Consider the following 144,179-nt stretch of genomic DNA (forward strand, 5'->3'; position numbering starts at 1 on the left):
AATAAGAAATTGGGCCCTTAATTTCAGTCATTTGGGGGCCCCCTAGAATTTAAAAGGGGAAGCACTTGCTTCCTGTACCTTTTCGGTAATCAGGCCCTGCTTGACATCAAAGATTTTCTTTTCCATCCACGCTGAAAATGCCCTAAACCTTAAGAAGCATTATTTACATGCATTAACACATTGGTCACATATACATGAGTTGGTTTTCAGATATTTAAATTTGAACAAAAGGGGGAGGGAAAAACATTTTTCTAATTCTTATACTATTGAACTATTGTTTTAAAAATTATCTTGTGTGTGTTAATGTTAGCCTTTTCTGAAAAAAAATGGTTCTTCGAAAATTCGTTGTTTTGACGCTTCAGCTTTTTAACTTCTTCTGAAGAAGGAAAATAAATTATATTTAAAATTGTACTTAAAAGAAACTATAGACAAAGGCTGCAAATAAATTTCATGCATATTAAAATTGAAGCGAGAACGAAACATTATCTGTGAAAACCAGCGAATCCCAGTTGGGGTAAATAACGATCGGGTGAAACAGAAAAAAATTGAAAGGAGATTGGTAGAACTATATCTAAGAATCATTAGGCAATCAAATTGGTTTTGCCGTTTTTTCATCTTTTCTTCTTTAGGGACTCGATAGTTTCCAACTATCTTTTTGTTACTTCCTCGCTTCTCCGCATATTAGCCTGCGACCAATAATCAAAGAATATTATAGACAGTGTCCCCCATACCCCCCAAGTTCTTGGGCGCATTCATCCCCCCCTAAAATAATTTGCTAACTTCCCCCTTCCATGTTAGCTTGTTCGAAATAGTGCTACGTTGCTTCTTTTATTTATGTACTTAAAAAGAAAAAAATTCTCTCGTCTAAATCCCCCCCCAAACTATTCATTTTATTTAGTGTAAAAATTCCCCCCCCCCTCAAGCTTTAAGTGGGCGCAACGTGCGCCCACCTTCCCCCCTGATTATAGAACCCCTCTATATTCTTTGCTATAGTTATCGGTCTCCGATAATTATAGGTTAGCCTATAATTATTCTTAATAAAATAACCTATAATTATAGATTAACGGACACCAATTCGGACATTTACCAAAGCGATTATGTTATTGTCAACATTCACCGGTGGAAGTTAACAACCACCAATTTCTTTCATTCACGGTAATATGAATAAATTCTGTCTCGTAGTATTCAAATTATCTACGAAACTGGCAGGATGTTTTGAAATTCTAAATTTATTTTCTGATTTCTTTGGATCATTAATTCCCAGGAAAGGGACCTAAGGAAGCACGTGCCATAACCCAAAAATTTTTCAAAATTTTCCGATTTTTTTTAAAATTCTTTCTTTAAATCCATAAAATGATATTTTTATGAATTAAAAATTTATATAATTCATATGTAATTTAGCAAAATAAAAGATTAAATTTAATAATACTACAAAATTTATGCATCATTCTCAATTGTTGTATTTATTTAGTTTATAATTGGAGTTAGTTGCTATTTACGAAAGATAAATTTTCTTTTAATTACCTTTATTTTCCACTGATACAGAGAAATAATTTTTAAAGACACCTTTGTTGAAATTAAAAGTTCAATACTGATTATTATTTTTTTTTTTTTACAATTTTAAATAACTTACAGCATTATCGAATTCAAAATTTACATTCTGATTTGTTTCAAGGATTAATTTCTTGATTAAACTTGATAGACTATGATGAATGTTCTTAAAATTTTTAACTAATAATTTCCTCTTCAGACGATGTATCCTTCTTTTACTACTAATTAATGTAAAATGTGGCGTACGATTTTTTTTTTTTTTAATTTCAGCAAATGCTGGTGTTGAAAACTATTTTATTTCATTATCAAATAGCTTTTAAAAATTTCGTTTCGACTTTATAAGGCCGGATTGCGTCAAATGCATAACAATAGTAAGTGGCAGATTATGCAATTTTATTCTTTTAGCTTTTAAGGTCATTCCATATCTAATAATTACACGGTTAAATAATAAATGTATGTGATGAAATGTCTTTATTTTCTTAAAACTGTTCGGAAATAATTTATGAATGAAAAAAACAAACTGTATTTAGCTTTTTTACATTTTGATTGTTCTCGGCAAAGAGATTATTTATCTAAAATTAGCTAGTTTCTAAAAAAAAATGCCTCTTTGAAAAATTGTTCCCGCTGCATTTAATATTATATTTTTTAACCATTGTTGAAATAAAGTTAATATGAAACAAAATATCTTTTTTATATTTACTTACTGGTTAATTTTATACGTCGCGTGAAATTTTTTGACATATTTGCATCGAATGTTTTCCAAAATACTTTATTAGACCATAAAATAATTTGGAGAAGCAGCGGATTTCGAGAGGATCAAATTGCAAAATGCTTCAAAATACAAAGGATGATAGAAAAATGCGATCCATAATTATTTTCTTAGTTTTTATTGATATCTTAAATCTAATAATTACAAATATACATTATGATGCGAATCTTCTACACGCATCAGGTGAGAACGGAATAGTAACATTTTTAGAAAATTTATTTGTTTCACAAACTTGGGGAAGAATATTTAACAAAATTTTCAAACTCTTTGTATTCGTACTTAATTATTAGATCTAAAGTTTTTATATATATGCTATCATATATTTTGATAAGCTCATATATAAGAAGCTCCGTTACCACAGTTTTTAATATACTTTTTGAGGATGCGCAAAATTAAATGAAAACACATACATGTGTTGCTAAGTAAAGTTCAGAAAGGTTATGAAAAATCATTCATTCGTAATTTTAAAACAATAAAACTTGGTAGGTTGCTAAAGAAAACCGGGAGGATGTGAAAGGCAAATGTTTGAAATATATCAGGTTTAAATTTAATCCTGCTTTCCTCAATGATGATTCATCATTCAAGAAGCTTATTTTCTTCCTTGTTTGAAAATTAATCTGCAACCGCTAATGTTAATTCTGTCTTTATTTTTGAAAACAATTCTAAATTTATAAATTAAAAACAAGATTTAAAGACCCCCTTTTACACTCAAATGGTTATAAAAATCAGCTGTATATATGTATATGGTCTGAACTTGTAAAGGTTTCCTAAATTTATTTTAGAACGTCAAAATTAATTTTAATAAATTAAAGAAAAATTGCATACAAAGTACTTAAAATATTTCATTTATTTCTAGGCTATTTTAAAAAATTCCACATCCATTATCTCACAAGAGAAAAAATAATTTTATTGAAATGTACCTTAAAAAAAAGTAAAACCTTTATTTTCTGAGTATATTATGCTTATTTTTAATATGTATTTTGTATTCTTCTGAAAAGTGTTCAAGATGCTAATTTCTCAGAAGCAGAGAAATTGTTCCAAGTAGAGTTATTGCTGAGCAATTGTTCCATTTTAATGGATCTGATTGCATTTTGTATAGAATTTCCCAAACTATTTCATTACCTGAAGATCAAACGTTTAAAAAATGCACTAATATTAAGGAAGATAGGACAGAAAGTTTATCTGAAAAACTGCAATAAAATTTAAAAGTGTAGAATTTTAAGTTGGTAGATATCGCAAATTGATATTTACACACTGTTTTCAAATTTCAAAAGTGATAACTCAAAACATATCTCAACAGATTTTTTTAATTAAATATTTTAAGCATTATTTACAACAAAAAAAACAACAACAAATATCTTTACTAATTTTATTTATTTATTGTACAAAGATACTGTAATCAACATCTTGTAGGCGCATTGGGTATGAATTTTTACTTCAATAAAATTTTTTTAAGTACGAAGCTATAATAAATGAAAGAAGTCAAAATTACTACTGGTTATGTGAACAATTTAAAACTTTACTTAATAAAATAGTTGCACAGTTTCTCATTTTTCTGAAATTTCAGCAGACAGACATCACAACTTAAATACACTTCACCTAAATGCATATTCTTAAATAAATGTATTAATAACCATACAAACAATAGTTTTAGATACAAATAACAAATATAAATAAGAATTTTGCACATAAGGATTCTTTCCTTGATAGAACGGTTTTAAAAATTATTACTTAGTGGTAGCTTCTTCAAACATTACATTCAAATAGTACCAGGATTGGTAAGCTCTTGTCAGGCTAGAAAAAACTGATTATGTAAATCTACCCAATCCAAGAAACTGTCATTTACAATAAACATCTAATTTAAAAATGGAAGTTTAACATAATTCACCCAATAATTCTATACGAAAATCTATTTTATTAATTTTTAACGTTATATTATACATGCTTAAAGAATCTAGTTTAGAAGAGAAAATTATTAAATTTTGTCTGGGTTTTCAAAAAAAAAAATATATATATATATATATATATATTTTCACAAATAATGTGCAATTGAAAATAAAACAAAAATTCAGAATAATATTTGCCATTCATTTAAAGCCTACAAATAATTTTAATTAGGTGTTCACAACTCCAAATATAGGATTAATTATAGGATTAATAGTAACTTTTTCAAAGTTTATTAAAACAATATCTTAAAAACACATTTAAAACATGTGTCTTTGCATTTTATAGACTTTTGTGTCATACAGAACATTGGACACATGTTTAAACTTACCAACTAAGCATGACAGTAATATTAATCTGAGAAAGACAAGCCATAAAATGCATAATATAATTTTAAGATTCAAATAGTTAGACACATAAATATGTGCTTAAGCATTACAGAAAAAAACTTTTTTTTAAACTTTCAAGAACATATCACAACTAATATAACACAATAAATTTATCAACTTTAGTTTGCTTAACCAAGTAGAGTAGACTTAAAAATAGAAAGATATTAAAAGTTAATGTGGTTTATAGAATTTCATTGCATAGATTTTCTTCTTTAAATAAATTTCCAGCATACAAAAAAAAAAAAGTTTCATATACATAAGTATAAACCTTAATAACTATATTTCAAATTGTCGAAACTCTCCTCTGAAAAATTGCGTTGGAACGACAGGGATAGGAAAAAATCCAGTAGATTTTACGAAACAATATACATTTTATGATAATTGTCACAGAATGTACTACATATTTTACACAAAAGGAATTTTAGAGATTTTTCTAGTTATCAAAATAGAAAAAGTGCAATATTTTCCAGTTAAAATTGACAATATACTTGAAATTCTATGTGATATGTTTACTCATTTTACAACAACATGGAATGTGCATTAAAAGAGTTAAAGAACTTAAATTATCATCAATAACTTGATCATTTAATCATGTACAATTTTAAAAACAATACTTAAATTTTTATAAATTAGAAACAATAACCTTAACATTACTCCCAAACAGCAGATTAAATTTTGTATAAATACGAGAATCAGAACTTTGGATTACATTTCATGATATGATTGATTATATGCACACAACTAAATGGAGAATAATGAAAACTCCAAATGTTTAGTTACATATCCATATAAAGGCCAAATTATAAATAATCGGCAATATAAATATTATAATATATATGATCATAATATATGAATTACAGAAAACTTTCATATCTTTAAAGATCAAAATTAAACTAAAAATATTTTGATAAAACTGTAATGTTTTACCCAAAAATGGGAACTTACCAGTTTCGGGAGTCTGTAAAAATGTCACCTAACTTTTATTGATGTCATATCAATGCAATACTAATTGCAGTAAGAGGAACATAATATAGCTAATGTAGTAATAAGTTTTTTAGAACATTCTTAAACTTATAAGTACTTGAAAATGTTAATGAAAGACTTACCCTAGAAAGTAATTAATATCTAGCCAAATTTGCAGGTGAGCTTTAGCTGTTATACTGAACTTGGAAAAAACAATAAAAAGAAAACCATTTTAAAAACATCTATATAGAAAGGTTAATAAACTTTCTAAATAGGCAGTTCTCTAGCTATTGTTTCACCAAGTTTATCTTCTCCACGATCAGCCAACTGTATGTGGTACACAGACATGCTTCCAGTCATTCCTATATATGAATCATGAACCACTAGAGAAAAAAAAGTAACATCAACAATACTTGTATTAAAAAATTACAACGTCAAAAGAGATAAATTTCTCACAGTGACAAAAAATCACAATATGTTGTTACTCTTTCTTAGAGTTAACTTATTTATTTTAAATACATTAATCTCATCTATCAATTTTGAATGCAAGGCATACAATTCCTATGATAGTTACTAGGAAATTTAGAAATATATGAAGATGAATTGTAGATCTAAAATACTCTTAACTTTAATCACCACTTTTTCTTAATATAGCTAAATACAACCTTCATATATTAATACTCCATATTATAAACTATTCGTAACGTAAAATTTAGTATCGTTCCTAAATTCTAATGACAAACAGCACAAAACACAAGCATTTATCTCTAAATAAGTTCATTTACTATTGTGCATAAATAACAGACTATATAATTTCTTAAAATTTATGCAAGCTCATTTTCGCTATATTATCGCAGATTTTACTAAAACATTTTTAATGATCAAAACATTCGGTAGAATAAATATTCCAATATGAAAACATTTTTAGGTTATCAGAAATTTCCCTCTGTAAAAATTATTTTACAAATTTTTTAAACAATAACCACTCAATCAATTAATGCTAAGCACATAAAAATAATTTTCTAAAAGAGTGGAGTTATAAATGCATTATAAAATTCATTCTCATTGGAAAATATCACGAGAATGGTGTTTACGCTTTATAGAACGTAATATATAAACATTTATGCAATGTTTTCACATTTAATTAGCTAAAAATAAATACAAAAAATTAATATATTAATAATTTTTACTTACCACAACAGATTAGATATCGATCCCATGCAGTAAAATTTCAACACGTGAAATTAACAAGCCATCACAACAAAGCACACGAACACTGGCGATGAGGCGATTTAACAGATAGAAAAAGTCGCCACGATGATTGAAAAAAGTAACCCATTTTTCGTTGCCACCGGAAAGATAGGACCTTCACTTCCTCTTACGGGTTCCTTATATCTATGAAACTCCTACAACTGTAGCATGATTGTAAAGTAAACAAAAACAAAAGATTGCATAAAATAGCCTGTGAGCGATGTGAAGCCTCAGCCGCTCTATACAGACATTGGAGTTTATTAGAAGTTTTTAATTATCGCTCTCTAATATTCATTAAAATCATTCAATTAAAATGTATTACTGTCCCCCCAATGTTACGTTTTTAAAGCCATGGATAAATCATGGTCTCTCTCATTGCTTTGCCGACACAATATTTTCGTCCTTCGCTTTTTTATTTATTAGTATTTTTGGAATAATTCAAATTCTAATGTATATGAAATTTTCGACTACCGTAGATACAAGAGTTTTGCGACCATCTTTTCTTTATAAATTACAAATTTTCTGTCATACCATCCTTCCTTTAGCTGCTTTAAGTCGTCTTATTTTACAATTCACGATTCTCTATCATAAAATTCTCTATGGTTACATGTTCCTTAGTGCCTTTTTGTATGCAGTTTCTTTTCCCTTTGCTTTGTTCCTTATCTTTTTGGAGAGACATAGAGCTTTGCCTAGTATTCCAACTAGAGGACATGGTTTGGTACTCTTAGTTTATTGGACTGCAATATTTGTTTCCGAGAACCTTACTCTATTAAACATTCAGAAAGAAGATTGGTGGTTCAATTTAAGCAAGTATGTGATATTTATAAAATTCTTGGAACAATATAATGATAATTCACACTTTCAAATTGTTGAGATGACTATTTTGTGATGAGGGAAAAATAGTGATTTATATGAAGACAATTTGAGGTTTCTTGCCGTTGGTTGAGGTGGTTTGCCGTTATGTAGCAAACATTTAGAAAATTTGTAATGTACATATCTGGAAACGAAGCTAAAGATCAGTTAATATATAAAAAAATTTACGATTCTAAAGAATGTGGATATCTATATATTATTCCAAGTTTCTTTTTGTATTTGCTTTATCTACATTAGGGGTGCACAACCTGCGCCCCTCCAACTGTTGATGTGCGCCTGCGAAAGCCTCTGAATGAAATAGTTTAAAAAAAAAATTTCGAACATTTTGAATCGTACATTTGAGTTATCCCTTTTTAATGTGCTCAATTTGCACTGAATCTATTGTAGATCTATGTTGTTTCTCAATCGCTTTTTCATTGGTTATTGCTACGAAAGACCCAAAAAAAGACTTCAAAAGACCCAATTCGTTTAATACGATATTATGTTATGCAAATTTGAGTAATTTTTGCCGATTCCGTCATAAATCCAAGTGACGTTTCAGTTGTTTCTTTGCATTTATAACTACTAATCTCCACATGGTTTATAAATTCCTGATATGTTTATTATGACTCGTGAGTTTTAAATCTTACATCTAATGTATAACTTTTTGCCGTGCTTTATTTGTGCCATGCTAGATTTTGAAAAGGAAAATTCCTTACGCAGTGCCAATTTACTGGTTCCATCTTAAATACATTTTTACTTTGTCCTCTATCAAAAACGCTTTTCTCTTTAGAGAATTTACCATTTTTCCTGCTTTTGAAATAGTCTTGTCTCAAATAAATAATGTAAGAATATGAAGAGAGCAGCTGTTGAACCAGTTAAATTGTTCCCCTTTTTGATTGTCAAGTGGTGAGTTGTAAAGAATATGATTTGAATAGATAATAGAATTCCAAAAATTCAGCAGGTGACCAAGTTAACTAGTTGTAGAGCAAGCTTGGGGAAAAGGGACAAAGTGAGGCTTGTCAGGGAGGGGGGAGTATAAGATAAATGCTCTGTTTAACATTTATTACAATATAGTTAACTGTGATAAGCATAAAGGAGTGAAATATTACACATTGTATAGGAAGGCATTCATTTTCAGTCTCAACACCTGCAAGGAGGATTGAAAAAGATATTTAGAGAAATATAATTTGGGTCCACTATAACCAAATTTCTAAGTTCTGCGCTGTTCACTATAAGCCTTAAAAATAACATTTAAATAGTACTACAGTAGGGAATCGATTATCTGGAACGATCGGGACCATCGCTATTCCGGATAACTGATTTTTCCGGTTTTCTGAATCGCTACAAAAAGCCGTTTTTTTATTGTTAAACCCAACTGAAAAAAAAATTTTGGAAATAATCTTAAAAAGAGGAAAAAAAGATGAAGTAATACACTAATGATTATTTCCAAAATGATGGTAAGGTAAACATCTTTCAAAAAAGAAAGAAAAATCCTGAAATCTTATAAGGAAAAAAAATTATTTTTTTGAAAATGGCGGGAAAATTTACTGAATTTCGTTCCGGTTTTTTGGTTTTCTGAATTCCAGATAACGGGTTCTGTACTGTACAAACGGGACCACTAAAAAAGTTCACTACATCCAAGTGTTCAATATATCCGGGATATAATATCCCAGGTACAATATAGCGGAGTTCGACTGTATTTGCTACTAACAAGACTAAATATGTGTGCGACCTTTATTTTATTTACCTGCTGTGCAAGTGGCCCTTCATTCAAAAAGGTTGTGCATCCCTAGTATATATATATATATATTTATTTTCTGAGCTGATTAGTTACATACTGCATATTCTTGTGGGACCAAAATTTGACTATTCAGTGAAATATTCAGATAAATTCTGTATGTTCTGGTTATTAACTATAAACTATTTTTTTTTATTTTTATGAATGGGTTAAATTATAAATAATTGACTTATTAGCCATCTTTAAAGCTCAGGCAAAGGGTAAATACAAAAAAAGTACTTTTAGTTAATCAGGTGCAAGGCGATAGTCAACTATATTTATTTTATTTCCTTTTTATGTGTTTAGAAAAGTCTACATTTTCGGTGACTTTTCACTTGCACCCGGTTAACGGATAATTTATTTATAGGGAGATAATTGAGTTATTTATTAATATAAGGTCATCTCATATTCATCTTCATACGCTAAATAAATTCTGCAAAATTTTTCAGCTTTATAATTTGGACTGTTTGAGCTAAGAATTTGTTTGATTTGATGCCATCCATATAACTTGGTATTAGAATGCTGCTTGAGTGAAACAATAAAATTTAAATTATTAATAATTTCTTGATGGTAGAAAAAATAAATGTTATTCCATAAATTAATGAATTAGAGCTGAGAATTTTTGGAAAATTTTTACAAGATAAAAAATGTTTTTATTATATATTTTTTTTTAATTTAGCAATAAAGCATTAGCAATATATTTTTAGATATCACAAAACAGTGCTTAAAAATTATATAAGTATGTAAAATAATAGTTGAAAGTAAAACACTTAAAAAAACCATTGAGTCATAAAAATGACAGTAGGAAAAAAATTATATATTTTTTTGTGCTCTAACTTAGGGTATAGGAATATAATACATAAATGACACAATAAACAAACTAAGATGCTAGGTACTGCAGCAAGAAAATTGAGACAGTTACCCTCAAAGATAACACCTTATATATTTTTTTGCGTCGACTTATATATTGGTTTTGAATTTCGGGTAAATTTTCAACAAGGAAGCAAAGTCTTGGCTTATGCTTTGATGTGCTTATATTTGTAAATTAAAGGTAACTAATATTCAGGATCATAATGTGTTTCTCAACTTTGAAATTTAAAGTGATTTTTAAAATATGGATTTATATATTCTTCTGAGTTGTTTTGTTAATGAAACTCAAATTTGAACAGATTATAAATTATTTATGTTCCTAAACTTTTCTAACAATTTTGTTTTTCAGTTTATCTGATAAGGTGGAATTGGGTTACTTTATTCTCCGATATTCATGTTGTTGCTTATTATTTGGAATAGGCTTAAAAGCGCCTGGTATTCCAAAACCGGAAGATCTTATCATATACTCTCATTTGAGTATTCAAGCAGATGCTGAGGTAAACTTTTATTATTTCTGTAATATTTATTATTTTTCGTACAAGTTCATTAAAAATTTCGATTAATGCTTTTATTTTAGAATCTTCTTGAAAGTGGAATACAGTCACCTCCAAGAAATTCTTCTGCCTTTTCAGATTTCTGGGTGAAATGCAAGAGGTTGATTCCATTTTTGTGGCCAAAGAAAAATAAGTTATTGCAACTTAGAGTAATTTGTTGCTTTGGTTTCCTAATTGCAGGAAGAGTTATCACTGTTTTTGTTCCTCAGTATAACAAATATATCAGTAAGTTCAGTTTTTTGTGTTTTTGTTCATTGGAAAATGTGTGTTGTTCTAAGTTTTTCATGTCTGCACACTTTTTAACTAGATTAACTTCAACTCCATAATTATAAATAAAGAGTTGTTAGAATATTGTTGTAGGAATCATAAAAAAATTAAGCTAACATAAGCGTTAATAAAAAAGCTGTACAATGAAATCAAATTTTAAAAAAAGAAAAGAAAAAAAGCAGACAATAATTTTGGAACTTTTAGGAGTTGATTGTTTTCAACACTGAGTTTTTTCATTTTATTTTCACCAGCATCCATCTCCTAAGTTTTTACATAATATTTATGTATTTTTAAGTTCTTTTTATGATTAAGTTATTCATAATTAGTCCCTTGGCTGCAATTTTAATATAAATATGAATATTTCAAAAAGAAAAGAATTGTGTGATGCCTTAAGGAACGAATATTGCTGGAATTGGAACCCAATTTCACCCATCATACAAGAGAACACTTATCTATTAATGCAGTTTTTGCAACCCATGACTTGAAGTGTTAAGTCTATTAAAGAAAAGAAAAAAATTACCAATGGGTAATCAGTATAATCTCAATAATGCTCTCTCTCTTTTTTGCAATTAATTTGTGCCTTAATAATTCTTTGGGTAAATTAACATGCTAGGTGTTTTTACATGCTAAGTGTTAAATTAACATGCTAAAATTTGTATTATATTTTTAAAATTTTTTTCATTTATGAAGTGAATATAATCTCATTCATTTTATTTTTTTAGTTAACAGTTTGACTGTAGATCGTTCCATTATGACGTTTAGATGGGATTATATCTGTATATATGTGGCATTTTGGTTTCTCCAAGGGCAAGGTATTATTATAATAATGATTGTATTTTCTTTTCATTCATTATTCTTTTAGGTATTTTAGTATTTTAATAAAATTAAACATTTTACAAAAACTTATATTTTTCAGGTAGCAATAGCTTTATGAATAATATTCGTTCCTTCTTGTGGATCAGAGTACAGCAATACACTGTGAAAGAAGTTGAAGTAAATATGTACAACCATTTACATAGGTAAGGAAACATTTTTTGTAATAATATATTTTATTGGAAATTTTGAATATTCTTATTGCTACTTTCTACATATTTCATACCTATTTTACAGTTTGTCTTTAAATTGGCATTTGGGTAGAAAGATTGGGGAAGTTTTGCGTGTCATGGATAGAGGTACAAGCAGCATAAGTAATTTATTGGGGTAAGATTATTAATGTTTCATGTTGATGTGCAATTGCTTGTTAGCAAAAATAATTGATATTTGAAGTGTATAATAATGAACATGTGTATGTGTATTTATTATTTGTAAAGAAAATTTATTTTTTAGCATTATTTTATGAGGAACTTTGTGGTATTAGTTAAATAACATTATTAAATAAGCAATGAAGATTTTGGGTTTAAAACATGTTATGAAAAGTGTTACAGACCATGAAAATGTCTTTATTTTAACAAAAAAGTGTTGGGATTTCTTAGCATCTATGGTTTATTATTTTTACCTGCTTTGTAATAGTTAGATCATTCATTTTGTGTATTTTAAAAGCTTTAAAACAATTCTTGTCCAAAAGTTTTGGTTATATTATTACTGGCTATCTAGGGATTCATTCTTTAGTATTAGTCTAGTACAAAACTCAAATTAGCAAAACAAATTTTTTGAATAAGTTTTATCTCTTATTTATGCAAATTTTACTATGTGCAGTATATGCGAGATTAAGCTTTAGTCTTTGTCTACTGCATTGAGATTGCAAGCATAGTTGCAGCGATGAAGATGTACCAGATGTCTCAGTCAATTCTGATACCAGGGTGATCAGATTCAAAAATCGTTTGTTTGTTTCATGAACTTTTTGTTTAATACTGGTTCTATTGCAATACTACAAATACAATACATAATTTTGAAAATGTTAGAATATGGACTACTTCTAACTTTTCAAAAATAAGTCAATCAAATCATTAATCCTTTTTCAGCTATTTCGATAATGTATGAAGAAAGAATCAAAATCAAAAATGCTTAGTATGTTTATTGTAATTTAATTTTATATTTTCAGTTACATTGTGTTCAACATCATTCCCACTTTTGCTGATATCTTCATAGCTGTAATTTATTTTGCTGTTGCATTTAACCCATGGTTTGGTTTAATAGTCTTTGTTACCATGACTATATACTTAGGTAAGAATAAATTTTTGATTAGTTTTTTTTTATTTCAAAAGTTTAAGTCTTTAACATGAAACTAATTCATTACTTTGTATATCTTCATATCTGGTATAATACAAATATTTATTACCTTTCACTTATACCATCATAAATAAATTTCCACTGGAATTAAATTGTTTTTATTACATTAATTTTTTAACTGCTTTGTCAATTTGCAAGAAATTACCTTTCATGGCAAATACTAAATTTATAACTCTGACCAAAACTTGTGAAACAATTTGTTTGAAATTGAGTTTAGACTTCCACGAACGCAGTAACTAAACAAAGAATCGGAATGTACTGTTAAAGAAAAATTGACATCTGAAAGCAACAATATTTTCCCCAAAGGCTGATTTTTTTAATTAATATTTAATATTATTCAGGGACCTCGTAAAATGACTTCATGGGCCACTTTTGGCCCCCGTGCCAAAAGTTGTATGTTCCTGCTTTTAATAATATTTTTTTGATAAATGTTGTTAAAGACACTTTACTTTAAATTTTAATGTATAAATATCCTCAGTGGTAGACACATTGTAGGTTTGAATCCCCTTTGTGATTTTCCCCTTGATTATCCCCTTTGTGAACTTTTTGTGCTTTTCCCCTCTATGTAATGCAACTGTGAGTTAGTTCTATCAAAAAGTCCTCCACAAAAACCAGTTTGTCCCTATACTGGATCCAGGAGTTCCCTTGTCTTCTGGGTTGGGTTCAAAATTACAAGGCTAAAGAGTTCAATAACTCAGCTGATAACTGATAGTCATAAACTCAGAATTGGGTCAGCTGTTCAATGCTGGTTATAAGATAAAAAAAATAATACAATTTTAATATGTGACTGTCTTTAAGATAAGTTAGTATGGAAATTTTTCTTCTATTTATCAATTTTCATTCAAACCAGAGCATTAAAAGCTATTTGGCAACGGAAAAAAAAATCTGCAATTATTATTTAAGGAGTTAAAACTTTCTAGCATTAAATATGTCATCAATAATTTTTTTAGTTAGATTAAAATATTGTTTTGTTTGGGTTCTGTTATCTATTTTTATTAATTTTATTCTGGTTCATATATTCTAGGTATCTTATTAGCAGTTCTTTGTGTTTTTTCCTGCACAATTCTGTTTTGTTGAATAATCGATTTTTTTAGGATCTACAATATATCTTACGGAATGGAGAACAAAATTTAGACGGGATGCAAATAAATTGGACAATGCAGTTGAGGCACAATGTGTTGACTCTTTACTTAACTTTGAAACAGTAAGTTGATTTCTAATTATAACAGACAGTTTATTATTTTTACATTTAATATTTTATTCAATTGAATATTTTTTCAAAACTCTTTGTTTCTATTTACCATCTGGGTATTTGCTGCACCTGAAAACGTCTTTCTACTTGTTGTTTTGCCAGTTGTAAAACCAGCTTACCTTGTTCAGGGGTGTTTGTGCTCCGGGGAAACCCCGGAATTCCGGGGATTTTGAACTTTGATACCCGGAAATTCCGGAAAACATATCGAGGACTTAAAAACATGTATTTCAGATGAGTCACCTATAAAAGTCTTTGAGAAACCTTCTACATTAGCAGAAAAGCAAAATGCTTCTACCTCTGCATGTGCAGTTCTCGAGGAAATTTCTTCAACTGTAAATGAGGAAAATAAAAGTCAACCTTCCTGCAATTATGAAGTTCACCACAAAAGAAAGACAAGCCCACAAACATCAGAAAATTAAAAAAAGCAGCAGAAATTAGATAATTTTTTTTAAAGAATTAATTCAGGTAATTTAAAATATTTACATAAAATGTAGTAGTTTATATGTTTGAAAATTTATGGTTATTAATTTTGCAAAAAAAGTAATTCATTGAACTTTTATAATTAGGTCATTCAATACTTCATAATTGTAATTTTTCATTTCTCCCCCCCCCCTTCTCGAAACTCCAAAATGTCGGTAGTAAGTCCGTAAAAGTTTCAGGGGATTTTTTGGGGTCCCACAAACACCCCTGCTTGTTATACTATGAGAGAGTTATGTACTGATGAGAAATTTATGTATATACACATGCCCAAATAAGTATGTAGTTCTTGATTTATTTCAACTTTAAAGTGACATAAATGTCTAAAGAATGCCACAATAGCGCAAAAAGAGGATAGGTGTAAAAATCAAATGTCTATTTAAAAAAAACCTCATAACATTGATTTGAATAGTGTGCATTTTGTAATTTTGGAAATGATATTTTTATTGATTCAGTTGTGCAGTTTTGGGAAAATATTCAATTACTGAGGCATATTTTGATTTAAATGCCTCCTTTCAAAGCATTTTTAAGGTGTTAAAGTTTTGTTCTTATAATCAAAATAAATATAATTTTGGCTTTGCTTTAGTGTCAGTATTTTTTAAAGATATTTTCTCTAACTAAGTTTACACACAGCTTCATATATTTTGTTATTTAAGATTCATAAATATACTGTACTGCAGTCAGGAGTATAATTTAGCCCGTTTTTGTTAATTATGAATACAAAGTCACATTTGTTTCCTATTTTTCTGGCATGAAATTAAAATATTTATTTTAGAGAAGTATCGTGATTCTTATATCCTCCTTACATATTGTTATGACTTGAAGATTCAGAAATATAATGATGCATTAAAGTTAGAGATGTTATTTATCTGCTTTGTAATTATGAAGACAAATTCTCACCTTCTTTTAACATTTTTATTCACATAAAATCAAAGTAACTGAAAGGTGTTTTATGCAAATTACAATTTTTTAGTACAAATTTTGCTTACTCGCAAACTAATGGATATCTGAAATCTTTAGCTGTAAAAATTTATGTAAAAGTATCTTTATTAGTAGATTATAGTAAAAATATTCTGTGGAAAGTGTTGTTTGAGAATTAAAAATCTTAAGTAATATTTATTTCATTTTTTTTCTTCTTCAGTTTTTTATATTTTGGCCAATCCATAATTTTTTATATTTTGGCCAATCCACTTACCATAATCCTTTGTTTTAATTGCTAAGCATTTTGGACAAATTTGTGTAAGAATTTTTCTGCTGCTTACTATTTTGCAAAGAGTTGCATTGAAAAAAAACCCAGTTGGTTGTAGAGGAGAATAACCAGGTTTTACCATACTCAGTTTAGGTTTCATTGCTCAAAAGTTAATGTAAACAAAGTTAATATATTCATCACAGAATTTTTTTAAAAAAGAAAAAAACATGTAAAAAGAAATAAAAAAATAATAAAAAACATTTATAATAATTTTGTCATTTGGAAAAATTTTATTTACATTTAAGGTAATCTATCGTTTAATTTACAAACTTGATTTCATAAGTAAAACCGGTGTTCCAACGGGTCAGGGAGAGCAGGGAAAACCTGAAATTGCCAGGGAATTTTATTTCAACTCTAAAAAGCAGGGAATAGTCAGGGAAAGTTGCAATCTTTTACAAAGAACCAGGAAAATTTCTATATTGTACCTGGAAAATAACCAGTCTTAGACTTGTCAATGACAGTAATGAGTTATTGAGATTCGATTTAAATAATTCTAACATCTATTAAAAAAGAATTCTAAAATCTCACCTCTTAGTGAAACTTTTCCACGTTTCCATTTTCATTCTAAAAAAAAATCAAAGTTTTCTGATGAAAAATAGCATGGTATAGATAAAATATGGGATGAATTTTTATTAAAATTTACCTTATATACCTGGAAAGCTCAGGGAATTTTTTTCCTAGAATTGAGTGGGAACCCTGAAAACTTTGTAAATGACTTTAATAAAACTTTTTTTTTTTTTAAATCAGGTTGTTTTGAATGTGTGATTTAATTTTTTATGATTTTTATTGATAATTCAATTTAGTAAAATATCTTTAATTTTTATCAAGCAGTAAATTTTAGCACTATTCTTTTAGTTGTTAATCTCTAATTTATACTTCATTAAAAAGTATCTGAACTTATTAAGCAACTTAGATTTAGTTCTTTTAAAATGTTTTATTAAAATCATTTTGGTTTTAAAATTAACATATTGCTTTTATTAAATATGGTATATACTTTTTACCACTTAATTATTTAATCAGTATTCTAATAAATCCTATTTTGCTGGTATAAATTTTCAAAGCATATTTTTTTCCTGCAAAAACTTTCGAAACACTGCTACACATTAAAAATAATGTTAAATCTAGGTATTAGGACTAAATTTGATAGTTCAATTTAAGTTAATTTCTACAATATGTTTCTTCTATATATCTCGAAATTTACTTTTAAGAAATTTTATTTTCTTATTAATTATTTTGCCTTCTGAAAGAGAAAGTATATTTTGTATTATATATCTTAGGTGAAATATTATAATGCAGAATTATTTGAATCAGAAAACTACGAAAAATGCATTGATAAGTACCAGGTATGTACCACCAGAATTCAAGTATAAAAGTATTAAAGTAAATTACATTTATAAATATATTTGTATTTTAACTATTGAATTAAAAGTATTATTGTTATTCTATTAAACTGTTTATTTATTTCTTTTCCGTGATTTTAAAACATATGTGAATAAAATTTAAATATCTAGTTCCTCTTAAATGTTTTTTTTTTTTATTTCCAATGAGCTGCACAATCAGTCTTGCCGATAAGCAGACCTAGTGCGCTCTCCAGAGGTGGTATCCACTCTTTCATGACCACCACAATGGGTGAGATACCGTTGGTCATGTTAATTTGGACGTCTAGTTTCTGCCACACTAGATGGCAGCACCGAGACTCTATTTGGATGCTAAAGTGCACTAGGAATTTAATTTTGCCGGGAATGCCAAGAGCCAATAAGGCACTCCAGGGATCTTTTACATGCCGCATAATCATACGACAAGGCCGCTGAGGATTTTCTGCATCCCGAAAATCCGGTGTCTGGGCCGGGGATCGAACCCGCAGACTTGGGCTCAGAAGGCCGACGACAAACCAACTTCGCCACCCAGCCTCTTAAATGTACAAACATAGAAAAATTTGCAATAAATAAATATTTTGCAACTGATCATAAATTTTAAAAAATCTCTTTTATAACAAATTTGAAATAACTTATGAGTTTATAATCAAATATCAATCTTTTTTTTACCAGGAAAAACTATTTATGTTTAAAAAAATCTCAAGTTTAATGTTCGTTTCAGAGATGATTGTGCTCTGGATTTTACACTTACTGCTCTCCAGAAGTTTCTGGAAATCATCGATCACATTTATGTATAAAAATTCTTATATATTTTATAAAAAAATATTATAATTAGATAATGTACTTAATATACTAGATAATATTGGGTTGATAAATAAGTTCCTGCGTTCTTAAAAAAAAATTAAAACTTAATTGTTTTGGCATAAAATAACAACAATTTAATCAACAATGTACTCTCCGTTGTTGTGTATGACTTCTTCCCAACGTTCAGCGAGTTTTTCGACACCTCTTCGGTAGAAACACCCGGAAGCATCTCGAAAAAGTCGTCCAACCAAGTCTGTAATTCGACATCATTAATGACCGAAACGTCGCATAAAGCATTTGAAATCGCACGGCACAACTATCTCTAGCAGCTTCTGTGGCTTTGGCACCTCGATTAAACGCAAAAAGAAGGTGGTGTCGAAAATGCTCGTTTTTCTCGACTTGACACTCCATTTAAATGCTCTAAAAAGTAGCAAAAATTAAAGTCAACAAAAAAGTGAAATACACTATTTTGTAGAAAAGATTATGTCAATGCATTTCATTTTCAATGCAAATTTTTTAAATTCAACGAAACGCGGGAACTTATGCATCAGCCCAATATAATTAGAAATATACTTGGTATCTCTTTCATTTGTAAATATTTTGTCTGGTAGAATAATAAATGTGATTAGAGATAAAAGTAAATTATTCATTTAAATTTATAAGGACATTAATTTTTTGACATGCGTCATTAATAACTTTACTCAAGAATCTTTCGGCATTTTTTAGTTGGGCTCACAATCACCCCTGTAGTTTTAAGTGATTTTGTATTAATTTTAAATGCAATATTTTATTTATTTAGTGTTTATTTTATTTTTATCAGATAATTTTTACAAACTAAGTGCAAATTATGTATTTCAGGAAGCTGAATGGATTTCAACAGCTTCTTTAAATCTGCTAAATACTGCTCAGAATACTGCAATCAGTATTGGTGTATTGGCCGGAGCTTTACTTTGTGCTCATTATGTTGTTGAAGGAAAATTAACATCTGGTGATTATGTTCTATTTAGCACATACATCTTGCAGTTATATACACCACTAAATTTTTTTGGCACATATTACAGGTAAACCATCACATTTTTGAGAATGATATATAATGTGCTTATAATAGATGTTTGTTTTTCCATGGAGATATTTCTTTTTTTTGTTTCATGAAATTTTGTCTGAGTGAGATTTTATTTCACATTCATCTTTGCCTGTGTCCCATTTTGTTTAATATATGAAGAGAATATGTTCTATCTTGTTTAGTATATGAATAGATTAAGGCCCATAAGGTTTTGTCCTTGTAAAATTCTGTTCGGTTGAACAAAATTTTATGTGAACAAAGTATTATACTCAAGATGTTCTGTCGATAATATTAAATATTATACTCATCAACATAAAAAATTCTCAAAATATTCTGTTTGATTAAACAGAATATTTTGAGGGTATTACAGAATATTTTGATTGTATCTGTTTAATCGAACAGAATATTTTAAGTATGTGTGAGAAGTTCTGTTCCACTATGTATTGTCTGCAAATTTTGACCAGATATGCAATCTTTCTTCTATATTTTTGATAAACATATTGCATACAGAAAAGCAGTACGAGTAAAGCATAAATAAAGAAAAGCACGAGAATGGAGACTGGTTATATAAACAAGAACGTTTCTCAGTTTTGTTTATGGAAATGAAACTATAGTACGTTCATTTTTGTGCACTCCTTTATTTGTGCTGCATTCACTTTGTTTTGCTTCATTTATATGTTGCACAAAGTATACCCTGTCTTCATATGGATATTTCTTTTTAGCAGTAAAAATATTATTAGTAAATATCAGTTAGAATTAACTTAGCGGTGTTTTTGATGTAACATACTGTATTTGCATAACTTTATTTTGTGGGTTATCTGTTGAGTTCGCTCATCTGAATTTATCATTATCAATTTATCATTGCTAAACTATACCTGGAGCTTACTGCATGATATTTCGTTTGCTATTATTCTGGTAACTTGCTTTTTAGTGATAGAAAATTTATGTATTTAATCTTGGCTGTGGCTTAATGACTATTCTATTATTTTATGAAATCAGTTTTTCTGATTTTTAATTTTCTAACTCAAAATTACTATGTATAGTTTAAAACTTAGTCTTGATCATTCCAGAATTTGTTACCCTCTTTAATATTAAGTAGATAAGTTTCAGTTACTTTTATGTTCAAACATAAAGTATTTTTTTATTCCAATAAATACTCTTTTGTAAAAATAGAATGTTAATTTATAAGTCATTTAATATACAGTAATTTCTGGAAAACATTATAAAAAGACTCTTCCGTTAAAAATATTTTGATTTGAGAATTAATGCGTCTGTTACTTTTCATATTCACTTTAAATTGTCATTATTTACAACTACTTAATAGTTTAACAGATTTGTCCAATTTAAAGGTTAAGGAAAGTAATAATATAAAATTTTTGCTTCAATTATAAAAAAAAAAGTATTTGTATATTAAAAATTATACTTTTATGTATATAAAAGTTATTGTTGTATGTGAATGAATTTGAAATTTACTCTTTTATGTATTTATACTTTGAAACAGCTATTTTGCTCATAAAAAAATAATTTTTTTTTATTAGTTTTAAGTGTTTTAATTTTAAAAATTAAGGCAGTTTTGCTCGCACATAACTATCTATATTTACAAAACCCATTTTTATGAATTTAACTCACTTTATTTTATGTTTACTGGCCTAATTAAATATTAGTTTAATTTTTAATTTAGAATGGTGCAAACTGCTTTTGTCGACATGGAAAACATGTTTACTCTACTCAGTACAGAACCAGAGGTAAAATCAATGAATATATTCTCTGAGTGTTTAAATTAGTAATTTTATCTTATTTTTAGATCTAAAAAATATATTTTAAAATTATATTATGTAATTTAGATTTAGAATTAGTAAAATTTATAAATCTATGGTAACATTTTAAAGCTCAAAAAAAAATTGAAAAACCAGACTATATGTGACATTCTGGTAACAGAAACCCTCCAGCAAAGTAGCAGGTACTGAAAATTATTGCTGCCTCTACGGATAATTTTTTCGGTAGATTTTTGTTTTATTTTTAAAAAGCAAATAAGCAAATGGGAAAAAATTGCTGAAGTTCCTTTTTAAAACATCTACTAATAAAAATACTTTTAACTTGTTTCTAATAAAAATTAAAAATGCTGAATTCAGAAAACACAAAAAAAGTTAAGATTTTTTTTTCTTTTTGTTACTTGATTACAGAGTTAATTGTATAGGAATTTATCCTATTTGATGTATCATTATATATAATTCTACTTAAATTTAAATAACATTAAGTTTTTATGTGTAATTTTTAAGAACCTTATATTTGGGAAATCTTTCTACATACATGTAAGATTTAGCTGAATTTTTACAATTATAATATCTGTCTGTGTTGAGGTTGGAGACAAATTTGGAATTATGAAGATAGTGCTGCAGACTCACTCCATGGACTTTTAAACAAGATTTACCATAAACTAGTGATAATGATTAATGCAGCTTATGTGCTTTACTTATTAACTCATTATTCTGCAATTACTCAATTCTTAGGAAATGAATTCATATATAAAAAATGTTTCCTTTTAAAAACAATAAGTTTTTTTTTTAATTATTCTTTTTTAAATAATTTATTTACATATTTTTTGTTTATTTATTCATTAATTTTAAATAAAATGTTGCAATATGCAATTTATTTGTAAGAAATAATTCACTTCAGCAAAATAATGAATAATTAATGAAATTAGTTGTTTTATTTAAAAATAAGGATCTGTAAAATGCTATTGTTTATGAAATAATTATTCTATAAATTTAGCACAAAAAAGAATATTTAATTTCCATTTTTAGTTAATTTATAAATAACTTGTGTTTAGTTACTGTTTGGTGTGATCAGCTTATCTTGTTCTTATTCAATTTATCTTATTATTAAAAATTCTTTTTAAAAAAACTTTGATGTATATGCATGTCTGTAACAAGGACATTTAAAAACGTTAAAGCAGAATTAAGATCAGTGACCTTATTTTTTTTAAAGATTTTTATTTTACTTTTTTTAGATTGTTGACATTCCAAATGCCCTTCCATTGAAAATTGGTTCTGGAGGAATAGAATTCAGAGATGTTAATTTTTCTTACGTTCCTGAGTAAGAATTTTTTTCTTTTTTATTCATTAAATTTATGATGTTCTTTGTAGATTGAACAACTTTTATTGATCCATCTGCTTTCTAGGCGTCAAATCCTGAAAAACATTAGTTTTAAAGTTCCTCCAGGGCGCACTGTTGCATTGGTAAGTTGGGCAACTTTTTCATTTTATAATATCCTTGTAATACCTGAAATTGAAAAATGGATTTTAACCTTAATTTGTAGAAGGGATTGGCATGGTAGATATAGGACTAAACATGTTTTTTTTTCCCCCACAGAAATTTAAAATATTTCGAAAGAGAAAAACTTATCTCCTTACTAAAATAATTAAAACTAAGTTCTTAACATACACTGAAATTCTCATGAAACGAATTTAGATGCTTTATGAAATAAATAAATTTCTTTCAAAGCTAAACCTTATGATTTTATTACAACTTGAATAACATTTATTACCTAATGAAAAAAAAATTCAACTAAACCTATGTGTCTACTTTTTTTAGTTAGTTCAGTGCATATAATTTTATGTGTAAAATATTTTGTTCCTTTCATTCACTCTGATTTTCAAAAATAAATACGTAATTTATTAAGATTCTTGTTATTTTTAAAGTTTATTGTTGTAAAGCAATCATGATAAAGTTCTTCATATTTAAGAAGTATTCAAACAAAGCAAATGCATTGTGAGTGTGAGAGAGGATTTGCTTTTTTATGCTGACTGCAACAATCATCAAAGGAAAAAAATTATATATTTCTTTTTAAGCAATTTATATAATTTACTCTGATAATCTGATGATACTTTCTCTACTTTTTCTTAACAAAACTTTCTTATACTTTCTCTTAACAAAAAAATTTATCATAAAAAAATTTATGAGATAACTTACAGAACTGGTTTTGAAGCTTTTTTAAATAGTCAACCAATAAAAATTACTTTTGCATAACAGCATATTCTTTTTTTAAATAAAAAGTTTTTATTAATTAATCTACTTAATTAATTTAGTAATTAATTTACTTAATTATTTCAGGTTGGCCCTACAGGCAGTGGAAAAAGCACAATAACAAGACTTTTATTTAGACTTTATGATGTGCAATCTGGAGAAATTTTCATTGATGGACAAAATATAGCTAAAGTGATTATTTTTTACAGTGTTAAATTCTTATTGTTTTTATGTTTGTAAATTATTGGAGAATGAGTTGATATTTTATTTAATTCGTTTATAATGATTAAAAGCGAAAATTAATAGCTCAGCTAAGGTTGCAGTAAGGAAGTAAAGACTGGAAAATCATATTTGTAAAAAAAAATTTTTAGGGTAAACAGATAATTTCAGCTCTACCAAAAATTTTTCATTTAATTGTTCAATGTTTTGTACAAAGCAATAAGTAATTTTTTTCACCTGTAGAATTTCATTGATTTTTGTTTACTCTGTTTAAAAAAATTATGCGAACATCAACTTATAATTTATGAAATCAACTGTGAATTGCAAAATCTATCGTATTCACTATGTAAGATATAAATGGTGTCAAATGACTCTATTTTAATTTTTTCTAATTATATTTACAGATATAATTTTATTAAGAGTTTATGCTACTCATTAACATTATTTGTTTATTATATAAGTCATATTATATAAGTCATATTACATTAGTTATATTAATCTTACTATTGAAGCAATTTGTTTGCTTGATTATATAAGAAAATATCGATAATTGAAATATTATCTAATCATTGAGATGTTTTAAAAAAAAAGCATTTGAAGCATACATTCTGGAAAAGAACTTTTAATAGCTCCCAATATAACTTTTTTGAAAATGGACTTTTTGTTTGTAAGATTCTTTGCAATTTGTTTTAAAATTATATTTATAAAGTTTTTACGAGATTTCTTTTCATATAAATAGGATAAAAAGATCATTGTCCTTCTCATTTCTGTTTTTTATTGTTTGAGATATTTTTCATTTCTGTTTTAGGTTACTCAGAAATCTGTACGACAGTGTATCGGAGTAGTTCCCCAAGACACTGTCCTTTTTAACAAATCTATTAGGTCAGAAAAAATTATTTGCTCTCTAAATAAACATGTTATTTAATGATAAAAAATGTATTAAAATTTATTGAATTTGTTATGCAATTATGAATAGATTTTAAAATAAAATTTCATTAAAAATATTACATATTAAAATATTTATAAAAAAATATGTAAGTTTTAGCTACTAGACTTCTTTATGGATAAATTGTTAATTTTATCTACTGTAAAATGTTTGTTTGCATTTCAAGGCATTGAAGAAATTTAATCACAGGAGTCATTAATATTTTTGTATGTGCTTCTTCAGTGACTGACATAGTAACATCAACAATGTTTAAATAAGTAGTGATTATGTGTTTAAAATTAAACCATGTGCCCTTTTATTGTAACCCTCCTCAAAAGATGGAGGAGTTGCCTATTTTCATCCTTTTTCCTTAAATACAGACTCTAAGATATTTTAAGTTCATTGCATTGAGTATATAATAAAGTTTTTGCTTGATACAGCTTTTAAAAACTGCACTTAACCAGAATCAACCTCAATTAAAACTGATATTACAAACTTTGGATTAATTATCTAAAATAATATAATTTATTAATGCAATCACTTAAAAATTGAACAAGTTCATAGATATTTTTTATTGCATTAACATAATTAGGATAAATATTTGCAATCAAAGTATATGCCGCTATACAATCTTTAGCGAATACCATTACATTTTACTCAATATTTCATACTAGCTATATGTAGCACGGAGGTGCGGGAGTGGTACTGCTCTTACCTGATGATCAAAAACGAGAGATCGCAACTGGTGCTGTGAAAATTGCATCTAATTTTACAGCAGAATTGATAGCCATTTCTATGGCAATCGAAATGTACATCAATCTTGAACCTTCGGAGGAGCTTAGTGGTATCACCATCTTCAGCGACTGCAGGTCTGCCTTACAGGCGTTCAGCAAAGGTACCTCAAGCCTAATCCTGAATATCGTAGAACAACTTGGACAACTTCAGCGTCTCTGGAAAAAATGCTTCTTGCAGTGGATTCCCGCCCATGTGAACCTAGAGTTCAATGAAATAGCTGATTCCTTGGCTAAAAATGCCAGAGATCTCAATCAAAATACAATCCCAACCAGGTTGGCAGATGCAAATGCTTTTGCAAAGTCAAGACTATTCACCCCTTTAAAAATCAAAGCACACGATCAAATAACTAATCTTGACATCGATAGGAAGACAGCCACTACTCTCATAAGACTAAGAACAAAACATCATAAAAACATGAAAATTTCTACAGGTGGGACTAGAAAATATCAAAACTGTGGCAACTGTCTTAATGTGGAACTGACACCATATCATGTTTTTAACTGCCCTGCAGTCGCTGCAGGCCTTCACCTCTTAAACTATCCCACATAAGAGGATTTGTATTCATTTAATGCCATAGAAATAACAAAAACTATTCAAGCACTCCATGAAATATGATTCAATAGAGAATACGACACCAACTCTTATAATACACAGTAAAGAAGATTTTTTTTTTTGTCCCCAGGTTTAATATTGGATATGGTAGACCTTCAGCATCTGATGAAGAGATCGAAGAAGCTTCTAAAGCTGCAGAAATGCACAATCAAATTCTCACTTTTCCTGATGGTATGCTTATAAAACATTTTCTCTATGCTTGTATTAAAAAAATGACCAAAATCTAGATTATTTCTGCTTTTATAATATCTTAAATTACAAAATATTTCACTTGTCATAAAATTTTATTTGAATATTTCAGTTTTACTTTTATTTCTTTTAGAATGGAATATTTCACTCATTCAGAAAACAGAATGATGCATTGAGTTAAAACAAAATTTGTTTTGAATCTAGATGAAATTGTTTTATTATACTGTTCACCATGCATCCTAAGTAGCACTGTGTATATCTTATAAAGTAAAAATAAATATTTTTGTGTAAAAAAATTAATCACCATATTGTATTAATATTTAAAAACAATTACTATTTAAAATATAAATTCATGCAATATATATATATATATATATATATATATATATATATATATATATATATATATATATATATATATATATATATATATATTTACAGTATTACTTATTTTGTGTTGTTACTTACAAATTTTTTAAATTCAACTTTAAGCTCTGCAATAACAAGTTCTAAAGCAGGGGAGAAATTATTTGTCGATGGAAAAAAATATGTTATATCAGTAGTATAAATTTTTACATTAACTGAAAAAATATCTTTAAAATGTCTTATTTTAGATTATTATAGCATTGCTACCAATTCTTTTGCATTTACACCATTTTTTGATTTTCTGCACTGAGCATCAAATCTTCCCCATTTGAAAAATATACATTACAATTTTGTACCTTTCTCAGAACTACTTATGTATACACTTGTGTGTGTAAGGAAGAGTTCTCATGCCTTGCTCAGATAAATGGCATCTTGAATTTTCACTATGCTTCAGCCTGATTGTTGTTGTCAGTATACCAGTCAAATATGAGAAATCACACTTTTCTTCTATTAGAGAGATTTGAATTGATTGTGTTAGAACATTCCTTTCGAGAAACATAGTACTTCAATCAGTGTATTATTTATTTTTTTGAATGAGAAATAAAAATTGAAAACATGCTAAATCTTTTGCATTTTAATTAATGGGAGTTTGGTTGATATATAATGATAACAGAATGCTTAAACTCTTTACCCCTTAATTTTTATTTTACAATTCTTTAAATCTGATCCTTCAACTTTCTTGAGAAGTGCTGTTCATACCTTCAACTTTTTTTGTTAGTAGGTGGCATAGTGAAATTTGTTATTAAAATGCTTTCAAAACTTGCAAAAATAGAAAGAAAAAGCAGAATTTTAAACGCATGCACTAAAAAAAAATTGATTGTACAAAACGGGGATCATAATTCTATAAAAGAATGGTTTCAGCATGTTTTGATGATTTGATTTTATAAATTGGCTTATTTTATAACCCAGTAGTTTTATTAGTGGCAGTCATTGTATTAGGTTAGTGATTTGTTCACTTTTTTTATTGATTAAATTGAAATTATAATCTCTGTGTGCTCTCAATGAATTGTTTAACAATATGGTAAAACAAAATTTCGTGTATTGATTGTTTCTATGCATTTTACTAAACAAAATTTTACTTTCATTTAGGTTATGAAACTATAGTTGGAGAGAGAGGTTTGAAGCTTAGTGGTGGTGAGAAACAACGAGTTGCTATTGCTAGAACAATATTGAAAGCTCCATCAATTGTTGTTTTAGATGAGGTATTTATATTAGATTATAAGACGAAGTATTATGATCAAATATAGTTTTAGTTTTACCATAAACTCTATGTTCTATGCAACTTTCTATTCTAGGCAACATCGTCTTTGGATACTCAAACTGAACGTCTCATTCAAAACTCTTTGTCAAAAATTTGTGCCAATAAAACTAGTCTGATTATAGCTCATAGGTATGTTATTGTTGGAATATATGATCCATGATCTAAATTTAAAAGATCATTTAAAATATAACGTAAGGAAGGAAATAGAAATGTAGTGTTTACTGCATTTAACTTTTTTTTTAAAAAAAAACTTGAAATATGCTAACCATGATACAAATTAGCTATAAAGTTCATCAAAAAATGGTGCTACTGACTTATAACCGTCGTTGACAGCCGACCCTATTTTGGGTTTACGACTACAAATGTTTAACTCTGTAGCCTTGTAATTTTGAACCCAATCCAGAAGACAAGGGTACTCCTGGATCAAGTTTTGGGAGAAATTTGTTTTCAATGAGAACTTTTTGATGCAACTAACCAACATATGGAAAGGAAAAACTCCGACGATTAACCTGACGGCAAGAGGACTCTAATCCATGATCCTTCTAACAGTGAGGATATTTTATACCAGCACATTGTGATCCGGGTGAGGAATTCATATCGATCAGCCAGTTTTTGGGATTCAAAACTGGTTCTCTTCAATGGAAGGCGAACGCTCTATCTCCTGTGCCACTGGCTGTAGAAAATGGAAGGAAAAAATATATTAAAAATTATTACTATCTGTGACAACAATATGGTCTAAAGACAAAATTAACTAATAAACATGTCAATATTTCAGTTAAACTGATCTGTTATGCAGCAAAAAATATTGTTTTATAACTTTTCCAATCAGTTGTGCTCTCAGTTGATAAACTTTATAACTAAATGTAAAACTTAGGGAAATTAAATATCCTTAGAACTTGACAAACCATATGTTTCTATCGCCTTCTATTAATTTTTTTTAAGTCAATGTTCATTTTTGGGGTCACATAGGCCTTTACAATTAGACTTTTTTTTGTTGAAGTTAATTTTGAACCTGATTGAATACTATTTTTAGATTATCAACTATTATACATGCTGATGAAATTTTAGTTCTAAAAGAAGGAGTAATTGTTGAAAGAGGAAGGTAATGTATTTTTTTTTTCAATATTAAATGAAAAAATTTTAATGGTAAATTCAATAAAATTTTTGAAGGATTCTTTTTATGTTTCAGATAAACAAAATAGAAAACTTATTTTGTTAAATTTAGTGTATTCTTTTCTCTTTTGAATCACAATTTGTTTTAAAAAAAATATATACTAACTTAAATTTTAAATAAAATATTAAAATTTTTTTAAAAGCAAATTTAAAAAAAAATGCATATTTTCTTACATACTATAACCTACCTACTTTGAACTATTGTCTTGAAAACATCTGAAATTGTTAAATTTATGTATAATTTGCTTTATAGTTATATGAATTAAGAACTTATGTATAAAATTTTTTAAAAAGTCACCACTTTTTGTTTGTCATAAATTATGCACACAATAAGCCTGACACCTAGAAATAATTATGCTTATTTATGTGTAAATTATGCATACATAGGCTAAAAGACCAAATACGTAAAGTTGATGTAATATAAAAATTATATAATTTTTTATGCCTTTAATTTTTTTATTGTCGATTTTTGAAAATTAAATCTTATAAAATGAGGAAAAAACTATCATTTTTATTTCGACATAAATAAAAAGATCTCATGTTGAAAACTTTAAATTAAAAACTGAGCTTAACTGGGTATACCATTTTAAAATTTACTGGTTATTTCCACTTGCGTTTTCATGAAAATAAAGTATAGAGGACACAAAAATTTAATGACTAAAATCAAATCAAGATACAGTGAAACCTCGCCTTATGCACACTCCTCCAATGCAGAGAGTTTTTAAAATCCTTTTTAATCTTATATGAATAAATCATTACTTATCTCTTTTCCAGAACAAGCACTTTTAAAACTGGATTTGAATGCTAATTTGAATCTAAAAAAATTCTTTCAGAATCTAAGAAAGACAGCAATTTTTTTCTGTATAAACATGAATTTTACATTTGTTTTTGACAATATAATTATGTACGGGATGGAGCAAACTGAAGCATCTTAAAACTGATTGATTGCATTGGTTATAAATTCTTCATTATATATATGGTTGTGTTACATTGACTACGTTTTTGCAACAGCTCAATTCAGAACACTTTAAGTGTATGTATTACCACATCTTTGTAGCAGATCATACTTCAAGATCAACTTTCTAATAATAATTCAAAGATGTTTGATTAAAAAAAAAAGTAAAACACCGATTATCCAGACCAATCATGACCATCCAGATGATTGAACAACTTTTAAAAACGGCTATGAGAATGTTATTGAGTTGTTTCTCTTCGTACTTCCTGCAGGCTTAGAACTGGATTGTAGTAGACCTTATTATAGCATGCTGAAAATGCTGTGTTTAAAAGATTTAACATTTGTTATCATTTAATTTTTACAAATTCGACCAATAAAACGTGTTTCAAGACTGACAGAGAGTATTTCAAAACATGTTTCACCTCCTTTTTCAATTCTTGGAAAAAGAAATGTAACAATTGCCATTACATTGAAACTAAAGAATGAAAGATAGGCTCTTTTCAAGGTCACTGAAGGATTAAAGAAACCATTTTTTTTAATCCCTTTCAAATATTCTGAAAATAAATAACCATTTTTTTTTTGGGGGGGGGGAGGTGAAAAATTGGGTCATCTGGATACTTGGACAATCCAGTAAATTGGGGTCCGGATAATCGTCCTCTACTGTACATGATTTGAGATGATATAACGTAACACTAAGATACTTATATTTCCCAAAAAATGTTAAATGGAATTCAAAATGCATTGTGTAAATAGGTGTTTATATTATATTTTTATATAGTTATCTTTGCATTTTAATCATTATACATTTATTGAACTACCATAATAATTTAGTTAAAACAGCGGCATCAGATTACCTAATCAGCAAGTTCTTTTCTTAACAGTTTTCATGGTTCAGAGAGTATGTACTTTACTGACATTTCACTGAATACAGTTATTCTTTTCTTCATAATTTATGTGCATTCTATATACATATACTACTTTCTTATTTGTGTTCTCTCATTTGACTGTTTATTTATTTTAGTCACAGTGAGCTTTTAGAGAGGAATGGTGTTTATGCCAACATGTGGCAGCAGCAGTTGAAAGGAGAAGAAGATGAAAAGAAAGAAGATGAAAAATAAATGTTGCTAATTCATTAGATCAAAATTTTTTGTAGTCAAAAATATTTATTCATTGTAAATAAATGTTTATTTTTAAAATGTTTCCTCACTTTTTAAGAAATACACTTTGCTACAATTAAGTTTAATGAATGATAAATTGCAGTAAAAAGTGAACATTCATATAAAAAATACATTTATTTCAACTGTTAAACATTTCATAAAATTATGAAAAATATCAACATAAATATTTTGTATTAATTTTTTTTTCATAACAAATTCAGGAAATGAGTTTTAAAAAAGTACATACAAACAGCTAGGAACAAAAGTAACAATTTTTGAAAACATGTTTCATTTTTCAGTCTAGCACCAAAATATCATAAGTTGTTTTATAATTGGCAAATATTCAACAAAAAATAACAATATATTTTGTAATAAAAACAAGTGAAAGATGTCTTGATTTTTATTTTGAACTACTATGAAGCCTATATTATATTTTTTCATTTATAATTCAACGGTTTTTTCTGCAATCAAGATACAAAATCAAACGTTTCAAAAAACAAATAATGGGTGATACTTCACTAGTAAAGTATACAAAGACATTAAAGCTTGAACAAAAGAATTTTCTTATTTTTATATTAAATTCTATTTGAGCAGTTTATTGTTAATTTCTGAAAATCCAAAACATATTATCAATTTAATAAATTATGTTCAAATAAATGTTTATAATTCAACATTTATTATTTTAGTGAAATAAAGATGAATGATGAGATGATAAATAGGTTTTTATGACATTTTATAATTTCTTTTTAATAATATCACAATAGATATTATAAACAATGTAAAAAAGGCTAATATAGAACAAGCTTATAAAATTATATAGAGGAACAAAACTTATAATCAAGACAAGCATAAGGTTTACTGCTGAGTGTGATTAAAAGTTTAAAAAAAAAAAAAAAAAAAACTTTGACTAGAAAAATAAAGATATAGTCTAAGTTGCAAAATATTCTATTTATAAATAACTTTATTTTAACTACTAAATAGTTTCCTATAAAAATATTGAACTTCGTTGAAATAACAATTAATTCATTTGAGAAAAAAATTTAAATTACTTTTAAAATACAGGATTAAATGAAATTTCCAGAAATGTTACATTTTAATTTAAATTAGGATGGAATTAATTTGAAAAAAAGGGAGAAGATAAATTAATTTGGTATAACTCTAATGATTTGTTAACGATTTGATTAAGATTTCTCGTTAAAAACTACATATGTAGCTTAACTTCTTTTGAAGAATTTTTATTAGATTTGAAATGTGAATTTTATTGATCTTAGAAGTTAGATTGATAAAAGGCATCTAAGCGTGAATGAAAAAATAATCAAAGCGAGCTATGTTTTTAAATTGTAACATCAGTTAAATTTTGAAGAATAATACAAATAAGTAGACTAAGGTAATAAAATAATTTTAAACATTTCATTTTTATTACAATTATTTATTGATTTAAGTTAAACTTATGAGATTCATAGGTTTTTTTTTATAAATGAAAAAGTATTTTTTTATAAATCAGATATGATATCTAGTTGTGAATCTTTCGACAAATTTCACCTCTCTGTATAACAATTTTTGTTTCATAAATTGAAAACACTTTTTTATCCCAAAACTTACACATTACAGGGCTCCCACAGGTCAAGTAGAAGAGGGAAAACCTGGAATTGTCAGGGAATTTTATTTTAGTTCCAAAAATCAGGGAAAATTGCAATATTTTACAAAAACCTAGAAAATGCCTATATCATGCCTGGAAGATAAACAGTCTTTAAATTGTCAATAACAGTAATAAGTTATTGAGATTGGAGTTAAATAATTCTAACATCTATTGCAATTACTTGTTACAAAAATTTCACATTTTAGTCCAACTTACATGATCCCACCCTCATTCAATAACTTTTTTTCTCACAAAATTTAATATTTGGCATTACAAATAAATAGAAAAAAGTTTTCTGATGAAAAATTGCATGGTATAGATAAAATATGGACTGGATTTTCATTGAAATTTACCTGATATACCTGGAAAAGTCAGATAATTTTTTTTGAAGTAAAGTGGGAACCCTGTCATTACATTTAGTCAAAATACTGATAAATAACAAGTCCCATATGTCTAAACAAATGAAAAGTGAACAAAAGCAGCAGTTTTAAAAAATAAACTAAATTAAATGCAATAAATAATTAAGGAAGTATTGAAGTAAAAACTAAGTAAAAGTCTGTTTTCAAAAATAAGCTAAGAAAGTACATAAATTAATGATTCCACTGGTGAAATTTTTCACTAAGTATTGATTAAGTTTCTAAATGCATTCCCTTTTTATGTTAACTTTAAAAAATATCAGATAAAAAATTCAACAGCTCATCTTACAAACACATAAGACTAAAAAAGCAAATAAAACAATAACAAATTTTTAAAAGGAAAAATCACAATTAAGTTAATGCTTCATCAACATCTATTACTATTATAAAATATTGGTAACAGTAATACAACAAAAACTAAGTCTAATTTCTGTCACAACCTATAAATAAATATAGTTATTGCTATCGTCTACAATATAAGTTCATCTTCCTGTATACATGAACCAGACCTAGACTGATTTAAACATATACTTTCTAAAAAAAAAACAGTCTTCCAAATGAATAAATAAGTAAATGAGCTTTATTTTCTTTCAAAGAACAGGCACACTTTCTTTAATACCTGTTACTTCTCAACAAACTGCGACCAAAATTTAGAGCAATTTTCCTTTGGTTTTGATATTTTCCCCATGCACCAAAAGGAACGATCACAGCAGTTGTATTATCTTCAGACCCAAACTGTAATGCCTGATCTGTGACGAATCCTGCCCCCTCGAATGGGTCATGGCAAGTGTTCACGGCATCACATATTTCTTGATCACTCATTGAAAAGTTAACACCGTCTGTAGTTAATATCAAAAATGAATCTCTGCCATGTTTAACCTAAAAATAAATTACAGATTTTAAAAAAGAAAAAATGTGTCTTAAGTAATTAATTAGTATCTCACTTGATGATTTAAAAACTGCATAAGCTTCAAACCATTGAAGGTGATAATAAAAAAGAAACATATTTAAAGCGCTAAAAAATTGGCTTCCATTCTCACAAAGAATAACGCTAGAAAAATGTAATTTTTTAGTACTATATTTTGAAGCAAATGAAGCTTTTTTAATCATCAAGTAATTCTTTCCACATACATTTCTTAGGATTGTTCATTAAATATCCAACTTTGTCTTATTGTTACTTACAAATCATTAAGCTAGAAAATGAAGAAATGCATTTAGATACTCTAGATTCCAATCTTAGTTTCCATTAGATAATTATGTTTCAAATGTAAAAAAAAAAAAATTGGGGGAAATTTGAAAGTTAGATAATTTTTAAAAATGTGTTGCCGTTTTATAAAAGAATACTTAATTTCTGATTCTAAGTATATGTTATATTTAAAAGTATAAAAGGACAACAAAAGACATGTTTTACAGACCTAAAAAATTTCATATAACTGAGAAAGGACGTTGATAATTAATTATAAAATACACCTTATATCTCATTGAAAATTCAATTTGTTGTATAAATTGACTCCTATTTTTGATTAGGAGATAGCAAATTTTGGGTGTATAAGTCAATGCTGAAGAAGCCAAATGTAAAAACTTCTAAAATTAAAAACATTAAAAAAATTAAGTCAGCAATAAAAACTTCAAGTTAAAAATATTTCACATTAATCTTTCTTGATATGACACATTAACATAAATTGATACAGAATTATTAATACCGTCACATTCTCTATTATAATGCATTGATATTTCATGAACAATGAATGTCTAACTTTAATTGGATCCCCTGATTTTTGTAAAATATTGAGAGTTTTAAAAGTCGACTTCTACACCAAGATATAGGATAATTTTTTTTCACTATATCATCATTATTATTTTACACAAAAAAAAAATTATAATTTCCTGAACACACTTCTTTTAAACTTTTGGGAAATTTAATCGCCCTTGAAATATTCCTTTTTATTATCAATAATTTTATTGATAAAAATATAAATTCAAAATCTGCAAAAATATTGAAGTTGTAAGTAGGGAATTGTAATAAGATTTAGTTTAATTTTTCCCTTTTGGTACAAAAGCATTCTATATTTTTCTTGTACCTGCATTAAATTAAAATTTTTACAATTCTGAAACTTGATAAATATATTGTTTACACATACACAAAAAATAAAGTTTTGAATATCAAAATTTAAAAAAAAATCATTTTAGATATCTACTATTCATTAGATTCTTTTAAGGATACACTTTTTTTTTTTTTTGATAATGTGTCGCATAATTTAAAAACTAGAGAAAGTAAAAACTTACTTCTAAAGATCTTGTGTCTGGTTGAGCTGAGACTCCATAAGGTTTTAAATCCAAATCTCCTAAGCTTCGAGTCATTGCTAACCTTCCATTTACGAGATGCTGACCTAAGTTATCTGATTTAATTGTACCAGAGGATTTTAAAATTCTTTCCTGCACAAAATTTTATTATTAAATTACTAATGATACTCTATATACTTGATCAAAAATATTTATTTATACTTAAATAAAAAAAGAAGCAAATTAAATTACCATAATATAGGATTCTAACTTTTATGAAGACTAAGTTATATTTTCTACTTTATAAACACAATGCTATATCCATGTTCACTAGAATCCCCAAAATGAATAGTTCATTTTAAAAAAGAGTTCAAATTATAATTAAGATCCACTTTTTTGTCCTTCACCAAAAAAAAATCTTATCTTAATAATATATCTAATCCTTAATTAAAGTCAAAATTAGAGATCGCCATTTGATATTTTTGATTAAAATTTTAATAAATTTCATTATATGTTATGATTCAAAGACTAAGTGGAATACAGTTGACAATTCAGTTTTTTGTGATCATTGAAAGAAAATATATAAATCCTTCCAACAACAGAAATTAAAATAAACAAATTATTTCAAAGCATACTTGTTTACATTAAAAGTAGACTTTTATGAGAACTATTATCAAGCCAATCTCAAAGTAGAATTTGAAAATTGTTACTATATCAGAAAAGAAACCAGGTATGTAATTTTTTTCACTCAAAGCAAAATTTACATAAGCACTTTTTATAGTAGGTAAAAGAAAAAAAAACAGGTCATTTTTCAGAGCAGTATGCATATACCAGACTACTTTTTAAAAAAAGGGCAAATCAGAAACTAGAAAACATATAATTTCCCTACTTAAACATAATAAAGTCAATTTTTATCACAAAAGAATAATAAAAACTTTATTTTAAATTTCAGAATTACTTAAAATAATAAGTTTTAACAATTTCCAACATAATTTTATTAATGGAATGCAGAACGACTTATAATACATAGTTTAATTTCATTGATAGAAAATTTTGATAGAGATTCAGCAATAAAAAAATAACCAGTATCAATGAGTAAATATTCCTGCATGCTTATATCTAATTAAAATATGTAATGAAGTTCAAAACTTCCTTAATAAAAACAAATTTTAAACTAAGCGGTAGAGTAATTTTGAAAAGTAAATACTGTGAATATGCTGTTTAATATTTTGGTGCAAAAGTAATTTATTAGGTGATCCTTCAATTCACTATTTATAAATTTTATGATATGATTACTGTATTGTTTATTGAAATCTATCATAATATAAATCTAATGAAAAAGTATTAATAATCTAATTAATAATTGTGTAACTACAAAACTCCTCCCTATAAGGATTGTTACTGCAATTGTTGAAAACAATAAATAAGCATATGACCTAAATTAACCACAACCATAAAATTTTTTAAATTAAGTTTCTTTTTCATAAAATGACTGAATTCTCAGAAAGTTTTAAACAATGAATCCTGCGCATAAGGCTTAACCTCACATATGATTAGTGAATGGTCTCTAAGTTTAAACAATCATATTTTAAGATTTTTAATACAGTGGACGCCGCTTAATGTGATCACATCGGGACGAACATGATTTGATAACAATAACCGATTGATTACAATAAACAAAAAAAATTTAAGGTAAAAAATGATTTTTTTACATACGTATTAAAATAAAAATTATTTTAAATTCGGAGTTGTTGCTGTGAAACTCTAAAGTATTTAATAGAAATTAATTTTCACTAAAGAAAAAGAATTACTTAGTATAGTTACATATTTAATGAAGAACTGCAGAAAACGATACAAAATACAAAAGGTTAATTATTAACTGAAAAAGAAATCATCAATTGTCGATTGTTTAGCATTCTTTCGAAGCAAGTCATTTACGAATCGCTCATAATCATAATGTTTATGAAAGTGTTCCGCGCCGGCTTTGTTTTGCACACCTAGCCGTAAGACTCGAAGTGCCTCCCTCAACTGAGCAGGCGTCGGAATTTTGTCCTCGATAGCACTTTCGGGTTCATCATCGGCATTAGAATCTTGTGACGAAGCTGGATCTTTGACACATACGGCTTCGTAAATGTCCTCATCAGTTAACGAAGTAGAAGTCTCAAACTTCTCGTCGATCTCCATCCATGCTTCAAAATCCTCAGCATTCATATCGGGCGGGGGATTGAAAACGTCTTCCATTTCTTTCATTACAGCAGCATTGTTGTCCTCTGGTTGACAAAATCCTCCATGACTAAAACAATTTCGAATTGTTTGTTCCGAGACATTATTCTATGACATTGTTAACAAATGTATGGCATCCAAAACATTTGTTTTTTTGGCTAGAGCGTTCGCATTAAGATCTTCAGCGTCTTGGTCTTCCATATTTTCTAAGATCCTTGAACGCATTTCCTTTCTGTAATATGCCTTCAAGGTGCGGATAATTCCCTGGTCACACGGTTGAATTAAAGAAGTGGTGTTTGGTGGTAGGAACACGATATATATCTTTTTTAATGAAACAGTTACATCATGCGCAGTGCAGTTGTCTATGAGCAGGAGTATGTTCCGTTTTAGACGCTTGTCCCATTTCAGCAGCCATTCGTTAAAGATGGTGGTAGTCATCCACGCCGTTTTGTTGGCAAAATAATCGACGGGCAGATTTTTCACACCTTTGAAACAGCGGGACTTCTTACTTTTTCCAATCACTAAAAGTTTTTCTATAGTGCCGGCCATACTAGCGCAACATAGCACAGTTAGGCGTCCCTTGGAGGTTTTACACCCTTGCGTACTTTCCTTCTGAAACATGTAGGTGTGTTCAGGCAGCGCACGAAAATATAGGCCAGTTTCATCAGCGTTATATACATCCTCAAGTGAATATGTGGCAATAAGTTTAGGCCATTCTTCTTTAATCCACTGGTCTGCGGCTACATTATCGGCATCTTTTTGCTCACATCTTTTTGCTCACATCGGCATCTTTTTGCTTTGTCCTTCGGAAGAGTATGTTCTGCCTCTTTTTCCAGCGGTGGAACCATCCTTCTGTGGCTACGAAGTTTCCTTTACCCAATTTTGCAGCCAAATCTTCAGCTTTTTGGCGCAAAATTGGACCATTAACACGAGCGTCCCTCTCACGAACGTTTGTGAACCAAAGTTTTAATGCAGATTCAACCTCTTTGTCTTTTCCATCTCGATTTCTTTTACAATTCAGATCTTCGTTTAAAGTGCACTTTTTTTCGATATCTTCACGATTTTTTAAAATTTTGCACAAAAGCGGCTGCGAAACTTTCAATTGAACAGCAGCATTCCTTTGGCTCATTTTCGGCAATTTATCGTAGCGATTTAAAATGTCAACCTTTTCTTTCACAGTAAGATCTCTCCGTTTCCTTTCCATTATAAAAAACAAATCAGGTTACAAACCGTAGGAACTATGGTAAAGTGAAAATTTATGCTGATCTTCTTCTAAATGCGTCTTTTAAACACTTAGATGAGGCAGTTCCACTACCCCCCCCCCCAATTTTATTGTTTGACCAATAGTGACTGGCTAAGCGACCCGCTCAGATCAAGTGGCATACCCTAAACAATGTTCTCTTTTGAAGGTCACCCCTTACCCCCTTCCCATAGTGGCTGGGACATATCATCTGTCACATTGTTTAGTTCTTCTAAAAAGGGGCTCGTGACAAACATTGACTCGTTACTGGCAGGTCTTCTTTTCTCCTTATTTAGGATTTCCGGGAATTTCAAATCACACAGTGCTACGGAATTTTACAATGCTTGATCGAAAATGGCAAAATACCCCCCCCCCCCTCATAATAACACGTGTTTAAAAGATAATATACGAGCCCCGTTTGAACTTTTGGTAAGTTTCAGGAAACACTTCACAAAACACAAAAAAAAGTTTTCCTTCTTGTTTTTATTGATTTCAGGAAAATAAATTTACCTATAAACTGATAACAATAAACGAACATTTGATTACAATAAACGATGATTTTTCAATGTATTTTGATATAAGCAGACGGGACTAAGCGATTTTGATAACATTAAACGTTTGATAACATTAACCGTGATCACATTAAGCGGCGTCTACTGTATCACTAAAAAGGGTGTATGGAAAATTAAAAGATATTGGATCAAAAATGCAAATCTTGTAATTCTTCAAATTGATTATTTTAAAATATGTATTTGTTTGTTTTGAACATACACAAAATAACAGGACAAAAACTAAAAATAAGAACAAATAGGGTCAAAACATTTTTCATGAAGAATATCAGGACAACTATAAATCCTAAGTTAGTTAAAATCAAATGGAATATTTAAAAAAAGTAACACAAATTCAATTCTTCAGAGAAAGCAGTTTTCAGTCTAAAAATAATAGTGACTAAGGATATGTCATAATTAAGTAACATTTTCTCAAAAAATCCACTGTTGGTGGAAAATTATGAGATTTTTTTTTATTATTGGGCAACTGAGAAGAGTTTGATAAAATTTTTCGATTTTTCTTGAATAGATAAGAGAAAAATAGCTGAGCAATACAGAAAATATCTGAATGAAAATGTCTGAATCAATGAAAATGTCTGAAAAGTAATATATAATGTTTTTCCATTGTTATACCATATTCTTTAAAGCATAGCCCTCAAATACATGACATACATTTCACATGTTATTTAAAATAAAGCAATATGCTTACTAACAAAATAATTATTCAAAATAAACGAAAAGGAAACTAAACTTATCATGAAGTTACGTTAACATCGCAAGTTCTTGATTTTTCTTGAATAGATAAGAGAAAAATAGCTGAGCAATACAGAAAATATCTGAATGAAAATGTCTGAATCAATGAAAATGTCTGAAAAGTAATATATAATGTTTTTCCGTTGTTATACCATATTCTTTAAAGCATAGCCCTCAAATACATGACATACATTTCACATGTTATTTAAAATAAAGCAATATGCTTACTAACAAAATAATTATTCAAAATAAACGAAAAGGAAACTAAACTTATCATGAAGTTACGTTAACATCGCAAGTTCTTTTACTTCTATTTTCTCACATAGATGCGAAAGATAAATAAATAAATAAAAACATTAAAAAAATAGATCTCCACCAAAATTTGAAATGAAAACTTTTTGTAACAAACCTTTTCACTTTTTAAATTTGCAGTGTGATCTGTAGTAAGTTTTCTTGCTTCACCATCACGGCAAAGCATGGCTCTGCTGTCTCCTACATGACCAATCACAAGTTCAATGCTGTTTCTTAAAAGACAAACAGTAGCAGTAGTTCCTGAACTGGCAGCTTCTTTTTCTGAAACAAAGTCAAGTTTTTATTTTTTTTAAATTGATCATTAATTAATTAAAAAGTACTAGCTAAAAGATACCAAACAACTTGAATCATAAACAAATATAAATATCTATAACTCAGAGGTTTGTGACTAGTTAAACCCAGGTAGCACAGTTAAAAGATTTCAGCATTTGTAATTTAGAAGTATGACATTTCAAACAATCTATTGTCTGAATAGATTTTTTCTTACCTAAATTTTTCCTTCAAATACATGACATACATTTAGTAGCTGTGGTCAGTAACTAATGGCTACAAAGCAATATTATAGAGTTCATGTTTTGCATTATTTAATCCACTAGCTAAATCTGTTCATTTTTGCACAATTTTCTAATGAAGAAAGTTTTGAGATAATTCTTATTATGTATTACAAACCCTTTCAAAATTTTGAACTATCATGAAGATCAATAGTGTTTAAATTTTATTAAACACTAAAAGTGTTGTTGGGGTGATTCTGATTGTGTTTTGCCATTTCATATGTTGTTTTTAAAGATACATGTGAGCTTCGAAGCTAATATTTTTTCACTTTTTCTAAAATGTTTCTAAGTATACCGTATCAAAATTTCATGCATTTATGTTGATTATTAAAATAAATAGTCATAAAACTACTTAAAACAGACAAAAGCGGTCATTATGGCCCCTGTAAGAAAAACTTTAATTTTTGAATTTACAATACTTCAAACCTTGTGAAAATGATTTGTAGAACAGAAATGGGGGGGTCCACCCTGTTAAAAAAATTACATGCATTAGTTTCCATTAACTTATATAGTACTTTAGATTTGATGATCAAAATAGATCAGTTGAGCTCTTATTGAGTTAATATAATAATCATTATATAATTATAATAATATAAATATTCTTTTACAATCCTGAACAAGAAAGAACTGAAAGGCTGTTTCTGAAATAAAATTATTTTTTTTATATTACTTTTCTGCTGTCTAGGATTTGATGTAAGTACACGTCTATATCTAGTAACCAGAGAATGTATGTAATCGATGAGCAGAATGAAGTATATACAACAAACATCAGACAGGGTATCAAAATAAGCAGTTTGATAAGTTAGTGCACATGTGAGGATATCTTTTTGAAATTATCTCTGATAATTTCACACTGTGTTACATATTTTTTATACTATTATTAGAATTGTTTTTATTTAAAGGATTAAAAGAGCTCACCTGGACAGTTAAAAATAACATGTCTGGCAAAGGCATTATTCACTTCTTGAAAGGAATACTGAAGAATAGTTTCTAAGTCCCTCTCACCCCTAGTTAACCAATATTTAATATAATTCTCCATATGCTCACTACAAAAATCTGCACATTCCGTTCCTCCATGGCCATCAAACACAGCAAAATACAACAACTCAGGTTGGAGCTCTAAAACCCTAAAAAAAAAAAAAATTATAAAAAAATTAAACAAAAAAGATCTATAAGATTAACAAAATGTCATTTAAAAAATGCTATATTTTATTACTCCTCAATAACTAAAATAACTTAGTTTAATAATATATTTACAATAAATTTTAAAACTATAAGAAAATCAATATTTTTTTTTTTAAATGTACTAAAATGCTTAATAAATTTTCATTTTTTAGAAAAGAATCATAAGTCATTGGATTAAAATCCATGATATAATTATAAAAACCAGTTAATTTATATATGAACTCATTAATTGATAAAAGACACCTGTTTGCTTTTTTAAGAGCGATTTGCTATTTTATGCTAACAAGAAAGGCGATTTGCTATTTTATGCTAGCAATGCTTAAGTAAGTCTCTAACTCTTTCTTATCAAAAAAAGTTTCTTCAAAAAAATGCAAAAAATTCTCACAAAATATTTTGAAATAACGTTTATTATAGAAGTGAAAAATCTGAAAAAAAATTACTCCAAAAAATTTAAAAAAATATATGAAATAAATTAAAATGAAAATTTTGTTTTCATGAAAAGTAACATCTCCTAAAATCCTAAATTTCTTAAAATTAGACTATTAGAATATAAATCATAGTCAAACTAAAAAACAAGAAGTTGCAACTTTCCTACGTACGCTTGGATAAGGGTTCGTAACTTGCTATTTTTGGTGACAAGGTGGAGAAAGAAACCATAAGTGCAAAAAATATGCTTAGATAATATTTGAGCAGCTCTTTAACCTACAGGCAGTTTCGAAATTTTGATTTTTATTTCTTCGAAATATTTACAATGTTTTTATACAATTTTGGTTCAAGCCATCTTACTCTCCAATCATAAAATTGTTGCATAAAGGGTCATTTTTCTATTATAAATATTTCTATATTACCTACTCATTCATATTCATATTTATCTAAAATTTGCAACAAAAAAAATCTATATACAGGTCTGTTTGTAGGTAGGGGAAGATTTCTGTATCGTGATCTGTGGCAAAAGAATCACCAAGTCTTAGCAATGTCTTGCAAGTAACAAAAAAAAAAAAAAAAAAACATTACAGGAGGGACCAATTTGAAGGATATAACTCATAGCCACCTGCATGCAAGCTTCTACATGTTTCTTTTTAAAAAAAAAAAAAAAAAAAAAAAAAAAAACTTTGCCATCTAGGCTATTATAGTTGGCATGGCAGAACATGATATATTCTGTAAAATTTACGCCCACCGTTATTCTAAAAACTCAAAATCTATATCGTACACAAGAACTGCTGTTGGCAAAACATGGAATACTAAATATGTAATAAGAATATAATTAATGTTCACGTTCACACTTTTACAATTCTTCTTCCTCTCATTGGCACGACAGAACAGGATGGGCCTTGGCCTTCTCAACAAGCCTATGCCAAGACATTCTTCCCTTAGCCAAGGTTCTCCAGTTTATTATCTTTAAGACTTGTAGGTCCTTTTCAAGGCAGTCTAAAAATCTTAGGTTTGGTGGTCCTCTTTTTCTTGTACCTGTTGGCCAGGCACTGAAAACTTTTTTTGAGAACATGATATATACCCTTTAGATAGAAAAAGAGTGAGGTTTTTTACATGCGCAAAGATTTGGATGAATTTAAAAAAAAAAATTATAGATTTCTACATGCAGAATCACAGGTGGGTTAACCAAAATATAGTAGTACATAAAACGATTAAATAAAAATTTATTGAAAATTTTTTATTCAATTTTAATCAGTATAATTAGTAAAAAAAAGGATGCACTAATTTTAGAATACCTGTATCTATCTTCATTAGAAATTCGTCTTCCTATGTTGCTAGCTGATCCAACATTTCCCACAGATATTTTAGGAATTGGTTTACCATGCTCTATACTAGCTTGCAGTAATAGGGGAAGATCAATTCTATTATCCCAAGTGCCGAATGTGTCAAAATTTTCTTGTTCATCGCGATGATTGGCTGTGGTAAGTTTCAATGCTTTTTGGTGCAATTTGTATGATCTTGAGGAAACATTACGTTTAGTACAAATCCTAAAAGAAGATTTCAAATTTATGAACAGTCTTAATGCCATCTTTTCAATTTAGGAAATGGGTACGGAACTCTACTTAAATCGCAATATCTCATAACGATTTCATCAGTCGTATCAAATTATAATATTAAAATTCTTTAATTATAACAGTAAATAAGAAAATTATATTCGTTTTATGAATCACTACAAATAATAAGTTAAAATACGCAAATTTTGTTCGGATAAATACTTTTTATTGGCCAGGAAAACAAATTAATTTAACATACGATTTATGACAAAATTGTTTTGATAGTTGTTTTCCTTTTTGTTTTCTTCATTTGATACGTTTCCAGCTGCCTATTTTTATTAAATTAAAGCTTCTTTTATTTGTTTTTTTAAAAAGGAAGTTATATTTATCTTTTTTTTACAATATTAAAATGAAATTCATTTGAAACAAGCAGTTTAAATTACAAACCCCTGAAAAAGGTTCTAATTTGTCTTCTTTTTGTTATTCTAAGTCAAATTGACTTTTGCAAAATTTGATGATGTGGTCAAAATTCTGGCATCGTTTAATAAATGTGCTGTTTATGTTTTGGAATGTAAGGTAAATAAGTGTCAAAAAAATTCGCAATTTCTTATAATTTATATTTGATTATTCGTTATTCGATTGTGCTAATTATTTAACAGACTATTGTTATTTAATATGAATTTGGGGAATATAATGACAGATAACTGTTTCTCCTACTAGTGAATTTTAAAGGAAGCCTTTTTTTTTAATTATTAAATGTGCTGACTTCATTAAATATTACCATTATAAAATATTTCTTTGGATGATTTATTAATCTAAAAGTAAACTAATTTGCAGAATCTATTTTTAATTTAAATTTTAACAATTAATAAATATTACTATTGCATCACTTGATTTAAAGGCGTGCTTACAGTTATTCTATTTCCTGTAAAAAAAAATTCATCGATTTCTTTAATTATAGCCTTTAAAATTATTATTTAAGAAATTCAAGCTATGGTATTTTGTTGAATTCAACATTTCTGATATTATTATAATGAACGTGTTATCTACCAATCTGGCTGGTAAAATATAATGGTCATCGCATACTTGGAATCACAGTTTGCATTTATATCAGCAAGAAACAATAAATAAGAAATTTCGAACTTTTTAATTAATTTCTTTTTCTACAATTCTCTGTTAGTTTTAAACATAAATTAACATGAAAGTAGGTTCAAGAATATGTATAGCGACAGTGTGACTTCTTGATGTGCTGACCTTAATCTATTATAATAAAAATTATCTTAAATGTAATTTAGCCTTTTCATTATTTTTTAATATGAATACTAAATTTATTTTTAAATTATGAATTTCTATCTACGTGAACAGTATGATTTCAATTATTTTTTAATAAAATTATTTTTTTTATATATAGTATAGATTGTGATGAATCATCTTAATTTTAAAATTTTTTTTATGTAATTATCGTTTTAATGATGAAATATTATATAGGCAGTTTGATCTAGCAGAGCTTATTGGTCATATACAGTTTATCCTTTGAGCTTAAAGATATAATCAAGAAAAAAAATTTCTTACCTAAAAAACTAGAGCCATTGAGAATAATTATAGGTTTAGGATCATTTTTTTCCTCTGTCCATTTAAACTTATTTCTGTTGAAATGTTTTGATTTAAAAATTATTAAGAGTTTATAGTTGGTGCTCTCCCTTTTTTTGGCGATTTCTTACGTTCCTATAAGAAAAAAGGAAAATTTGAGTGAAACTTGAATGACATTTTCTAATAATAAAGTATTTAGGTCAAAATAATAAGATAATAGAAGATTTTATGTACAGCAGAGTTCTTCCTTGGAATAAAAAAAGAGTGGGATGCTTCCTCACAGAAAAGGGCACTTTGAGTATTGAAAGGGCACTCACCACCGTTAAAAATTATCAAAATATGTAACATTATGTAATAACTGAATTTGATTCTCAATTTTTTAACTACCCTCTTATGTTATTTTGCGTGTATATTTCACAAAGTAATTTTCACTAATTATCAAAGTAGCAGAAAAATTTGAAGCTTTTGAAAAATAATTAAAGACAATCTCAGTGTATAAATTTTCTTCAAACAAAGTAAACTAATAAAAGAGGATTAAGTGAGGAACAACTTTAAAGCTATTTTTTATATTTTAAATGATGAGAAAATAAATTAGTATAATTATCAAAATAATTATTTAAAATCTTGAGAAAATAAACATATAAAGGTGCATTTCTAAATAAAGGTTTTTTTTTTTTTTTTTAACAAAATAATGGTAAAGTTTAAAACCATTGGAAAATTCATTTAATTTACCCTCCATCCAAACAAAAGATATGAATATCTCTTGGTCTGAATATCATGCAAATTTTAACTATTTAGCTGGAAAATGAAAGAATGAAATTAAAAATTAAAGTTAAATAATTTTCAGTAACTAAAAAAATCAGATTAAGACTTTTCATTAAAGCAGGTGATTAAGAAAACAAACTTTTCCTGAAAAAATAAAATAAAAAGATTGCTTTTCTAAGGAATGGCGGCTTATTTTTACAAGAAGGGCACATTTATGAAGATCAAGGGAGAGACGACCCTTCTAAAATCAAAGAACATTTAGGGTGAACACTGTGTACGATAAAAGCTTCAAAGTACAATACTCAATCTAAAGAGCACCAGATTCTACTTATTAACCAAAAAAATTTAAAATTGAACATTGTTTAAGAAAACTATTATGATATAACAAATATTTTGTGAAAAACATCTATTTTATTCCGTCAACTTCTTTTTTATTATAATTTTTTTAATTAAATATTAAGTTTTTTTTTCTTCTTTCTTGGTAAACTGAACATTTTTAGTAAACACTTTTTTGCAGGTTTACTGAATGATTCTTTTATTTAAGTGATTACACTTATTTTTATGGTTTAAGTTTTTATCTCTTTTTTTTGTTTAGAACATAATATAATATGGCTGAAGATAATAATGAACAACTTCTACTACAATCCACACAGCAGCAAGTTCAGCAGTCACCCCAGCAAACACAGCAGCAACAAAATCATCAAGCTCAACAGATTCAATCATCTCATCTAAGTATGTCACAGCCCCAACAAATTCAAGCATCCCAGTTACAACAACAACAGATGACACAGTCTCAACAAATTCAAGCATCCCAGCTGCAACAACAGCAACAAATGCAAGCATCTCAGCTGCAGCAACAGCAACAAATGCAGCAAACTCAGATGCAAAATCAGTCTCACTTGCAACAACAACCTCAACACCAGCAATCGTCTCACATGCAACAACAAATTCAACAATCTCATTTGCATCAAATGCAACAGCAGCAAAATCAATTGCATCAACAGCAGTCAAATGTTTCATCATCAATGTCTGTGACCAATAATTCTGAACAGTCAAATCAGTTGAATGTTTCTGCTTCGTTGCCTTCCAATGTCAATCCTTCTGCTACTCAACAAATGGCTACAATGCAGCAAAATGTAAATGTTAGTGCTGCATCTTCAGCACAGATGTCTGCATCTCAATTAAATTCAAATTCTAATGCTCCTGTTCAAATGACTGTGTCTCATTTAAGTTCTCCTTCAGGAACTCCTGTCCAAATGACTCAGCTCAATACAAATAGTGGACAATCAGTACAGATGGCTGTACCTCAGCTGAATATCAATGCAGGGACTCCTGTGCAAATGAATGTTTCACAGCTCACTGCACAAGCTCAAAATGTCCCTACTGGTACTATGATGTCGCAAAGCTCTGGTCCCCACCCTACAATGATTCATCCAACAATGACTATGGCTCAGGCTCCTATACAACAAGTATATTTTGAAACAATTTTGCAATATTTATTCAAAATATTTTAAATGTTTTGTATTTCCTTAAAAATATTATTATTCATTTTTATTAATTAGTTTGTAAAGTTATAATTTTTTTATACTACATCAAATATTTATTGAAATAATTTTGTAGGTACAGTACAGAACCCGTTATCCGGAAATCGGAAAACCAAAAAACCGGAACGAAATTCGATGCATTTTCCCGCCATTTTAAAAAAAAAAAAATTTTTTTCCTCATAAGATTTTAGGATTTTTCTTTCTTTTTTGAAAGATTTTTACCTTACCATCATTTTGGAAATAATCATTAGTGTATTACTTCATCGTTTTTCCTTCTTTTTAAGATTATTTCAAAAAAAAGTTTTTTTAGTTGGGTTTAACAATTAAAAAAACGGCTTTTTGTAGCGATTCAGAAAACCGGAAAAATCAGTTATCCGGAATAGCGATGGTCCCGATAGTTCCGGATAATCGGTTCCCTACTGTATTTATTTAAAATATTTTTTATTTATTTTAAGCATAAAGTTGTATTAATTTACATTAGTTTATAAAATAAAAGCTTATTTTTTTACTTATATCATTAAAATATCAATTATGAAATTGATGAAAAAAATAATAAAACTGATTAAGGACGCACAACGTTTTTGAGTGAAAGACCACCTATAGAGCAGGTTGACCAATGAAAGGCCACATGTGTATTTAGATATGTTGATGACAAATATTATAATTTTTACTTAAACGTTAGTCTTCTAAGCACTAAATCATTTTTATCAATCTATTTATTTATTTCAAAGAGATGACCCAGCTTTGATTCCCAGAGTTGGCTTGTCAATATGAATTCTTCTCCTTCGCAGACCATAGTGCTGACATAAAATATTCTTAGAGTGGTTGACAGATCATGGGTTAGAATACCCTTGCCGTCAAGCTTTGTGGGAGGTTTTCCTCTCCATGCGACACAAATGTGGATTGACTCCATTAAAAAGTTCTCCACGATGGCTAGTTTGCCGCAATGCTTGATCCAGCAGTTCCTTTTTCTTCTAGGTTGGGTTTAAAATTATAAGACTACAGAGTTGAACATTAATTGTCGTAAACTCAGAATTGGGACAGCTGTTCAACGCGGTTATAAAATGAAATAAAAATCAACTAGGTGATGTGTTCACAGATATCAAAACTTGATTTTTTTTATCACGTCGCATAATAAAACTCATTAAAATAAGTTTGATCAATATGAAAACTGCAATACTCACAGAATGTAAGTAAAATAAAGTTAAATATTTTATTGAGTAATATAAATTGAAATTGAATCTTTATACAGTCAAACCCCGCTATAGTGAACATGGTTTATAGTGAACTCCCGGATATATTGAACGCAATGCTCGGTCCCGTGCCTTGCTATACACGTATAATGTTATTTTTTGTGGATATAGTGAACTAAAAAAGTGAGGAAGTTGGATATTATGAACTTTTTTCTGTCTGCGACTGATTTTTTTTCTTCATTTTTGTTTTAATAATAATTTTAAAATGTCTACTTCAAAATGAATTCTTATACTGATTTTTAAAACCATCTTATTAAGTGTAATGTAGTCATAAGTATTTTTTTCTTGTTTGTTTCTTTTGTCTCACTTTTCCATCCCTAAACAAAGGACAACCCAGGCAGATGTATGGACAAATTTTCCCTGCATCAGCCAAAGATTACTAATTTTTTTTTTTTTTGTACACAAGACGAAGAGTAATAAAAATAAAAGCAAGTTAACACATTTCTTGTTACTACGTATTATTTTTCAGTCATTTTTGTATTTCATTTTATTAGTCATTTATTTAAATAATGTATAATAAAAAGAAGGAGTTCGGAACCATTAGTTAAAATTGTTTGCGGAACGGATATAGTGAACCGAAATTTCGGTCCCTTGAAGGTTCACAATAGCGGAGTTTGACTGTATTTAAGAAAAATTTTATGAGAGTATTCCTCCACTTTTAAAATTTTATGTGTTTAAATAATATTGTATTAAAATATTGTATTAAAATATTTTGATTTTAATACTACTGCCACTAACTAACAAAATAAATGTTTGAAAAATCGCTTGGATTTATGATGCAATGGGCACAAATAAATTGAATAAAAAATTGTTATTTACATGTGTGATTAGAAATTCAGGTTTTGTAATAATATAGTAAAAAGTACAGAGATTTTTAAAATCACATAATAAAAAAACATTGCAATAACTGCAAAAAAAGTAAAAAAATACCTAATAAATAAATATTCTTGGGTCTCTAAATTAAAAAGTTTAAGGAACTCTGATTTAAATAATCATTTAAAAAATTTAAGAGCCATACTTAATTTTAATTTCATTAGAAAACTGTTCTGAATCCTAAACTTTTGTTTTTTTACAAAAATATGAATATGATGTGGTTTATCATTATTAAATTATTTATGCTGCATTGTAAGAAAAAAATTTTTAATATAAAATCCTGTAAAGCAAAATTTTCATGTAAATAAAAATCCTTTCTTCGGAACAATTATTTCAAAACATTGACTTACTTCACTTTATTAATGAAATAAATATGTGTCATATTCAAATTAGTGCTAGGGTCTTATAGTACTTGATTTTTTTATTTTGGGAACTTTTTTATCGTCTATAATAGCTCCTGATGTAATGCTTAATTTGAATTGCTACAGAAATCAGTAGTGTACTAAATCATCCCATGAAGTTCATTTAATGAGTGTTTGCTTAAAATAAATTTATTAATCAATTTCAGGTTCAAGTGATTCAACAACCACTTTCTACTTCATATCTTCAGCACTTATATCCTCAACAGCAAATGTTATTCCCTGGAAATTTGACATTACAGCATGCAGGAGTAACTGGTCCAGCTCTTCAAAGTCTTGGCACACATCAAGGCTTAAGTCTTCAGCTGCAAGCAAAACCCACATTAGATTCAAAAACATCTGGCACTGCAACCAACCTCCATGCTATGAATGCAAATAAAGTAAGAGATAATTCCCATGACTGCAAAAGTACTATATAGTAAATCAAATGGTTAAAATAAATGTTTATGTGATTTATTAATAATTCTTTTTTAAAAGTAATTGCAAAGTTAGTATGTTTTTTTTTTTTTGTGTATTACTTTTTAAATAATAGGTAAAACTATCACATTGAAAATGGTTTGTCAAATTCTTTTGTCAAAAGATTAGTGTAACAATTTGTGATTTTTGTAATCTTATGAAAAATTTTTTGAGGTCATAAAAGTTTATTGCTAGCAATAATTTGTTTTGTGATTAATATTTTCAGAATAAATAAATTATCCTGTTAAAAAAACTAACATTACTTTTTATTCACAAAAAATTATAAAAAGGAGAATCATATAATCAGAGAACGGGTAAAACTCAAGGAATATTATCAATTTGGAAAAGTCGGAGAAATGTCAAGAAACTTAACTAAAATACTTAGAGAAAACAAATATTTTTATAAAATCAATAAAAAAAAAGTCTGATAATTTTTATTCTTTTTGTAACCACCCCAATTACAGTGGAAAGTCAGTCCCCTATTGGAATCATAGGATCTTTAGCTAGTTTGGCAATATACATATACAGTGAAACCTCGGTTAAGCGAACATTCTTGGGACCGACAAAATTGTTTGTTTATGAAAGTTGTCCGCTTTTGGGAAGGGTACCCTAATTACGAAGTTTAGCACGGTAAATTGTTTTTAGAATATTTTCAAAGATATCGAAATAATTTAATAATCGACAATTACTATCTATAAGGATATTTATTTAAACTTTAAAAAAATATTTTTTCGATTGAAAAAAAAATATATTAAAAAGTTTGATATAAATACATTTTTCTAGATGCAGCTACAGATAAATGAATATAATTTTCCTATTAGCACAGATGTTCAAGTTAGGCATATGATACCAAATAAGAGCTTTTAGTCCTCAGTAGGTTTCAATTATTAGGTTTACATCCCCTACACCTACCTATCACTTGACAGAAAACGTGGTTAATACCTCCTTGAAAGTAAACCTCCCACGATTCGCAAAAAAAGAAAAAGCAATGCATACCTGTAAGTTGTGAGGACCTATGGAGTTGATTATTCGCAATTGATCGACAAGTGTGTGAACAAATGATTCATTTATATCATGGGTCGCCAAACTTTTTTGATCATCGACCCCTATATAATTTTTCGAAATCTCCATCGACCCCCATAAAAATAATTTTCTGTTAATTAAGATAAAACTCTATTACATACTGTGTTTGTACTTTTATTTTATGATTTAAACATTTATTAAAGTAATAGTACATTGTGTAACAATAGTTTTATGAAAAGTATATTAATGTTGAAATTTAAATACTTTAATATTTATTAAATAATAAGTAATTATAAATAAGTAGAAATATTAAGTAAAGTAACTACAGATTTATTGCTTCTTAACCAATGAGATGAGTGTGCCTGGTGTTTTTTTGCAAGGTTCGCAATATTGCGTTCAAAATTGGTCAATCTTAATTTTAAATCCCTTCGTAACTCCACATTTAATTTATTTCTGTACTTAGTTAAGATTAAATTTATGTGACTGAAACTGGCTTCAACCATATAGGAACTTGGAAAAGCTAGCATAAAAAGACTGAGCTATTTCATAAAGTTCTACATATTTTTGCATTAAATTTATATTTGTTCAAAATTTACTTATTGTTAAATTTTTAAAAAGCGTCTTTGTTTCAAGATCCGATAATAATTCACCAAACTCATCTTGCAGGTTGATGTCCACGTTTTTGATAATGCTTTTATTAATTTATGTTCTATAAGGAAACTGATATTAAGTCAATTATAAAAAATATTCACAAATTATGCATACTCAAATAGATATGTGTGATTTACGTATTAAGAACTGTTTTTTCTTTGACCCCCAATCGACCCTTCTGATTCGGATCGACCCCCTGACTTAGATCGACCCCCACTTTTGTTAAGTCTGGAGTCTATATAGTCTATATAGACCACTGGAGTCTATATAGACCACTTTGGCGACCTCTGATTTTGGCGACTCTCTCACCTCAAAGATTATACTTCTGTTCTCCTTTTTTATCCTAGCTGTGTTGAATACAGTCGTCAAATTGATAAGAAAATGAAAGAAATTTTCAGTGGAGAATAAAATTAAAGCGTTATTTCAACTTGAGGAGTCTCATAATCTGTGTGGTCCAGATGAAGAGATCAAAAGATGCCGCTGTCCAAATTATTTCACAAGAGCAGTATCATTTTCTCTCCTTTTTATGCAAAGATAAGACAAGGGGACGGGAGAAAGATTGATTCCTTAGTAGAGTGAAATGCTTAACAATATTTTTAGTTATGGATGAGGCAAAAAATTTACATGCTTTAAAGATGGTGAAAAGTTGAATTTTTCTTCCAAATTTAGAAAAAGTAGTATCATGTTTGAAGAGATAGAAAATAACCTTTCTCAGCATAAATGACTGTCTGCATCCGGTTACGTGAGTGTCCGCTTTGCAGAGAATGTACATAATAGTTCATTCATAGAAGATTCCCGGGGAATTAAAAATATGTCCATATTGAGAGGTGTCCATTTAGCAGGAGTGTTTATAACAGGAGTTTTCACTGTGCATATATATGAAAGTGAGCAGAGGATAATTTGAACTTTCTTCTCTTTCATGAATAAAGATATGTTTTTCACATTTCTTTATTATGTGAGAAATTGGCTGGGCATATAATCGGACAAAAATAGCATTAAAAAATGAGTCTAGAATTCCAAAAGTAACTTAATGAGAGTTATTAGAAAATAATCTAGAACATGGAACAAAACTGAATTCGTTTTTTGGTAAAGGAAAAAAAGAGCATCTATAATTTTAAAGGAAAACAAATCCTTATTGCTCTCTTTCTTTCCAAACACTATTAATATTAATAATGTTATTAATAGTGAATATATTATATTATTATATATACTAATTGAATATATATATTAATAGCAGGGTTCGTGATTTTTTTGATTTTTTAAAAAAAAATCAAAAGAATCAGATTTTTTTGATTTAAATCAGATTTTTTTGATTTTTATTTAATTTCACTGTAAGAACTTTAATTTATGATTAAAAAAATTATAAATGTTTAATCAAATTAACTTAATATTAAAACTATATTGTAACAATATTTTAGAAGCTCTAACTAAAATAATTTTTCATTATAATACATGGCTTTGAATGCATAGCAACCATTTTGAAACAAATGCATGATTAAAATTTAAAGACTAGATGAAATAGAGAATTTAAAGAATACTTCAGGGGTCTGTCTGGGTTTTTCTGAGAGGTACCTATTTTGTGAAAATTAAAAATTATATTAAAAAATCAACACAAATGTAGTAAAAATATGGATTTATCGTTTCTTACGAGACAAAAATAAAATTTTAAGAAAAAGCATTTTGTGTGATTATTCTATCATTTTTCCTAAAGTTGAATTTGTAAAGGTACCATTAAACGGTAGTAAATTTGGCTTAGACAGACCCCTGTACTTAAACTATTAAAACAAAGTTTCAGTTAGCAAACCATAACTTTAATTTAAAATTGTGATTTCTTTTTTTTTTCTCTTGATTTTTAAAATGACAAAATAAATGTAGCAGACTGTGTTTATAAATGTAGTCATTCATCAAAAAATAAATAAATATTCAATCTATGTATTTTTATATTCAAATATTCATTTTTAATTCTATATCAAAATAGATAAGTTAAGCTAAAAAAAAAAAAAAAATTAGAAAATCTATGTACTCATTGGAATTTTTTTTCACAAAATTTCTTTATAGAAAATCAGATAATGTCAGAGATACTGTGAACATATTATGAGAAAAAAAAATACCAGTTAATAACCTAACTGCATCAAATAGACTTTGAAAGAGTTTGAAAGGGAAGAATGATGACACTATATTAGGAAAGAAACATCTGAATTCATCAGCACTTTTTTTTCTTTTTCTGTTTTTGGCATATTAGGGTAATTTCGTTTTAATATGAACTCAAGCTTCAGAAATATACATTTTCCACCAATAAAATATGATGTAGATTTTAATTCACGCTTTTTCATTCAAAAGGTAGAATTTTTATTAACATTATTTGTATTATTTTTCGAAAAAAATTCATGTTTATTAATTACTTTCTACAGCTATACAAGTCTATATTAAGACAGCATTAAATGTTTACTTTAATCTGTACTTTCAATCTCAAGAATCAAAAGATTTTTAAAAATGTAATTTCAAATGCGTTGGAATTTAACACACACCAAGAAAGAAAGTAATTTTGTTAACTAAAATTAATTAATGCAGCAATTTATTTAAATTAAATTTTAATACTAAGAAAAGAAAATAATAAAAGTATCAACAATTTAAAACGCTGTTTTCTAACTTTTAAAATCAATATATATAGATAAAAAAAATTGTTGATTTAAATCAATGATTTTTTTAAAAAAATCATTTGATTTAAATCATGATTTAAATCGCGATTTAAATCAAGCTGATTTAAATCAACGAACCCTGATTAATAGTGAATATATATATTAATATTCATAGTTTATTATTTCTTTCACAGCTTTTGTCTTTTCAATAACTCTTTTAGTATGCTTATTGAGGCTGAGGAAATGTTTAGCTATTCGAGGTGCAGCAAGAGAAAATTTAAGAAAAATTAAAAAAAAATTTATGCTTTTCTTAAATGGATTATAAAAGTTATTTATTTTTTATTTATTTATTTATTAATTTTTTTTTTGAAAAAGGAAGAGAGATTTTTTTATTTTGGTCGTTTGAAAGTGTCCTGATAATCAACACTTCCGTAAACAGAAAGTATTAATAACATGCTTTGTTTGAAACAGATTACCCAGTAACTGAATAAGCTTAAGGTTCCAGTTTTAATTTCTTTTATAGAAAATAAATTGTATTTTTTTAGTACATAATAATTTAGAGATATCTAAGATTTTGTTTCATATTCTTTGTCGATAACTATTTCTAAAATAAAAGAAACTAGCATCGCTTCAAGAACTGTCATTAATTTTTTATTATTTATTTTTGTAGCAAGGCATGAATATCAGTGCTGGCAGTATGATGGGAACTACTGGACAAATGTTATCTGCTTCCACAAAAGCAAATTTTCCTCAGCAAATGATGGCTACGCCAGGAAAATCTTTCATTCATAATCAATCTGGTTTCACTTCCACAAATGCTAATCAGACAGTTGTGATTGGCCAGCTTGGAGTGCTACAAAATCAACAGTCTATTTTTAATCAAAAATTTCTTCAAGATTCTCAAAAGGGAAAAGCTTATGTAAGTTAAATTATATTATTATTTTTGTAGGACTTAAAAAATTTGAATCGTAAGTTAAAAAATCAAATACTGACTCTTATTTTTGTACTAAGCAGTTTTCTCATAATCATTTGTAAGTTAAATTGTATAAAATATTTCATGTTTTTCTATAACTTGAAATAATAAGTATTAATAAAATTCAGCAAAAGTTCAGTTATCAACACCATGTTTTGGGGACAAGTGCATCAGAAATTAAATTAAAAGTTGTCTTAAAAGTCTAAAGATGCCTAGGTTTCGTCCACTTATAATTTAATTTGAAATCAATTATTTTGAATTTATATGTTACAGAGGTGTATAATCATTTCTGAAAAAGGCTGGGGGGAAAGTGGCTTCTGATAGCTGCGCTTAATTTAGTTTTTAGATAAAGTATTAACAACTAAATTTTTCCTACTGTAATAAGTAGGTATCACACAAGGAAGGATTAGTAGTCCAATAGGACTAAATTTTCGTTATTCTTCTATATATTATTAGGCAGTTATTCATTTGGTGGTCCAAAAAATTAATACGATAGACAAACTTGAGGAAAATCAAACTTTACAATTACATTATAAATTATTAATTGCTTTCTATAGCATCCTAAAACTGATTAGGTTCATTAGCCCATATTGATTGAAGATTAGTACCTAGTTATTCAAATTAAGTGTAAAAAAGCTAAAATAATATTAATAAATAGATTCAACATAAAGATTAAAATGCTGAGTCCAAATAGATAAATAAGTTAAGAAACTAAGAACTAATAATGTATTAAACAAATAATTATTATCTAAAAATTTTAAATAAAGTCCATTCTAAAAGAGAACAAATATTTAATTGATGAACAATTTTACTGCCAGTACATGAATGCAAAACACAGCTCAACATGTAAATTTGAAATTTATACATTTAAATTTGAAAATATTTATACCAGACACTTTCTGTTATTCAATTTGAATTCCATTCCACGCATCGAACAATAAAGTGAGTACATCAATGTTTTTTAAATGTGTCGAATTTAACGCTAAAAACTATTTTTTGTTACTATTTTGTGAATTCCACACATTGGCAAGGATAGCCTGGTTGGCAGGGCACTGGACTCACGTTCTTGAGAATGGGAGTTCGAAGCCTCCCCTTGTAGTAATGGCTGACTGGCGCACATTACATCTGTCGGGCTGCAAAGTCCTCTTCCCATAACAAATTATACCTTTGGATATTGATTGTTCTCTGGTTCAGGTCAAAATTACGATCTGTAGATGAATAAAAGGATAAGGATATATGATTTGGTCTGCCCTATAAACGGGTGTGATGGGTGTATATAGTCGAATTATTGACCTTAGATGGCGCCACTGAAAAACAAGAACAATTGCACCCTTTGCCTTAATGGTGTACAACAACAACAACAAATTTTAAACATATTTCAAAACGACAAATTTGTTGCCCTTGGGTATGATTTTACCGACATTTGTCGACAATTTTCGCCATGTCACCCTACTGCTGTGAACCCTAGTAATAAGAGCAATATCATTTAGTCTTCATTAAAAGAAAAAATTTATAATATCTTTCAATTAAAAAAGCGTTTGGAGTTATGTATACCTTATCTTCTTTTATGGAATTCAATTATAACAGGTTTTCAACTTTCTATGCAGAAAAGGGAATTTCATTATTAATTTTTAAATAAATCCCTATACTCTATTTGGTTTGAACATGTTTTGGTTAAAAATGTTTTCTCTTGGTTAAAAATTAAAAAAATCCTAATGGCTGTAAGCACTGTTTTGGATGTGTTCAACTTAATGTGACACTTTGCTCTGCTGTGTGAAAACTATAAGACTTAAAAACTTAAAATTTCTAAAGTGTGTAATTTTTTTGGAATAAAAAAAATTAACTTTCGATAAATAGTTTGAGAATTTAAAAAATTATTAAACTTGTTGGCAAAAATATTATACAGGCGGATTCACAGGCCACAGGAATGTAATTGTTGAAATTTGGCATGCTGAAAACGTCATATTTGTTGGTAAACTTAAAATATAGTTTTTTTTTTTTTTTTTTGAAATTCGCATTTGTTTGAAAGTAAATCGCTTGTAATTTAAAGCGCTTTTTTTGTGAATTTTTCTCTCATTTTTGGTTTGCTGAGCAAAATCTACAAGATTTTGAAATGTGAAATTACAAAGGGGTGTAAAATTGTTCAAGGAGGGCAATAGAACAAAAAGAAATATGATTCGATTATTAGTTTGAAAATTATTAACTGTTGAACTTGTAGGAGGAGAAAAAAAACTTGTTGGTTGATCTACTGTCTGCTGAAATGTAACTACAGAGTTGAAATTTGACACGCTGGTAGAATCACTTAAAATTAGAAATTTAGTAAAACTTTTTTTTAAAATTCCTATTGGTTTGAAAGTTATTGCAATTTTTTTTCTTTATTTAATACTTATTTATCCATTGGTATAGAAAAACTTATCTCTCCCAAGATTTTTTTTATAAGCTTGTGATTGACTTGATGTCAAAATTAATTAATAAAAAATAAAAGAGAGATTAGATGTTGCCAGATATAAATCTTGACGTTTATATTGAAATTTCCATGAAATATAAAAACTAAAAAAAGAGAAAGGTGAACTTTATATGAACTTACTTCCAAGGTGAACTTTATATGATATAAGGTTATCATTGTAGGTTGTTAACAAGTAAAATTACTTCCTACTGTGTTGCACATTCTGTATTCTAAGTTTAAATTTTTTTTTCAAGCACAGTAGATTATTTTTGAACCTTGCTATACTTTCATTTTGTTATGATTAGCATATTAATAGAATGATCTTCTTTTTATCAACTTTTAAGAAATAATTTTTTAAGAAGATCAAGGGGAAAGAACAGTTTATATCAAAAACAGAAAAAAAAAAAAAAATTCGCAAAGGCAGGAACTGTTTTCCATAACAGGGCCCATATTTACTGTGACCGTGCTTTGGAATTCAAGAAGGGAACCAATTTTTTATGTTATTGATTTTCTGAAACTCAGAATGCAACAGATGGCAGTCCAATTGTAATTTTTGTAAAATATGGACATATGCTGTTATTCTTCCTACGACCATGGAATTTAGTGGACAAAGCAAACAGGGGATGTAGCCTCCTAATCTTTAATTAAAATGAAATGATTGAAAATTTTAATTTTTTAACACCTTGAATTAGTACCTCTACATTTAAAAATTTTAAAGTTATAATTTTTGTTATAATTTCATTACATTTTATTTTTTAAAGTTTGATTTATTTTGAGAAACAGCTGTAAAATCTTTATTGCTAGTAATGAAATGTTTACCAATTTTTGTTTATGAAACAGAAACCACATATTATTCCAGAGCTATAGGTTATATACATCTAATACATATAAGGATTGGTTTTAAGTTATTAGTATGCAAATTTGTTTCTTTTCAAAAAAAAAATTTTATGTTAATCGAGCAAAAATGTAATATTAAATAAGGATACAGAATGGAAATTAGACTATTGTTATTTTTTTATCAATTACCTTTATTAAACTCTCATGACAAGCTTAAACAAATTTGATAGTATGACTGAAATATTCTAGTTCATTATATATATGTATATATATATATTTCTTTGTATGGCTTTCAGACATTTCAAAACCAACAAGCTGCTCTACAACCAAAATCTTTGTTTTCTTCCTTGCCGGTGCATTCTTCTGCTCAAGTATTCAATGGAAGTAATATGAAGCAGATATCTTCTCAGCCCCAAATAATCACTAGCCAAGCTTCTGGAAATGTGATTAATCAAGCTCAATTATTTGGTAATTTATAAAATATTTAAGTCAAATTATTTTAATATTTTCAATCAGAACAGGTTGTTGTGCTTAATTCTGGAGGATGTAATTTATCTAGTCAGGTGATTATTTTTTGACATTTTTTGTAATCTCCTTGTTATGTAAAATTAAATATGTAGTATTTTGTTATTGGCGATCGAAATGGGCTACAGGTGGTTTAGAGCAGAACTCTCTACCAATGACAACACTTTACATGCTTTCACCATTAGCGTGTGTCCTAATTAATAAGAATAATAAGTTAAATAATCATAAAGGTATATAAATATTTTTCACGAATTAAACAGCATGATTTTGAAACAGTAATTTTTAAACTCTAGTATTTTTTTATCTGATATATACAAAGTTTTTTCTATTTTGCACTTTGAATGGCACGCGAATGCGTCATCTGGGGAGAAGACCAGTTCCATGAATTTGACCCTACTCCTTTCCCTCTCCTCCTCTTTTCGGTTGTATAAGAATGTACTACGATATTTTTCCTTTTCTTGATATTTTTCGCTTTTAATTAATAAAAATATTTTTTGAAATTTCCATGATGCTTTCTTTTAGAACTATGTTTAATGTAGTTTTCAGTTCCATATAGTTTCCCAACTTAAAAGATTTTAATCTACATGAAAGTCAAGACAGAAACTAACTTACTTAGTTCTTCCATCTTATTTCTCCAAATTTTTAAATGACTAAATAGTTTTCTGTTCTTGATTAGCTTGACATTTTTAAAGCTTTTTTTTCTTCAAGACTTCAGTTTATTATTTTAGCAATTTTGAGTTTTTAACATGAGTTATTAGTAAATGAGTTATTTTAAAAATTTTATCAGATAATTAGAACTTTACAAGGTATGCAATCTATGTATTTTAGAATATTCAATTCAATCCCCAATTTCTAGTACTTTAATTCAGGTTTATTTAACATGTTTCATTTGATTTCAATTAAGTTAATTTTAAACACCAAGATAAGAATTGATGATCTATCAGCATAACTTGAATCTGATGCATGCAGAGAATTCGTGGAGAAAATTTGTTCTGATGAAGTCAAATTCTAAATTTCAGAGAAAGTTCCAAAGAAGTATTTAGGGCTCTCACCAAATGCTTAACAAGCACTCTTTCTATGTCCCAAATTCTGTTGAAGACAGTTTACTGGATTTATAAATGCAGTAATTTTAATATTATGAATTCGAAAGCAGAAATTAAAAAATTTATGTTAATGAAAATTGCATATTTTAATCATATGTCGCCAATTTTTTAATAGTTCTTCCAAAATAATAAATGTACTAAAACTTAAAATTTTGCATTGCATGTGTTGGTTAAAAAAAAAAGAAAAATATTTACAGTATGACCCTGATCATCCGACACCCGATCATACAACACTCTTGTTTTCCGACCAGCATTAAAAGTGTTCCAATCATTATTACAGCTGATATTACACAATTATTCAGGGTTCAAAGTTGTCCTGATTTTCCTATTTAAAGGAATTCTGCCCTTATTTATCCTTGTTTTTCACTTTTTGTTCCGACATTCCTGATTTTTGTTGTATCCTGAACATCCCATTTTTTAAGAATACTATTGCAAATTTTTAAAAAAAGATTTGAAGGATCAAAAAAAAAATTTTTTTGATCTAATATATTTTTATTTTAAATAATTATACTCGGAGAAATATGATAGTTTAAAAATCGATAGTTCAAATTAAGAGGCAGTCTACAAATTATATACATGTTTCCAGCATATAACTTTACTCTCAGGATTCATTAGTTAAACATTTTTTGAGAACTCTCAGTCATTCTATGAAAAAGAAACTCAATTAACTGTTTTATATTATCAAAGTTTTATGATAATGAATTCAAGGGTCATAGACTTATTTTTTATTTTAAACAACTGTGGTTACAGTTCTTTTGGACTTTTGTAGTTTTAAAATTATTGATTTGTCTCTTACATGTGATTTCAGAAATGATCGATTTCAATCGACATTGCAGTAATTGTAAATACCTAGATAAGTAGAGGGATCATCAATTAAAACTATATTTATACAAAAATGTTAAGTGTCATGCTCTCATCCCGAGATTATTGAATCCCTACTTTAAAACTATTTGATTAAAAAAAAATCTTGAACTCAATTACATACAAATTTTAATTATATATTGGTATAAAAGGAAATTAACTAATCATAATTTTGTGACTTCTATATTAATAACCTCTTATATTTCTGATTTTTCCCAATCACCACATAATGAAGCATTATTTTCTGCAGTGATTTCTTCCTTGTAAATATCAGTTTCTTTTGTATTCATTAAATTAGCATGTTCTTTTCTATTTTTTGAGTGGATATCCTTAACTATGCATGTATCTATCTTGTCTACTTCTTTAGATATGGAGATTCAGGTTCCTTGTTTTCAAAAATAGTAATCTTTTTTTATTCTTATTAGGGTTTCAAGAAATAATTCATAAAATTATTTGATAAAAGTTTTTAAAATTTAAATTTACGAAAACATTTTAAATTCTTCGAAAAGTAGGAGAAAAATGTTTAGTCATTAAAAAATATTTCATAACACTGAGGTTCGCCAAAAAATGCATTTGACTAAAAGAGATTTTTCTCTTTTTGCAACATCAGGAGTGTGTTGTTAGGAATTAATATTCTTGGTTATATTCAAAAATTTTGTGTTTTCAAAATGTGTGATATCGAGATTTGACTGTATTAATCAAAGTTCTTTCTTTGATTGAAACCCTAAAAGTTTTTTAAATTGATTATCAAGTATTTATATTTTTGCAGGTAATGTGTGACTCTGATTTATATTACAGCACAACTCGTGTAGCAAAATTTATGCATTATTTTTCCAATAATAATTTTTGTGATTTTATTAAGAATAAAATTTATAACAGGTTTACAAACATTGGGAGCCTCTCTACCTCCAGGATTATCATGGGCGACAAATGGTTGTTTACAGTCTTCTGCATTGCTTGCGCAAAATCCCATCATCATTCGCAGCAGCCAAGAATCAAATAGCATGTTTATACACTCACAACCACAAGCTGCTATGCAATTGCCTGTTGCTGGGGCTACAACTCAGCCAGTGCCGCCTACAACTTATGCTAATACCGCCACCATGCCTCAGAAGCATAAACAAGTTAAGGTAAAATTAAAAATTTAATTAAGTTATATTTAAATATTGTAAAATTTCCTTTTGAAATATCTGAACAAATTGAAGCATATAGAAGTGTCATACAATAAAATAGAGAGATACATGTTTTTTTTTTAGATGTGACACGGAGAAAAAAAAATGGGCTTCTAGGAACGCCCAACAGAGTATGATTTGATGATATCAATTGATAAACATTATCTTCCAAATTAAATTACATTAAATTTTATTTATAAATTACCTAAAAACATGCATAATGTATGTAAAGTAAAAAAAATAAGTCTATTAAATATTTTCTTTGTGTAACTAAATTATAGCTGAAATTTATACATAAAAAAAATTATTATGTATAAATTATTTATATTTTCAAATTTTAAATAAGACTTTTAGTTGTACATATGCATATTTGATTTTGAAAAAAATTCTTTAAATCCTTTATACCTCAGTATTTTGATATTTTAAGTTTAGTTATATATATATTTCAAAGACAATTTTCTGGACAAAATTAGGTTGTTCTCAAAACAAAAGTCTCTTATGAATAATTCCACAGGTAGTGTGCTTATGCTATAAAAGTTAAAATAAACCAAAATATTGAAATAAGTAATTAGGCAAGACAAAGATTCCAGTGTTTAAAATATTTTACAAAGAAAATACATAAATTTATTCATGTTTATTATTGGCCATATTTAACGGTTTTTCTGAGAGGTACCTATTTTGTGAAAATTTAGACATAATTTGTGAAAAATTAAAAATTATATTTAAAAATCAACACAAATATGTGGTAAAAATATGGATTTATCGTTTCTTAAGGGATACAAAACTGAAATTTTAAGAAAAAGTATTTTGTGAAACTACCGTTTTTCCTAAAATTGAATTTGTGAAACTACCGTTTTTCCCAAAGTTGAATTTGTGAAGGTACCCCTAAAAGGCAGTAAATTCGGCCTGGCCAGACCCCTGAACAATATGTGTCATACAAGTTTTTTTTAGTACATTGTATTTTTCTTAAACATGTATAAAAAATTGTTGCAATATGATTATTTTTTGATGAAATAAATACTAAATACATTAAAAAAAAAAAAAGAAGACTTTGAAATGTACTTAACCTAATAATTCTAATTAACTGAAAAATATGTTTTTTTTTCTTTAAATTTTAAAACATACTTTTTTTAGTCAGGTTTTTTATCTTTCTTTCAATTTCATTGTGCATATAGTTTCTCAATTATCATAAGATGCTGTTCTTAAACCTTATGATATATTGTTAACATGTTTTTGACTTTGAGACATTAATTTTGATTAGTAGATTTAACATTGACATGAAAAGTAGATTTAACATTGTTTTGAAAATATTGCACTACCTAAATCAAATATTTTTGTCTTTAATATTAAGAAAACAGTATTTTATTATAAAATTTTGCTTAAAAATTAGTTTTTACAGTAACTAGAAGTTACTCTAACACTTACCATTGATCTCTCTTAAAATGTAGCAGCATTAAATAAAGTGTTTCTTTTGTATATTATATATCTTTACTGCTACTTAACTGTTTTCAATTTGAACAGCATTACTATACAGCATTGCTACTTAACTGTTTTCAATTTGAACAGCATTACTTTATAGTAAAAGTATTACTGTAAAATATTTTATGTACATTATCATAAATGAGAAATCAATAACAAAATTCAAGGCATCAATTACAAAAATCAAGGAAATTGATAAAAATCAGAGAAAAGTCTGAGAATATTTTTCTGTGTGTTTGTAGCTAAACTTTGAGTGTAACCTAATTTAAGGAAACTATTAATGCTAACAAAAGGTCTCATAATTATTTTCTTTATTGTTAGTGATGTTTGTGCTCAATGTTAACAGATTTTAGAAGATCACTTGCTTTAGATGAAAATTTTGTGTCAGCTTTTGAAATCTTTTTACTGCTCATTAGAATATTTATTTATTGTACTCTATGAATAACAAATTTAGCATATAAATTAAACATACTATACCTTATAACATTTGGTACATTACAATATACTATATATATTGGGGTCACTTTCTAATTGTATTTAATTTCATTTTCATAATTATCAAAATTTAGCAATTTAATAAATTTTTTAGGCACGCACAGGAGCACAGACTGTTGCAGTTGCAACTCAAACTATCGTGTCAAGTACGGCCACTGTCAACTCTAATACACCACCAATTCGCACTCAAGTAATTGATAATTTATTTTATATGCATGTGTTACCTTTATAAACCAAAAAGAATTTTACAGACCAAGTTCTCAAAATCTTATTTTTTAAAAGAGTTTTATTTTTCAAAAAATAGGTAATTAAATTTGTTTCTTTTATAATAATAAATTAGGGAAATAAAAAATGTTAATGAAATTTAAATTTTGATACATTTTGTTTAATATCATTTTCTATAACAATTTAGTATTGGAAAACTTCTATTTAAGTACAGTAGAGCGCCGATTATCCGAACCCTTATTATCCGAACGTCCAATTATCCGAACTATGAATTCTGAATTCGCTTTTTTTTTCTTCTCTTTTTTAAGTTTAGAATTTTTTTTAACTTATCGACAATTTTTCAAAATTTATAGGAATAGATAATATCCACTACATCTGAAGACTATATTTAATTTACAACCTTTTTCAGCAGTTTTCTTATAGTAGCCATACATACATGTATTGTTATACAGTTAAACCTACATACCCCTTTAGCCCTCTTCAACTGAAAATTATCATTAAAGAATGTGAGCTTCATTTTGACAATCTACAATTGTTGGAAAGCGGAATGTGTTTATGAATAGATAAGTGCTGAAATTCTACAATTGGGGGATGGGTAGTTGTCACTCATGGTTAATGATTAGTGATTACAGCAGCGTTTCTCAACCTTTCAGTATTCGCGACCCAGTTTTCAATCACAATTTTCATCGTGCCCCCCACTTACAGTAAAATGTATACAACAGTAATGTATATTGAGTATTTTGAATTCTGTCTTTAAATTATTTTTAACTAGCTGCCAAAACAAAAGTAAAGTAAAAACCTGTAGCAATTGAGATTGTAGAAACTATGTCTAGAGTTAATTTTTCAAAACAATCACAGTCCATACCTCCTTCAAATGATGCTGATGCTTGTCGAATTGGTGATACAACTGAAAATGTAGTGTCAGCTTTTCTCGATGTTGCGTGACAAAATGTTTTCAATACAGTTTGATGAAGCAACATATATTAATAAAGATGCTCATTTAATTGCCCATGTTTGATTTTGTGATATTATGTCAGTAGTAGAACTACTTTTCTGCAAATCAATAGAACTCAAAGAACAGCGCTAGCATTATTTGCTATTTTAAATGATGTTATGAATGAGGCAAACATAGAATGTAAAAATTGCATCGGAATATGCACCGATGGTGCTCGTTCAATATCAGGAAGGTTCAAAAGTATACAAGCACTTGTAAAACAAAAATCGCCTCAATGCGTCTGGACACATTGCATGATCCACAGAGAAGCTTTGGCTTCGAAAGAAATGAGTCCTGGTTTGAATATTGTGTTAACTACTGTTGTAAATGTTGTAAATTATATAAAAATGAGAACCCTGAGAACGAGAAACTTTTCCGCACTTTGTAAAGACATGGGTTCAGTACATTCAGAGTTACTATTTAAATGCGAGGCAAGATGCTTATCACGTGAGAAATTCCCGCAACGTGTTTATGAATTAAGAGAAGAAATCGCCATTTTCTTAAAAGACGATAACAGACCGGAAACCGAGAATTTTCACTATTGTTTATTTGTGATGAAATTGAGCTACTTGGTCGTCATATTCGAGAAATTAAATAACTTGAATCTTCAACTCCAAGGAGCAAATACACATATGTTGGATACGAGTGATAAAATTAATGCTTTTTGCAGAAAATTGGAATTGTGGGGCAGAAATTTAAAGCAAAAAAACTTAACAATGTTTGCAAATGTGGATAATTGTACTAAAACTTAAAAGGCTGAAGAAGAACATGTAAAATATGTTTTTGTTACCATTGAAAATCATTTAGCCATGCTGGCAAAGAATTTTAAAAAGTATTTTCCTGCTGACGACAAACTGATAGCAAGTTACGAGTGGGTTAGGAATCCATTTCATAAGACTCTCGAAGGACTCTCAATTGCTGAGGAAGGAAAATTCATAGACTTCACGACAAGTGGCGAAACCAAAATACAACTCAGTAATAAATAACTATTTGAATTTTGGGCAGGAGGATGAATTTTCTGCACTGAAAACAAGGGCATTTTGCATTCAATATCCTACCTTCGTGAAACTGGATTTTCTGCTGTGGCTTCTTTGAAGACAAAATATAGATCACGGCTAAACATAGAAACAGAACTGAGAGTGTCTATTTCTAATATTAAACCTCACCTCAAAAATTTTTGTTCTGCAAGACAGGGCCCAAGGAAGTCGCTAAAGTTTTTTTTTTTTTTTTTAAATTTAGTTTGTTTTGATTAAGTAAGGTGGGTAAGCCAAAGGTGGCCAGTGCTCCTAGCGTAGCCCACCCCCCGAAGTAAAATTAAATTTATTTTGAGTCATAAGATGTCCCTGCTGTATTGTAAATCTTGTATCTGAGGTGCACGAGGCTTAATTGGAAGATATTTCCCTGAATGGCCTCCATTGTATGAAGTGATTTAATTTTTGCAGTTGTCATTCTAATTTCCGGGTGAGAAGATATTGTAATTTATATGTGTTTAAATTCTTAGAACTTTGAGTTATGATATGTTTTCTGAAAATGTATTTCTTTTTCTTTAACCACATTACTTTAATTCGAATTAATCTATCAAATTAATAGTTTTAAGTCGTGCAAATGGTGAGAGACCATATGCATGTTCCCAAGGTGGCCCGACACCGGTGCCACCTTGGGGACACGTGGGCCACCTTCAGAAACAAAACTGAAATCTATAAAAGTGTTAATTATAAATCATTACGTAACATATTATTTCTCAAAAAGAAATGATTGAATTGAATGCCAATTGATTTAATTTATTTTAAGCAAATGTGAAACTTTGGCATTTTTAAAATTTTTATAATATTTTGACTTTCTTTGCACTTTAGTAGAGTTTGCGATATTTTGTTTCAAGTTTTTTGTTTTGTTTGTATTTTAAAGTTATTTTTCAGGTATTTTTTTTATTTTTGTGGTAGTTATGAGTGTTTTCGTGGTCGATTCTGGTATTTTCTTGCAAATTTGGGTATTTTTATACAGTAGGGAACCGATTATCCGGAACGATCGGGACCATCGCTATTCCGGATAACTGATTTTTCCGGTTTTCTGAATCGCTACAAAAAGCCGTTTTTTCTATTGTTAAACTCAACCAAAAAAATATATATATTAGGAAATAATCTTAAAAAGAAGAAAAAACGATGAAGTAATACAGTAATGATTATTTCTAAAAAGATGGTATGGTAAACATCTTTCAAAAAAGAAAGAAAAATCCTAAAATCTTATGAGGAAAAAAAAATTTTTTTTTTAAATGGCGGGAAAATTTACCGAATTTCGTTCCGGTTTTTTGGTTTTCCGGTTTTCTGATTTCCGGATAACGGGTTCTGTACTGTACTAGTAATGGGTTAGGTAAGTTAACATTAGTATGGTTATTTAACTCTTACTTGTTAGTTAATCCTTTTGAAAAAATTAACTTGGTAATTCTTAATTAATTCTAATGAGTTAACTCAAAAGAATCGCTAGTGACTTCACACAAGGACTATCAATATAAAATCAATAAACAAATTATGCACTCTAAAAACAAATATATTTTTTAAAGTCGGGAAACTTGTTCCTACCAGCAAGACACTTAAAGTGCTTTTTTAAAAGACGTTTGCCAGTCCAAGTGTTTTTGCTAAAGATAATTTGAGTAAGTGAAAAAGTGATTTCAATATATGGCTTTTTTACCTTTGGAACCTGTGGGAAACCTTAGGCGCAGAAGCTACAATTTTGAAATTGTACTACAAAATAAATGAAATTTTATTTTACAATTAAAAGTATACGTGGTATATATTAGAGATAGATGTAAGATGTTACAGAAAAAAATTCAGCCACACAGACTTAATCAGAAAATTAGGAAAAATCCTCAAAGCACCTTAAGTTTTGATTTAATAAGTTGTTTCACTTTAATAAGTTATTACATATGTCAAAATATATTTTGTTTTCTATTAGTATGTGCGCTTTCCTTTCATCCAGTCAATCAATTTTTTTAAATAATATTTTCTCTTGAATATTCTCGCGCCACCTCTCTAGTGTGCTCGCGCCCCCCTAGGGGGGCGCGCCCCACAGGTTGAGAATCGCTGGCTTACAGTGCTTGGAATCTTAAATCTTGGAATAAAATTCTTATCAGAAAAACAAACGAAACTGCAGTTCGTGAATCGGTAGATCTTTCGGGTGAAAAGATGCCAGGTTATACAGCAGAAGAAATAGAAGACTGGTGTCGAGACACTGAAAACGACTCAGGATTTCAAATTTTAAATGATCGTGAAATTGTTTCTGAAATTTTGAATGAAAATCGGAACTCCTCAGATTAAGAGGAAGAAGTACGTGATCAAGTTCAAGATCATGGACCTTCTCATAAGAAGGATGCAATTCATTAGATATTGCAATGAATTGCCTAGAACGTCAAAATGATGTTGATCCAATTCAGTTGATTTATTTAAAAAGAATAAGGGACATGGCTGCACAAAAAAGAGCATGTTCTTTGAAACAAAAGTCTTTGCTGGATATCTTTTGCAATGGAAAATAAAGAAAAATGTGGTAAAATCAGTAATTGACAAAAAAAATTATAAAAAAGCCAAAATATGATAAAAATGATTCAAATTGGAAAAAAAAAGTTTAAAAAAATATGTTTAAAAATTGAAAAAAAAAAGTCTTAAACTCGCCAGAGCTATTTTAGATAGTACTGCTAGTCCTAAGCCTAGAAAAAGTGTGAAGGGAGGTTAGCGCATAAATAATAATAATTTAAACTAGGTTTTAAACAACCTTCCAATTATCCGAACATTTCATTATCCGAACCACGTTCGGTCCCGAGCAGTTCGGATAATCGGCGCTCTACTGTATTAGAAAATTATAAAATAATTTTCTAAATTTCAGTTTATTGAATGAACAATAATAAGTGCTATTAAATTTTTAGATTTTTTTATCAAATTAAAAATTAGGAAATGTATTCTTGATTTTTTCTTTGTAAAAAAAGAAAAGACTTTTTACTATAAAAATAAGACATATTTTATCAAAGACACTTTTTTAACTACAAATTATTTCATTGTTTTTGTAAGTTATGCAAATTTTACCATATTTTTCAAAACAAGCTTAACTGAAATCCCAGATTAAATTAAATTTTGTTGAACTCATCAATACAGTAAGAATTATAATGTAGTTGGATCTGTAACAATTTTTTATAACTCTTTTCAGATTAAACCGAAAACACCAAAACTTATAAGCGCAAATTTGATACAGCAGACACCTCCACAGATGTCTTCAAGTGAGACTCAAACAAACCAGTCTCCACCACAACCTGCTGCTGAATCAATCCCTACACCACAATCTACTCTACATCAAAAATCAGATGCGGCCAATCAAACTAACCAAGTAAATGACAAAAAGTATTTACCTGTTAACAGTAAGTCTGTTTCTGTGACCATAGACACTAGAAATCAGACACCACTGATGCCCCAGCCAAAATCTCAAGCCATTGTGGCACCATCTACGAAAATTATAGAAAAAATAATGCCGTGTGTTGATACATCAGTATCCACTACAACACCCACTGTTACATCTTTGTCTTCTACATTATCATCTTCCACTGTACATGTTGGCACTACTGCAACAGCCAATGAGACAGTTTCCTCCTCAGCTTTATCTGTGTCCATAGTGTCACCTATGTCTCAGGTAAAAGCGGCCGAGCCTAACAACGAAACGTCAAAATCAGCAACCGAATCTATGGAGGGGTCGGAGGTTTTTATGCCTCTTCATGCTGAGACTATGGAAACATCTGTAGAGAAAGATACTTTAAAGCTGCAAGATTCCATGAAAAAGACTTCTTTGAATTCTGCTAAAGATAAACAACCGCAGAAAGCTATTGTAAAACCTCAAGTTTTGACTCATGTTATTGAAGGTTTTCTTATCCAGGAAGGCCCAGAACCTTTTCCGGTTAGTATTAAATAAATTATTCTATCTGGAAAATTTTATTATTATTTACCATTTTTAAGATTACATTTCTTAATGTATTACTATTAAGAAACTATTTTTAATTATTATAATTTTAACTTAAATTTTATTAGTATTACTATTTCTAATAGTGAGGTTATATTTTTATAGTGCATTTAAGATATTGATTTTCAAGAATGTTAGTTGTATGATGCAGGGTTGCCACAGGTGACTTAAATGCGACTATTTGCAACTATTTTCAGGAAAAGGAGACTATTAGGAGACTTTTCTGTGGTCCTAGCTATTTTCTTTTAAGCATAAATTGGGTCGACAACCTGCGGCAACTTCTTCTGAACACAGAATAAAAAATGTTGAATTGCAAATTTTAGTAATCACTTTTAAATGCACTCAATTTGAACAGATTTCATTGTAAATCTATTTTGTTTCTCAATCGCCTTTTCAACGGTTATTACTACGAAATTCTGCATGATCTTAGAAAACCCAATTTTTAATACGATATTACAATATGTGAATTTGAATCATCACTTTTCACAATATATGTATGTATATATGTATTTGCTAAATCAATTATTAGTTAAACTGAAAATATTTTAGGAAAAGTGTTTTTTTTCTTTTTTTCTAATATATAAAAAAAATTTTTTTGAATGATTTCTAGTATTCAATTTTCTGCAAATGTACTAATTTTTTTTATATGACAATTAAGTCATTTAATAAAATTTTAGTCATATTTTTGTTCTTATTAAGCAACTATTTTCATAGTTTCCGGCAACTATTTTCATGCTTTAGGCTACTAAAAGCAACTATTTTGTTCCCTTATTTTCTGTGACAACCTTAATGGTGCAATCTCGAATTATGTGTCACATGGTCAAATTTTCGTTCACAAGTGCAAAATCTAATGGGAATATAAATCTGCAGATGTCTTCTCTAAGTCTGAAAAATACCATAACTTTTCTTTATAATTCTATGACTTGCTTTGCTTGGAATTCAGAGACTATGAGTTTTCATAAAAATCTATGAACTCACCTATAGATTAAAAAATGAACAAGCATTGCACTTTGGAAATGTGAGAATATATTATATGAAATATTTAATTTCAAATCATGCTACAACTCTATTCTTGTTTATTTATTTAAATTTTTGTTTTGATAAAATACTTATCTGATAGTTCTTTTTTATGTTTATAAGTTTTGACTGTTAAATATTGTCCTTATTTTCTTGTACATATAATTCTCCATTTCTATTCTATACTGTCTTATAAAAAAAAATGTTCATGCAGTTTATTTTGGTTTAAAATATTACATTGAATTGAAGATAATTTTTAAACTGAAATAAATATAAAAAATTTTAATATTTAATGCCCTTTCAAGGGAATGTCATGTAAAATATTTTAATGATTTTTTTCTACTTGACCTTTTAAAATGATTTAGATCTTAAGTGAAAATATAAAATATGCTAATATTATTACCTTACTCTTTTATAAATAAATTGTAATTGATGCTCTGCATATAATTATTGCCATTACTCCTTTAAAACTGCAGGTAAGGTCTTCACTCTTTGATTCTCCTTGCCGAAGTACAACGTTAGAAAGAGCAGATGTCATTGATAAAAGAAAAGAATCACCCACGGGTAAATATATTTCACCAAAACTATGCATTCTTCATTGTTTTAATTCAAAATTGTTTTTTGCGCTATTAATTCTCCCTTATATATATATATATATATATATATATATATATATATATATATATATATATATATATATATATATATATATATATATATATAGATATTATATAGATAGATATTGTAATAATTAGTTATGCATATTACATTCACATATTCTAGTTTATTTTTTTCAATTGACTGAATTCTTCAGCTGAAACTATGTTTTCTCTTTAAAATTAGTTCTTTATTTTTTTGCAGCTTCAAGCCCAGAAAAGAAGATAAAAATTCACAGAGGCCGAGGTAATGTAAAGTTTGCATAATATAAATTTTGTGGTAAATTCTGGCCAAAAATAAGTAAATCCAAGTTTATTTTATTTCATGTTCTATAAGACCAATGGTAACTCAGTGTTTAATGCATTGTCATTGTGAAGCACATAGGTTCGGTTTCCAGTGGTGCTTCGGTTTTCAGTGCACTATGCTGATCACCTTGCTACCAACGTTTCATTGGTCACAAATTGTTCAGTCCTATCCACAAAGGAATCTTTTAGTGTAGTATAAGATATAATAAATACTGTTCCAAACATGTTGAACTATAGTGTCCTTTTAATTATGATGATAAGGTTGCAGATAAAGTAGAACATTTTACTCATAGAATTCCCTATATTTGTCTATAAGCTGACATTTTGTTTGGATAAATTATAAGTATTTTCTAGAATTTTCAGAGAAAAGAATCTCTCATTATCAAACGAAGATAATGTTTTGATATAATTAAAAGTATAATGATAGTCTAATAAATTATTATAACGTGATAAAAAAATCATTCAATATAAGTTTCTCTATAAATTAAAGACCTTTTTAATTCATTTATTTGTGTTACTAATTAATAAGCTTTGACAAACTCTCTTCATTTCTTATTTTTAGGATTGAATTATTGCACAAAACTTACTACTTATTATTAGGAAAACACAATAATTTGATAAAATTGTGATATGATTCAAAAGTTTATGATAAAGTTGCATTAGTTTATCAAATATACATCTTGAAATAGATAAATATCCCTTTGTTTTGTTTTTTAAATATTAGGTTTAAAAAAATTTTATTTATAATTCTTTATAACGTTTTTGCATTAATTTTATTAATAGTGGCTTTAAAAATATAAAATTGTAATAATTTTTTGCACTTATTACTTATTTCCCTTATTGTTAGTGTGTTTTGTGTGTAAATCCTTATTTTTGTCATATATTAGGTCCTGGTCGAAGAAAAAAGATGGGCAGAGGTAGAAAGGGATTCCGCAAATTAGTAAGTTTTAACTAAGTAATTTAAACAATTGTGTACAGTTTGTTTGAAAACTTTCTAAAAGTTTGAGTAATATTTGTCATAAAGTAAACATAAATCATAAAGAGAAGAAATATTTTGTTAGTCCTGTTTCAGTAGATGTGGCGAAAAAAATCAAAAACAAATAATACTTCAAATTAATATTTTACTCATTCTCTGCTAATTCTCATTCAAATCCAAACTTTTTTCAGAATCTGTGTTAAAAAAGAAAAGGAGACTAATATATAGTTTTTGATTTTAGTACCAGTACTGCACAGCTCAAAATATAAATTTAAACTCCAATTGTGAGTGCCTGTTATTTTAACAGATTTTTTTTTTTTTGTATATTATACTGTTTAGAAAATAGCACATCTTTTTTTTATAGTTTTTTAATCATAAAAAAATTGAGTAATTAAAGTTATGTAGTGTGACATAGTGGTTATCATAATAGAAAAAATAATAAATTTAATATTTTTATCTTAAATTTATTATTTTTTCTATTATGATAACTACTATGTCACACTACATAATTTTGATCATCACCAAATAATGCAGTTGGCATCTGAGCTCGTCCCATTCTCTTTCGATTTCCATATGACACTAATGAATGGACCTTCATCCATGGCACATGTAATGTGCATTTTACTTCTCAAAAACACTGCATCATTAGTATTAAACCCATGACCCCTATCTCTCAATTTTTGATGTAAGCTACTTAGTACCTTCCTAGTACATTGCAATAAGCACCCTAATCTATAGGTTTTAAAACTATTCATTCATCCTCATTTTTACAAAATATTTTATTCCAGCCCCAAATTGAAGAGAATGAGTTGTCTACCATACAAGAACAAGAAAATAATGTTAGTATTCCTGATGATGAATCATCTCTTTCAAATAGAACAGAAGAAAGTTCAGAAATTCAAGAAATGAGTGTTATTTCTCCTTCTCAGAAACCACCTTCCAAGTGGAGTGTATGTAAAATGTTTAAGCTTGTCACTTATTATCTCGCTTTTTTATTTTATTTATCTTAATGCATGCACTTTTTTTTATTAGTCTTTCAATTAGTTAAAAGAAAGTCTGTTTTTAGTATTTGTGTGACTTTTGATAAGAATAATTAAAGTTAAAAGAGCTTTATCCAAATCAAAATATTACAAGGGAACAGTTTCATGGAAGATATTTTTCATAAGCCTATTGATAAGCAACCATGGGGAAAATTCCAGAGTCTTTTAGATTCTTCTTTGTTTAACCTAGCAATGTAGAAGTAATTTCTTTCATCTTTCTCGGAAATGTTGACTTTTTAAATTCTGTAAAGAGTATTTTAATTGCTAGCCATGCTTAGAAGTTCCTTTCATGTATCAATTAGAAACTAAACTTAACAATGGTTTTATTGCACTAATTTAAAATTGATATTTTTTTAACCTTAATGAAATGGGAAGCTTTGATTCAAATTGCTGCTATATTTTTTACAATTTGTGTGTATAAGTATATTTTTCTCATGTTTGTTTAGTTTTAGTTTTGTGTAGATTGTTCGTATTATTTATGAATAATTTTACTAACTTTTTATCATTATTGATTTGGTTTAATTCTCATTGTAAATTTTAATTCTGGAGCATATGCATCGATTTTTGCTTTGTCTGTAGAATCTTATGATTTGACTCCATTCCATATCATCAGTATTTTAAAATCTGGAAAAGGTAATTATTTTAACTGCTGAACTTGGCAATTTAGGCCAACTAAAAGATTTTTTTTTCTTCCCTTAGTCAATAGCAACTTTAGTACTAAAGTTGTCAGGAATATGACTATATCCATTAAAGATAGAGCATACAGTCAATAATGAAAGCATATAGTCATTAAAGAAAGAACATTACAGTTAATCAGATGTGAGAAAAATTTATAACTTTGCCCAAAAGTTTCAAAACATGTCAGTGTTAATTACAGTAATAAAATGTCGATGACTGTATAAAAATTCATGACCTGCCACAAGTTTAAAATTGCCATAACGGCAGAAGTTCATAGGAATGAGTAAGGAAAGCAGGTTATTCCACGTTCTTCTAATGGAGTTCCATTTATAGTTATATCAACTCCACAGAGCTAAAATGATAAACAAAACGTTAATAATAAATTGGTGTGCCCACACCAGATCTCTTCAAAAATTGTAAAAATTTTATTCTTATCAAAAACTGTAGTATTTTTCCTTTGCAATATTTTGAAGAAAAATTAGCTAAACTACAATTTTAATTAAAATTTAATTTTATTTATTTTTGCCTAGACTGTGAAATGTATTTGTTGAGCATTTTTATGAATAATGTTGTCACTTTGAATTTTGTATAGGTTCAAGATGTATATGAATTTATCAAGGACACTCCTGGCTGCTCAGATTATGCTGAAGTCTTCCGTTCACAAGAAATTGATGGTCAAGCTTTGCTGTTACTTAAAGAGGACCATTTGATGGTTTCTATGAGTATGAAACTTGGTCCAGCTTTAAAGCTGCTATCCCAGATTAAAATTATCAAAGGAGAAATGTGCCCTTCTGATATTTAGAATATTCAGAAGTATGTTACTGTTAATAGTTTTCTATGTTCTAAAAAATCCAAAATTGGATTTAAAGCTATTTAATTATCAATGACACTTCTTAAGATTTTAACATATTAATTGTTGGAAATATAAATGCATTTAAAGCTATTATTAAATTTATATTTTATTTTGTTGGTGAGATATTTAATTGAAGGAAACTCATTAATTTTTTATTATAAAATGTATTGTTTGTCTCATTCAAAAGGAATTATGATATTTAGTTTTGCATGACGTAAAATCTGATCACGTTGATCATATATTTATAGAATGTCTTTCTTAATCTTTATTTACTTGCTACGATACCGGTGAATTTTGTTTCATTTGCCTGCATCATTCTTATTGTGTTTTTATTTGTAAAAAAGAAATTGATTTCTATTTATACTAAGAGAATTTCTATTCAATTATTTATTAAATTGAAGGTGATTTTCATATTGTCACTTTTAATTTTTCATTTCTAAATTGACTAATGTTTTAAAGATCAATGATTATGTTTATGTAAGTTCGTTTCAAAAAATAATGCTGTAAGTTTCTTTTGATACTTATTCATAATTTGGATTTTGCTCATATCCTTTTTTATGCACAAAATTGAATGTTATTCATTCGATCTAGCCTTTTTGGTATAGCCAGCTGATTTATGGCTATGTTATTCATTGGGGAAGTATTAGATAGCAGAAAAATTCTTTTTATGCATAAAAGAAGTTTATTAACTGAAAATTTTCATCTTTTAATTTGCTACTTTCTTGTATACCAACTAGATCCTTAACATCTTTATGAATTTCAATTGAGGCAGAAAAAATTTCCATACAAACTTTACCAGTTGTTTCATGCTCAGAGGATTAAAATGCAGGGAATAAGGCTTTTTTTTATTTCAAATCTTTCCAACCATTCGAAATAATTTATTCCAGTTATATGTAATCCACTACAATGAGGTTGATAATAATCTACTAATTTGTAATGGTTCTTTCTGGTGGTTTGCCTTCTTCAGGTAAACACAGGTTACATGCTCCTGAGCCACCTTTAACTTGTTTATTTATTCCTTTTGTTTTGGCCTTAGACTTAGTTTGCCTTCTTCAGATAATTGCAGGTTACGTATGGTCCTGAACCATACCTTTTACTTGTTTGTTTATTCACTTTGTTTTAGTCTTAGACTCAGTGTGTAACACTGTTTGATTTCAGTACCTTAAGTATGTTTGTGATGGCACAGTGCTACCACTTTTGACTTTTATACCAGTAACAATAATATTTTGTAATAAAAAAAAATTTCTGAGTGAATAATATTTTCCGAATTCCTTAATTATCTATATTCATCTTGTATATGTTTTTGTCTGCCGATTTTGGAACTCAAGGGAATATTGATGTATGATTTTTCTTTGTCATGTCTCAAATATGTTTTTTATTAATATTATTTTTTTATGGAACAAAAATTGTGGTCCTGTTTAACTTAACATGAATATTAAAAATTATAAATGTGTTTAGTTTTTTTATGAATTATTTTGGTTAATTGAATTAAGAAAGGTCATTTGAAACCTTTATCATGATAAGCTGTCAAGCAGTTGCTTGTTAAGCTTCGTGTTAAATACCCAACTGAGTGACATTGAAAAAGTGAAATTTCAGTGCCTAAAAGTAAAAGGCCTTCTGAATGTTTCTCCCATCTAATGGGTTGTTGTTTGGAAACTTATTCATCTACTTGTAAATAAATCATTTTACTCGTTCTGTGTACAGATTAAAAATTTTAACGATAGATTATACTTATGACTTGATTGTTGTTTAAATCATCTAGATTTGGGGACTCTATAATTTATTCTTCAAGAATTTGTAAAAATAAATATTGAAATTTTGTTACTCTTAGTATTATATGTGATGAAAATTTTTGAAATTATGATTATACAGAATTTATTTTTCAATATTTTCTTTGTTTGCCAGTTCGGATTATTATTTTTATGATGTATTTAAGAAATCTGAAATATTTCATAATCTCTAATTTTATTGTATAATAGAAAAAAAATTTTTTTTCTCAAATTTTCAATTATTAATAAGAAATAGGTTTGTATTGTAAAAACAAACCAATAGATTCCCTTTAGATACGGATGTTAAATTTCTAAAATTACTTAAAATTTTGCATTTATAATGGATATTATTTTATAATTTAGTAAAATTTTTGTTTTAATGTTTCATTAAAATTAATTTCAGAGCAACTTTATATTAATTTCATGAAATACTTTTTTCAAAATATGTTTTGCTTCACAATAACATTAATTATTTACTTAAGAAGGTTAACTTGTTTTACTTGGAAAAGTGCTTTGCTTGTTAAACTTTCATTTTTCATCATCTTGTATTTACTTTTAACTCATGTTTTTTGCAGATTTTCTAATTAAGAAACAAATATTATGTCAGTTTTTTAGAGAAAAAAATTTTTTTTTCATGAAGCATTGGACAGTTTTTAATATCTAATTCTTCTAGTCACCTTGGATTATTAGTCTGAACAAAATTTTTATTTCTCAAAAGACCAGGAACAAATTTTTTTATTTCACAAATTAAAAACATTTTAATTTAATATTGATTAAAAAAAAGTAGCTCAAAGCACATCCATTCAGTGTTCTTTGTTCTGCTAAATAATAATTAATTTTCATCTCCCATTAAATGTTTTTCTTATTTGATAGTAAAGACTCTTTAACTTAAATTTTGAAGATTAAATTAAAATTGTTTTAATATCTGTGGATAAAGTGAGTTTAGATTTAGTGTATTGAAGGAAAATATAACCGTACTGTGATGCAGCAGTGCAACATTATAAGCTGCCATATTTTTTTAGCCAAGAGTAGATGAGGTATTGAAATGAGTGTTATTCCACTGCCAATCTTCATACTTGTACTTATATGCATATTTATATTTTTAGAGAAGTTTTAAATGAATTTATACTACCTTAAAGGTGGAGTAAAGTCATTCATGTTTTAATAAGTATTTTATTTTATTTCTAAAACTTGTCATTCTTGAATTTGAAAAATCTTGTTTTTATTATTGTTCTGTTATTAATTCTGTAACAGTTACAGAATAATAACTATTATTATTCTGTAACCTGGGGTGACTCTCATCCAGACTAAACTTTTTCTTCTATCTCCAATATTTGCTTGTGAAAAATTACATAAATACTGTTTTCTTTTGTTTATTAAGTCACATATCTATATATTGGAACATTTTTTGTTTTATTTGCTCGTTTAAAATGTATTTTATGGAATTTAAGCAAATTTTAATTCTTAAAGGTTTTAAATTATTTTAGAACTTGGTCAAAATCTATCTAGGTTTAAAAATTTTTTAAATGTAGTTAAATCCTTAAAAATTTAAATTTGGTTATCAAGTTTCATTAAATGCATTTTAATAAATAAAATGAAACAAAAAGTATTCCAAAATATTAATTAGTGATTTAATGAATAAGAAATTTGTGTCTACATAATTCTCCGTAGGTTAACATGGGTGATGGAGAAGTAAAATCTGACTATAAGACATCCTTAGCATAATAGTTTCATTTTAGACCTGTCCTATAAAGTTTATTTAGTGCAAGGTTGTTCATATTTAGTTGTATATATATGTCATAATTTTATTGGAAATAGGTGGAGGAGTTTGCTTTTTAATGTTGATATGGAGGTGTGCTTTCAATCTATATTTTGATTTAAAAAAATGAATTTTACTTGTATCATAAGTAACAATATGAATAATTTTCAAAGAGTTGAGTAAAAATATTGTTATGTTAATTATTAGAGAAAGTTTAGCACATTCTCAATTATTTGTAGTTTATTTCTCGCATAAAATGAATGCTGCAGTAAATATATATTGTCTCCTCAAAATTATGTTTGTATGAAATTTTATTAAGCAGTATTTATACTGCATAAGATTTTTCATATGTCTATTTTAATTTTCATTCTGCTGTATTTCCATCAACAGTCTTCTCAAATAATAATATGGAAAAAAAATATAATAACCAATAATATGTTTTCTATCATTTTGTAAACGATCTAAATAATTTGCTATCATGTGAATCATCGTAATTTCTTCTCCATTTTTAGCATTTCTGAATGCAGCAAAAATTTAACCTTCTAACAATAATAAGCTGAAGTAAGTAAAAAAAAAAAGTTAAGAAGCTTAGAACACCCTGTAGCCTATATGACCACAAGATGTTCTAAGTTAAAATAATAACTTTTATTATTTTTACTTGGATCACTTAAAGTAACTTTAAGAACATAATTTAAAATGCTGTACCAAATTTCTAAAAAAAATTTGAACTACATTAATTCAAATTTTGCATGCAATTTTTCCTAAAATTCAGTTTTTTCAGTTGAATATTTTCTAGATGTTGCATGAAAAGTTACATTGATAGAAAGTTTTAATTTTTTTTAAGTACAGTAAGCGAACATTTTCTTAATGTAACAACCAAAATATTTTTCTTAAAATGACTGTGTATTAAAGTGTATTTTATGTGTTAAACTGTAATGATAGTTTTTTTTTGCTGATGCAATTATCTTGTCTTCTGGTTGTGAAGTATTTATTTTATTAATTGGTATTTACATTTTTTAGTGTTACAGTTGAGTTAATGTGATTTGTGAATGAAAAAAAAGACGTCATCAGTTTCCTCTTTTCAATTTTCATCTTAAAAAATTATTATTTTATCATCCACATTGAATTTGTGATTATGGAATAATATTTTTTTTCTCCAGTATGTTTATTAATGTGTTTATTTTTCTTGCCTAAATCTAAAAACCCAAAATATTTTCTAAATGCTAATTATTTATATCTGTTTTTTATACTTTGTATGTGGACAGAATATTTTCATGTATATTTTATAAAGATACAAAACAGTTTATATAATATTTTTTCTTCTTTATTTTTATTTTATTTATTTATTTATGTTTTTGCTGTTTGAGAATTAAAATATTAATGCCTATTTTCAACATCCATTGGTTATAACTAAATTTTAAAAAAAATTTCACAAATTAGGATGTATTTTTCAAATTATTTTTCAGATTACAATCAGCCCTTTTAATAAAAAGTTAGGCATTTTTTTTATATTTATTGCTTTTATTAAATCTAAACTAAATTATTTAATTATATGTAATATATATATTATTTTAAAAGGAAAATTCTCCTAGTTGTTGGAGTGTAAATTAGTGTTAAAAAAAAACTAATTTGTTTCAATATTAGCTTTAAAAAATTCTTTGGGTGATATTGATTTAACTCATGTTATTGAATTTGAATGTTTATCATTGATATGTAATATATAATGTTAATGCAGAAATATATTATGATACTCATGAAAAAATTTATTATTATTGTCATGAATTTGTGATTTCTTACTAGTTATACGATGGTATTTAATTTATTGCATTAACAAATATCACAGTTATATTTAGTGTTAAGATTATTTGTGAATTTTAAAAACAAACTATATAAATATATGGAAAAAGGTGTTTAAAAAGAATTAAAGTTATTTACCTTTCTTTTTTTTAATTATATGTTAAACACATTTTGAACTGTGCTCATTGTCTGGTAAATAAAAATGCTTTCAAAAATGCTCAATGTCTTAGCATAATTTTTATCAATTATATTTAGAAAAATGCATCAAAATCGTCACATTTTTCTTATAGTGAAAAAGTTATTGGTACAGAACAGTGCTTCCACAAGTGTGGTACGCTTACCCCCAGGGGTACGTGAGCAGTTTAGCAGGGGTACGCCTTGTGCAAAATATCTTGCAACAAACGAAAATTTTTATTTAAAAACAAAGCCAGCCATGAAAATTTACGATTATGTGTTTTTCTATTGACTATTTTTTACAGAGTTAACAGTTAATAACTAAAATATGTTATTAAAAATTAACATATTTTTTAAAAAATGCATTCATTTTTTTATTAGTGGTACACAGCGTTACGAAAAATTTAGAAACGGTACACAAAAGTCATAAGTTTGGGAAACACTGGTATAGAATACTGCTAAATAATTTCCACTCCTAGTTTTTTTTATTCAATTTTGCATCAACTGCATATAAATTGTGGTACTTCAATGCAATGTTCTTGTAGCTGTTGCTTGCAAAGCTGTTATCATTTATTTTTGTTTCAAATATTGTTCTATTAATGTATCTTTTTACCATGTTATCTGAAAATTAAGATTGAACTTTGGAGATAAGTTTTATGACTGCATTATATTATGCAAAATGCACTTAATTTTAGGTAAATGATTTCAACTAATACATCAGACATACAAATATTACTAGAAAAATTCATGTGTAGGAGGTGATTCAATGCAGTTGGCATAACATTGAATCCTAAATTTTGGACAAATCAACTCATAAAGCACCCTGAGTTAAGAGACTATGATTAATTCTAGTAAGGGTCATTTTAATTGAGGAAACGATAAAATTTTGTGTTAAGTAAGGTAATGAAATATTTCTCTTTGCTCAAGTTGAAGATTGTATTCATCTGAGAGTACATTACTGTGTGCATCTCTTAAAAAATTTAAATAAAGATTGAGTGTTTTGACATTAATATGAGCTGTTTTTTATATATAGGGTGATTGCAATATGGTTATCCGGCTTAGACCAACATAGAGAGTGTTCGTTCTGTTTGACAGGTGACAATAATGATAAAACTTGGTATATGCATTTAATAGGCTATAGGAAAAATAAATCTGCACTAAAAAATTAATTTAAATTTCGACCATCAGGTAAAAAGGCGTGCATATAGTAACATCAGAGTTCTCTGTAGGTGTTTTATTTTCTTTTTATTATTTTTATTTTTAATCGGCCTGCTGTGCATGCCCTTTGATCCCAAGAAATGCGCCCTATATGCCCTTTTTGTAAAAATGAGCTGCCATCCCTTAAAAACACTGTCTTTTTATTCATATTCCATTTTGAAAAAAAAATAATTCACTGTTTAAATAATAATTTAGCACTGGTAAAATTATCTGTAATAGGTTTAATAGGAGGTTGTATATGTGTTTAAAGGTTTAATTCTGATCACAAATATTTACTTTGTAAGGATAATTCTCAACTGGTTGCATGTATCTTTTCCAGTTATATATGAATTAATAATTTTTTGTTAGTTTACTTTTTTCAAAAAAGAAAAAAAAATATGTGCAGAGATTGTCTTTAATTATTTTTATAAACTACAAATCTTTCTCTTCTTTTGATAATGAGAGATAATTACTTTTTGTAATATGCACATAAAATAGTATAAGAAGTTGATTAAAAAAATTTTGTGGATAAAATTAAGTTATTACATAAATATTACAAATTTCGATAAATTTTTACTGTGTTAAGTGAGTGCCTATTTAAAACTCAAACTGCCCTTTTCAGAGAGGAAGTGCCCTACCCTTTTCTATATCTGGGGAGATTTCTAGTAACATTGACATAGTATGAAGCATTTTAAACGCAGTTTGAATGAACAGCTACTCATCGTTTCATTTCGTGATGCAGAGAAGTTAACCGATCTTGCAGCCAAAATGTAAATATTTACCTCAACTTGTCCAAAATATGAACAAGTGCCAGTTTTCAAGCCTGTTTGTTCCTTCCTAAGCAGGACATATTGCGATACGCCTACCCTATAGCTTTATATTTCCTTTACTTCCATTTTATAAGCAAAACAATAATGCTGTTTTTCCCACAAAAGATAATTTGCAACAATAATAATAATAAACTGAAGCTCTGTTTTTTCCATTAAAATTAGTGGTTTCATCATCGACATTTTAAATATATCTGAAATACAAAATAATAAAATTACAGAAATGTAGGGCAATTTTGAAAAATGAATTGAAGCGAAACAAATTCATATTAGAATTGGCGATCGCAACACTCGAATACGCCATCTGGGGAGAGACCGGTTTCATGCTTTTAGCCCTTCTCCCTCCCCTCGCCTCCTCTTTTCAGTTGCATAGGAATGTTCTACGATATTTTCTCTTTTCTTAATATTTTACCTTTTTACTAAATAAAAATATTTTTTAAAATTCTTGTGATACTTTTCTTTAGAAATATGTTTAATGTAGTTTTCAGTTCTATATAGTTTTCCAACTTAAAAGATTTTAATCTGTATGAAAATCAAGAGAGAAACTAACGTACTTCCTTCCTCTATGACTTTCCACAGGCTAATGGGGAAAGCATGTGAAGTGTTGCCATAGGTAGAGCGTTCTGCTCTACGCCACCTGCAGCCCATTTCGATCGCCAATTTTAAAAAATTCACTAAAGAAACTTAAAAAAAGAAAATAGCGTTGCCATTTTTGCATGAGAAAAACTTCTTTAATTGCTGATATTCACATTGGATAAAAAAAAATACTAATTAAAACCTGAAAGAAGACGTAATTGGAGAAAAATTAACAAAATTTGATTGCCATCCATACGTTCTATTATGCATTGGGTTCAATCTTTGACTAAAAAGCGACAGTTTCGTTTGGAAATCCTTTGCTGCAGTTAAAATTTAAAAAATCGCAGTAAATTACTTTTTTAATTTAAAACATTTTGGAAATGTGTTTCGAAATAAGATATAATATTGTCACGTTAAAGTTTTTATATTTAGTGAAGATTACAACATGAGGTTTTGATAATTTATTAACATCAGGAATTTACAAGCACCGGGAACTAGTCTGCGCCCAGAAGAACTCTTCTCTACAATCACGGGATCGCTTTTATACTATCTCAGAATGTTCTAGAAGCTTCCTAGGAACAACGAAAGAGGAAATGACGTAGACTGAACATTCCAGAAGCTTCTGGAATGCTCATAAACTAAATAGAAAAATGAGTGTCCGCTTCCCGGATCGAACCGAGGATCTTCGGCTTTATAGAAGCGAATTCTACCCCTGAGCTACTGAGACTCGACATTACTCCCGTCTTAAAAGAACAGCGTCTCGCTGTTATAGGTTCCTGCGTGATCTTGTTATTGGTCCGGAATAGGCCGTGGTCGCCTTGGAGACATCAGTTCTTGCATTTTGATTCTGAACTCTGGCGACCCGCATGTTTTGGTCTGTACTCGGTGTGCCTGGAAACAAGTCCTCTTGTGCCTCTGGTGCATAGTAGGGTTTCATCCTGAGAACATGAACGATGTCCTTTGGTTTACGCCTCCTGGATGTAGGGTCAAAATCTTGAACTTCATATGTGACCTCCGAAATGCGACGCAAAACTTGATACGGGCCGAAATACTTTTTGAGAAGTTTTTCGGAGCGACCTACCTTGCGCACAGGAATAAAAATCCACACCAAGTCACCAGGCTGATAGAACACTGCGCGATGCTTGGAATCATAGCGACGTCGGTCTTTCTCTTGCGCTTCCAAAGTGCGGATCCGAGCCAACTGGCGAGATTCCTCTGCACGGATCTTCAACCTCGCAATGAAGTCTGTTTCCGAATCCTCGATGGGGTACTGGAACATGGTATCTAATGTTGTTTCAGCCTCTCGTCCAAACGTCAAGAAGAATGGCGTATGCTTTGTGGTATCTTGCTTAGCTGTGTTATAAGCAAACGTGGCGAACGGCAAAATCAGATCCCAGGTCTTGTGTTCAACGTCTATGTACATGGATAGCATGTCTGCCAAAGTTTTGTTGAAGCGCTCTGTGAGTCCATTCGTCTGAGGGTGGTATGCGGTCGTCATCCGATGAACTACGCTGCACTGATGGTTGATCTCGGCAATGAGTCTCGACTGAAAAACTTGACCACGATCCGTGATGATGGTTCTCGGAGCTCCGTGTTTTAGAAGAATCTCTTCAACAAAGAATTTTGCTACTTCTGGAGCTTCTGCATTGGGAATAGCTTTTGTCACAGCGTATCGTGTAAGATAGTCGGTGCATACGATTACCCATTTATTTCCATCCTGTGATTTTGGAAAACGTCCAAGCAAGTCCATACCAATACGCTGAAATGGGACTTCGGCTGGAGGTATGGGGATCAGGTAGCCGGGTGGCTTCAGTGGGACAGCTTTTCGACGCTGGCACTCTTTGCAATGTGTTATGTAGTGGCGCACGCTTCGGAAAATCCCCGGCCAGAAGAATCTCTTTCGGAGACGATCATATGTTCTTGTCAATCCCAGGTGTCCAGCAGTAGGTTCATCATGAAAATGGCGGAGAATTTCTAACCGCATTTTCTTAGGAATGACTGGTAGCCACTGTTTTCCAGATGGGTCAAAATTCTTCTTGCAAAGGATGTCATTCACCATGGAGAACCCTGCGCTTGACAAGTCGGCTGAATTTTTGCAGACTCTGATGTGCTTGGCAAGCTGCGGGTCGTCACGTTGCTCCGAAGCCAAGTCAGTCACCGCAGCAAGGGACTCAACTCCTGAAATGTTTTCGTTAGGAACCGGATTTCGTGATAGGCAATCTGCATCAGCATGCTTCCTTCCACTTTTATAAATAATAGAGACGTCGTATTCTTGAAGCCTCAAAGCCCATCTTGCTAGACGACCAGATGGATCTCGTAAATTGGCTAACCAACATAGAGAGTGGTGATCAGTAATAATTTTGAAGAACTTCCCAAAGAGGTATGGGCGGAATTTCCCTATTGCCCATATAGCTGCCAGACATTCACGTTCAGTGGTCGAATAATTTCTCTCGGCTTTAGATAGGGTCCTCGAAGCATATGCGATGACTCTTTCTTCTTCGTCTTGTTGCTGGACCAGCACGGCTCCTATACCATATCCACTGGCGTCGGTATGCAGTTCGGTGGGTGCGTTTTCATCGAATAATGCCAATACAGGTTGTGAAGTCAGCGCCGATTTGAGGTCATTAAATGCATCTATGTGGGCCTGATCCCAGCAGAATCTTGAGTCTCCCTTTAAAAGTTCTTGAAGGGGTTTAGCACGGAAACAAAATTTTGGGATGAATCGTCTGTAGTAAGAACACAGACCCAGAAAACTTCTGACATCATGCACAGTCGTCGGTGTAGGGGAATTTTGTACAGCTGCGACTTTATCTGGATCAGGTTTTACTCCTCGTCCGGATACAAGATGCCCAAGGATTTTGATTTCGTTGGCGCCAAATTGGCACTTTTTGGGATTTAAAGTAAGTCCGGCTTCTTGAATGCAGGATAGCACGCAGCGTAATCGCCGAAGGTGTTCAGGAAATGTGTGCGAAAATACAACTATATCGTCTAAATAACAAAGGCACATTTTCCATTTTAGGTGACGTAATAAGTTATCCATAGTTCTCTCGAACGTTGCAGGAGCATTACATAATCCGAACGGCATCACCTGGAATTCATATAGCCCTTCACTAGTGACGAACGCTGTTTTTTCCCGATCAGCCTCGTCCACTTCTATTTGCCAATAACCAGAGTGCAGATCCATCGATGTAAAGTATTGGGCCCCTTTAAGACAGTCTAGAGTATCATCTATTCTGGGCAAAGGATAAACGTCTTTTTTGGTGACCTTGTTGAGGCGACGATAATCAACGCAAAATCGCCAGCTTCCATCTTTCTTACAAACTAGCACAACCGGAGACGACCACGGACTCTCTGATGGTCGAATGATGTCCCGTTTCAGCATTTTGTCAACTTCGTCATTGATTATGCGTCGCTCTGTAGGAGATACTCGATATGGTCTTTGGCTGATTGCTGGGTGGCTTCCGGTGTCTATTTTGTGTTTCACTTTTATTTTGTATTCTTGGCGCGATAGTCCGTAGTAGAATGCGTCTTGAAAGCTTCTCAACAGGTTTTGCAATTGCATTCGCTGCTCCGTGCTCAGGGTTTCGGCCATCATTTGAGAGTAGTCGACTAGGTCAGTGCGCTTTGAGTCTTCAACATCAGCGTATGAAGGTACTTCCGTCAACGTGTTCAAGTAGTCGGAGTTGGCAGGCTCAGCGTAACCAATGCACATGCCTTTTGGGATGTGACGTGCTTGTGCATGTCCATTAGCCACCCATATTGAAGTTTCGCCATTGATAAAGGAGGCTATAGAGGAGGGGATAGCAGTTCCTTGATTAATGCACAGAATTTTATTTCCTTCGACTATTAAATCAATGTCTTCTTGTTTTTCTGGGGCTTTTACTGTAATGCGTTTGAAGGAACGGCCAGGGATGACAAAGTCAGACACAGCATGAAGGTTAAAGGTACAAGGCTTCGTTGGTTGATCTTGTAAAAGTTCGTCAAAGGTAAGTTCAGCTCGGCCACAATCAATTACGGCTTGTGATGCTTTCAAAAAGTCAAAACCGAGAATAACGCTATGGCTGCACTTCGGCATCACGGTAAATTGGTAGGGCTGTGTTCGATCATCTATGGTCAATTGCAATACACAAGTACCCAGTGGTCTCACAAAATTGCCGTCGGCGACCTTAAGGATAGTGTCTTTTGAGGCTCGGAACATGACTTTTCGTCGTTTTTGTCTGTATGATTCGGAGATAACGGAAAAGGATGCTCCAGAGTCCACAAGTGCTTTTACGGGTTCGTCGTCGATGAGAATGTCGATGTGGTTTCCCTGCAATTTAGCGGCCAATGGAGGATTTCGAAAAATTGCAGCCTCACCTCCCACTGAGGGCGCAAGGCTTAGTTTTCCTCTCGGGTTGGCGACTGGCTGGAACGGCGGTGCAGCATCGGCGATGGAGATCTCATACGACGTATCGGTGACCGTCCTCGGGCAGGACTAGGGGATCTTCGTCTGGGAGGTGCGTCGTAGGTAGTATCGTCTTCATAGTCAGCTGACGGATATCCTCTCGGGTTGTTGGATCGGTAGTCGTTAAATATGGTTCGGCGTTCCCGACAATAGCGAATGACATGCCCCGGTCGTCCGCAATGAAAGCACACCGGACGGTTATCCGTGGTACGCCACAGGTCGGTCTTTCGTTGGGGTTCACTCCAAGGAACATTATTTTCTGGCTTTGCGGCGTATGTAGTGAAACGTCTAGGAGGTCTTGCAATCGGGCGTCCTGTCGTGATAAAGGGAGGTCGGTTGGTTGTAAGGGCTGCAATGGATCGGTCCATCTCGTTTCGAATAGAAGCCTCAGTAGTTTGCAGTTCACGGGGATGGACTTCGAATGGCTGCGCGTTTACATGTTGAATTTCGTCTCTGACAATCTGACGAATTAGCACAGCCAAGTCAGGTGCTTCGTCCACTGCGGCCATAGGGACAACATTAGGTAATCGGGCAAACTTGTACCGTCCCACTCTCTTTTGTCTCATTTCTTCTATGTACAGGCACCACTTTGTAAAATCGGCTGTTGTTAGGATTTCTCTCGTAAGAAGGGCTTGGAACACATCTTCTGCGACGCCCTTCATGAGGTGGGAAACCTTATCTCCTTCGGACATGGTCGGGTCAACCTGAATGCAAAGTCCGAGAACGTCTTGAATGTAAGACTGGATGCTTTCGCCGGATTTTTGTGCGCGAGACTTGAGGTGGTCTTTGGCTCGTCTGAGGTAGGATTGGCTGTCTCCAAAGGTCACTTTCAAACCATTTTCGAATAAAGTCCAAGACGTCAGTGATTCCTCGTTGTTTTCGTACCATTGTCTTGCGGTGCCGTCCAGGAAGAAGTAGGCATTAGCTAATTGCATAGTGTCATCCCAATGATTGTACGATGACACTCTCTGGTATTCCTTCAGCCATTTTGTCGGATCTTGTCCTGGAGTACCCCGGAAGATTGTTGGTTTCCTGGCTTCAGCAGCAACTGTTGGCGTCATCCAAAATGCAGGTTTCATATCCTGTTGGTCCCCAGTGGTCATGTCTGTCTCTGGCACATTGGCCATGGCTGTCTTTGGCACAGTCGTTTCAGGAACGGCTTCTTTAGGTTTTTCGTATAGTCCAAATTCAGGTAGAAGTCCTTGGACTCGACGGCTTCTTCTAAGCCAGTCAGTGTTTTGCTCCGTGATATTGATTGGGAGATTAACTCTTACCCGGCGCCTCCACCAAATTTGTCACGTTAAAGTTTTTATATTTAGTGAAGATTACAACATGAGGTTTTGATAATTTATTAACATCAGGAATTTACAAGCACCGGGAACTAGTCTGCGCCCAGAAGAACTCTTCTCTACAATCACGGGATCGCTTTTATACTATCTCAGAATGTTCTAGAAGCTTCCTAGGAACAACGAAAGAGGAAATGACGTAGACTGAACATTCCAGAAGCTTCTGGAATGCTCATAAACTAAATAGAAAAATGAGTGTCCGCTTCCCGGATCGAACCGAGGATCTTCGGCTTTATAGAAGCGAATTCTACCCCTGAGCTACTGAGACTCGACAATATAACCATTCGCCATGTGGCGTCTATATATCAAAAATTAGTTTTTCAAATTATTTTGCGAGGATTGAAAAATTATTCCAAGAAAAAAAGGAGGATTTTTGTTTAGAAGAAAAATTTTTAATTTTCAACAGCGGAGAAAACAAAGAAACTAGGCGTTTAGTTTGAACGTATGGCCTTAAATGTTCAGAAAATCATGGTCATAATTTGTTAATTAAAAACTAATCAAAAAACCAAATGTCGAGCTTTGGAAAAATCAAATCTGTTCAACATTGACCTCTGTGTGGAGTTTCAAAATAAAATTGTGAGCACGAAACATATTGAACATTTCCATTGCTCTTTTTTTTTTTTTTTTTTTTTTTTTTCAACTTTTGTGTGTACTCGGTATTTTTCTCTGTCTTAGTGTCGAAACGCTACGTCGAATCTTTTAAAACTCTAGAGAAGGGGTTTCCAACTTACACGAGGCCGGGGGCCGTAACTTTATCAAAATTTTATATAGAACTCTTTTATGTTTGAAGGAACATTAAATATCACTGTCAGATTTTTATCAAGTTGGGCAAAAAAAGTATTGAATTACAAATTAAAATAAGAAGTAGATTTTTATCTCAGAAATAATTTTTTTTGCACTGTTGGTTATGATGAATTTCCCAGAAACGAAGAAATTTTTTTTTTTTTTTTAACGAATGAAAAGTATTTTAAACCCATACAGATTTTTTACGAAAATTTCCCTCAAAAAAATGACAACTAATATATTTGAGTTCGCGGGCCGCCAGTTGGTAACCACTGCTCTGGAGCCATTTTAACTAGGGTCTTGAAACTTGGAAATAGACAAGAAACAATTTAACTCTCCGATCCAAAAAATCATTCATAACTTTCTATTTGTTCGTTCAGGAGAGATATTTGAAGATGAATTTTTTTCATTGTTATATATTAATTATCATTCCTTATGAATTTTTTGCACGTTCTTAATTTATTGATTATTTTTTAGTATCTCAGAAGTGTATCACGTGTTTGTTCTGTTTATAGTTCACTTTTTCAAACGTGTTTTTATGGACAAAGTTAATGGAGAATTTCATTTGGGGAATGTTTATGAATCACCATAATATTTTATTTTATATCCGTCGTTGAGCAGCCGACCCAATTTTATGGGTTTACGACTACTCTTCAACTCCGTAGCCGTGTAATTTTGAACCCAATCCAGAAGACAAGGAACTCCTGGATTGGGAGAAATTTGCCTTCGTGGAGAACTTTTTGATGGAGCTAATCAGCATTTGCATTACATGGAGAGGAAGACCACGAGAACCTCCCACGGTTTGCCTGACGGCAAAGGGACTCTAACCCATGAACCGTCTACCACTGAGGATATTTTACGTCAGCACTGTGGTTGGTGCAAGCTGGATGCGGAATTCGTATTGACTGGGATTCGAACCCGGAATCATTGGAAGGCGAACCTCATTGGAAGGCGAACCGGGTGAGGGTAAAATAAATTTACTCGCAATATTTTATGTCTTGATTTTTCATGCAGAACTATAGAAAAGTTTTTTTTTTAAAAATTATTTTATTCTTTTATGTTTACAGATTTTGATTGCTATGCAAAATGTAGAATATACAAAATATATCACAAAGGATTACAAGCAATAATTTTCAGTGAATTCAGTATGTAACTTTCATATTTCAAAATTAATGGCAGAAAATCTGTATGATGCGCGGCTATGGTACTTAAAAAAATAAACAAATAAAGTTTATTAGTGAATAAGAATATAAAATTATTAACTCGTTTAAGGATCAGTGACATAAATGTGTTTGCCAATAACTGTTATTCATCTGCTTTTCCACTCCTTCTTTTAATTTTTTATTTTTTTTTACCTTAAATGAAACGGACTTCAAAAAACAAATCGCAAAAATCGTAAAAGAAAGTCATGGACAAGAAAAAAATTGATCCTTCAAATATACTTCAATTGATCCTTTAATTATGCTATATCACATATAAAAATGTAATGTACTATAATATTACATAGTATATATTTTTTCTACAGCAATAGTTTTTAAATGACCCTGGAGAACCCAGCTTAGAGTTCAATATCTAGAGATTAAACCCGGAAAATGAACGATTTTTTTGAGAATCTTAAAAGTAAACAACATTGCCATATTTTAAATATGAATTGGGAGATTAATGTTTGAAATAAAATAGTTGCTATTTGAAAAATAGGTAGAATTTGCGTTTAAGCTGCTTAATATAATCGATTTAAGTAAAATGGTTGTCAATGTTTTTTTCTAAGTACTTTTTTCAAATAATCATACAATTCTTTATTAAAAATTTTAATTTTGTAAGTTAATTTAAAAATAATTACTGAAATGTGCTGCTTTACCATTATCATTGTACATTTTAACTAAAGTTCCACAACTATGAGTCCCACAGTGGACTGATCATAAAGACATGGTTCCCTGTAGAACACCGAAGTCAAGCATAACTGGCTGTAGTCAGTAAGCGGGTGGGTGACCACTTTGATCAGCCTGCGTAAGGACCGAGGGTGCGTGGTAGCGGTCTTTGTTAATCTGTTCTATGGCAAAGTGCTCGACTTCGCTTGCAGGTCGTCGGGCTACCAAAGTAGAGGAGCCATCCCCTCTGCAGAGGATCGAAATTGCGATGGCATGTCTTCGGATCATCCTCAAGGATGTTTTCCAGACCGTCGCCAATAGCCAGCCCATTGTGCAGCTCTAGTGCGACGTTAATAAAGTACCTACCTCCACAACTGTGACATATATAGAGTAGAAGTTGGAGTGTTTTTACTGCATATTGTTCATTGAAAAAATTAATTTATTAAAAACGAAACACAACTGAGTAGACATAGGTAGATGGAAGCGTACGAAATAATAAACAAACAATAGTTAGGAAAAAAAACGAGAAGCTGTCTATTTTATTCGCAGTGATTCACGTGGGTTGTTTGGTCGTCTATGTAACTTTTTTTAATATAAATATTTTTTTTAATATTGCTTTTAAGCTACTTTTTTTCCTGTGAATTGTATAGTTATAGATATTATGCTCGTAATTTGTATGGTTATTTTTATTTTCCTGTTTAGTTCAAATAAAAATAGGTCGATACTCCTGAATAAATGCCATTCCTTAAGTTAAAGTTAGCTAAGAGATTCAACGAAAATGTCTGCATCTCAAAATAACGCAAATAATTGTACTACTAGTGAGTTGAATGGCTCTGCTAGTACAAACCAGCTAGTACAATCGCCATTTGTATTACAGCAGTTTAATTTGCAGCAAAATTCTCAAATATTAGACTTTAATCAGTCACAGCAACAACAATCTGGAAAAGAGCAATGTGAGGTGCAAAAAGACCCTAATATGCAGCAATCACAAGTGACACAACAATCTAATATCGGACAATCGGAAGCCCCACAACAATCTGATATTGAACAATCGAAAGTGCCACAACAATCTAATATTGCGCATTCACAATTGCCTCAATTCAATATGGCACAATTGCAGGTGCCTGAACAATCTAACATGAATCAATCACAATCCAACAGTGAACAGACTAAAGTGCCACAACAGTCTAATGCTGAACAATCAATGATGCAACAGTCTTGTATGCAACAATTGCAGCTGCAGTCTTATATGCAACCACAATTGCAATTACAGCTGAAACAGCAATCACAAATGTTACAACCTCAATTACCTCAACAAGCACAGTTGCAGACTCAGTTGTTGCTGCAAACTTCTCAACAGCTATCACAGATTTTACAGCAGTCGCAGCAACAATCTCAGGCAAATTTAAATCAACAATCTCAATTAAATAATCAACCACATTTCATACAATTAATGCAATCACCTCAACAACAGCCACAGTTAAATCAGTATGTGCAGATGTTGCCACAATCTGGCATTTCTCAGACTTTAGTACAACAGCAACAAAGGAAAGATAACTGTGCTCCTTCTTATGTAATTGGCAATATGAACAATCAAGTTAATGTTCCAGTTAACAGTCTTCAATCACAGCCAATGAATGCATTATCTAACATGAATCAGAATTCTTTATTTTATGTGCAGACTGTACCTCAACAAATGGTTACACAATTTAGCAACAATTTTGGAACTCCTCAAGTTATTCAATCCAATAATAATAATATGCAAATAGAATCTAAACCTGCATTGCAGAATGTTATAAATTCATCAGTGCCATCACAGATTTCTAATTTTCAACAGATTGTCCAACCCCAAATTAGTCAAGGGAGTACTAGTTCATGTACTACTATGGTTCAACCTCATGTGAGTCAAGCAGTATCTCAAAGCTTTAGTTCGCCTACCCATACAAATATGTCTTCTTTTTCACAGATGCCTTTTCAACAAGTAAGACGATGTGTATTTTTAAAATATATAATACTCATACCAGGGTTGGGTTTTTGACGTCAAAAAGTGGTTTTTGACATGACAAGGGTATAATACTGGTTTAAACCGTCAAAAACCCGTCAAAAATGTCAAAAACTGAAGTTTGCCAAGAAAATATATAAACTTCAAAACTGCCAACAGTTGCCATGCATTATATTGAAATTTAATTATACTATAGGTAATCAGCAGATTTTAAAATATTTTTTAATTAAAATTAAGGTAAAATAACAGATTTAAAATCTCAGAAATTTATATTCAAATGCATGCGCAGAAAAATTTTGCACAAAAATTGTTTAAATATTTATATTTAAAAAAACTTTTTTTTTTCTTTTTGATACTTAAGAAAATTAAAAGTTTATTACTATGCATTTTTGACATATAAGGAACATATAACTAATATTTATAAGGAACTTACAAGTTATGTTGTATAAATACAAACTTGATATAAGATACAAGTGTATAAAAATTTTTTTTTTAATGTTATACCGAATATCTTTATTATCCAGTATGTTAATTTGAATTTAAAAGTAGTTATATTTATGAATAATGATAAATATAATTCATATTGTTTATTATATTTATTTATAATTATTACACTTATCATTTTAAAACAATTTTTATCTCTTAATTTTTTTTTTCTCCACTTGTATTAAGAATACAAATAATGCATATCTTGAAAGCAAGAAGTAATTATTCAACAGCTGAATATTTAGATATTCAACAAAACTATATCGTATTCAGCAAAATGAAATTCACAAGTATTTGGATAAACTAAATTTTCAGCATAGTAAATGAATAGGCTGAATATACTGTAAATCGACACTAACTACTCTGTGTATTTAACAGAAAGCACTTCAATTTGTATTGTCTTATGTTAAAAAGATTATTAAGAAGATTTAAAAGAATATTAAAAAGATTTTTTTTTAAAAGAAGATGCCTAATGTACAAAACTGCTAATGTTTATCTTTAAAAATGTCTAATTTTTAGTATAATCTATACTATACACTAAATTTGGTTATAAATAAATTTCTTAATAATATCACTGCAGATTTTCAATAACACATGAAAATGAATACGTAATATTACAAAAGATGTGAGTTTTCAAAAGTACAAGATTTTGGTTACTATTCAAAATATAAGTGTCTTTTCAAAATTTTAAATTTATTTTTTCTAGAACATATTTGGAAACACTTTCCTTTAAAAAATATATAAATTTTATGTATTAATTGAATTTCACATATGAAAATAGGTTTTTGACATTTTTGACAGTGAGGTTTTTGACGTGACGGTTTAAACCATGGTTTAAACTGTCACATGTCAAAAACCTGCCAACCCTGACTCATACACATGTTTTGTAATAGTTTATCTATCTTGTAATAAATTCTTAAAATTTATTATAAAGCTACATTAGGGGTTAGCCCTCCAGTAGTTGATGTGCTGTCCGTGACTTTACCTGAAAAAAATTATTGTAATTATTTTTTTGAAATCAAAAAATTTGAATTTCACAATTAAGTTTTTGTTCGCATAATCTATATCAATTTAGTTTTTCGATCATTGTTTTCTGTGCTTCTTACAAATTTCCTAAGTTTTAAAAATATCAATATGGTAAAATCCTAGAATAACCCAATCCTTGGCGACTTTTTGAAATCTTGCCAAGTTGGCGATTATTTCTTGGATCAACATTGTTTTTTATTATTAAAAAATCTTTTTAAATTATTAAAAATTAATTAAAATATTTTCAATAAAGTAAAATAAAAAATAACTTACCTTTACTCTCATCTTTCAACACTTCAAACAATCTGACAATCGTCATGTGCAACCACTTTCTATCCACGCTTTCAAAATCTCCATTTAAAACCATCCACTGTATCATTTTGCTCTATCAAACTCGTTTGTTCTACACATTTAGGGCATTCATACGTTTTCAAGGGTCTATCTAGGTTTTTCTGAGAGGTACTTATTTTGTGAAAATTTAGACATAATTTGTGAAAAATTATGTTAAAAGATCAACACAAAAACATGGTAAAAATATTGATTTATCGTTTCTTAAAGAATACAAAAATAAAATTTTAAGAAAAAGTATTTTTTGAAACTGTTACCGCTGAACGCTAAATGATAGTAAAATTAGCCTGGACATTCTCCTGGTTTTCGAAATTAAATTTTGATTCATAAACCATTCAATCATCACTCTTTTACCTCTTGCATTCAATAAACAATCACTCGTCCATTCGCTCATCATTTTCAACCGGAACCTCACAAAAAAGAATTAAAAAATGAAGTAATAACGGTAACCCAATAAGATATCAGAAGCATAAATGGCGAAAAAATAACCCTTTTTACCAATTTTTCTGACGAAGTCTAACTCTTTCGCGTAGGTATACATATAAATTAACCAATCAGGGTTAAGAATTTTGGAGCGTACTCAGAAAATTTTAGGCAAAAAGTTGAAGGTAGGTCGAAGGGTTGGTGGTTCTAAACAGGTTGGTGGTGTGATCAGACGTTCAAAATAGATGCCTTTTTTGATAAGTTAAAATTTTTTTTTTTAGAAGTATCAGTTTGGCATTCTTCAGTTTTGAATGAATTTCAAGGTTTAAAAGAATGTATGTTTAAATAAATACATTGCTAAGTTGACTGATAAAAGAATTTTGTCTGAAATACCAGTCTGAATACTTGGGCGTGCAGCCCTTCATTGGTCAACTTATTGCATGAGTGGTCATTATAAATGGTTGTGCACGCTTAGTTACATTAACATAGCGATTTAGTAAAATATGTTTCTTTTGTAAAGTAATTATTATAATCATAACTAACAAAGTTTTTAGTTTTCATTTGCAAATTTATAGTTATGTGTTGATAAAGGTGCCTTCAAGGGAGGTTGAGAGAATGTAATTGGAACATCCTTGAAATTCTGTGAATAAAAATTATTTTGCTTTTAAACATTATTATTTTTTTATTGCAATTAATTACAATACAATTAATGTATGTTAAGTAATTGTAATACATGTCATTAAAATTAATGCATAATCAAGTTTGGTGGATTGCTTGGAAAAATTGTTATGAGTTTCTCTATATTAATTTACATACATTTTAAAAAATAGGTCAACTAATTGAACTAATTCAGAATATTTTGTAAAAAGCCAGCAGATTATATGGCATAGGCTATCTTTAAAAAATTGAAAACTAATATTAATTTTTCATTAACTTTATGGGTTTTTTCTTTAAAAAAAAATCAATAAAACATAACTTAAATTTTAATGACTGTAAAACATGAAGTAACTATTTTGAAATTCAAAAAATCGTAAAATACTGCTAATCTTCAGTGTAATTAATTTGTTCAAATAGAGCACTTTTTAAATTTTGATTCTTTAAAGACAGTATGTGTTAAGAATTTTAATTTAGTTGTAATCTATTACTATTAATATTACCTATGCATTATATATCATCTTTTTATCTATTGATTATTTTTAGGTCCAACAAAACCAGCTCACATGTTCACCACAATTCAGACCTATACTTCCTTCTGGGCCTATTCCAGCAGCTACTCAAATGTTCAATAAAGGGAATGTGCTAAATGCAAATCAAATTGTTGGTATGTATTTTTAACAATTTCCTCTTTTTTACTTTTTATTTGCACTTGTGTCTGTTATTCAATATTGTATTTATCTATACATACCTAATACAGTAGAGAACCAATTATCTGTAACGATCGGGACCACCGCTATTCTGGATAACTGATTTTTCCGGTTTTCTGAATCGCTACAAAAAGCCGTTTTTTTTTTAATTGTCAAACTCAATTAAAAAAAATATATATATATTTAGAATATTTAAAAAAAAACTCTTACTTCTTTTGACAGTGTAAGGAACTAATGATTATTTCTAAAATGATGGTAAACATCTTTTAAAAAAGGAAGAATTCTGAAATCTTTTAAGGAAAAAAAATTAAAAAAAAAAAAAAAAAAAAAGAAAATGGCGGGAAAATGTATTGAATTTTATTCTGGTTTTGCTGTATTCTGATTTCTGAATAAGAGGTTCTGTACTGTATTCTACAATATTTTAAGACACACTTTTAGTTTTTACATTTCTCAAGAAATACTTAGAGGATTATTTTTTAACTTTTGAAGCAATTTCGCATACAATAAAGTTTAAAGCTTTCAGAGGGTGAGTGACGGACAATAAATTCAGAATATAGCTATGCTATGTCAGAAATATAGCAATAAACTTGAAACTTTATTGATTACTTTAGTTTATATAATTGCATAACATTTCATAAGCCTAACTTAAATATTTATGGAGATATAGACATTTTTGTAAAAGATTAATTTTATTGTCTTTTTTGGTTGCTTGTTCTAACTTTGAAAATATTGGAGCAATTTTAACTAATAACAAAAAATAATTTTGAACTTCGAAATAAATGTGTAAAAAATTGCACAAGATATTAAAATTTAAAGTAATTCTTTTATTATGGTGCATGGGGTGGAAACATTAAAATTGTTTTGTTTTTTTCCTTTCATAATTTTGTTGCAAATTGTATATGGCAACTAATGAATAAATACCGATTTAAATATAAAAATTTAAAAAGTTTCTAGCTAGCAATTTTTTGAAGTAATTATTATTTTTTAAAAAGAAATCTATGAATACTACGGGGTATTTAATATTTCTTTATTTAAAATATTCTTCCATCATTTTATTTATTTCTGCCAGCAATGTTTTTCCATGTCTGTTCAACAAGGTGGTAATGTGACATCAGGAAAATCATTTTATTATACATTTAGTTTTTCTAGATGATATTAAAATATAAATATACACCAATTATCTTATTAGTGTACTTTTTGTGTTATGTAGTGCGTTAGGTAGTATTATTAAACATTATATTGATTATTTTTCCACTTAGGAACATCAGCTTTTGGGGCTGCTCAACAATCTTATCTGAATTGCTTGCAATCACATACAGGACCTGTGTTTGTAATCATGAATAATCAACCTCAGGTGTCCACTCAAGTTCCATTCAGATATCAAAAGAGCACAAAATTTGTTGCAGGAAACAGACCTCCAATGGTTTGACTAATTTCTCATTTGTTATTAATAAATAAATTTCATTCAATATTTTTGTACCAAATTAGTAATTTTAATCCTATTCTAAATCTACGCTTAAAAATTTTTGCTTAAGGCTGTTTTTCAAAGGTACTGTAGTCACATGAAAAGATATTTTTTTGTGCAAATAATATGCTATTTTGTAACTAATGAGTTTGCTACAGTTACTCATGCATGACTGTTTGGTCAAGTTTAGCCTATTTTTAGCCAATGCCCTCTATGACCATTCTGAAAATGGCGCCAAATGTTTGTTTGGAGAAAAGCCACTGTTTTGAGCATTTGTGGCCTAGTTTTTTTTAATATTTAAAAGCTTACTCCAAGGCAGCATTATCTGCACTCATAAAAATTTGCTAGAAATGGGAATAAGGTATTAATTTGAATAATTTTCATCAATGGGGGAAAATGTTGCCAATTTCAAATTTTTTTTTAAAAAAAAGTTTTGTAACTTTTGAAATACTTTAGTTATTTGCCCATTCTAAAGCCCAGATTATATTTTTAAAGCAGGATTGCATATACAGTTTAAAATACAGTAGAGCGCCGATTACCCGAACTGCTCGGGACCGAATATGGTTCGGATAATGAAAAGCTCGGATAATTGGAAAGTTTTTTAAAATCTAATGTAAATGATTATTATTTATGCACTAACTTCCCTTCGCACCTTTTGTAGGCTTAGTACTATCTAAAATAGCTCTGGCGTGTTTAAAAGTTTTTTTTTTCAACTTTTAAATATTTTTAATTAATTTTCTTAAACTTTTTTTTTCATTTTGAATTATTTTTATCATATTTCAGTTTTTTATAATTTTTTTGTCAATTACTGATTTTACCGCATTTTTCATTATTTTCCATTGCAAAAGAAATCCAGCAAAGATTTCGTTTAAAAGAAGATGCGTTTTTTTTTTTGAGTAGTTATATATCCTTTATTCTTTTAAAATAAATCAACCGAACTGAATCAAGATCATTTTGACGTTTTAGCCAATTCATTGCAAAATCTAATGAATTGCATGCCTCTATATGAGAAGGTCCACTATCTTGAACTTGATCACCTACTTCTTCCTCTTCGTCTGTGGAGTTCCGATTTTCCTTCAAAATTTCAGCAACAATTTCATCATTTTCATCCGAAAGATCTACTGGTTCAGAAACTTCAGTTTTGTTTGTTTTTTTGTTAAGAATTTTATTCCAAGATTTAAGATTCCAAGTACTGTAATCACTAATCATTAACCATAAGTGACAACTACCCATCCCCCAATTATAGAACTTCAGCACTTATCTATTCATAAACTCCTTCTGCATTCCAACCATTGTAGACTATCAAAATGAAGCTTGCATTCTTGGAAGATAATTTTCAGTTGTAAAGGGCTAAAGGGGTATGTAGGTTTAACTGTATCACAATGCATGTATGTATGGCTACCATAAGAAAACTGCTAAAAAGGTTGTAAATTAAATATGGTCTTCAGATGTAGGGGATATTGTTTATTCTTCTTAATTTAGAAAAATTGTTGATAGGTTAAAAAGTATTCCAAACTTTAAAAAAAAAAAAAAATGATTCAGACATAGTTCGGATAATTGGACGTTCGGATAATAAGGGTTCTGATAATCGGCGCTCTACTGTAATAGTTTTGCTTCTAGTGTAAGGCACTTAAACTGTAGCTTTTTTATTTTTCTTCGCACAGCAGCTTTGAACACCATGTTGAGTTTTTATTACCTTCAATGCTTTTTTATTTTTAAAGCTAACCTAGAGAACACCTGATGCCTTTTTGCCAGAGTGCCTTCCTTAGCCACTCTCACTTCTAAACTAAACTCACTGGTGCGACAGCTCATGAAATGCCAAGGCTTACTGTGCCCATCGTAGTTTTCATGACCTTTGTCTCTGATGTGCATGCTCAGATGTTCCGGTTAGGTTGTCAGCCGAAAGCAGAACCTCTAGTGTTTAGTCCCCAAGTATGTTTGGTACTCATTTTATCGACTCGCTGAAAGGATGAAAGGCTGAGTTAATCTTGCCAAATCCGAGGATTGAACCCCGAACCTATAGTACGGAAGTGCGAAGTGCTTTCATTCAGCCACCGGGCATCACTCTCACTTCTACCTGTGCGAGAACTTGTAATAATTTGTAAAACACTAATGAATAGATGTGTTTTATTAAATTCATATAACTTGATTACTTTGATTGTTCTTGATAATATTAATTTATTTTCAGATTCAAATAAATTAAAATCAAAAGTAAAAAATTAGTTTTACTGCATGCTTATGAATTAGAATACCTTTGCACAACCTGCAGCCTTTAGCTGCACTTAATTGCAATGAAATTTAAATTATGTAAAAAAAAAGAAAGGAACTATTAGAAATTTTGAATCACACATTTCTGTCATAATTTTTTGGCGTGTTAAATTTGAATTGATTCTATTGTAAATCAATGTTTTATCATGATTGCTTTTTTGTTATTCAATGAAATATATCCTATTATACTTCAATTCTATTAAGATTAAAGTTTTTTTTGATGAAATTTATTTTAAGCTGAACTTTTATGTTATGAAATGTGAATAAAAAACCAGAATTTATTCCCATTGTTTATATTTGAATCTTTTTTTTTTAATAAAAAAGTAATATTTCTAAAAAAAAAAAATTATCAGTTCTGCATTTTTTAGTTTGATATGAGTTTCAATATTTAAGAGTATTTGTTTTTATGGAAATATATTACTAAGTTGACTTATAAAACTGATTTAATCCCTATAATCAGTGTTTATAAAGAAATTACCATAATTGCTGTCAACATAGTACCTAAAAATTTGGGTATTTGACTTTTCATTGGTCAACCTGTTGTGCATCTCTAAACTGGTTACAATTTCAAATAAGCTAAACTGGTTACAATTTCAAATCAGCATTAAAATGGATAATACATTTTTTAAAGATCAACACTCTTAAATTTATTAATTCATTCAAACTAATTGATAAGAATAATCTGTTAATGTTACTTCATGCCCTGATTAATTTAAATTAAAACTATAGAATTTATTTATATGTATGTTCATTAGAAAATGAAATCAAGATTCAAATGAATGAATAAATTTTTTATAGTCTATGTATTCCAATTAACTAATTGAAATGAATAAATTGTGATAAGTTATTTCTATCAGTGTTAAAATGAATTGATGGGTATTATTTTTAATGTATTATACAAATTATTGAATTGTAACTACCAACTGATAAGTGTTACTGGTAAGATTAGTATGCCACTTGATTAATATAAGCAGAATTAAATCCATGAAAACTGACTGATTAGTTCAACTGAAATTCAAATGATTGATTGAATGATAGATTATTGATTGATTAAATTCAACTGATTTTAATGTTAGAATTCTTGTTCTAAATTCTTGTAGAATTATTGTTGGAGTTCTTAATTTTTTTTTTCTTTACTAGCTACAGGAATATCAAATACTTAAACAGAATTAACTACTTGAATCCCTTCTATGTTAAAAACAATGACTTACTTACCAGAAGTAGTTACAAAGAGATTTAAATTTCACTTAACATTTAAAGTTTATTTACCTGCTGGATGTTGTTCATAAAAATTTTAATAAAAAAGTGAATCTCTTATGGACATAATTTAATATTTTTATCTTGATGCTTAATTTTATTTATTTATTATTTTATTTAAAATTTCATTGGTTATCTATTTTTAAATAATTAATGTGTAATCTAATTTTTTACCTTCCTCATCAATATAATTAAAAATGCCATATTTTTCAGTTTAAAGTTACTGATGCCATGAATTTAGTAAGATAAATATTGACATATATCAATATTTTTTGTGTGTAATTTTTATAATTATTAACTTAATTGGTTCATAAGGAGTATAATATGTTTCTGATAAATTTTTTCTATTTTCGAGATATTTGTTAAATTAATCTTTATGTAAATTTATACTTGAGTAAATATAAATCATGCTTGTTAGAAAAATCATTCAATTTAACTCATTTGATTTACAGTAAGATCTCGATTATCCGAGTTAATTGGGACCGCTAGTACTCGGATATCGGAAATCTCGGTTGATAGGAACCATGTATAAAAACCTTCTATGCTTGCGAATTTAACTACTTTTAAAGTAAAAAACAATAGAACGTTTTTTAAAGGATAAAAATAAACATATATGAACTTATGTTTCACCGCTAAAAAGACTTAAAAAGGAAATCAACTCTAGTAGTAAATTTTAAAAAGTAAAATGGAATTTTTTTTAACTATACTTAGTTAAATATCGAAAGACGCACTTTCAAAAATAACACAAATCTCAAGAAAATATTGTATTTTTAAAATTTTCATGTTTAAACTTACAAGTCACATGACCACTGTTAACAAAGCATTCGTGGATGTTGTCTTCTCAGGGTGTAATATTTCATGGAAGTTGAGTGCTTTTGTGGGAAATAAGTGCCTGTAACACGGACAACGAACTAATATGACTAATATGTGTATAATTTATTCCAAGCTCATTTTGGAGAGGAGAAAAAAAATTTAGACTTCTTTATTGCCTCGGTTAACAGGAACCTCGGTTAATCGAAGCTCGGTTAATCGAGGTTCTACTGTATTTAAAGAGTTACTTAATAACTGTAAAAACAATCAGTGCTTATATTTTTATGCAATATTTCAAATTAAATAGATGGATATGATTTAAGTCAAATAAAAAGATAAAATTAAAAAAAGATATGATTAAATCAAATTAAAAAAAATAAAGCTTTTATTTAAAAAAAAAATCTTTATTTTTTACATTTTTAATTATTATAGTTGAAAAGCTTAGTAGATTAAAACTCTCAATGAAGTTTCAATAAATTTAAGTAATTAACTTTAAAGTATAAGTTGACTATAGGAAATAAAAATTATAACTTGCTTTTATTTTTTATCTACAAGCTTTTTATTGGCAAAAACTATAAAAATATTTAAGTCATAGTATTCAAAAGCTTGTCATTATAATTTTCTCTCAAATGTCATGGTTTCTAAGGCTACTTGTTGACTGTTTGCTGCCGAATGTACTTTGTACCTTCATCCACTTTAAAAACTCTACCAAAATTCTAAACAAAACACTTTGTCCTTGAAAATCCCCCAAATTTAGTGACTAAATAAATTAAATAAATGTTATATAGTTAAGTAAGACAAAAATAAGATCTTTCTGCATTAGTCTCTATTTTTTAAAAAAATGTCAGTATGACAAACTGCATCCGCAAAGCTCTTCAATTGTATTCAATAAACTATTTATAGACAATTATGCAATATCAGTATTTTGGAATGTATGAATAATCTCAATCTTAAATTCTAGGATAATGAGTATCAAGGCATGAATGTTAAGCGTCGCAAGGTAGGAAGTTTTTTTTTGTTTTTGTCACAACTCTGTTTCTTTATCTAATAACATATTTAGTGCTAAATCAAAAAATGTTTTTTCAAACAAAACTGTTTAAATTTCTGTGCTTCTTAAAGTAATTCTAAAACTTTTAGTTTGTTGATATACTTAATGTTAATTTGGATAGTTTTTTTTTATTGTACAAAACTGTTTTAATTTCTATATCTTTTAAAGTACTTCCAAAAATTTTAGTCTGCTAGCACATTTAATATTAATTTAAATGAAGTTTTATGATGCAAAACTATTTTAATTTCTTCTTCCAAGTAATTCTTAAATTACTTCCAAAAATTTTAGTCTAATAAACATATTTAATGTTAATTTGGATTCTCTTTTATCATGTAAAGCTTTTTAATTTCTGTATTTCTTAAATTACTTCTAAAAATTTTATTCAAAGTTTTAATTCTGGGAATAATAAATTTCTTTGTGTATGGAAAAAAACCAAAATGATCAGTGAGTTTAGATACAGATTTTAAAAGAGAGCTTTTTAAAAATTTTGAGAAAATTTATTTTTGTTGTGACGAAACTTAAAAGCAGAGTATAAATATTTTTCAAAATATCATTACTTTTTTAAATTCATTTCAGTTTAATGAAAAGTTTATAAATAAAATTTTATGCCATGTGGAATGAGATAAATAATTTTCTGTTACTACAATCTTTTAAAATAATGAAGCATAATATTGTCCAAATTAATTTTTTTTATTGTTATTAAATCTTTTTTAACATTTAATATGCATTAAATATTTAAAACGGACAACAAAGCAACTACAATTATAAATTAATTAAACAGTTTAAAATGCATAAAAAATTAAATTTTAAGTAGAGTAAACTAATCAAACAGATAAAATCGAAGAAATTATAATGAATTTCTTTTTGGTCTTTTTGCACTTCTGATCTAGACTTATATTTTGCGGGAATAATTTTGGATCATTGTGTATCTAAGTGTAAGGTTAGTATTTAGTGATTCTAAAAGCCATTTAGATAAAATTCTGTTTGTTAATTCTGTTATTAGTCCTTTAGTACTAAATATCGTGCTTATTGAAAATAAGAATATAATTATTCATTATCTAATAATATATTTATTCATTTAAAATAAGTAATGCTCTTTCTTTTTTTCAGATAAGTAGAATGTTGCCAAAAATTACAAATCAATTAGTAGCTCGAAAAGAAGTGCAAGCATTTCCGAACAAACAACCTGTATCTCCAAAAATACCTAATTTAGAACCTGATACAACTCACCTAGATGCACAAGTTAAGGATAATGTTCCTGAATTTAAACCAGTTACAGTTTCTTTGAATTTGAGTGAATCTACATCCTTAACACCACAAACGAAACTTACAACTCAAACTGATATTTTATCTCACAAAGTAAACGACACAATGCTTCTAAATGACTGGAAATCAGTTACTTGCTCAGTACAGTCAGTTGTTTCATCATCTCCTGCTGTACAACCTTTAAATGTTTATGTAAATACCACTGGTTTTTCGGCTTCACTTACAGGACCTGAAATGTCTAGTGCATCAACAGTGTTGTCGAACACACCTGCCAAATTGTCTAGCGCGACATCTGTGATATCTAGCATACCATCTGTATTACCTAGCACCATATCTGCATCATTTCAAAATATGTCTTTAGTGCCATCAAGCATGCCACCTGTATCATTAAATATACAATCAGTTTCATCAAATGTGCCATCTGTATCACTAAGCATACCATCTGTGTCATCAAGCATGCCATCCGTATCATTAAGTATACCATCTGTGTTATCAAGCATGCCATCCGTATCATTAAGTATACCGCCTGTGTCATCAAGCATGCCATCTGATGAGTCGAAGTCAGAAATTGTATCATTAAGTATGCCATTTTTGCCATCAAGCACATCACCTGTATCATTAAGCACATCATCTGTATCATCAAGCACATCATCTATATTGACAAGCACACCAATTTTTCCACTGTCACCTGTGACAACAAGTGAGCTAAGTTTATTGCCAAATGTGTCATCACAGTTGTCTAAATCTCCACCTGTATTGCCAAAATTATCACCTTCATTATCAAATTCACCAGTCTCATTGCAAAAAACTCCTCCGTTGCCCAAATTACTTCCTGAAAACTCCCAAATTCCATTGTCAAGCTCGACATCCACAACAAAATCATCATCTATTTCGTCAAGCACATCTCCCTTACCAACAGTCACGCCGTCCTCATCAAACACTGAACCTGTTTTGCAAAGAATGTTGTCCCCTATAGAAGACGCCACTAAGTTGCCAGATGTATCATCTGCAGTGTCAAACACACCACAAAAATCACTGGTACCCACACTAAAATCTGGTTGTGAGTTGTATGAATCAAAGTCAGGAGTTTCTGAGCCTTTAAATGAAATTGTCACACCAAAGAAAAGTGAACCCTTTATGTTAGGGGCAAAAGTCGACCATTTAGAGTCTTATAAACCTATTAAAGTTTCTCCTCCAACTTTAATTAATGAAAAGGAAATTCAAACAGCTGTTGTGAGGCCAAGTATTTTGACTCATTACATAGATGGATTTATGATACAAGAAGCAAACGAGCCTTTTCCAGTTAGTATAAATTTTATACGTTAAGAAAATTTGGTACTTACGTATTAACACAACCAGGCCAAAATTCACATAAATCGCCAAATTTGGCGACCCTACTTACGGCAACCCTACGTGTTATAATTTTGTTTTAATAACAATTTGTAATTTTTGTTTTAATAACAATTAATAATAATTAATTAATAATAATTTGTTTTATTAATAATAATTTTGTTTTAAATAATTTTAAAACAAAATATAAAAAACTGTATTAAAAATTATCTGTAATTAATAAATGTACATTTTCTTTCTATTCATACTTTCTTACTCAAACTTACAAATCGCGCCAACCTGGTTGCGATAATACGTAAGTACCGAAAATTTTAATATGTCAAGAAGTACATTATTATGTTAAAGTTATGTTCAGTTGAAGCATATTATTTTGTTAAGTTAAGATTTGAGTGAATGAGCATATTGGAAAAATGTAAATTTCCAGCTTTTTGACTAGATAGGTATTAGGCTTGTTTCCTTTTCATCAATTGAACTTTTGTTTAGTCTTGGAATGATAGTATTCAACTTTTAATTATTTTTTTTAATGTTAGAAAAATATTAAGTGTAAAAAAAAAAAAATTTAGTGGGATCAAGTTAGAATATCTCGTACTGTGATCATTGCAATTACTATATATGTATGTAAATTTTGATATTTTCAGAACTATAGTTACAAAACAATGCTGTTTACAAATTGAATGTAATACTTCCATTAATGTTAAAAGAACAAAGTATCAGTAATTACAATACTGATTTAATTTAATGGCATATTTTTAATTCTTTTCTGTATATTAAGTCAATTAAGTTTAGTCAAGCTAACTCAGTTAATATGACCATTAAGTCATAAATGTTCAAACCTCTTTAGATTAAACAATTTTTTGAGAAAAATAATGATAAAAAGCATATTTTTTTAAAAAAAGCATATTTTATTGTAAAAGTAATAAATTAATAAATATTATGTACTTAATTGTTCATTTGAAAGCTTTAAAAAAGAAGTTTGCTTCACCATTTTTTTTTGTTTACTGATCTTGTAATTAATTTAATTATATTTTAAAAACTAATATTATGCATTTTTTAAAATAATATTTAGGTTTCATCACCTTATCAAAACTGCACTACTTGTACTTCATCAAGGATTCAGAAGTTCATTGAAAAACTATCGACTGATTCTCTTAGTAAACGAGCTGCTGATTCTCTTTCAAAACCAGTTACTGATTCTTTTTCAAAATCAGTTACAGATTTTCTTTCAAAACCAGTTACAGATTCTCTTTCAAAACCAGTTACAGATCCTCTTTCAAAACGATTAGCTGATTCTATTCCAAAGCTCTCAACAGAGACTCTTTCAAACCCATCAACAGATTCTGTTTTGAACTCATCAACTGAGCCTCTTTCTAAACCACATGAAGACCCTCTCTCTGAACCACAAACAGAGCCTCTTTTTTCTAAACCAAAAACAGAGCCCCTTTCTAAACCACAAACAGAGCTTCTTCCTCAACTACAAACAGAGCCTCCTTCTAAATCACAAACAGAGCCTCTTTCTAAACCACATAACAAGTCTCTTACAAATTTATCATCAGTATCTCATACAGAACCATTACCACAATATCTTTCTAGATTACGGCGGAAGTCGCTTTCAAGAACACCATTAGCATCTCCAAAAGGTGAAGAGTTCTTTTGTTAAAATATCATTAGTTCTTCTTTAAGAATATCTTATTAATATTATTGTTAAAATGATTTAATTGTATGGTTTATATTTTCCAGCTTCTACTCCTGATGAAAAAGGCGAAGTTTTAATCAAAAGAGGTAATATTAACTCAGTTGTTTGTTTGAAAAAAATTGGGTTAAATTAAAAATATGAAGCATAAACTCTTATTTAAAAATAATAAAATAATCTTTTTCTATTCTATTCTAGATGTTTCCTCCCATTTTTCTATGTGTTTTTTCTTGTTTCCCCCCTTTTCTATGTGTTTTTTCTTAATTTTTTTAAAACTGTCAAGAGGCTTTTTACCTCACAAAAGAATTTAAAGGAGTTAGAAAGTATTTATTTTACTGGAATATACCTGTCCAAAAAAGTATTTATTCCTTTAAGCTTTAAATTTTGTATAACTTTTGTTTAAAATGAAATTCCTTGTTTTCACTAACAGTTTTCATTATCTAAAATAAGATATATCTGATTTTAGATTATGTGAATCCTTTTTGGTGGCTATTATTATTTTAAGTAGTCATGGAAATAGTTATTGAATTTAAGGGTAACTCACTAATTCTTCGATCGTATTAAATTTAGAACAAGTGTTACCTTTTTTTCCCTTTAAAAAAAAAAAAAAGTTTGAAGAAATTAAATTTTTAAAGCTCTATATTATACTATATTTTTTTTTAGCTGTTCGTTTTCTTTTAATATAATCTATTCAACTTGTTCTTAAAATGTCCTGATTACAAACCATATCAAAAGGTTTATTGATTTTCTTTTGATTTTTTTGTAAAATATTGTCCTGATTTTTTATTTTATTTTGAACTACTGCAAAAGCTGTTCTAAAGTAGGAATACAATTATGCACGTAATAATTTCTAGCATTACTATAAATATGTTGCAGTTTTTTAGATTTTTTTTGAAAAAGTATCTTTGTTTCCGCTTATGTCATAGAGTTTGGATGGTTCATTCATTAAGTTGAATGAATTTTTCACCATATAATGTTAGTTTAAGTAGAACAAATAAATACTTTGAAAACTCTGAAAAAAGGAAAAAAAATAGGATTAAATGATTAGTCTGAAACTGCAATTGACTCTGTTGTATTAGATTACATTTTTGTGGAGAAAAAAAACCTTGAAAAGATTTAAGCCTCTACTTTTCAGGTTTTTACAAAGATATTACCAATAGATACTAAATTTGTAGAATTATCAGTGCTTCTAAAATATTAAGTTCAATATTTTGCAGTAAAGATAATTTTTTTAACTATGCAATGTGAAAAGTAATTTTTTTTAAAAATTTTTGAAAAAAGTATTATTTTATTCTATAGAGTCAATAAAATTTTTATTGCTGAAAAGTTTATAATTTTTTATCAATATTTATTTCAGATTTTCATTAATTTTGTGTTTCTTTTTGAAGGAAATAATGAACTTTTTTTTTAGGTCGGGGTAGGCCAAGAAAAAAAAGTCTCCCAGAAAAATGTATTTCTAAGTCATTAGAGGTATGTAAATTATAGTTTTGTTTGTGTGATATGATAATCATATTTGATTACATTAGGTATCTATAACATTTAGATGTTTCAGACGTAAATTAGATGTTAAAAAGGAAAACCAAAGATTTTGGATTTTATGCAGCTTTATATTGTTGAATCAAAGCTTAACCCCGTCCCGCCCCTGTCAGGGGGCATCCAGGGAATTTATATTGTTGAATATTGTACCTCTATGATTTATTGAAACATTAAAGTATTAAATTAAAATTTTAATAGTTATTTTTAATCACATAATAAAAATATTTTATACTGTGCTACCACCATTATCAGACTCATACTGTATCAGTATGTTCTTGAACCTAAATCCTGATTAATTGAGAGGATTTTTTTTTTTCAGGTCCGTATTCTAAATGTCATAAATTACAGTTTATTAAATATGTAATTTATCTGTAATTTTTATCACTTATTATTTAAAAATTTGTATGTTAATTAAAAAAATAAGTTATTTTTTTAAAAAACTTTGACTACTAGAGCTTTATTAAGATAAGATTAGTTTTAAAGTAGGGAAGAATGTTTTATCAGACATTTTATAATCAGAGCTCTACTATAACAAATAAATTAGCCTTAACTTTATTACATAAACATTACAGTAAAATTATTACTACTCATTTTTCTACAAAATAAAAATGTTGCCATCTATTGCTGTCTGAGATAATATGGTTTTTAGTTAAAATCACCAAAAATTGCAAAATAACGTCTTGAGTAAATGCTTATAGCATTCTTGTTAAAATAAATAAAACCTGTATAAAATTTTAAAGTGCTTGAATCCTTCTCCTCCTTTATATGAATTTTAAAAATGATCCTGCTTTATATAGATTTAATTTTAACTTCATTTTATTATTTTATTGACACTTGGTGGCTGAGCGGTAGCGCTTCGCGCTGTCGTCTCACAGGTCCCTGGTTCGATCCTCGGGCCGGGCAAGGTTGCCTCAGCCTTTCATCCCTTCAGTGGGTCGATAAATGAGTACCAAGCATGCTTGGGAACATGGGTGCAAGTCTTCCATCTCCAGGACGGATTTCCGTCTTTTGAAAATGTCCACGGACGGAAGTAAGACGGAAGCAAGACTTGACTCGAAGATGGAAATTGGATTTTTTTTTTCTTCTGTCCTTAAAAATATTTTTTAGGTCTACGTTATTGGTTTACTTTCTTATGTCCTGTTGTTATTTTATCAAAAGACAGATGAATAAATATTTTTCGTACAGAATTTAAACTTGATGTATTATGGTAAAGCTTTCTTAGATAGTTAGCATACGTCGAGGGGGTATTGTGTATGTTAGGTATTTCAGTCAAAAAATTTTCAGTCTTGGCCTTTTTTCCAACTTGCACCCATGCTTCGGAACTAAACACTGGGGGTTCCACGTTCGGTTGACCACCTGACCGGAACATCTGCACCCCAGAGTCCAAGGTCAAGAAAACTGAGATGGGCACTGTAGGCCTTGGCCCTCTATGGGCTGTCGCACCGCTGAGTTTAGTTAATTATTTTATTGCATTTTTTCCTTTATTAATTATCATTAATATTATACTCCACCCTTTAACCAATCTGGGTCCAATTCGTACAAACATTTTCTTGCCATCTCCATTCCATAACATAAGGACTTTTTTCTCAGTTTATTAAGCCAGTCAGGTTTTATTGACTTACTGTGACTTACCATCAGGAGAATAGTCTGTACTGTTATTGGACAAGTTGATGCTGATAAATATGGAAACAGGTTATCTAATTTTATGAAAGCAAAATGTTCCATTTAGTGCGAATAGTTTATATTCTCAATCAATCTCAAGCATTAAATCCTTTGGGTATATAGGTTGGCTGATTGATGTTAGTTTATGGACTTAATATTTGCATTTGATGTCTTTAGTTGTTTGTCACCTTCATTCTAGGACCCAACTTAAAATTTGACATAAAGCCTAAATTGTAAAAAGTAAGTAAAATTCATAAATAGGCAAAAATAATGCTATAAATAATAAATTAGTTCCATAATCTAGGAACAGCAGTAAAATGTTTGAAGGCAAGAGTTATTTCTCATGGCGATAAGTCAGTATCTTACCGTGTTTTGGTTAGGCCATTATAAGATTAAAATTTACTTATTTGACAGAGATTTTCCTGTCGCTTTCGTATGCTAATGAGATAATTTGTATTTTATGTGCTACTAAAATTTATTTGGATTGAATATAAAATTCAGTGTACGTTTTAGGAATCAACTGCAGAGATTGAGATTATGAGTGAGCCAGAAAAAAAGGAAAGTGTCATTATTTTAGATGATAAGAAAGAAGAGAATCTAGATCCACCAAACCTCATTCCTATCCATTTACTTGATCCCAGTGTTTCTCTATCAAAATGGAGTGTATGTATAACTTACAGTGTATAATTTTCAACAATTTTTTTTTAAATTTTAAACTTTCATGTGTTTTTATTTTTGAAAGATTTGATAATTGGTTTTAACAGGTTTGATATTTATTTCCTTATATGGCCTTCCTACCAACTTCCTTAATTTTTAAATGTCAATGGATTTCTATTTTTCCACCGATGAGTTGTGCAATCATCTGCTGGCAGCTTTCAAAGCCCTTACTCTAAAATGGTTCGCCTCAGGTTTTTTTTTAAAGCAGAAAAATAAAGTTACACCAAGATAACACACTACTGGCTAAAAGAGTGCATGGTTCATGCTGGAAACTAGCAGAACTGCACATAAACTAAGACTTTCGACGCTTACGATGACTGAATTCTAAACAATGCATGATTAATTCTAAACAATGATTACTTCTAAACAATGCATAAGTAATATGACAACATAAAAAATAACTCGTAAAATAAATACTATGATAGATGAAAAGGGTGATTATGATGTATTGAAACAAACTTAAGCTACATAGTTATGGTTTTGGAAAAAGCATAAGCACAGAAGTACAAGTGATGGCTCTATTTAACTCTCACATAATTTACGTAATGTCAATACGCATATACCTTAGCAAAAGTAAACTATTATTGTTACATCTGTTACAAAACTGTCTGCAAATTCTAAGCCATGATGTAAAAAGATGCGATATGAAGCAACATTCCATTACTCGGTTCTCTAGTGGTAGTCCCCACGTTCACTCAAACAGGTGTAAATAGAACCCTGAATGTAAATCTATCGGCCACCTGTTGTTGTGCTTTATTGGGGTTAAAAAAATGTTGATCTTTTGTTTTAATGCTAAATCAGTTAGATTTCTGCTATACATATCGTCAAGTTGTATGTAAGCGAACATGGCACAAAATATTGACACACTCATTCTCGGTCCAGATAAGATCTTGCTCTTCTGAGACTTAAAGCTATTCATTGTGTGGGATTAACAAGAAATCACTACCTGAAGATAATTTTTGATAAATTAAATAAAAATTCTGTTAACATTAATAAATTTATTGATCACAGAAAGTGATAATTTTAAAAAATGAATTGAGAAAAACAGGACCATAATTTTGATATCAATAAGCAACAACTGCAATCGCTCTAAATGGTGATTATTGTATAAAGTTTTCGAATATTTTATTCATATAAATTTATTGTTTTGCAGGTTGATGATGTTTACACATTTGTAAAAAGCATTCCTATTTGTGCAAATGATGCAGATTTGCTTAAAGAAAATGAAGTTGATGGTGCAGCACTGTCTCTGTTGAAGATGGAGCATCTCATAGATTCAATGGGATTTACAATGGGACGTGCATTAAAGTTGATGGCAGAAGTTGATAAAATAAAGAGGCTATGTGCTTCTTAAATATCAGGAGAGAGGAAGATTCGACTTATCCTGTGTTGTCAATTTAATTGTAATTTAAGTTTATTTAACTAAGCTAGGATGTTAGTAGTCCGGAAGTTCTTAAAAAATATTTTAAAAGTCTAAAATAAAATCACCAAAAATGACCTTAAATAAAAAAATGATGCTCTTAAAAATTTTCAGAAATATATTTCATATTAACTTTAGAAAAAAAAAAATATGCGTCCCAACTTGCATTTACAAAATTTGCTGAATACAGTAAAAGTTAGAACAAATAGGTAAACAAGCAAAAGAAAAAAATATGTATGCATATATAATATATCAGGGTGCGTAGCTTTTTTAAAAAGTGCTTAAAGGTGCTTATTTTCAATTTTTGTTTTTTTAAAAGCTCTTAAAGGTGCTTTGGGTGTTTTTAAAAAGTGCTTAATTTTCGAAAATGAAATTTTTTCTTTACCATGTCGATTTTCGCTGCGTATTATGAGCTGGATTCGGTGAGATTATTGCACTCTTATGTGCAACTCTGCTGCATTTTGCAAGGTACTCTCAATTTCAAGCTTCATTTTCCACCCTCAGATATCAAGCCGAAAAATCTCTTTTATCATTTTATAATGGCCAATATAATCAAGAAAAAGCTCTTTGTCAGAAACTAGTTATTTTATCATGATCAGATAAAGTCTTTTGAAATTATTTTGCATTTTGTTAATGTATATAGTGCTTGAAAATATTTTTTGAGTGCTTAAAAAGTACTTATTTTTTGTTGAGAGATTTGGCTACGCCCCCTGTTTATATACAGTCGGACCCCGATTTAAGGAATTCATAGGGACAGTGACTATCATTCGCTAAATTGGTGATAATTCGTAATATCGGGTAAATTTGGTAAATGAAAGTTTGTTAAACCTAGGTCCAACTGTGTATATATCTATGTATATATGTACATAAATGCTAGATAAATATAAATGATATTGTTAAAATCTTTCAAGTACATCAGAGTTTGTTAAATATTATTAAATGTTTTTTGATATTCTCAAAAATTGAAAGATTGCCCGTTGTTCAACAGCAGATTCTTAAGTCTTGAAAAACTCTGTTTAACATCTATACTTGTTATTATTATTTTTTAAATAACAAGTTTCAATGCAAAATTAAACTATTCTAAAAAAAAAAAAAAAATGAATTGTAAAATGCTCTTAAAATGAAATATATCATTTATCATCAACATCCTAGCTCTGATAATTAATTATTTTATTCTTCATTTAGATTAGAACTACAATTTTATTTTGGTTAATAAAAAACCAAAAAAGATGTATAAATTTCGTTAACCAAAGAAGCAAATCATTTTTGGTTGCCCAACGTTTGTGTAGTCAAAAGAATTGGATTTAAAATTATATTCAGTCATTTTCTGCTTGATAACCATTATTTTGTTTTGGTTAACCAAAGAACTATAGAGAATTTATTTATTTTTTATGCTTTATTTAATTGAACTGTTTTAAATTTTTATGGTTTCAATCAATGACTTTTTTCTATCTATACGTAATTCTATAAAAAACCTACTATTATTTAAAGCTTTAAATTATGATTTGAATATTATGTTTTAAAAATTGATTTTTGTCTTAAAAAAAATATTAATTTCTGGTTAACCAGATAAACATAGCGATTCGCTTTATAAACTACAGTAAATTTTTATATCTTCATTTTACTTATTCACCTTACATATTCTTATTTGTTCTGAATTCAGAAAATTTTGTTTCAATTTGACAAATTTGATCTGATTTCTTACAAATGTTTAAATTTTACTTATGAATTATAAATTTAGTTTTGTTTTTATTACAGTTATTATTAATAAGTTTAATTTGCTTTTCTTACAGTTTATTATTTTTTTTATGTAAGCCTTTTAAGCAGACTTTTTATTTCTAAACTCTCTTCTCCCTTTTAAACAATTTTTGATTTTTATTTTCAAAAATCCGTTACTTTTTTCATATAAATTTTAAATAAAACTTTAGTTGAGTTTAATTAATCTAGATTACTTATCTCTTCCTATTGTTTTCCCTCCTTCTTTAATGTTTATACTTAATAATGTTTTTATGACTCTTAAGTACTGTTGTCTCTCATAGGTGCAGGTTTTATTTAATAACATGTTCATTTTAATAGTAATAACCTGAAGCCAGAACTCTAAATAATGGCAGAAATTGAGATTTTTAGTTAAAATAATCTGGCTTAAAGAATGTCAAATTATATATGAATAATTTTTTCAATAATAAATTTCATGCTATTAAACTTAATTATTTTTTAAATATTTCTAATTATTGCATAAAGAAATGATAAATTTTAATTTTCAGCATTTTTTACATACTGTAAGATACTTTTATAGTATGATACTTTTATTTCTTCAAAAATAGATCATGAAATAAATTCCACTTGACCCAAATAATGCAGTATTTGCATGTTTTTTAAAACTGTCCAAAAGATTACTTTAATGGAATCTCTTACCTTTCTAATAAATTTTTATTGTAATTAAAAATTCCATCCAATAAGAGTAATTAATTGTAGTCTAGATAATCACTTTGTAAAGGTATATAAAAAGAATTTTTTTTCCTTCTGAATATGAAATTTTTGTGATAAATTTTAACAAATGTTGTCTAATTTGAATGTTGCATAAAACTGGATTTTTAAATTTTTTTTTTAAGTGATAAAATCATACCAAATGCTGTTCAATTTGAATGTTGCATAGAAACAGAAAAGAACTTTTTTTTTAGTGATAAAATTCTACCAAATATTTAATTCAGATGCTGGGTTTTAGTAGGACATGATAATTTTTCATTTGACATTAAAAACTTTAAAAAGAAAAATTTTGCTCAGTATTAATGATAGTTGAGGTAGTTTAATGCATTAATGAAATTAATCAGCTTTGCTCAAAAATAGAAATACAGTTGTGTTCTTTTCATCCTTTTACTGTTACTTTATATTCAAAAGCTTTTTTTTTTGTTGCAATTAATTTATCAAAATATTTGTGCTGCATAAAATGTTATTTGATTTTAAAAAAAAATTGATTTACAAGGTGTGGCTGTTAATTTACAAGATTGCCTGTTAATAACTCTTGAAAATAAAAGAATTACATACCCATTTAGTGTATGCGTATGTTAATAAATGGATATGTTTTTCACAAAACATTTTCTAGAGATATTTAATGAGATCTGTCTTGGACATTTATCACCACATCTTGTAAATAAAATATGCATTACTAAAATCTTGTAAGTGAAATACTCTTGTAGGTAAAATATGTATTAAAATTAGCATAAAAAATGAACTTCGATTGTCATTTTGAAAAAAACATCTCTGTTTTTGTGCAATGAACGCTATAAGAATCATCCAAAACTGTTTTGATCAGTTTAAACTGTAATAAAATTAAATTTTTAAAAATCTAAAAACTGACAGATATGCTATATCAATTTATTGATTCAAATTCATAAATATCACAAACCACAAATTTTTATTACTTTTAAAGTTTTCAGAAAAATCCCGTAGAAAGTCTAAAAATTATCAAGCTCTATTTCTCCTTTTCTAATAAAGCAAGCAGTTTATTTTCCACCTCTTTGGAAAGAAATTGCGCTGCTGGATAATATGGTGTCATAAAAAGTTCCTTAGTACAAATAAACACACCAAGAAAATGAAGTACAAAAATTTAACCTAAAATCCAAAATGGCGCAGGTAGTGGCCTCTTTAAATCGCTGATAAACTCGCGCACTAGTTAAACATTCTTTGCCAGACATTTTTGCAATAAAAGATGCAAAAAATATTTTGTAAAAAAAAAAAGATTTCAACAGCTCTTTTTTCTAATTACATGTGAAATTTCATGGCGATTAGTTGTTCTATTATTAGTCTTATAATTTTTCCGGAAAAACAAAACGGCTCTTTTAAAAAGGAAGATCATGGCTAGCCTAAATTCTTTACAGATACAGGAGACACACATTCAAAAGAGAAGGATTCACACTATATAGTTGTTTGGTCATTGGCTTATGCATAGTTCTTCCATGAAAGCATTCGTCTCTTTATTTATTACCCATACCTTGTGGGTCGTAAATAATACTATTTTGATAGATATAAATTAATTCGAAAGATATAAACTAACTCAGTGGCGCGACAGCCCATTAAGAGGGCCAAGGCCGACTGTGCCCATCTCAGTTTTCTTGACCTTGGGCTCTGGGGTGCAGGAGCATATGTTCCGGTCAGGTGGTCAGCCGAACGCGGAACCCCCAGTGTTAGTTCCCAAGCATGCTTGGTACTCATTTTATCGACCCACTGAAGGGATGAAAGGCTGAGTCGGCCTTGCCCGGCCCAAGGATCGAACCAAGGACCTGTGGCACGACAGCGCGAAGCGCTACCGCTCAGCCACCGGGCGTCATTCGAAAGATATAGTCGATATAAATTGGGTTCATGTACTGATCATTAGCAGTTGTGATCAAAGGTTCTTATGTCCCAAGGGTCTTCTCTCTCATTAATTAAGTCAGCAATGATATAAGCTTCAAGGAAAGTTTTACTTTCCCATGAATCATAGTGCCTTATTCTATTTCTACTACCTCTTTTATATCATTTTTTTGTTATTTAATTTGATACTGTGATACTTAATGCAGTTGTTTTATTTCATGTTTATTTTATTACAGTTTGTCATCAAGTATTTCAAAAAGTATAAACAAGTGAAATCTTTGTATTTAATTTATAATGCCGTAGTTCATTGTATGCTGTTTGTTTCTTATGTTATGTGAATTAACGTGTAAAACTTATTGTTTTACTATTCTATGTTTTTATATTAGGTATAGATGCATCATAAAGTTTAAGTGTGAAATAATTTGCTCAACAAATAATACCTTATTATTAGCTTAAGTGTTTAAGTGATTTATTACCTCAAGACAATGCTCATAAGTTTGATAAAGTTATTGTGATTTTATTGTGTTGGAATTGAGTACTCTTTCCTGGGTACTTTTTTATTTTAATGTAATTTTTTTTTTTAATGATTTAAACTACATGTTACTATTTATTTTTATAACTTGTGATATAATAAAATTTTTTATCAGTTCGTATTTATAATTTTTGGAATTAAATGAATTGCGTACAAAATGTGTATTATTGCAAAAAAAAAAAAAAAAAGTCCTAGCGATTAAAACTATCCCTTAATGTATCCTTTACTAATGATGATCAAGTAAACTTTAGTAGATGCGTACGTAGGTTAAAAGAGTTCTTTTGAACCAATTCAATTTTTGAGTTTTAGCTTACGAATGAATTAAATTAATTTTTTGTAAATTGTTAACATATATTTTTTTTAGATATGAAAGAGAAATTGGTAACTATTGACTGACAAAATTGATATATATATATATATATATATATATATATATATATATATATATATATATATATATATATATATTTAAAATTAAGATCAGAAGTGTTTAAATTAGTGGAAAAAAATTGTATATATGATTTGTTAAGTTGGAAAGAAAATTTTTTGTCTCAAAATTTTAATAGTATTAATAAATTAGATTAATAAACTAATAAATTAGATTAATAAACTAATAAATTTTCTAATAAATTATTTAAATTTTCTAATTAGGAAATTTAATAAATTTTCTAATTAATAAAATTAAACTTATACATTTTTTTGAACCAGTAATAATTTTTCAAGAAACAAATTAGTATATTATTAATTACTTGCTTATTAATTGCTTATAATATTAATTGCTTATATTATTAATTATTTTAATTTAATTATCAAATAAATAAAATTTTTTTTAACAAATATATTTGAATGAATTGTTATGTTATTGTGCCTATTTGCCTGTCAAATTGTTAATTTAAATCCGAACACAATTGGAAATTACTCTTGGCAGAACAAGTTTGTTTTTATTACTTAAATGCATTAACAAAATATTTCCTAAGTTTTAATATCACTTGTGTGGCATAAAACTTAATGGACGTAATTGAATTATTTATTTATTGATGGAAAAATAGGAATATAAATATATTTTTCAACATAATGATTTAAAAAATAACAAGTGAATAAATTAATGACTTTTCTTTTGAACAATCAAGTCATTAAACTCATGATTTAATCAAGTGATTTAGCGATTGATGAAATCCCTGTATTTAGATAAATAAAGGTATCTAAATTTAGATATTTAAATCTAGGTATCTAAATTGAAAGACTGAAATTTTATAACTAAATGCCATTCACTTATATTGAAAATAAGTTATTTAAATGTCTGAGTACTATTGTTATTGGCATTTTTAGTGATTTTTTCCTAATTTTTTAGCTATTTTTTAACATTTGTTTCATAATTGTAGTGTGGAAAAAGTCTTTTTTTCTCATTTCTGTAGTACAAAATTCTTTATGTGCCTTAGAAAAATTGATAAAATTAAAAAAAGTATATTTTTCTTATTTTTGAAAATGTGATATTTTTGTAAATCTTTTACTAAAGTGTGAGACATGAGAGAAGTCAAGTTAGTATTGATCTCAGTGCATTTCTAGTGTTTTTCATGCATTTATAATAAAATATGATTTAAATTTTTAGAATTCTTAATTTATTTCACTTTACACAACACATCATAATATTTTCTTCTTTCTTTTATATATATTTTTTTCTCATATTCACCTTTACTTTTGATGTATTTAAGATGCAGTGAATCAATGTTAATTACATTTTCGATTTTAATTTTATATTTATACTATTAGGTACTGTAATGTTATATGCCTTCAGGATTTTACACTAGAACTAGATAATCAGGGCACAAATAATAATAGAGATCAATAACAAATTATAGAGGGTGTAATTTTTGGGTATCTCAAAGATTGAGATTTGAAGTCTGATTTTAAAAACCAATTAATGAAAATTAGAAAAAGAGAAATAGAAATTTTATGATTTGCTGCATTCTGGTCATGAAATAGGAAATCTACTTATTTATTTGCACTAAGTTTCATATTAAATTACTAACTTTTTCAATAGATGGAACTGCTGACTGGAAAAACTGTATAACAACGATTTAGAAGTAACCACCATTTGCAATGACACGAAAAAATTCTATCGATAAAATCAATACTTCACTATAATATCTTGATGTGCAAAATAAAACATGTAGTTTCTTCTCGGTCACTAGTAGTTTGTTAATGAGTTTAATAACTAATTCTGAAACTTAGCATAAATTATTGTTTCCTAAGCAGAACGCTACAAACACATCGTTTCTGTTATTTTCCTTTTTTTTTCCTAATTATTTTAAATTCAGTCATTTTTAGAAATCTCTTGTATGTATGTATTTGAATGTATTTATCTAAGTATGTATTAATTTATGCAATTGAGTATTTGCTCTGTAACTTAAATAATATCATGGTGGTAACTATCTTAATTATACAGGGTTATATAATAGAATATAGCATTTCTTTGTAGGCCTTCGATATATCCTGATTTCAGTTCGATTCTTCCCTTTGAGAGTTTTGTGAGGAAGCAAGCTGCTTATGCCATACTAACCTTCTGAAATTAAAACACTGGATTTAAACTGTTTTGGCGTCATTCAAGACCCATCTTTATAAGAATTATTTAAGTGCGGGAGGAAATAGCTTGCAGGTTAGCAATGGTGTGTGGCAAAAATTTTACTTCAAGACCAAATCAGCAAAAGTTTATACTATTAGGAAAAAAAGAAGATACTTTTGTAAATATATTTCTGGAATCAGTTCTTAGAATGTTATAGCTTTACTTCACTTTTTTTTGCTGCATTTTACAATTCAATTTAAATAAAAGGCTATTGCTGTTCTATTCAATCTCAATCGATACTTAAATAAATTAGTTATTAAATAGGGCAGCATCTTTTTTTTATATAAAAATTGCAACACTACGAAATAAAAATTTTTGTTATCTGAAGAAAAAAAAATAGTATACTTTTTTTTTCTTTTAAAAATTAAACGTCAAATAGTAAACGCTGCATTTGTCTTTTGCAAAATTTATAAACAAATGAAAATTAGACTCTCATTAGCACTCTCACTCTTAGCACTCTCATGCGCAACACTGCTGCATTTTGCACGATATTCTCAATTTCAAGCTTCATTTTCCAGCCTCTGATATCGAACTGAAAAATCTCTTGATCATTTTATAATGGCTAATATAATCAAGAAAAGAGTTATTTGTCAGAAACTAATTATTTTATCATGATCATGTAGAGTTTTTAAAAATTATTTTGCATTTTGTAAATGTATATAGCACTTAAAAATATTTTTTGAGTACTTAAAAGGTGCTTATTTTTTGTTTAAAGATTTGGCTACGCTTCCTGTGAAGAGCATTTTTATTCATATTTGATATCGATACAATACAACGCAGAAAAAGGAAAAATGATCATTTCACCGTACTTGCTTCTAACAATCTTAACCCTTTATGTTTATAAAGCAAACGTTTGGGATACCACCGGCTATAATCTTTTCAAAGGAAAAATCTGCTATCGTTAAGAATCTTGTGGCACTTTTCTGAAGGTTTTCCTTTTTGTTGCCCACATATCGACCATACGTCTCTTTTATTTCTCTTCTTGAAATTAACATTCAGTGTTTTGACGTTAAAAGCTATTGCTTACTATCAGACAAGTCTTTTTACATTTAATATGTAAATTTGTTAATAACGACAATTTCATCTGCTATTCATTATAACAAACTTTTATTGTATAAGGAAATATTTAATCTCTATTAGAAAATTATTAACATTTCACTATCTTTTTTAGATAGCAAGACACAAAAAGTAGAAATGTTGGGCGTTAGCATATGTAGAGTAAAACTGTATTATATTTAAATTTTGATAAAAAGTAATATGGTCTGACTTACATTACTTATGCACGACTAATATCTTCACTTATATGCAGATAATGAGAATAAAATACTTATGTAAATAAATCGAAACAGTATTATTTACATTGAGAGGTATGTTATTAAGGAAAAAATGAAGTTACCAACGCAGCTTTAGATTAGTATAATAGCTGTAATTTTTTTAAAATTATAATTTTTCTCGCATCTCTTATTGAATTTTTTATTTTTTCTTCTGTTCCTATTTTATTTCACTGGAAATACTTAACATTTGGTAATAAACAAAACCTGTTAAACGAAATGGTTACATATTCACAATGTAAGTAACCATTTTGCTTAACTAGTATACAACATGTAATACTTAATAACAATTATAATACCCTACGAAGGTTGAACTAAATCAGTTACTTATCAGTAACTTAGTTACTATATTACTTAAGAAAAAATTTTTTTTCTTAAAAAATATATTTTTTGTTTTCTAAAAAATATATGCCCTACCTATTATCTTTTAATTGCTACTTAAAGTTCATTTAAATAGGTTTATTATTGCTATATTCTGGTAAATCAAGATGGTTATTCTGGTAAGTGAAATTAAGGCTCTTTAAAAGAACTGTTAATTCTACCATGTATCTTTTTATTGATACTTCAAAGTTCAATTAGTCCGATTAGTATCTGCTATATTCTAGTGAATCAAGACAGTTTCCTTTCAAAAAACTGTATCCCTTAGCATATATCTTTTTATTGTTACTTACAAAAGTGCATTTAAATAGGTTTAAACGTGCTATTCTGATCATTCCAGATGGTGGCTATTATTAAAGTCTCCTTTTTTAAGAAAACTTTATCCTTTACATTGTAAAACTGAGTTACTATATTACTTAAGAAAAAAAATCTTTTTTTTGTATTGAAAAATATATTTTTTGTTTTCTAAAAAATATCTAATATATGTAAAGTTTACAATGTACTCACTGGTGTAAGAAATTAAGAGAATTAGCAGACTTAGTCGATTATCTCTAGAACCACTGGACCGATTTTAGTGAAATTTAATATATACATACACTGATACAATTCAAAACAAATAACCATTCAACAATTTTAATACAGACGCATGATCGTGCGCAATACTTCTTGGAGTCGGAAGGTATGAAATTGTCACATGATAAAACAGGCCAATTGCCACAGGAAACTACTATAAACTGCCTTATTTCAAGCATTGAAATCACGCTGAATGGCCTGTATATCTGTAAGACCCCTTTTTTTTGTTATTCTGCAACCGCTGATGAAACAGTTTCATTTCCTGTGGTAATTTCCTACCTTCCGACTCCAACAAGTGTTGCGTACTGTATCAGTGTATGTATACATCAAATTTCATTAAAATTGGTCCAGTAGTTCTAGAGATAATCGACTAAGTCAGCTAATTCTCTTAATTTCTTACACCGGTGAGTACAGTCCGCAAAAAAAAAAGATATCACCCTGAATAACTTTTGTTCTAATGATCGGATTTTCACGATCTAAGTGTCAATCTTAATGGTTCCCGGGGGTGACCTCAAATATGCTAATTAATTAGTGCTAACTATTAATTAAGTTACGAAATCAGACACAAAAACGTACTTTCTCTGAATAAACATGTATTTTTTTTTACATATTTGGATTCCTGACCTTCAAAATAGGGGGGGTAGACAAAATTTCGAAAAAAATGGGTTGTAAATTAGGTGGGATTTATATATCTGGCGATGGTTTAAAAATATGCCAAATTACCTCGCCATAGAAGGGGAAATAATTTATAACAACCATAAAGAAACAAGAATGAATGACAAGATGGGAAAAGATAGTGCTTCTCGTTGCTAAGCAACCAAAAGAATTTTTCGCGTTGCTTTCTGGGCTTTTTTTTTTTTTTTTTTTTTTAAATCTCCTTTAAAAAGGAAATTTAAATAAATTAATAAATTATTTTTGATTCTCCAAGATTACAGAATCTTTGAATTTTTATCTGACATTATTTATTTTTTTAAAGCTGTTATAATGTAATTTGTATGACAGTTTTGAATTAAAACCAAATTTTCATAAGTTATCATAAATTTATGAAGAGTTGTAGGGTTAAATGCTTTTGCCCCTCACTTCGAGTTTCTTAGGAAAGGAAAAAAAAAAAGCGATCAAGCAAAGGTGGACCTGAAAAAAGATAGCTATTCTGATGCATAATCGCAAAATTTTATAGAAATCACGGTATTTATTTTCGATAAAATTGTAAAACTTAATAAATGTTATATGGCATTTTAAAAGCATTTTGATATATATATATATATATATATATATATATATATATATCATAATAAATAAAAACAAAAAAAAAACACGAAGAAAATTACGAAAAATAATAAGTTTTATTTATTGCGCATAAGCTGCAAGTAAATAGAACTCATAAAATAAGTAAATAAGTTCAAAATGTGGAAAAAACTTGGGAAAAATTACAGAACAATAAAAAAGGGGGGAAGAAAAATAATAATAAAAAATAAAACTGCAAGAAACCGGAAAAAAAAAATTCCGAAAAAAGGAAAAAAATTTCTAAAAATATCCGGAAAATAAAAGATATAATCTTTTCATCAGCTTACACGATTATATCAGCAAAAAAATAGCACTTTCTATTATTGTATCAATATAGCCAAAGTAAAATATATCAATGCAATAGTTTGAGAAGCACTCAAAAAAATTACAAATGTAATGGAACACAATAAGTAAAAATATCAAGCGAAATCAGAAAATTAAGTATAAAGAAGAAACAGAATAAAACATGAAACGAAATCTATAAAGCGAGCTGCGAATTCAAATGAACTTATTACATGAACGTGAAATTTTTGAAGAATGATTTAAAATATTTTCGAAAAAGATAGCCACATTACAAAATATGAAACCAAAAGCGGAAATTGAGCTAAAAGCTTAAATAGAGGGGTTTTGTATTAAAGTGCGTTCTTACTGCAGTGTTGTAGTGCGTTTGATTTGTTAGTTACCAAGGATGGGCCCGAAAATGGATGTGAGCAAGGAAATATTTATTATACTGGATAATTTAAAGAAGTTAACAATTAATAAATTTAAAAAATTAATATTTATTTAAGAGAAAAAAATAGAAAGGAGAAAGAAACATGAATTGCCTGTTTCGCACATAATTTTAGCCACAGATTTGCCCGACATGGATTTGCGCGGGAAAAAATTATATAAATTAACAAAGAAATATTTTGGTAAATATATCTACAATAATATACGATTAACTCAATGATATTATATAACAAATTTTATTACTTTAGTTAGGAATCTATTGTTTTTAATCAAATTTCGAACAAACAACTTTTAAAGAAAATATTTTCAACTTTTTAAGACAAAAGGGTAACTTAAAAGGGTTAGCGCACAAGATTAACTTTGAATGTTGAATTAAAATTGCATGCCCATAGTTTTTTGTTCATTTAAAAAACAAAACAATCTGTTAAATTTTTCCCCTGTGCGCACATACGCATTTACTTTTCATTACTCGAATAAATAAGAAGCAATAAAAAAAATAAAATTAATAATTTATCTTCATTTTTCGTAAACAATAGTATTTTTAGTAAATAGTCAGCTGTTCTGCTTCGAATGATATTGTGTGTGATCAGTAGAATATTTTTAATTTCTTAACAAGATTTAATTCTCAGATAGCTGGCAATAATTCTAAGTTTTCTTTCAATAAGAACTTAGCAATAATTTAAAAAGTAATTTTATTTTAAAGAAAAACATAAATTAAAGTACTTAAATGATTGATTAGTATATTATTGGAAAAAAATATACATAATAGAATTTAAAAAAAATTGCATTAAAATTCAATAAAAAAGTTAGAAAAATAATTCTGCGAAACACGCACAGACAGGTAATTTACAAATTTATTTTAAGATTAAGGCGATATATAAGATGTAAAGAAGTTTTAAAAAACTCTACTCTAAACTCAGCTGCACGACAGCCCATGGAGGGCCAAGGCCTACTGTGCCCACCTCAGTTTTCTGGACCTAGGGCTCTGGGGTGCAGGAGCAGATGTTCCGGTCAGGTGGTCAGCCGAACGCGGAACCCCCAGTGTTTAGTTCCCAATCATGCTTGGTATTTATTTATCGACCCACTGAAGGGATGAAAGGCTGAGTCAGCCTTGCCCGGCCCGAGGAACGACATCGCGAAGAGCTACCGCTCAGCCACCGAGCGAAGTTTTAAGATGATTAAAAATGTTGACTACGCATTCGTATTAATAATTATAAAATATATATTCAAGAAATTGATAAATATATTATTCCAAATCTATGCATACGTATGTATATGATTGAAATTGTATCAGTTATTGAAAAAGAAAATCAAAAATTTAAAAATAATCACATTAAGTAAGCACAATCTGGTGCATAATCATATTCTATCAGATGCACGCCTTTATAAAACTAGACATTCGTTGAATAAAGTGTTTTTTATTCAAAATGTTTTATTCATAATTTCTTTACTGAATTACAAATAAATTATTAAATGACTAAAAAGAAACATCGTATTTTATAGTTTGAAAGAAATAAAAATAAAAAGATTAGCAAACGATTATTAGCGAAAAAAATATGAATGAAATTTTACACTACGCGCGCGAAGTCAAGTTCCTCGCAAGTTTATCACATTTTAATATTAATCGCCCCATTTAATCATTTTTTTATTGTCGCCAAATTATTTTTTTAAAAATAATTAATTTTAATTTTTTTCAGATTCTAATAAATAAAAACAGTTGAAACTTTAGATTTTTCTATTGAAAAATATGTAGATTATTATGGTATAAAAAAATTCATACCTTATAATTCAATATTTTTTCATCCTCACTTCAATTAAATAATAAAAAATAATAAATAATTATTAAAAATTATTTTTTTCATGAAATTATCTTTGGGTAAATGAGTTTTATGAGTGGGTGCAATTTGTTTTTGAATTGCTTCATTAGTTTTGAAAATATGACTGAAAACGCAAAAAGCGAAATTAACATTAAGGGGTACGAACTTTGGATCGCTCACCTGACCAAACTATGGGGACCACATTTCCCAGATTGCGGCTACCCCCTATATTTTGAAGGTCAGGAATCCAAATATGTAAAAAAAAATACATGTTTATTCAGAGAAAGTACGTTTTTGTGTCTGATTTCGTAACTTAATTAATAGTTAGCACTAATTAATTAGCATATTTGAGGTCACCCCCGGGAACCATTAAGATTGACACTTAGATCGTGAAAATCCGATCATTAGAACAAAAGTTATTCAGGGTGATATCTTTTTTTTTTTGCTGACTGTACAGTCCGCAAAAAAAAAAACGAATCACCCTGAATAACTTTCGTTCTAATGATCGGATTTTCACGAACTAAGTGTCAATCTTAATGGTTCCTGGGGGTGACCTCAAATATGTTAATTAATTAGTGCTAACTATTAATTAAGTTACGAAATCAGACACAAAAACGTACTTTCTCTGAATAAACATATAATTTTTTTTACATATTTGGAATCTAGATACTTGAATTAGGGGGGGGTAGACAAAATTTTAAAAAAATTGGGTGGTAAATTGGGTAGCAATAAAGGTTTATATATTTGGCGATAGTCCAGTAAACCGCCAAAAAAAGTCGCCTGCGCAAATGAATATTTTAAGATAACCCATTGACTAATTCAAAAGAGGAATGCGTAATTTTACTAGGTTGCTAGGCAACCACGCTCTGAATGAAAAAAAAGTTTAAATAATGTTTGTGATTGCTGGGAGAGGTTTAATTAAATTTTAATAGTAAATATCTCGAAGTTTCTAGGCAATAGACAATTTTTAAGCTGATTTCTGTCTAAAAAGCAAAAAAAAATATTTTAATCCCCTTTGAAAAGAAAATTTGTATCGATTGATAAATTATTTATAATTATTATTATGAAGTTTTTAGAATTTAAATACATGAACTTTTTATCTGATATTATATAGATTATGCTGTTTTTGCTATATTTTTTCGAGAATTTCATACTAAAATTAAATTAACATAACTTATTATAGCTAAATACAAAATTTTAGGGATAATCATTTTTACAGCTTTAATCGAGTCTTCTAAGCAAGAAAGTTTGAAGAAAAAAAAAGTACTTGAAAAATAAAATGTAGATTGTATAGTATTTCTAATGCACATTTACAAGGTTTTCTATAATTTACGATATTTCTTTTTTCTATAACTCAAGGAATTGCTGAATGTTTAGTGCCATTTTAAAAACATTGAAATATGTTATGTTTAAGAATAAGATATTGAAATAATATGTTGCACATTGTATGATTCATTGTTTAAAAAATCGCTTCATTCTGCTAGATATTTAGGTTACATGGTTTTCTTTGGATAAAAATGATTAGCAAATAGCATCCTTATGTTTCGATACATTCTGAAACTTACGTTCGCAAATTCACCATAAAATGTCGCACAGCATATTCTTCAATTACGATACGCTACATTTACCACCAAATACTGCTACTATGATTAATTTGTTTTCTTATATATATCTGATACTTTCTTTTTAAACAGAACTCGTAAGATCTATAAAATACTGAAACGGGGGCATAAAAACTTAAAAGATAAAATATTTAATTTCATAAACTCAAAATATCTGGTCTCAAAATTTTAACTTTTAAGTTAAAATATAACTTTTACAATATTGATGCTCTTACGTTTTTAAAGACCACATAAATCCTGTTAAAATATTAAAATACATATGTTTACTTTAACGAGTGTAAAACCCTTATCAAAATAATGATCAAGACCCAAATGTAAAACAGCATAATTGACGATAAAAACTCAACTGGCTTCAAAACATATGAAGAGGGAAGCAAAAGTCAACATGTTTCGAGCGTTCAAATATAATCGCCCATTCTCAAGACTTTTCAGGCTTGAATAACTTGTGACTTTTATTATTGGACGCTCAAAACATGCCTATTTTTATTATCATCCATTGTTTTTTTAAAGCAATGACGTTATTATATTTTCGATTCCGTTTCTTGGGATTATCCATTTAGTTACACAACATATTAAATTATTTCACTCTATATTAAAATAAGTTTCACATAAGTTATAGGCACAGGTTCTTGGATTGAAAAAATAATAATTCACTACTTTGTAAAAAAAGTGAATGCAGCAATTTTTTTTTTTTTTTTTTTGGTACAAGCCTTAACATTTTAATTTAAGGACATCAAAAAATTCCGTTTAAAATTGAAATTTATCTTTATATTATTTATTATCTTTATAAATGTAGTGATTAGTTATTACATCATACCTTAGACACCTTAATAAACTATGTTTACTAGCTAAATATAATAATAAAAGCTTGAATGGAAAATTTCTTTGCAGGCTTTTGTGCCAATAATTAGCCAAATTTTTATCCTATTGCGGTCTTTAATATCCAAACGGGAACTGGTAGGAAAAATCCATTTAAAGACAATCATCCAGGTAAAGGGTTTTTAAGGCGACATCCACCGATGACTCAGTGCAACGCGAAGATAATTTCAAAAAGCAAAACTTCCCTTAGAGAAAAATATTCGAAATACTGATTTTAAGAACTTTAGAAGAATCTTTAGGAGGGAAGTAGCCCTGACATCCTTTTAGAAAGTGATTGCATTTACAATGCGGACGAAGTAAGAGTTGAATACTGCCCTTAAACGGGAAAAATTTTCGACCCTAAAAATTATAAGGATTTATATTCTAAAGTACCCAGGAAAGAAAAAGTACCTCCCTTGGTAGTTTTTCCTTACTGAAGAATTCTTTGAGATATTACAGAATCAGTCCCTGCTATATATTTCATTGGAAAAAGCGATTCATGAAATGAAACGATGATCGCAGCAACATTTTACAAATATATTTTAAATGTTTCTACCCATGGCTAATTAAAAATGCTATCAAATTCCCTATTTTGCTTGTTCTGGATAGGTATAAATCTCATATCAATTTGAAACTGAGCAAAGTTTTGTTCATCAAAACAAATTTTCAGTTAGTTTTCTACCTAATTCATTGAAATCTCCAGTTAGATCTTGAAAACAAAAGAATAGTAAAACAATATGTCGAGAAAATTTTTACATCCATTTTTAAATAAGATTTTGAGGCATCAACTGATGAAGTTAAAATGCTTTTATGAAATGTGATATTTTTCCATTCGATGTAGAAAACGTTGACTTTAACAAATGCATGCAAAACAGACACCAAGAGTTAATGAGCGAGACAGCTTATCAACAAAACACATGCTTCGAGAGTAACGATGCACTATTTCTTCAGAAGCTTGAGATGGAAATCTCACAAGTTATGTTGCAAATTTTTGAAGGAACACTGACAGAAAAGTTTAATCTCTCAAATATCTAATAGCCTGTGCTTTTCTCAATATTGAAAAATTTATTTCTAAAAGAACATTTGGTTAATCAAATTTTGGCACTGAAGCTGTTACAACTAACATTGATAATGAAAGTATCTTGAAAACTGATTTTGAGATAAGTCCTCTTGAGGCATTGTTTGTTGCAAAAACAATCGGTTCCATAAGTAAATGGTAAGTACTGCTGAAGACCCACTAGATATAAGTCAATGAGAGATGGATTTTACTCAAACTTCGAAACTCCTTTTTCTCATTTATTATCCAGTGAGTAATTCTAGAAATGGTACAGGAAAATCAAAAGAAATTTCGAAGATACATTTACATTGGCCAAAAATTTGGAAAAAAGAGGAAGATAAAATCAAAAGAAAAAGAAATAAATTACTTTTTTGCATTAACTTCAGAAAAAGAACGAAAATTTAAAGAGATTGAAAGAGCTGAAAAAAAGTTAAAGCAGAAAGTATGACGAAGAGAAAAAAAAATACTTAGGATAAAAAAGAAGTTCAAAAAATATGGGGAAAACAGTAAACAAAAAAGTGATCTAATTATAATAATAATAAAAGCTTCATCGGATTACACAATAATAAACATTCATAATTTAGAATTGACTATTAAACTGTGAGGAAAAAAATTTAAAAAAAAATTTTAAATTATGTATTCAAACATATTTTACTTTCCATTCCATGACTGAAAAAAAGTAACATTTTCCACTTTAACTGTGGTTATATATTGCAATTCCAAGAAAAATCTTGTTTTTAGACATTTGTGTGGCCTATGGATTCCTACCGAGCAAACATTCTCAAAATTAAGTATTCATTCACTTGAAAATTTAGTGTTTATTCACTGGTAAGAACTGTTCCTTCACTTGGTTATCTTACTACTTATTATTTAAACCACCAAAAGCTTAAAACAATATTATGTGAGTTATCTAATTTTTTTTTTACATAATTTGCATTTAATAGCAAATTTAGAAATTTTTATGATTTTTTTTTAAAGGCAAGCTAAGCTTAAGTGTTCCTTCATTGGTTAGTTTACCCTATAAGATGTTGAGAAATTTGCGATGTTGTGAGAGATGCTAAAAAATGTTGACTACGTATTTTCATTATTATTTATGAAAAATATATTTACAAGAAATTGATAAATATATTACTCCAAACCTATGCATACGTATTTATATTATTGAAATTGTATCAGTTATTGAAAAACAAAATCAAAAAATAAAAAATAATCACATTAAATTAGCACAATCTGGTGTATAATCATATTCTATCAGAAGCACGCCTTTATAAAACTAGACATTCGTTGAATAAAGTGTTTTTTATTCAAATTTCTTTACTAAAGAGAAAAATAAAATATTAAACGACTAAAAAAGAAATATCCTATTTTATAGTTTGAAAGAAATAAAAATAAAAAGATTAGCAAACGATTATTAGCGAAAAAAATATGAATGAAATTTTACGCTACGTGCGCGAAGTCAAGTTCCTCGCAAGTTTATCACATTTTAATATTAATCGCCCCATTTAATTATTTCTTTACTGTCGCCAAATTATTTTTTTAAAAATAATTAGTTTTAATTTTTCTCAGCTTCTAATAAATAAAAACGGTTGAAACTTTAGATTTTTCAATTGAAAAACATTTAGATTAATATGGTATAAAAAAATTCATACCTTATAATTCAAAATTTTTTCATCCTCAATTTAATTAAATAATAAAAAATAATTAATAATTATTAAAAATTATTTTTTTCATGAAATTATCTTTGGGTAATCGAGTTTTATGAGTGGGTGCAATTTTCTTTGAATTGCTTTAATAGTTTTAAAAATATGACTAAAAACGTAAAAAGTGAAATTAACATTAAGGGGTACGAACTTTGGATCGCTCTTCTGACCAAACTATGGGGACCATATTTCCCAGATTGCGGCTACCCCCTATATTTTGAAGGTTAGTAATCCAAATATGTAAAAAAAATTATATGTTTATTCAGAGAAAGTACGTTTTTGTGTCTGATTTCGTAACTTAATTAATAGTTAGCACTAATTAATTACCATATTTGAGGTCACCCCCTGGAACCATTAAGATTGACACTTAATTCGTGAAAATCTGATCATTAGAACGAAAGTTATTCAGGGTGATTCGTTTTTTTTTTTGCGGACTGTACATTGTAAACTTTACATAATCAGATATTTTTTAGAAAACAAAAAATATATTTTTTAAGACAAAACTTTTTTTTTTCTTAAATAATATAGTAACTAAGTTTTACAATGTAAAGGATAAGGTTCTTTTTTAAAAAAGAGCCTTTAATATTTAAATTAGAAGAAATTAAGAAAATTAGCAGACTTAGAAGAAATTAAGAGAACTAGCAGACAGTCGATTTTTTCTAGAACTACTGGACCGGTTTTAATGAAATTTGATGTATACAGACGCTTATAGAATACAAAACAAATAACCATTCAGCAATTTTAATACAGACGCATGATAGTGCGTAACACTCGTTGGAGTCGGAAGGTATGAAATTGCCACAGGACAATTCAGGCCAATTGCCACAGGGAATGGTGCTGTTTCATCAGCGGTTGTGGAATAACAAGAAAAAAAAGAAGAAAAAAAAGGGGGTCCCTTCTTACAGATATACATGCCTTTCAGCTTTATTTTATACTTGAAAAAAGGCAGTTTGTCATCTCTTGCCAACGAGTGTTACGCACTATCATGCATGTGTATTACAATTGCTGAATGATTATTTGTTTTATATTGTAGTAATGTATGTCCCTATCAAATTTAATTAAAATCGGCCCAGTAGTTCCAGAGATAATCAACCAAATCTGCGAATTCTCCTAATTTCTTACACCAGTATATTTACCATGTCAGGGCTGTCAATTTTCTACGCTTTTCGTAAAAACGTATTCTAGTGTTTATGTTTTAAGGTATTATTTTTTATTCATTTAAACTTATTTTCCACACCATTACCTATAAATGATTTAAAAGTTCATATTCAAAGCCATTTTGTTCCAGCTCTTTCGTGGTGAGACCTTTAAAATGTTGGCAAAATTACCAAACATTAATATTCAACGCCACTTTGTTCCAGCTGTTTCATGGTGAGGATTTTAAAATGTTGGCAAAATTACCAAACATTAATATTCAATGCCACTTTGTTTCAGCTGTTTCGTGGCGCGACTTTTAAAATGTTGGCAAAATTACCAAACGTTAATATTCAACGCCACTTTGTTCCAGTTCTTTCATGGTGAGACTTTTAAAATGTTGGCAAAATTACCAAACATTAATATTCAATGCCACTTTGTTTCAGCTGTTTCGTTGCGCGGCTTTTAAAATGTTGGCAAAATTACCAAACGTTAATATTCAACGCCATTTTGTTCCAGCTCTTTCATGGTGAGGCTTTTAAAATGCTGGCAAAATTACCAAACATTAATATTCAGCGCCACTTTGTTCCACCTCTTTCATGGTGAAGCTTTTGAAATGTTGGCAAAATTACCAAAAATTCTGAAAGCTTTGTTTTTCAAATGTTTACCACTCAATAATATATTTTGCAAAAAGCGTAGTAGTTGGCAGGTCTGCCACGTGTGCTACTTTAAAGTTCTATTAGACGTTAATAATTTCTTTATTCTGGTCAATAAAGATAGTTATTCTCAGTGTCTTACATTTAGTTTCCCACTTAAAAAAGATATTTATTTATGGTTTAACTTACTGTTGAAATTTGGTAATTTCTCCCTCTTTAGATTTTAATGTCTTGCTTTGTCTATTTGTTCTTATGTACATATTGTCTAAACTCTCACTCATATTTAAAAGCAATATGTTTAAATATAACGATCTCAGCTTTTGTGTTTATTAAAACTTTATGTTTAAATAAACACAAATAAACAAGAATAAAATTAAGTTTAAAATAAAGTGAGAGTAAAGTATATAAAAGAATGAATTCAAAAGAATTTCACGAAGTTTAACGAACTCTTTTCATTCATTCTAAAAATACAAGTTAAACTAAGCTACGGTCTCAGTGAAGGATTTTCACTACCGAATAAAGTCACAATAAAACCCTTATTCAATATTTCAATGTCGTACTTCTTTACTGAATGGCTTAAAAATTTCCACGAACTCAAATTTTTAACGGACCGTGGGTTTTTCCTTTTTTTATTTTCTTTTGTTGTTTTAGATATAAGATAATGGGCTAAGAAATAAAATTTTTCATACTTTCTTTACATTAAAGGAGGAAGCGAGGTTTTATAAAGTTTTTTCTTTACCCATATGAAACATAAACAAAAAGTACTTGACATATCTTAAAAATAGAAAGAAAAGTTTGGAAGAATGCTTCTATCTTTTAAAGTTTTTACGCTTATGTAAACTAGTTATTAAACTTTCTAAAATAAGAACTGTTCATAATTAGAAATTTAAAGTACGGTTTTCCATGATGAGAGTCCTTAATATATGATATTTTTTAGAATCTTTATCACAAATGAAGTAGAATAAGTAGGTTGCAAATGCGAGAAAAAAACATAAACTTCATCAAAAATTGACGAATCATTTCTGAGGAAAGCGGAAATATCAAGACTTGTTTCAATGTTGTAAGAAACGGAGAGATTGATATGTGATTGTTAGAAAATCCTCTAAGTTTCACCAATCAGGTTTTTATGTTTTCAGTTTCGCCGTCTTCTTGAGTAACATTTCAATAGCTATTTTTTGTTTCTCAGCTCCTGAAAATTGATTGACTACTTTATGGACTAAAAAACGTACAATAAGGAATCTTACGATTAAAAAAAAATTATTCTAAAAATTCTTCATATTAAAATAAAAAAATTTCATTTTTTTTTAGTCTTCAAGTTCTTAATCAGCAGCAAAAAATCATTCTGTAGAGAACTATCATCAAATTAGAAAAAAAAAAAAAATCCTGTACAAGTAAATTTTTCATTATAAAAATCATAACACTTACCTTCTTTATAAATCTGAAGAATTTCAAAATGATATGTTCTTTGTTTGAAACTTATATTCTCAATTAATATATACATAGATTATCCCTTTATTACTTTAAGATGACATACCACACAATAAAATTTTATAATTGTAAGATATTGATTTGAATTTAAATAACTTAAAAACAGAATAGCTGACTTCTGGTTGAAATTAATCATTCAAAATTAAAAAAATACTTAACAAGAAAACGATAAAAATCTATTAATAATCAATACAAATGATACTATTTCAAGTAATTCGGATGATTCTTTATTGTTGTTTTCCGAATTATATCGATACAAAAATTTATACTATTCTATAAAGAAGAAGAATATTCTATAACTATTACAGTTCTGCACGTTCTGAAATCACATTTATTCATTGGAATGAAGTAAGCAATGTGAACTTAAATAACTTCCATTTAATTTATAATGAATTGAAGACAAAAAAAGATATTTTGTTGTAGAAAATGTTAGCAAAAGATTATATATTTTTCGGAAATTTTTGTTATTTTGGATGGAAAATGGGTAATTTTTTGTCATTTTGATTTTTATAAAAATATTTATTGGATGTAGGATGGTGGTCGAATTACCGAATGCAAATTCCTCTCAAACTACAGATTTTATAGGGCAAATTATCAATAAAGTAAATAACACCACATTAGTTGTCATATTTATTAAAAAAATATGCAAATTCGTTTATTTTCTCAGCTGTAGCAGTCTGTTGAAGTAAAGAATTTTCTTTTCTTTCATATAAATTCGCGCAACTCTTAAATTTTATGAAAGTAATGTTTCTGAATTTTTATAAAAAGTGTTTTTTTTTCTGCAATAAAATATGTATATTTTTTAATGCTTTTAAAAATAAAAGTATCTAAAAAAATAGGTTCTGTTTATCTGCTACAACAAGGATAAAAACCTATTTCCTATTTCAGTTGTGGTAAGTTTCTCTAATCTTACTGAATTTCACAATCAAAGCTTAATTTTTTTGTTCTCAAGTACTGATGGTTATTTTTCAAATCAAGGTAATCGTCTATTTCATTACGATTAACCCATTAAAAACATGTTCATACAATAATGAATGAGAATCAATTATGGGGGTTGGTGAGCATAGCATTCAGGGTGTAGATCCTCCTAGTTATTTAACTAATTTATTTTATTATTTATAAGTACATTTATGTCCTTTAAGGTGACATGGTGATTACAGAAATGCTTGAAAGGTATTTATGCATTTTTGGAAAGTAATGTCATTTATTGAATCTATAACTGTTAGTTTGTCACGCTGTTAGTCAGTTTCCCTTAAATATTTGTTTAAATTTCACAAATTTTGACTTTTCCAAAACAAAACAGTGCGTTTTATATAATTTTTGAACTTTTTCTTCTTGCATAATGAGCTAATTTTGTAATTATAAATAGATTCGTATGGGTATCTGTATCTTTACCTAGTAAACATACTTTACAAATAATTAAATAAAGAATTTAAGATATTTATTTTTGCTAGTAAATACATTTTCCCTCCAGCCGAATTTTTGTCAGACAATAATTACTAAATTTAATTTTTCTTTACGATGTTTATTTTATTAATTATTTTGCAAATTTTGAAGGCATGCTTTAATTGAAACTTTTAGTGTTTGAGTAGTTTAAACCATTCACACAAAAAAAAAAACGAAAAAAAGAAAAACGTAATACCTAAAATAATTTTTGATCCCTAATGATCAGGTTTTCACGTTAGAACTCAATCTTAATGGCTCGAGATTATGGCCTCAAATATGTAAATTAATAAGTGCAGACGATATTTTAAGTTACGAATTCAGACACAAAAACGTACTTTCTCTGAATAAACATGCCACTTTTTCGAAGGGATTCGGATTTTTGACCCCTAAAATATAAGGGGTAGCCGCAATCTGGGAAATATGGTCCCAATTGTTTGGTCAGGTCACCATACCTCAGGAAATTATAAAGCGAATTAAAAAATTTTTGCACGTATTTATATTATTCGCTTAACCGAAGATAAATTCATACAAAAAAATAAATTTTCGTAAATAATTATTATTTTTTATTTTTATATTCAATAATTGTCGAAAAATTTTGAATTGTAAGGAACACAATTTTTCACACTATTTAAGAGAATGCAATTAATTTTACACAGCAAAATACAAAAATACAAATTTTGAGCGAAATCGGTCAAATAATTTCTGAGAAGTTGAATTTCAAAAATGTTAGATAATTGAAATTCGATTTTTTTAGGAACAATTCGACCGATTTTGCTCAAATTTTAAATTTTGACTTGTAAAATACACATTCTATAAAACGATGCAATATTTCTATACTTTACAATTTAAATTTTTTTTCCGGTCATAATTAAATCTAATAATTAAAATAATAATAAAAAAATAATAATAAAAATATTTACTAAAATTTACATTTGGCCGGATATTATCTTTAGATAAACGATTTTCATAATTGAGTTAAAATTCTTTTCTATTCTCTCAAAAAGTTCTCGAGATATTGCGAAATACGCAAAAAGTAAAATTAACATTCAAGGGTCTAAAATTTGGACTGCTCTCCTGACCAAACTATTGTAATTATTGGAACCTGATCAAATTATTGGGACCCGATTTCCCATTTTGCTTCTACCCCCTATGTTTCGGGAGTCAGAAATCCGAATTTACGTCGAAAAAAAAGGTATGTTTATTAAGGGAAAGAACGTTTTCCTGCTTGATTTAGTAACTGAAAGTATCGTCTGCACTTATAATAAGGATATTTGAGGTCACCTTCTTAAGCCATTAATATTGAGTCCTAGAACGTGAAAATCTGATCATTAGATCAAAAGTTATTCATTGTGGTCCTTTTTTTTTGAACACTGTACATTAATTTACTTAAAATATTAATTTATCTTCTTTTTGTCAGTAATTAGAGATTGCAATTAAATAAAATTGTTAAAATGTATAAGTTGACATGTCGTTCATGTACAAAAAAAAACAAACAAAACGAAACTAAACAAACAAAAAACTATAATTAATTTGAAAACTTTTCCTATTTCATTACACTATAAAAGAAATGAAATATTACAACTTAATGAAGTTTTCGTTTTGTCTAAATTTGGGTTAGACTATTTTTACTTTTAAAAAGAAAGAAATACTTAAAGATTTCGCTCATTAAGTCACAAAAAAGACATCTTAATACAATTTTATTAAAAGTTAAGTCAAAACAAAATACAATTTTCGATATGCCCTTTAAGAGAACGTATTGGTGAAGCACTTACAATTTTTTTTCCATCCTTATAAAATGTTACTCTCAATTAAAGAAAACGAACGATCTATGCCCAAGTAGAATAAATTCTAAACAAATAAAGAATTCTGGTGCAACTTCTTGCTTCTAATGAAGTAACATTAGTTTTCTCTTTGGAATAATTAGTGTTCTTTTTTTAAAATTTCAAGTTGAACAAGTTAAAAAGAAATCAGTAATTAAGAAAGAAGGAAATGAGTTTTGATTCTAGTTTCTAATTTAGTCTTCATTTCCCCGAATTCCAATATTTTTTAGTACATTTGTTTTTTAATGATCAAATTTGTTTTTATCTTTAGTAGCTGTATTAATATTTTACTTTTCCTACAATGCAAAAAAAATAAAAATAATAATAATAATTAATAAAAAATAAAAAATAAAAAAATGGTTTAGAGTTGTCAACATTTTTGATCTTGAAGTAAACTAAATATATTTTTAAGTAAAGAACTTCAGTTATCGTGTAAAAAATGAATAAAAAGAACAAAATAACAAATATTTGAAAGAATTAGTGGGAATCGTTCTTTGAACGAAATATTTTTTCCAATGAGGCCATAAATTGATTCTGATGATTATAAAAATATTCGGATACAGTAAAACAAATAAACAAATAAAAAATGAATAAATAAAACTAAAACTCTAAAAGAATTAATAAAAAGGGGATTGCATACGCTGTAAAAAAATTTTGTTTACTTCAAACACAAAAATGGTGGCAACTATATACTAAAATTTTTTCAGTGTACTTATTTGTGAGAAACGGAAGTTTCTCATTGTCGTTTTAAATTTAAGGTAGTACTAAAGGGGAAACAAATGGTTTTTGGAGAAATTTAAAAATTTCTTTGCAAAATTTGTTGCAATTTTTTAAAATTTGTTTCAAATTGTTCAATTTTTCAGCCATTGGTTTCTAGTGTATAGTTTTGGTGTACAGTTGGTTTGGTGTATAGTTTTAAGTGATTGGAATGTTTATTTTAATCGAAGTTTACTTGTCGAAGTAAATTATAATAAATTTTCCATTATTCAAATAAATAACATCTTACTTTTTAAGAGATTATGTGGTTAAAATTAAAATTTTCCTTGAATAGCAGAAAACCTATTTCAGCAGGATGATGTTGAACTATATGGTTAAATGCATCAATTCAATTCAATTTATTCAAAAAAGAAAACAAAAATGCATACTAGAAGGTAATGTTGATTTTATATTTAAAAAAAAAAAAGAACAGATTGTATTTCTTAAAATCTAAAATAATTGTCACTGATATAAAAAAGGGCAATATGAACAAATAGTTTCCATAAAAATTTTCCTACGAAATAGACCTAAGAATTAATTGTAATTCCAAAAATTAATTTTAGTTTAAAAAAATAATTAATTTTGAAAAACTTTTTAATTGGATGCTTGCAACTCCAGAAAAAGTGAAGTAATTATGCCTAACGATGTGATTCAAAGCAGATATAATTGGATAACTGTAAGTGACGTCACGCGCGTGTGATGTATCGAATTCGGTTCTGAATCGACAAATGCCACGATTTACGCACAATGACTTCACTCATCCAATCACTAAATTCGAGGGAGTGATTTTGCAATTCGCTCTCTTGTGACTCCCAATGACTTGTAAAAGAAGGAAATTAGGAATGCTGATAGAAATTTTGTATTTTTTAATTGTAACTAGGTGTAAAAACGTATTGAAGTAATTTATGATAGCAATCTTGGGACAAAATCCAGCTTGATTAGTGAGTGCTACAAGGGGCATTTATCTTTTATTTTTAAGGGGGGGGGTAAATTGGAATTGAATTCAAAGAAGTTTAGCATTTTAGCAGTAAAAATTTGCATTTATTAATTTTATTTTAATTTATATATCAGACGCTTAACAGCTGACCCGATTCTGAATTTGTGACCATCAATGTTTAATTCTGTATCCTTGAAATTTTGAACCCAACCCAGAAGACAAGGGAACTCCTGGATCTAGCATTGGGTCAACTTTTTGAAGAAATTAACTCTCATTTTACGTTACACGGAGATTTTTTTTAAATATTTCCAATGGTACAGTAAAAGACAATTGAACATCAAAAAGATAACAATAAATCCATAAATAAGAGCGGGCAATCCAGTAGTGCTCCCAGATAGATTCCGAGGGAGAGCAGGGCACCTAGACAGATGAGACAAGTCCATTACCTCGTGGAGGTCACACAATGTACCAAAGGGATCATGAACCACGTTAATGCGACGTAGATGTTTTATCAGGCAATCGTGGCCAGTTGTCAAACGAAACAGATGACGACAGATTTCATCCTAGGCCACTGAGGGACATTGAAAATCTGTTTAAGCCATGGTTTATTGGAATTACCATTTTTGAGTTCCTCGTGAAAAGAGGCACTGAAAATATTCTTTATGAGACTTTTGATATTATAGAAAGGGAGTCTGGAATTAGATTTCTGTAAGACAGAGTCCCCCTTTTTTGCCAGGAGATCGGCCGCCTCGTTTCCCTGGATTCCACAGAGATCCGAAATCCACTGGAGAGCCACTATCTTGTTATATTACTGGCAAATCATTTGAGGAGATTTGTGCAATTATCGATGGTTAAAGTTCGAAAAAGGCTGAGAGCTTTAATTGCTTGAAGTGCAGTCTTTGAGTTAGATAATATTACAACTTTTGAGAAGCAGTCTAAACTCGGCCGAAGTTGTGACAGGGCCTGGTCTATACATGCCGATGGGAGTATACAGGCAAAAAGGTTCTCAGTAAGCACCAGCACCAGCTTTAACACAGTCACTCATTTTAGAACCGT

The 144,179-nt window shown here is 28.6% G+C and overlaps 5 protein-coding genes and 1 long non-coding RNA gene across 7 annotated transcripts; 3 read left to right on the forward strand and 3 right to left on the reverse strand.

The window, feature by feature from the left end:
* Positions 1–5,914: 5,914 nt before the first annotated feature.
* On the reverse strand, positions 5,915–6,901 carry LOC147811826 (uncharacterized). The gene is made up of 2 exons (XR_015432877.1): positions 6,811–6,901; positions 5,915–5,999 (listed from the first exon to the last, which is right to left on the reverse strand). It is a non-coding gene; the product is annotated as an uncharacterized LOC147811826 (long non-coding RNA).
* A 106-nt stretch (positions 6,902–7,007) lies between these two features.
* Positions 7,008–31,417, forward strand: Hmt-1 (ABC transporter ATP-binding protein/permease Hmt-1). Its single transcript, XM_087161464.1, has 20 exons — positions 7,008–7,677; positions 10,719–10,866; positions 10,947–11,148; positions 11,913–12,002; positions 12,107–12,209; positions 12,301–12,390; positions 13,232–13,353; positions 14,514–14,623; positions 17,675–17,740; positions 19,436–19,638; positions 21,322–21,385; positions 22,651–22,736; positions 22,822–22,879; positions 23,754–23,858; positions 24,694–24,767; positions 26,288–26,388; positions 27,922–28,034; positions 28,128–28,222; positions 29,127–29,195; positions 31,243–31,417. Exons 1-20 carry the CDS (start codon positions 7,181–7,183, stop codon positions 31,337–31,339), a joined length of 2,493 nt encoding a protein of 830 aa, XP_087017590.1. The 5' UTR covers positions 7,008–7,180; the 3' UTR covers positions 31,340–31,417.
* Positions 31,418–33,994: 2,577 nt separating this feature from the next.
* Positions 33,995–44,670, reverse strand: LOC107443533 (protein phosphatase Mn(2+)-dependent 1K). Its single transcript, XM_043051844.3, has 5 exons — positions 44,256–44,670; positions 42,262–42,470; positions 40,890–41,053; positions 35,720–35,869; positions 33,995–34,312 (listed from the first exon to the last, which is right to left on the reverse strand). Exons 1-5 carry the CDS (start codon positions 44,546–44,548, stop codon positions 34,046–34,048), a joined length of 1,083 nt encoding a protein of 360 aa, XP_042907778.3. The 5' UTR covers positions 44,549–44,670; the 3' UTR covers positions 33,995–34,045.
* Positions 44,671–44,893: 223 nt separating this feature from the next.
* Positions 44,894–78,921, forward strand: LOC107443532 (uncharacterized). Of its 2 annotated transcripts, none has more exons than XM_043051846.3 (13): positions 44,894–45,089; positions 47,464–48,337; positions 51,107–51,337; positions 56,397–56,645; positions 60,279–60,450; positions 63,351–63,601; positions 65,712–65,807; positions 71,028–71,765; positions 73,322–73,409; positions 73,707–73,748; positions 74,695–74,747; positions 75,572–75,733; positions 77,094–78,921. In XM_043051846.3, exons 2-13 carry the CDS (start codon positions 47,477–47,479, stop codon positions 77,301–77,303), a joined length of 3,153 nt encoding a protein of 1,050 aa, XP_042907780.2. In that variant the 5' UTR covers positions 44,894–45,089; positions 47,464–47,476; the 3' UTR covers positions 77,304–78,921. The 2 variants fall into 2 exon arrangements, with proteins under 2 accessions (XP_042907780.2, XP_042907781.2); XM_043051847.3 differs by having other exon boundaries at positions 45,070–45,334.
* A 10,909-nt stretch (positions 78,922–89,830) lies between these two features.
* Positions 89,831–91,517, reverse strand: LOC147811827 (uncharacterized). Its single transcript, XM_087161457.1, has one exon. It carries the CDS (start codon positions 91,022–91,024, stop codon positions 89,831–89,833), a length of 1,194 nt encoding a protein of 397 aa, XP_087017583.1. The 5' UTR covers positions 91,025–91,517.
* A 2,842-nt stretch (positions 91,518–94,359) lies between these two features.
* On the forward strand, positions 94,360–117,130 carry LOC107443538 (uncharacterized). Its single transcript, XM_016057457.4, has 10 exons — positions 94,360–95,875; positions 99,380–99,500; positions 100,803–100,966; positions 106,305–106,343; positions 107,502–108,959; positions 110,074–110,644; positions 110,745–110,786; positions 112,109–112,167; positions 114,409–114,558; positions 115,766–117,130. Exons 1-10 carry the CDS (start codon positions 94,673–94,675, stop codon positions 115,964–115,966), a joined length of 4,008 nt encoding a protein of 1,335 aa, XP_015912943.3. The 5' UTR covers positions 94,360–94,672; the 3' UTR covers positions 115,967–117,130.
* Positions 117,131–144,179: the final 27,049 nt, after the last annotated feature.

Source organism: Parasteatoda tepidariorum, chromosome 4 (genome assembly GCF_982258835.1).
Source record: "Parasteatoda tepidariorum strain Cologne lab strain chromosome 4, Ptep-v5.0, whole genome shotgun sequence".
Classification (NCBI taxonomy): Eukaryota; Metazoa; Arthropoda; class Arachnida; order Araneae; family Theridiidae; genus Parasteatoda; species Parasteatoda tepidariorum.

What these genes read in the sequence shown, in the direction of transcription:
- Hmt-1 (XM_087161464.1), top strand. Translation starts at nt 7,181, where the DNA reads ATGTATTACTGTCCCCCCAATGTTACGTTTTTAAAGCCATGGATAAAT. An exon ending in TCAGTATAACAAATATATCA is followed by an intron (nt 11,149 to 11,912) that starts GTAAGTTCAGTT and finishes TTATTTTTTTAG; the next exon opens with TTAACAGTTTGACTGTAGAT. An exon ending in TACCATGACTATATACTTAG is followed by an intron (nt 13,354 to 14,513) that starts GTAAGAATAAAT and finishes CGATTTTTTTAG; the next exon opens with GATCTACAATATATCTTACG.
- LOC107443538 (XM_016057457.4), top strand. Translation starts at nt 94,673, where the DNA reads ATGTCTGCATCTCAAAATAACGCAAATAATTGTACTACTAGTGAGTTG. An exon ending in CACAGATGCCTTTTCAACAA is followed by an intron (nt 95,876 to 99,379) that starts GTAAGACGATGT and finishes GATTATTTTTAG; the next exon opens with GTCCAACAAAACCAGCTCAC. An exon ending in CAGGAAACAGACCTCCAATG is followed by an intron (nt 100,967 to 106,304) that starts GTTTGACTAATT and finishes CTTAAATTCTAG; the next exon opens with GATAATGAGTATCAAGGCAT.
- LOC107443533 (XM_043051844.3), bottom strand. Translation starts at nt 44,548, where the DNA reads ATGGCATTAAGACTGTTCATAAATTTGAAATCTTCTTTTAGGATTTGT. An exon ending in TGTTATTTTTAACTGTCCAG is followed by an intron (nt 41,054 to 42,261) that starts GTGAGCTCTTTT and finishes ACTTTGTTTCAG; the next exon opens with AAAAAGAAGCTGCCAGTTCA. An exon ending in CAGACACAAGATCTTTAGAA is followed by an intron (nt 34,313 to 35,719) that starts GTAAGTTTTTAC and finishes ATTTATTTTTAG; the next exon opens with GTTAAACATGGCAGAGATTC.
- LOC107443532 (XM_043051846.3), top strand. Translation starts at nt 47,477, where the DNA reads ATGGCTGAAGATAATAATGAACAACTTCTACTACAATCCACACAGCAG. An exon ending in CTCAAAAGGGAAAAGCTTAT is followed by an intron (nt 56,646 to 60,278) that starts GTAAGTTAAATT and finishes TATGGCTTTCAG; the next exon opens with ACATTTCAAAACCAACAAGC. An exon ending in GAAAGGGATTCCGCAAATTA is followed by an intron (nt 74,748 to 75,571) that starts GTAAGTTTTAAC and finishes ATTTTATTCCAG; the next exon opens with CCCCAAATTGAAGAGAATGA.
- LOC147811827 (XM_087161457.1), bottom strand. Translation starts at nt 91,024, where the DNA reads ATGGCCAATGTGCCAGAGACAGACATGACCACTGGGGACCAACAGGAT.